This window comes from Lotus japonicus, chromosome 5 (assembly GCF_012489685.1).
Source record: "Lotus japonicus ecotype B-129 chromosome 5, LjGifu_v1.2".
Taxonomy (NCBI): Eukaryota; Viridiplantae; Streptophyta; class Magnoliopsida; order Fabales; family Fabaceae; genus Lotus; species Lotus japonicus.
The window spans coordinates 43,808,329-43,952,507 of record NC_080045.1 but is presented as its reverse complement, the minus strand read 5'-3'; the positions used below and the strand labels follow the sequence as shown (position 1 = coordinate 43,952,507).

Here is a 144,179-nt window from a genome sequence, read left to right as displayed (position 1 = left end):
AATTATATTTAATTTACATCTATTTTTAATAATCATTATACGATGTTATTTCTGAATTGATGTTATGTTTGAGATGCTAAGTTGTTGTGATTGCAAGTTGTATAATTGATAACATGTAATATGTGTTTTGTGCAACTGGTGATGAATATGCTAAAATAATTAGGACTTGGAGATGGTCTGAATATGCATATGTTAGTTGAGTTTTGCACAATACACTGCATAGTTGTCAAGAGGCAATGTTTGCTAGTTCTCGTGGAGGCTAGTGACTTGTCCCAAAACTGGAGTGGTTTTGAAGCCTAGAGCGAGGGCTTTATTGGTGGTTATCTGTCTGGAGTGGACGCGGTGATACCGCTAAGGATAACAACTTTGGTACCAAAGGCATTTGCACGGGTCTCACTTGAGTCATATGTGTTATGGTGATATTTTTGGAGAGATTTGATGTGGTGGTAATTAGAGACTATTATATATGTTCTAATTGAGCTATAATTTATGGAGTATTTGCCATAACTGTGAACTTGGTTAATTATGTTAAAATTACATAATTTATTATTTGTTAGTGAATGTGAGTAATTTATGTGGAGCATAGATAAGCTTTTACATTATTTATTATTATGCTTATCCATATGATATGAGTTCTCACCCTTCTGTTGGAATGATGTTCTTTGCGACATCGCTCAGGTACCGAAGATAGTGGAGCTTCTCGCGAGGGTTAGTTGGAGGAGCTAGTCTTTCATTTACGGTTTAGTTAGGGGAGTCATGCTCTGTTATGTAACACCGGGAAACGTTTAGTTTTGTACCTTGATGTTAAGAGTTACCTATGAACTCTCTTTATGTTAAATTTTGGAGTTGAAATAAATCCGCTATGCTATGCATATGATGTTGCGACATTAAAGTTAGAAAATTTATATATTTATTATGAGCATGACAGGTGTTTTGATTTATGTTTCTGGAGAATAAGTGTGACACCCTCTGTGTTATGCATTTTACTCTGATTTATGATATATTATTATGCGGGGTTTAGAGGGTGTTACAAGAATTTCCGTTCAAGTTCATTCCAATCGGTAAGTCTACTTTGTGGTTGATCTAAAAACCACTCCTTTGCTTTCCCAAGTAGAGTCAAGGGAAAAAGCCTCAGAAACACAGCTTCTTCCTCAGCTTGTGTAAGACCAGCAGTGCCACAAAGTTCATAGAACTTTGTCAAATGCGTGTGCGGATTCTCATGGTCCAAACCAGCAAATGGATTGGCATACATCAGTTGTACCAATCCGGACTTCATCTCAGGAGGCCTCTCATTCCCTGCAGGTCTTCCAAGTCTTGTCATGTTCCTCGGTGTGAAGTTCACAAAACCTGCATTATTATCTCCATTGTCATGACCTCCAGCAGCTGCCATGATGTTTCGCTCTTGATTGCTTGAAGAGATTAAAGAAGATGATGCTTCTTGTTCCTTTCTTTGCCTAGCTAATTGTTTTCTCCTCTTTGTCTTGCTATTGTTCCTTCTAGCTGTAGCTTCGATCTCGGGATCGAACAATAGTTGATCAGCTGGAGTTTTACCTCGCATACACAAAGTGAAAATACAACCTAGCCAAGAAAGTTAGTCAAGAAGATAATAAAAGATAAAATAAAACTATATACTATATTCACAATTGCTCAAGATAAGAAAACTAAAGCAATGCTTTTGTATTGACGCAGCTCCCCGGCAACGGCGCCATTTTGTTGAAAGGTTTTTACCACAGCTACTTTCAAATCCCTTTCAAGATTCAATTGTAGTATAGTAAAGAGTTTTTATCGTCCTCAGGGAATTGGAAATGCAACGCCGTTCTTTAGTGAAAATACTTAAGCAATGAATTCAAGGAGTGTTTTGGTTGGTTGTTTTAAACTAAGTTGCAAAACTAAAGAAAGCTGTAATAAAATGAGTTGTGAACAAGTTGAGAAAACAGTTGGAATTGGATTTCGCCGATTAACTTTTCAGTATCCTTATGATTTCACATATAAGTCACTTCCTATGTTGGACTCCATCACATCATTTCTTATCCTTTTCACAGTTCCCTCATAAAAAGGATTATAACCTCACTTTCCAATAATCAATTCCTTGAGTAAATTAGAAAACAAGTTGCTTTAAGCTTAGATGCTTCTTGACTAATGGATTTCAATTTCATTCCTAAAAGTGAAGCTCACTAGATGATCTTATCTATTTCAGAATCAAAGGAATAGTTCCCACCATTCAATCAAATCCAAAATCAAGCTTTAGTTGATCAGTCTAAAACTAGCATGAAGAACAAGACAAGATCATTGAAATCAACACATAGGAATAGAAATTTATAGATGAGAATCAATTTGGATACATTCAAGATAAAAGACTACATCCAATCCCAACACAAAGAGGTTTAGCTATCCATTTTCATGGAAGCTTAAAGCTTACAAGAGAATAGAGAAGATGGAGATGATCCGTGCCGTCGTCGGCGTGTCCCCAGCTCGACGGAGGGTGCGAAAGTTCTCAATCTCCCTTTTCTTTCTTTCTTCCTTTGTGGGTTTTCTCCTTTTTCAAGTTCTGGTTCTCCCTGTTGGTCCTTTCTGATGGGATTTTTGGCCTTTTTATATGAAATTTGTGACACAGGGCGGTCAGCTCTTTTTCCCGTGAGCTGAGCTGAATTTGCTTTACCTTCATTGATGGGTTTTGTCTCCAAACCGCCTCAAATCAGCTGAGCACCTTCAAAATCATCTCAGCTCTTTTAGGACAGAACCATTCCACTAAAAATCAGCTGAGCACCTTCAAAATCAGCTCAGCTCTTTTGACACAAAATCTTCAAAATCCTTGGTCTCTTGCATTTGTTCCTTAAATCATCATTCCTACAACAAAAGTTGAGATTGGAATTAAATTTTAAACACTTTCTAGTTAGAATTCATTAATCTGTAAATTCTTAGCAAAGGAGAGTACTTTGAATAAATTTTCCATAAATCACATAGATAAGTGTCTTAATAACAATGGAAAACTAGGTAAAATTGACACTTATCATGAAGCTCGTGACATATCAACTAAAGAGCAAATGGCAATTGCTCTACGTTATGCTAATAAAACTAGAAGTATTGTTGAGCGTTTTTTAGGCATTGTTCATGTTAAGGATACCACTGCTTCATCATTGAAATCGGAAATTGATGAACTACTTTGTAAACATGGGCTTAGTATATCAAGTATCCGTGGACAAGGTTATGATGGTGCTAGCAGCATGAGTGGAGAATTTTGGTATGAAAAGTTTAATTTTAAAGGAGAATCCATGTGCATATTATGTCAATTGTTTTGCTCATCAATTACAACTTACTTTAGTTGCTATTGCTCAAGAACATGGTGTAGTTTCCTTTTTTTTTAACTTTGTCTCCAAGTTAATGAATGTTGTTGGGGGATCTTGCAAGCGATTTGACATGCTTCATGAAAAACAATGGGAACATATTAGAGAGGAATTAAGCAAAGGAGAAATTTCTAGTGGGCAAGGTCTTAATCAAGAAACTAATCTGGCACGCTCTGCTGATACTCGTTGGAGTTCTCATTATGTCACTTTGGTTAGGATAATATTGATGTATTTTTCTATTATTGATGTTCTTGACATTATGAAAGAAGACAGATACCCCCGACAGGTAAAAGGTGAAGCATCTAGCCTTCTAATTATGTTGTAAGGTTTTGATTTTGTATTCTTCTTGGATTTGATGAGACGTGTATTGGGTATTTCACGTGAATTGTCACAATCATTGCAAAGGAAAGATCAAGACATTATGAATGCTATGAACTTGGTTAACATCACAAAGACCAGGTTTGCAACACTTAGGAATGATGGATGAGAGCCTTTATTGAAGGAAGTCATTTTATTTTGCAATAAGCAATCTATTAGTGTTCCTCCTATCGAAAGTGTGTTTGTTAGTGGGCAGTCACGACGTCATACTCGTAGCAGTACAACAGAGCATCATTATCGTGTTGAGTTATTTTATACCGTGATAGACATGCAACTTCAAGAACCCAATAACTGTTTTAGTGAGATTAATACTCAATTGTTCCTTTGTTTGGCTTCTTTGGATCCATCTAATTTGTTCTTTGCTTTTGATAAGGCAAATGTGTTGGAATTTGCAAGTTTTTATCCAAATGAGTTCACTCCATTTAATTTAGTGATGTTTGATAATGCACTAGATTGTTACATCGTAGATATGCATACGAGTGATGAATTTGCCTTTTTGGAAGGACTCCAACAACTTTCGAAGAAGTTGGTTGAAAAAGGAAGACATGTCGTGTATCTACAAGTTTATCTTCTTTTGAAATTGGCACTGATTTTGTCTGTTTCAACATCAACTGTAGAATGAGCTTTCTCTGCTATGAATATTGTGATGAATAGGCTGCGTAACCGAATTGGAGATACATGGATGAATGATTGTTTAGTTACTTACATTGAGAGTGATGTATTCAATAACATTGACTTTGAGCTTATTGTTCAACGATTTCAGAATATGAAATCGCGTAGAGAATAATATGATTTCTATCATTTCTGATGTATAAACATATTACAATTGTTTTTAATTATGTTTTTATCAATGTGCTCATTTGAAAAATTTGAACCCCCTAACCCCGGGGTCCTGGATCTGCCACTGTATTTCAGAAACTCACTGCAAATGTGGTTGAAAGAGTCCATGTAGTTTGTGGTGTTGTATGATCTTGTGTCCATGTCATTTTTAAAGCCTTGAACATGATAATCTAATTTTGAAATAGAAATAAATTAATAAAGTGATTCATAGCCTTGAGCAAGATAATTTGAAATTGTTACCACATTGGATACAATCCTTGGTGGACAAAGACACCCAAAATCATTCTCAGTAGCAGTTGTATTTCCAATTTTGAAGAGTATTTCACTGAAAATAAAGAAGATAGTCTCTAAGAATGGGTGAACAATGGTTAAAGTGATATGATAAGTCAAAGTATAGTAAGATATTGTTTTTCTTACTCTTGGTCATTTTCTGGATGAAATAAGTAGGCAGACGAATGAATTTCTTTTTGAGTTAGTTTCATCTCAGGTGTTGGATTAAACTTTGTCTTCATACACTGCATATTACACATATTTACTAAATTTAAGAATTTTTACTTGGTAGATACCATGACATTAAAAAAAATGACACATTACCTTTTGCCTTTGCATGGTAGAAACATTCTTTGTACGAGTTTCTTTCACTGATACTCCAAAACCTTGATTTCCCTTGATGAAGTTGTTTGGTGTTTGTGGTAACTTGGCCATGTCAAGCTTCTTTTCACTAATTTTGATTTGTGCGTCTTGTTTAGGACGTTTCCCTGCACCGGTATATGGAACCCTTCTTCCCACCAAATTATCATCTATCGTTGGTGTTGTTTGTCTCTTGTTTACATGTACTTTTGGGATGGTTTTTGTTATTGAAGGTGTACCATATATTTTGTCTTCCTATGTTTTGACAAAGCTTTGATGTAATGGATATTTCAGTTCCAAGATTATTGAGAGAAAAATCCGGCCGACTAGTGACAGGGGTCGCATGGACGATGTTGTCATCATCACCAGTGATATCTATAAGGAATGCATTAAAGACTTCGTTGCAAGCTCCAGGTGAACTATTAATCATGGATGCTTTGGAATGGAATCGAGTGTAGTGCTCAACATCAACACGACTTGTTTTATTGGGCAAGGTTCTCATATGAGTCACTTCTTTGTGTATGTTATGTTTTACTGCATCTGCATCTGGGTTGTGGTTCAGTTTTTGGAAAGCTTCAATCTCATCAAGCCTTTAGAGAATTCATGTTTGTGTTGTGGCTATTTCAAGAATTTGTGATGTCAGTCCCTATTACAAAACATGAACAAATGCAATCATGGGACTTGAACATGTTAATAATGAAAACCACCATTACTTACATTGAGGTTTGGTCACATGCATGCATTATCATTGCTAATCATGTGAAGAATTACAAAATAAAATGGTGTTTGAGTTCAGAAAATACTGTGCATTCAATAAATAAAAAGCCTTCAATGCTCTTAATCTTGTTTACAAAATAAAATGGTGTTTGAGTTCAGAAAATACTGTGCATTCAATAAATAAAAAGCCTTCAATGCTCTTAATCTTGTTTAGCATACCCATTGAGTTTTTTAGTACACTTCTTTAGTTGAAAATCCATCTCCTAACTCAAATATTTGAAAAACCAAACACAAAATGTTTGACCAAATGGCACAACTACAAGTCAATGAACAAATAGACTCACATGTATAATTTTTGCTAAATGTTTAATAGTGCTAGCAAATCCATCAATCGATGTCTCCATTTTCTGCATTGTAGTCCCTAGTGGCTGTTGTAGTAAAAAAAATTAAGTCTACAACAACTCGGACATACCCAATACAATTGAAGCATTTTAGATAATATATAAGTAAAGACCAAACCTTGGATGCTTTTACGTTTTGCTCGTGTTGTGGTGGATTCTTTTGCTATCTCATTCAATGTGGTGTTGTCCATCATATTACAAACATGAAAAACAATCAAAAATATAATGTTGTAAAACAGCATAGTGTGTTTAACTCTTACCCAAAAATATCTTTGTGTGGGGGTGGTGAGCTACCTTGAATACCCTTCTCTTTTTTCATCTTGGAAAAAGAAACGCAGCCAGTGTATTCTGTTTTGCCAGAAAACCCGAAGTGTGCATGCTTATAGAAGATACAAGGGCTACTTTATATGAAGAATATCTTGCAATTACCATAATGTTGGATGGGTGATTTGTGTGATTATGTTTATTTGTGGGAGGAAATTATACAGATATACTAATGAAACCTTATTTGTGGGAGGAAATCAAGGAGAGTGAGTACGAATGAAATCTCAAATTATGTGGAAAAAAAACTACGGCTATCCGGAAAATCTACTAATTGTGTTTCTTAAATGATTTTATGTGATTTAAATGATTCTCATATGACTTTAGTGAAAACTTATAATCACTTCGTACAGTAAATAATCATTTCAGTCCACGTTAGAATCACTTAAGACAAACTTATAATCACTTATGACTTAGAATTACTTATGTTAAACTTATAATCTCTTAGCACACTAAAGAATCACTTGAGTGAAAGTTTTGAGTCACTTAACACATTTAAGAATCACTTAATTTGAGAGTCACTTCGGGCACTGAAGTGATTACATGTTTGACTTAAGTGATCCTAACGTTGGCTGGAGTGATTATTTAGTGTCCAAAGTATTATAAGTTTGACTTAAGTAATTCTGAAGTAGAGTGAGGTAATGACCTAGCAGTCATTTTCTATCCTACATGGGCTAGTCATGGCTCGTCATTTGCCCGTAGCATGAGGGTGTAGCCTCCTTTTGGACGTTGCGGGGTGGGACCTCTTTTATGACGAGAGGTTCCGCCTAGTCCAGCATTTATTCTCATTTTCATCCTTATCATTTTATTAAATTTCCATCATTACCCCTTTTACATATATAAAATCTGTAAATTTCTATAAAATATAAATTTATTTACTTTATTCTATTTAATTTAATAAAACTATTAAAAATTAAATAAATTAAATATCACTTTAGACACTTAACACATTTAACATTAAGAATCGCTTATTTTGATAATCACTACTGAATACATGTTTGACTTAAGTGATTCTAACGTTGATTGAAGTGATAATTTAGTGTTTGAAGTATTATAAGGTTGACTACGTCATTGCTTTGGATATCTCATGGTCAATAACAACAATAATCACATTGATAACATATTCTAAGTTTTTAGACCTCTCATGCGTATGGTTTAAATCATTATGTATAGTTGTCTGGTAAAAATAGTTTGTGAACCTGAACCTCTTCAATACTAAAAAAATAATAGCTCATCAGGGCATCCATGTAGAGCAGGAGTAAATTAATAAAGTAAATAACAATAGCATACATCTCAATAAATTGAGTTGCTCGCTTGAATGACATCTCAAAACGCAACAAACCCATTCATAAAAATCTAAAATTTTCCACCGCAATTCATTTATTCGAAAATTCAAAAACGGAACAAAATATCAAAAACAATTACAATGTCGAAAATCAAACTTATAACATAAAAAACACACAACTAGTCACCACTTTAACATAAGCACACAATCAGTCCACATTGTTTTGGAATAAACCTTGCTGCCTTCACTTTAGTGTCCATGTCACTGAAAAATAAAATGTGTTATATTAGATACTATATGCATTCTATTAAAGATACCAAAAAAGCATGCAGTCAAACTAAAACAACTTACATTCTCCTCATCCATATCTTCTAGCATAGTGTTTATGGTTTGTCCTTGTGTTGAACAAGACGGACATGTAGATTTGTTGTGACCAAATGCCTTACAAATAGAACAATGAATAGTACGCTTGCTGGAAGTTGATTGTACTACAGCACCACGAGGACGACCTTTGGTTTTTTCACGCCAAGGGGCCTTTAAACTATCGTAAACAGTTTGAGTCGATGCTCCACCCAGTGGCGGAGGCACACAGGTGACTTACCCCTGCTTAGTCACCCCTGTGTTTTTGAAATTTTTCTACTAAGGTTCCTTTCTTTGATGTGGGATTTATTTTTATAACTGGACCGAACCCGCCCCATGTGGTCTTGGCGGGACCTCTGATGTATACCTCTGTGTGGGACATGACTGGTTGAGATACTTGTACGTGTGTCGAGACCATAATTGTACGTGTGTCGAGATCATAATTGTACGAGTGTCGAGACTATAATTATACACATGTTGAGAATATGACTACTGGGTTGTTACCCTCAAGGCCCAATATAGTGAGAACAAGGCCCAAATGTAATAGGTTTAGGTCAAGAGTCAAGCCCCACTATAAAAGGCTAGGCTCCTATTGAATAATGTAGGTTCTCTCTTATACTCAACAATGGCTACCATAAACCCTAGATGAAGGTCTTCCATGTTCATGTAAGAACATTTTTTGCGCCCACCGTGGGGCCGGTAAAACTTCCCGACCTCCACAAGTCATATCACAAGGATCTTCTACCCATCTCAACGAACCACCACCTCTTCATTGACCACTGTCGAGTCCTCAGAACCAACACCATCATCCTTGATCGTCGTCGAGTCCTTGGAACCACCACCTTCGTCATTGACCCCCGTCGAGTCCCTTCTCTGAACGTACAGTCGTCAAAACCTACAAGAGGAGGATGACGGAGAGCGAACTAGATCTGAGTCAAGCAAGAGCAAATCAGCGATCCAAGACCTACTTTGGCAACAGATCTTTAGCCCCGACGAGAGGACGACGACGGAGACGTCTTCATTTCCTCCATCGACGACGTCATGGGTGGATTTATACGAACCGACGTCGTCGAGTTACAGTCTCAGTTCCACTATGATGATGACGCTTTCTATGAATCCATGTAGTGCCGGATCTGGAACTCGACAAACGACATTTTTCTCTCGTCGGTTTTCACAGAGTTGTACTCACGATTTAAATGCGAAGAGCAAGTACTCGCCATCTTGTATCCTCTTGATTTTTTATCGCCATGGTTGTTTGTCGCCATCGCCATTTGAAAAAAATTGCCATCTCTAAACATGTGACTCTAGTCACGATGTTAGACACACGTTATTCAAGCTGACAAATTTTCAGATGAAGAACATGTCTCGTTATTGATGGTCCAAGACCACTTACGTGACACTCGTAACAATAACGAAAACGAGTCGCTGAAGGCGCAACTCGTCACGACAAAATACGCGTGCTCAAGCTGATGCATTTTCAGATGAAGAGCATGTGTCGTTATTGAGGGTCCAAGTCCACTTACGTGACACTCATCACATTAACGGAAACGAGTTGCCGAAGGCGCGGCTCGTCACAACAAAATACGCGTGCTCAAGCTGATGCATTTTCAGATGAAGAGCACGTGCCGTTATTGATGGTCCAAGACCACTTACGTGACACTCGTCACAATAACGGAAACGAGTCACCGAAGGCTCGACTCGTCACGACAAAATACACGTGCTCAAGCTGATGCATTTTCAGATGAAGAGCACGTGTCGTTATTGATGGTCCAAGACCACTTACGTGACACTCGTCACAATAACGGAAACGAGTCGCCGAAGGCGCGTCTCATCACGAAGAAATACGCGTGCTCAAGCTGATGCATTTTCAGATGAAGAGCACGTGTCGTTATTGAGGGTCCAAGACCACTTACGTGACATTCGTCACAATAACGGAAACGAGTCGCCGAAGGCGCGACTTGTCATGGCAAAATACACGTGTTCAAGCTGATGTATTTTCAGATGAAGAGCACGTCCCGTTATTGATGGTCCAGTACCACTTACGTGACACTCGTCACAATAACGGAAGGCGCGGCTCGTCACGACAAAATACGTGTGATCAAGCTGATGCATTTTCAAATGAAGAACACATGTTGTTATTGATGGTCCAAGACCACTTACGTGACACTCGTCACAATAACGGAAACGGGTCGCCGAAGGCGCGACTCGTCATGACAAAATATGCGTGCTCTAGTTGATGCATTTTCAGATGAAAAGCATGTGCCGTTATTGATGGTCCAAGACCACTTACGTGACACTTATCACAATAACGGACGCGAGTCGCCAAGGGCGCGACGAGCTACTCAATAAAATTTACCACTTACGTGTTGTTATTTATGGTCAAAGAACCACTTACGTGACACTCGCCACAATAACGAAAAGAAATCGCCAACGTGATGTTCAAGCTGACTACATGTTAGATGAAGAACATCGCGCTGTTATTGATGGTCAAAGAACTACTTACGTGCACTACCAGAAAACAGTCATTTAGCGACGGACCAAATCGGTCGCTAAATGGCCTAAATCGGTCGCTAAAACAGTTAGCGACCGATTTTGCGACCGATCTTTTCTGGTTGCTATTTCACTTTTTAGCCACCGATATAGCGACTGATTTAGCGACCGAATTTTAGCGACCGAATTTAGCGACTGATTTAGCGACGGAATTTAGCAACCAATTTAGCGACAGGATTTAGTGACCTATATAGCGACGGACTTGTAGCAACTGATTTAGCGACGGAATGTAGCGACTGATTTAGAGACGGAATTTAGCGACTGATTTAGCGACAGAATTTAGCGACCTATTTAGAAACAACTTCAGCTATAATATAGCGACGGAATTAGCGACAGATTTAGAAAGTTAGTGATGACTTCAGTGACGGAAATATGTATAAAATTGACAAAAATAAACAGTTTTGTAACAGATTTTTTTAGTGTTAAAAATATGAATATAACCATAATCATCACAAAACACACAATCTTAACATATCCACCTAAATTCATCACTGAATCATTACAAAAAGTATACCAGGAACTACTTAAACCAGTCTAGTAGATTACTTTTACATTAAACATAGTCTATTACATTAAATATAGAAACAAAGCTTGACAAAGTTTTCATGGAAAACCACCAAGATCCTCCTCACTCTCTGACTCCTCAGTTTCTAACTCCTCTTGATTTGGAGTTTGCATAGGTGGTTGTTGCATCCTTTCTTCCATCATTTGTTTTACCATTCTTTGAGTCTCCTCCATAATGTTTCTCAATTGATCAAATTATGATCTTCTTACCCATTCAGTTGATGAAGAACATGAGCCATGATATTGTTTATTGATAACAGTGGACTCCAATCCCAACCCATATATTCTACCCTTTTTAACGCCAGCCACGTCACGCCACACATCTAGCTCATTTGGCGGAGGAAGATTTTGCTCAGATGCTCTTTGCGTCCTATCTTCCATTTCACGCACATATGCACCCTGTTAGCAAGAATTGGTTACAATAAAATCAACCATAAATTCTCTTTTACAATACCTAACTTACATTTACCATAATTTCAAGCACATCCTTGTATGAGCAACAAAGACAAAAACACTAAAAGATGTCACAAGAGCTCAACCAATCCATAAATATTTGTCTCATAGACTAGTTCAATGCAATTCATGTATACTAAATTAAAGAAGAGTTTAGCATATCATACATCTACATGCTCTGATTTCTTATCCTCAAATGTGCCTTCCTTGCGTTGATGTGTAGTGTGAAACAAGTCTATTGGAGAAGGGTTGAACCCATTTTTCTTCACCTAAAACAAGTACCAAAAAATTAGGACAATATCATTTATATCTAAATTAAGAGAATACACTACAAGGCAAAAATCTTAACCAAATTGTCTCTATGTTGAGATGTTGTGATAGAGCCACCAATGTGAAGGGTCCCTCCAAATCCTTCACGATCAGATGCCCGATTTGCCTTTGCTTTGACACTTTTCTCCTTAAACTTTTCAGTTTCCCAATGCTCACATAGCCCATTCCATACATGATCTCCAAGCCACCTTGGCTTCTTCTTATCTCTATGAGCCTTACTCAAACTATCTTTCATCAGTTTTTGACCTCGAGATTCAAAGTTATTTCTAGCCCATATAAAATCAGGTGGACAAACAGAGTATTTCTTCTACAATAAATACAAGTAAAGTTAGATAAAATTGCATACATAGTGATAGTAGATCAAACTTGATAATTTACATTGAAATATACCATGAACTCTCCAAACATCATAGTTCTTCTATCTTCTGGTATCTTCCTCCATGTTGGCCATGGTTCAATATAATAACATCAAAAGATATCAGTGATGGCATTAGCATGATGCGAAGGTAAGAACCTAAAAACACGACATGTAAACAATTAAAGGTATACTAAAAGTACTCAATATAACTTATACGAAATAATGCATACCCTTCGCCATCAAGGTTGAATGTAGGTTTGCAATCATTTGATGCATTTTCAGATGGTGAGACATTGGTGGAATCTTGTACATTGGTGGAAGAAGTTGATTGAGTTGGTGAGACATTGGTGCAATCTTGTACCACAATAATAGTTGGTGGGACATTGGTGAAAGGAGTTGAGTGAGTTGTTGGGACATATGTAGAAGAAGTTGATTGACTTGGTGGGACATGAGTTGTCATATGTGATGACATTGCAACATGTGTTGAAGCTGAAGTTGGAATACCATTGTGAGTTAGCCGCTTTGAATTTTTTTTAGATGAATTTCCTCTTAGAGTTTTGGATTTGCCTCGATCTTCGTCAGACATCTGCATCATTTGTAAAGGATAGAGCATTAGTATATTTAAGAAAAAATTATACGAGCTATAATATTACAATTAAAATAAGTACAATTTGTTACCTCACATAAGAAAAACATAATGTCACATTCTAATTATCATCAGCTGAAGATGTATATTCATTCTCATTCTCATTCTCATTCTCATCCTCATCCTCATCCTCATCCTCATCCACTTCTTCATATAAAGCTTCATCATCTCTCAAATGACCATCTAGCTCTTCATTTGACACCGGGTCCACATGAGTTGTTGTATCTTGAAATGCAACCTCCAATGCATACCGATCATCAACTGTACCCATTGGTTTGGTTTTAGTAACAATCCACCAATCAACCTTTTCTTTTATGCTTTTTGGGTAAGGCATGTAGTACACTTGAATCGCATTTGTTGCAAATATAAAAGGGTCATATTTTGAATACCTTCTAGAACGATGAACCTCCACAATGTCATATTCTTTATTAACCTTCATCCCACGATTGATGGCAGAATCAAACCATTCACAGTTAAATAACACTAACTGTTTGATTGGTTCACCCGGGTACTCTAGCCGCAAAATCTCTTTAAGAACACCATAATAATAGTGTTCATCCTCTTCATCATCACCCTCAATACAAACTCCAGAATTGATGGTTTACTTATTGACAGTCCACTCTTCAGTATGAAACTTAAAATCATTGACAAAGTAAATAGGCCAAGTATCAACCTTTTTCTTAGGACCCCATGCTAAGTGGTGTAATAACTGATCTACTACCATGTTATTTCTATCATTAAGCATAAACTTATTAGAGTTTATATTACACAAACATAGGTTTAACTTGCGCAATATTAACTTAAAAAAACACGACACTTACATACGAGCGAAACCAAGTTGGAAACTCAGATGCAGTAAGACCATCAATATCAGCTTGAGAGATATTTGGAAAGGTTGCTACCAAGTGTTGCTCAAAGAATCTAACAATGGTCACTATATTATTTAATGTTTCAAACATTGTGACTAAAAGAATGATCAGAATACAAATAAACTTACGTACTTTATATATGGTTTAACCTCGTCACAATTAAGTAGGATATGCAAATGGGCAGCATGTAATTCCATATCATTTAAATACAGACTCTTACGAGTTCCATGCGATCTGTCGGGATGATTGAAGATAGATAAATTTCGTTGAACTGCACCGACCTGGCCTCCATCATCATTTCTCGTTGATTGAACATGAGACTCAAAGTAGTATGAACAAAAATGAGAAGTCTCTTGGCATAGATATGCCTCACAAATAGACCCTTCTACTCGTGATTTGTTTTTAACCATTCGTTTCAACCTCCCCAAGTACCTAAAGTGACAAAATATCATTAACCAGTAATTACTAATAAAGTAATGTGTAAAATAAACGATGCAAGTAATTACCTCTCGAATGGATACATCCATCGATATTGAATGGGACCTCCTGCTATTGCTTCATAAGGAAGATGAATATGCAAATGCTCCATTGAATTAAAGAAACCAGGTGGAAAGATTCTTTCCAACTTACATGTAATAATGATAATATTTTCTCTCATCCGCCTCAAATCATTCAATTGCAATGTACTTGAGCACAAATCCTTGAAGAACTTGCTCAACTCAGCTAAAGGCCTCCAAACTTGAAGTGGTAATGCACTAAAAGCAATTGGTAACAAACGCACCATAAAGATATGACAATCATGACTTTTCATTCCAAGAAACTTCCCATCCTTCATGGTTACACATCTACTCAAATTTGAAGCATATCCATCGGGCATTTTCAACTCACTAACCCATTTACACACTGTCATGTTTTGCTCCTTCGAAAGAACAAATTTTGCTTTAAGCTTTAAAGGTTTTCCACCGAGGTTCTCTACTAATTCCAATTCCCTCCGTCTACAATACTCTTTCAAATCATTTCTTGCCTTAACATTATCTTTGGTCTTGCCTTTGATGTCCATCACTGTATTAAAGACATTATCAAAAACATTTTTCTCAATATGCATCATATCAAGATTATGCCTTATTAAGTTGTCCTTCCAATTTGGTAACTCCCAAAAGATGCTTTGTTTTGTCCAATTATGAAAGACACCATATCCAGGACAAATACAAGGTTGAGTCTCAGTTATTTTTGGCATTTCAGAAACTTCTTCCCACACTTCATCCCCTAATAGCCTTCGTGGAGCTTTGGACGTCACAATCCTATATTCATGATCTGTTGGCAAAAATTGACGATGAAAATCAAACCAAGAACATTTACCGCCATGTTTCAGATAGAAAGCCTTTGATTGATTCATGCAATATGGACAAGCTAATTTTCCTGCGGTACTCCAACCCGACAACATACCATATGCAGGAAAATCATTAACAGTCCACATTAATGCAGCTTTCATGATAAAATTCTGCTTTTTTGAAATGTCATATGTCACCTCACCTTCATTCCATAACAATTTTAACTCATCTATCAATGGCTGCAAATACACATCAATTTTCTCTTTTGGATTATCAGGCCCAGGAATAATCAATGTCAAAAACATGTAAGGAGTAGTCATGCAAAGTTCAGGAGGAAGATTATAAGGTGTAACAATTACCGGCCAACAAGAATAGGGTTTAGCTCCATTACCGAATGGCATAAAGCCATCAAAACATAATCTTAATCTCACATTTCTAGGTTCTTTTGCAAAATCAGGATGCTTACCATCAAAGTATTTCCATGATTTTCCATCTGATGGATGACACATCACTCCTAGTTGTCGTTTATTTTCATAATGTCACCTCATGTGTGGAGCAGAACTCATTGAAGCATACAATCTCTTAAGCCTGGGAATGAGGGGTAAGTAGTGCATTCTCTTCACAGGAACTTCTTTGTAATTATCCCTACCAACCTTTTTTCTATGATAACGAGGTCCGCCACAAAACTTGCATTGCTTTAACTTCATATCTTCATCAGTGTAGAAAACATACAACCTTTGTCGCAACAATCTATTTTTTTTGTTGTAAGACCAAGCTTGGACACTATCTTCTTTGCCCTATAATAATCGTCAGGAATAACATTACCTTCAGGATGTGTCTCTTTCATGAGAACCATATACTCATTGAAAGATCGTTGGCAAATGTTTCCATCTGATTTGATTGTCAATAATCTAACAGCAGTAGACAATTCTGTATGATTAGTACAACCTGGCCACAATGGCTTCTGCGCTGCATGTAGTAAATCATAAAACTCTTGAGCATCTTTATTTGGAGACTCCTCTATTTGTTGTATAGGATGCATTCTAAATTGTGGATCAAACGCATCGTAAACCATGTTTTCAAATCTATGACCCTCTTGTGCAGTGCCACTAGTACTTGAACATGTATTAAATGTTGTGCATAAAGTTGGATCATTTTCTCCATGACATGTCCAATACCAATAATCTGATATAAATCCCCACATACAAAGATGAACTTCAACCTCTTCGGGATCTAAGTACTTGAGATTTCTACATCTAGTGCAAGGACATCTAATCTCTCCACTAGTCAAGTCTGCTGCTTTTTGGCATGCAAGAGCAATAAATTCATTTAGTCCATTCAAAAATGCACTTGCATGCTCCCGTTGGCTAGGTATGATTCTATTATACATCCAACCGCGAATTTGACGGATGTCCATATTCTGTCATATAATGAAGCATGGAATATTATGTACAACATATTTACACTCCATCTAACAACCATTGATGACATTAGTTCATACAAAATTCAATCCATGACAACACAAACAAACTAGCATTACACATCCAATGTTAAGAACTTAAGTAACATACCTTAGGCAAAAGATCAAAGTATTTGACTTAAGAGCATCAACAAGTGACCATTTGCGGGAGAAATTTAAAAATCATGTAAAAGAGTTCGCAACTCATTCATACTCTCATCCACCAAAAAACCTGTAAACACAAGCATAGTTTAGAGGAAAGAGAACTCATCCCATCATTGAAGACTATATGCATGGTTCCCTATTTTTCCTTTTAACCAAACTCACTAAGTTAGTGCTTATTAAAATATTTACTTTATGTATTAGAACCAATGAGAATCTGAGATATTACAAACTTACAAAAAAGCAAGAAAATGAAATAACATGAATGTTCAATCCAAGTCCCCAACTAACTGCAAGTTTTATTTGATAAGCAAAGATGATATAATACACTTGAGCCTAAAATTAATAAACCCACCCAAACTGCATCAGTAACAAGCCCCCAAAAGTATCTGCCACCAACAGAAGCAAACATAGTCTTTGGCAGTGGCGGAACTAGACCATAACATTTGGAGGGGCAAAGTATTTTAATTTAATTTTTTGTAAATATCATTTTTACCACCACTTTTTTTTATCACTTTCATTATAGTACTACCCTTCTAAAACTCTCTAATAGCCTCTCTGTTGGAAACCAAGTTCACCTTTGCCACCACTATTATTATGTTGAGGGTGTGGCCAGTATTGACTAGTGTCAATCTTCATCTTCTGCTTCTTCTAATTCCATCATATATGATATACCAACACCATTGAAAGTTGAAACAAGAACTATACATATCTTGAAATTAAAACCCCTTCTTTATGTATGGATGAATGTATGTTGCAACTATCAAACAGAATCACAGATTAATTGGCATCGTTAATTGGGTGAAAATTTTGTGGGAAAATAAAATAATGAAATCAAGGAAGAGATGAACGAAAACTGAGTTGAAACAGGATCAAAGTTTTACCAAATAAACTCCTAAATGTTAGAGAGCCATGTGCTGATGTGCTTCCTTTTTTTTAATAAGCTAAATGTTATTGAATTAGAAGTACAAGACCTAATACACAAAGAAGGAAAAGAAGAAAAAGAAAGTAATCAGATACATAAAGGCAGTGAGTTGCTTGAAGATTAAACACTGCCATGAAAACCCAGCACCATAATGATCCCACATTTACACCCAACAAAAGAAAATCACATTACACAACAAAGCAGCAGAGAGGGTCAATTAACATTTTCAATTTATCCAATTATCCATGCCAACCAGTGACCAAGAAATAAAGCTCCAAGTAAGATATTTGACAGTTGAGACCAATATAATGAACCATTCGATAGCTCCTAGTGGATACTTAGCTAGAGTTACAGTTACAGATCAACACTTCAAGTTAATTGCCAAGCACAAGAGTGGATTTGTAAGAAATAGGATTTACTTACATCATCGAATCCCTCATCCTCATCCTCCTCGACCTTTTCCTCTTTCTATTCGTGACCTGTAAGAGAAGAGAGTGAGCGAGAGTAGGATGCGAGAGTAAAGAGAGCCAAAAAGTAAACTCATACCAAGATGAAGAGGAACCCTAACGATGGAGGTTCGCGCGGCTTCGAGAAGAGAGTGAGCGAGAGAGAGTTGCGAAGCAGAGGGTCTGATTTGGTAGATTGACAATGAGTTTTGATAAGATTAGGGTTACATTTTATTCATTAATATATATATTTAACGCAAACACAACAAAGGAAGCTAAATAGCTCAACTGGCAAGTCTTGGCTATTATAGCTGTGGATCCTGGGTTCGAATCCAAGGCATTACATTTTTTCAAAGGATACTTTGTGTATTATATTTATTATACTTTTTAGCGATGGAAACTCCGGTCGCTAATTTAGCCGTCGCTAAATCAGTCGCTAATAGCGACGGATATATCAGTCGCTAAATATTCAGTTGCTAATACCGTCGCTACTTTGTTTATTATTTTTGCTATACTTTTTAGCGACGGTAATGTCGGTCGCTAATATAACCGTTGCTAATTCAGTCGCAAATAGCGACGGATATTTCGGTCGCTAACACAATCTATCGCTAATTCAGTCGCTACATCTTTTTATTATTTTTATTCTATAAATTTAGCGACAGAAATGTCCGTCGCTAAATAATCAGTCGCTAAATCGGTCGTTAATAAGTCAAACTTGAAGTATGACCAAAATATCAAGGATTCCGTCGCAAAGTCGGTCCTATTAGTGACCGAAATATTTCGGTCGCTAAATCCGTCGCTAAACAGCGATTTTCTGGTAGTGGTGACACCCGTCACACAATCGCACACGTGATACCTGTCACACAATCAAACTCAAGTTGTACAAATTAAAACGATGACATATGCGCCGCTCATGTGACACGCGTCACGCCAAACATATTGGACTTTTTATGAACAAAGGATGAGTGTTGATCATAACAAAGTTTTTGCTATCTTTTTTATTTTCATAGTTTTTGGCGGCTTGATCTTGCCATCTTTATCATTGTAATCTTGGAGTAAAGACGCGCTTCGTCCTCATGCTTCAGACTCGACGTCTTGCGGGCATGTGGACAGGTCTCGCCCTCTACTCAGGGGATGAAGACCTTGGTGGGTCGGGACCTAGTGCTAAAGACGCGCTTCATCCTTCTGCACAAGGACTCGACGTCTTGCGGGCATGTGGACCGGACAAGCCCCATGTGGTCTTGGCGGGACCTCTGATGTATACCTCTGTGTGGGACATGACAGATAGAGATACTTGTACGTGTGTCGAGACCATAATTGTACGTGTGTCGAGATCATAACTGTACGAGTATCGAGACTATAACTATACACATGTTGAGAATATGACTACTGGACTGTTACCCTCAAGGCCCAATATACTGAGAACAAGGCCCAAATGTAATAGGTTTAAGTCAAGAGTCAAGCCCCACTATAAAAGGCTAGGCTCCTATTGAATAAAGTAGGTTCTCTCTTATACTCAACAATGGCTACCATAAACCCTAGATGAAGGTCTTCCATGTTCATGTAAGAACAATAACGATGCGGGACTTTTAGTTAGTCCTATCCACTCAGCCGTGTCATTATTTTTGTACCTGCAACTGAACCTCTCGTTCTATGAGCAGAACAATAAAAAAGGAAGTCAAATGAATAACTTCATTGGAAGCAGTTGTGGTTTTTTTATTTTTAATATTCAACATTGCTATTGCCGAAATCTATATCTTATACCTATAGTTTATTATATGTGGTAATCTTTCTCATTTTGTTTTATTAAGTTCCTGAATTTGGGATTGATACATGTTAGTATACAAGGAAATTCAAAATTATTCCATGTCCTCAGTCTACTCTGGCCAAACATCTCACTTAACTGAAAACTCTACAATATCAGCAATGTCTTCTGCTCTTCGCTTAGAGTAGTAAAAGTTTATGCACTTACTTCAATCCTATGAGCAGTATGGTATATATTTTAGAGGGGCTTCTTTGTGCATGTACACTGGGATTGGTGTGCTTTGCAAACTTAATTGGGTGTTGTTTTTTGGAGGATACCTTATACACTGTTTCTGAGCTTATTTCTTTCTCTTCTCTAATGAATCCTGTAAGGCCCGAGTTTTTAAGTTCATGCTAAGTGAATAAACTTCTTATTCACGATTAGGGTTGATGTAATGTGAAGGGAAACCTGAACGAAAGTTTATTAAATGAAATATATTTATGAAGGAGAAAGTTCAGGAAAAGTTCAAGGATTGCATTATGATCGATAAAAGTTATAGCACGATCGTTACACGCTTAAACCTAGGTCAGAAACCCTAGTATATAGCTAATTTTCACTTTTAGGCACGATGGCAGTTAATTCCAAAAATCTTCAGAGAAATGTTAGAACTTCTCTTTTTCCATATGTCACAATCGTTTCGAGGCGAAACTCTAGGATCTACGAACGTCCGATTCCAATCATCGGAAGTTTGCCGAAACCGAATCCCTGGTATTTCAAAACCCTAGAATTTCTCGACAATGAAGACTTTATCTATTCAGAGCTTCAAATGAATATTCTACACGCGTACACCCATTTCTCTTGATGATTTCAATCTTTCTTCAGAAGGAAGTTTTCCATTCCGACATTCGAGGCAAAAAGCAACTTATCGGGTAAAATAGTTTTACACCGACTTTGCACCGACTTTGCATTAGTTGCCAAAAATACAAGGAGACATCTTCTTAGCTTAGGAATTCCTTTGCCAAAACCTATCTTAGAATTCATGGAGAATGACGCCGTAAAAATCAGATTCGCGAAACTTTCATTTTCCCGCGAATTTCCACCTTCTATATATAGCAAATAAAGGAAGAAAAAACACAATTTTCCTCCATTTTCTCTCCTCTAAACCGCGGCCAAGAACAAGGAAGAAGGAAGAAGAGTTTTTCTTCATCGTTTGCTTGATCGTTGATCCGTTAGTTGCTACTTCAAGGCTTCGAGGTATAGTCGCTAATCCTTACCTCTGATCGCTTTTTCCATAGCTTTTCTGTAGAGTTTTCTGAGCGGATAGTTTATGGGTTTTTACAAAACTATCCTGAATCTTTCATTTCTGATTCTAAACCTCTTCTATGTATGCCCAAGATCACTTCTGCCGGATTAGATTTTCCGTTATGTCGCCGGAATTCCGCCGGAATCAATTTGAACCTAAAATACCCATTTTATGTAGTTTTTGAGTAAAGTTCCAACCTCTAGGCTGAAAACTATCGCCTTAGCTTAGTGCTAGTAGGATTAGTTGTCATAAACGTCGTTGGTGACGTCCATGCAAAATTTTATTTTTGGGATTTCAGTTTTGAAAATCCTAAGTTAAAAATCATGACCAAAATACCCCTGCGACAGTTTTCGATCCGATAATTTTTCCGAGTTCAGAATACCCTTAGTTACGGCTTATGAAAGCATAGGAACCAAGTTTGATCGAAGAAAAATCGAGCCCCATAATTAGCCAAAGTGGCCGAGCCCTATTAAAGGGGAGGAAGAAATTTCATTTTTCCGAAAACTTGTCTTTCGCGCTAGATTATCGTACCTTAGAGTATAGATTACTTCGAGTAACCTTAGTACGTATCGATAACTTAGTTTTCGATAGATTCTGATAGTATTTCTGTGATTTTGTTTTAAAGGAACTTTTGAGGAATTTCCCGAGGACCAACACTTTGAGTGCGAGGAAGCACTAGTTGATCATTCTGGAGAACTTTCAGGTGAGGGCTTCTCACTGAATCTCTAGTTAATGCTTAGGGTCGATGTTTTCGACATTGTTTACTGTTTATGCACTGAGATTGTGTGTGATTGAAAATGTTTTCTGAGGCTTCGGCTGACAATGTAGATGATTCATCTACTGAATGTTTTTGAAGATTGACTTACATGCTATGAGCTATGTGGGTAATCTAGGATGTGTGGTGCATGCTTTATATGCTAAGTGCTAAGTGTTAATGTTGAGATTTCTTGATATATGACATGTTGTTGATTGTGATGATTTAAATATGCTTTACACTGGAAATCTGAGATTCTGAATGGTGAGAATAGCGGGCAGGTCATGCCGATTTTATTTTGAGAGTTTTGAGAAAGTTTGATAGGACGAACGAGGTTCGGGCCTTGATTTTGTTTAGTGGATCGAGACCTCCTCTGGAAGCGACTTGGGATTGGGAGATCCTGAAAATGTATAAGACTTGCGATAAGACAAAATGGAATCTATTTTATAAAGAAAACTCATAAGACCTTAAATAACCTCTAAATCTTTAAGTAATGATAACAACCTCGAAGGAAGGCATTGGAAGTGAAATCTTAATTTTGGGAAAACGAGGAGTGTCGTCGGATCCAAGTGTTGAGTATGTTGTCATTGTGCTGTTGGAGCAGCGTTTGATGTTGTGCTGTTGGAGCAGCGTTTGATGTTGTGCTGTTGGAGCAGCGTTTGATGTTGTGCTGTTGGAGCAGCGTTTATTGTTGTGCTGTTGGAGCAGCGTGTGTTATTGTGCTGTTGGAGCAGCGTGTGTGGTGGTGCTGTTGGAGCAGCTATGTGTCGTTAGGAAGTGTGTCTTTTGGTCGCAGAATCGACTTTACCTTAGGGTAAGCTTTTAGAGACTTTAACTTCCCTAGAACACGTGGCGACGTGTCGAGTGAGGTCGGAGACGTTGTTTGACTAATCATTTTGCATACATGCAACATTAATGAGGTATTAACACAGGACGTACTCTGGACCTCGTCGGTTTCCAAAATGGTCATAAGACCCGGAATGCCGTGAAAGAGCGTTTGTAGACGTCTCTTGTAGCAGACCGAAATGGCAGACCTACGGGTTTACTGCTGATCTGACTACCCAGTGGGAGTAAGAGACATCACGGGCCGAAATGGCACCACCGTGGCTGGTGAAGGGCTGATCCGATGATGTCCATCCGTTTCCGGATTGCATATTGGTTGACTGGGTTAACCTGCATACATATCACGCAACATGCATATTGACTTAGTTGATGAGTGTGGTTGCTATTTGATAAACTTACTTGGAACATGCTAAGTGTTATTATTGTCGTTATGATTTTGTGGAACATGCAACCCTAGGAATGATATCTCTAGTTATAAGCCTAAGTGGCTATATATTATTTGTACCTATTGAGTTTATTATCTACATAGTTCTTTAGAGTTGACCCTCGCGTCTTCTGTGTGTGTTTTGGCGGACAACGCCTTTTGTCAGATGAGTATTGCGGACTGGTTCACCATGGTTCACCCTTCGGGGGAAACTAGGTTGGGATGCTGGAACAGGAGCGCGTCGCGGTAGCGAGAGGATGACGGATGGTGTACATAGACTAGGTCGTTCTGGATTTTCGAATTCGGACGACGATCATGCTAGCAAGTAGGTTTTAGTGCTGGTGTGAGCTCCTCAAGATGGGATTAGTGTAGGAGTAGAGTCTTAGCTCTGAACATCATTTGTTTCTTTTGGGACAGGGTAGCTTCCCACCTATAGCTTTTTGTGTGGTTCTTTACAGGAATCACAGAGAGTTGGTTGGACTTAGGAGGTCTTGCTTCGGGCCGATGGGCCAGATGATTCTCAGTTTTGAGGGATGGTGTTGCGGACACTTCACCTTTATTTTCAGTCTGTACATATTGCCTTCGGGCGCTACACTTTTCTTTCCGTCACTGGAGGTTTACTCGTGACGAGGTTACTACTACAGCGGGGGCTGTTTATATATTGTATATTAGTTCTGATTTTGTTATTGTTGGGTTTTATTTAATTCAGTCTTGTCTTAGTTATTATCGAAAAAAAATATTTCACGTTTTTCCGCATTAAGTTTACTTTTGGTTACTAAAGTGACGCCACCGAAATCGGGGTGTAACAAATCCTTTCCTATAAAGTGTATTTTGCCTATGTGTGGACCTGAGAGCTGACATGTACTGTGGTCTTTGACCTCTTATGAATCCAATTTCATTTGATTTTTCAAAAGAAGACAAACAGATAACTTCTAGTTTTCTACCCATACAATAGTGAAAACTCTTCACTTTCTCATGTATGGATTTTATGGATATTCAAATTTTCATGAGTTCAAACTCGAATTTATCGGTTCAATTCTCTTTTTTGTTGCTTAATTGGTCTGATTATATGAGATTGAATTTGTGGTGCTTATGTTTTGCTTGGAAAAAAGTGATAAAAATTATGCGCACCAAGTGTTTGTAAAAAGTCCCCTTTAAGATTTAGCCTTCAATAAAGGTGCTTGAAATTTTCTTACAAATTATACTCCTTTAGATCCTAGTCTCCCCTTTTTGAAATTCCTTCCTCCGCCTCTGGCGCCACCATCCCTCTTGCTTTGGTAAATTCGTTTGCTGAATCAAAATTAAGATCACTCAAAAACCTGTACAGATCCATCAAAGCTCCACATCTATCACTTTTTTTGAGAGTCCCAACAATTTGTACCACCATTTAGAGGACTATAAACACCATCCTTAGCACCATTTGTCCATCTTTTGAGGATAAGAATATTAGGGAGATCTTCAATGCTTAAATGAGACAACATACTATATGCTCACATGGTAAGCCAAGTGACTCCATCCTTAAACAGGAACATCTAAATTCATAACAGGACGGATAAAATGACACATGCCACTCATGACTACCTGCAACATTCCTACAAACTGCGTATATCATGTATGTTAATGCGTCTCTACAACGTCCAACACACATCATGTGTGCATTATTCAACACAGGACGGAACAAGAAGAAGATCGCCTTAGTAAAATTGTTAGCAGCTGACCTCTCAAGGGATTAGAGCTTGGTCTGCAAAATCTGTTCACTGTGTATTAAGGAAAAATCATCCTCTAATTCTCCTAAATGCATATGCTTAAAACACTAATGATATTGCTGCAAGAATTAGGTCAAATTGTAATGAGGGTGAACGAAGTTCCTAACTCAGAGTGCAAACCCTCACACCTAGAGGTAGTTTTGAACCCCGCCAAAATTTTGCCACGAATTTACGTTGTAGCCCACATCCACCTCTTCTCATACATCTGGTTAACTCAATCGTTGTCTTCCATTCCAAATTTTTTCACCATCTCATTCCACCTTGACCGAAATTTACCCACATCATATTCACCTAGCATGTAGTTCTTGAATTCTTAGGTAAACTCCGGTTTTGTAACATTTGAGTTGGCATTGCGGAGCAAATGCCAAGCGCATAAGCGATGATGTGCTTTTGGAAATACCCGCTAATAGCATTTTTCATAGCAAGGTCTCCATCTGTGATAATAGCATTAGACACTTTTCCTTTCATTACACTTGATAATTGTTCCAATAGCCAGACATAAGTTTCTTTAGTTTCATTGACATAAGTTTCTTTAGTTTCGTTGGAAACTATGGCAGCTGCAAAAATAGTTGAACGGTTATGTTTATTGCATTTTGATAAATAAGCATGATATAAATAAAACTATTTTCATACTATTACTACTTGATTGTGTAGCTCAATTGGTAAGGTGTGTGTTTTCTAGTAAAAGGTCTTGGGTTCTAATCCTCCCACCCATTTTCCTAAGTTCTGATTTTTATTTAATGACATGTCACGCCACGTAGGACGCTGACGTGACATTTAACGACCACATCATCCAATTTTTAACGTCAAAGTGACTTAGGGGCATTCATTGCACTTTTTAGAAATATGGAGGGTACAAACGTAGACGAAAAAAGAGTAGAGACTAGAGACGACCTTTGCACAAACTTGATACATCAGGGGTATGAAATTCTTTTAAGCCTATGATATTAGATTCATGGGTATGCTAACTAGTGTCGGGACAGAAAAGGAATGGGATCGGAATGGGAGAGCCGATTTTTAAGGAATATGAAAAGATTATGGATAATTTTATTTAAAATTAACTTTGGAATTATAATGATTTTAATAATCTTAAAAAAATTAATTTAAAAAACTAATTTCGAAAAGGTGAACATGTTCCCAATAGAAAATTTTAATTTCTGAAAAATGCATTTAAGCCTTTTGGGAGAGTCGATATTTAGGGGATTTGAAAGGATTAAAGATAATATTTTTTGGTACAAAGGATTAAAGATATTTTAAAATAACTTTGGAATTATAATGATTTTAATGATCTTTAAAAAAGTTAATTTTGAAAAATGCATTTTTTTTGTACATCGGAAAGATAAATTGCACCTGTCAAGGATTGATCACTGGACCTCCCTCACCCCACCCACAAGTCCCCTAGCTCTTACCACTTGAGCTATCATTCGAGATTTATGAGTATTGGAATATTGGAAAATTAATGTTGCATTCTTTCTCATCCTTGAATTTTGCATAAGTTATAGAGGCCTGAAATAAAACTTAATAATTATGTATAAAAATAGTTCATTTTTTATAGGTAAATGTTAGTTGTTAGTAATGTTAGTATATTAGTCATCTCAGGGTTCGAACCCTGGACCCTTCACCCTAGTTCATCATAACAGATTCGAAAATTGGGCTATGTACCAGTAAAAAAATTATTTTATGCAAATGCATTTAATCCTTTTGGGAGAACAGGTATATAGGGAATATGAAAAATATTAAAATATGACGAGGGCTCCATTTACTCCAGTCTTTTGGAGTAAGTCACTAAAACCACTCCAAATCTTAACCGTTTATTATATTAAAATCAAAAGGCTTATATTCATAACAAATTGGCCTCACGTGATCTCAAAATAACAATAAGTGGCATCGCATGAACATTGATAAGTTGCAGGGTAAATCACACAGTCGAAGGTTGAGCGATGGAGGAGGTGAATCCTATTTCTCTGGTGCCACATCCCTCTTCCCGAAAGACTATTATCTCAATTACTCCTTCTATGACTTCCCTTCCCATTGAAGAAAAAAAATTGATATTGAAAGGGTGAACACACGGTTATAAACGAATATAAATTTGCAGAAGCAATGATTTTAGTTTATGAAATTCTACAATGACATCGAATTATTTTTTCCTTTCACTTAATGCTTCGTTTGAATCACAGTCTTCCAAGTGCCCTAATCTGATTGAATGTAAGCCAACTGGATATTTTCATTCCAAGAATGGATATGGTCCAGAGCAACTCAGGTTATCCGTTTAAGTTTAAAAGATGACAATTCTCAGTGAGTTTATGTTTTGCAATGACTGAAAATAAAAGCCAGGGACAATCATTATCGCATGTTGGCCTCTTCCTTCCTCGACCAGTATTCATTCATGGGCAATTGTACGTAGCTCTCTCAAGGGTGAGGTCATGAATAAGACTAAGAATATTAATTCTAGGTGAGAATAACAATGTGGTGAGCTGCATAAAAATTGTATTTAAAGAAGTCTTTCCCAATATATGATCTTTGTAATTAATCTTGAATTATTAACAACTAGTCCTTTTACCCGTGCGATGCACGGGAGATTTTAATTCTTATTTATTGTACGAAAATTTTAAATTTGTGTTATGTTTATTTAAAAATAATTTATGAATTAAAAAGACAAAAATAATTTTGATTATAAAAAAACACGAATTTTTAATTGTTTTCAATGAAGAATGTGTTTGCTTTTATTTTGTAGAAGAACAACTATTTTATTTATTCTTGGCCTTTGTGTTTAATGTTGCACTATCTAATTTAGTTTCTTAGAGGAAAAAATTTCTTTTGTTTCCCTGCGTTGCACGGGGTATTCTTTATGTTTATTGAGTTAAAATTTAATAAAGTAATGTTATCTTTATTAGGTTTATAAAAACAAAGTTATGAATTAAAAAATTAAAATTAATTTTAGATGTAAGTTAACTTAAATGTTGTAGTGTTTTTTTGTGTGTCACATGTGTTTGTATTTGTTTTGTAGTAATGTAATAATTATACTAATTTATGTTTTTTGCGTTTATTTTAATGTTGAACTTTTTTTTTGATAAGAAAATGTTAGTTGTTAATTGTTAGTAAATTAGTTCTTTCATCAGGGTTCGCCTCTAGCCCTTCACCCTTCAATACCCATCATTTTCCTTAGCTCACCAAGTGAGCTACCCATCCCACCCCAATGTTGAACTATTTAATTTGGTCTTTTATATAACAATTTAATTTTTTATTTTAGTGAGATGAAATGTTATATGAGTTTAATGGATGTGCATTTTCAATGTTACCCAATTATTGTATGCCACGTGGGAGAAATGATTATATTTTTCATTTATTTTAATTAAATTACAATTATAGTTTCTGATGTGACAGAAAACAATTGAATGTTTGTGTAAAAAAATGTTTACACCAACGGTGTATCTTCCATTTTCTCATATTATATATGAGCTGATAAAAGAAATTGAATAAGTAATGATTATACTAATATTTTTTTGCAAATAAAATGATTACAACATTGAGAATGTAACTTGACATTTTGATTGACCCTCTGGCTTTCCCGAAATATAAGAAAAAAATAGAATAAGACAATAATTAGTATAATGGGATAAATATATTTGGATTTGTTTTATATTTATTAATTTAATTTTCTCATTCATTAACTACATGGATTAGGAAGGTTACAACTCTTTTTATTGTAACAATTTTTTTATAGATTAATAATAATATTATTATTTATTATATTCTATAATCCTAATAAAATTATAATACATATTCTATGGATTTCCGTAACTGATATTAAACATTTTAATTAGTATGTAAATAATATTAACTAAACACCAATAAAATATCTTATGAAATTCATATCAAATTTAATTTTAAAATTTCAAAATTAATTGCTAAAGAATAATATTAATATTTATTTATGTATTGTATAAGTTTGATAATAATTTTCGACGTCTTGTGAAATTCTGTAACCGATATTATAATCCTCAAGAAAATTTATCATGTCTTTTGGAATTTCTTAACTAATATTTTATTTTTATCTGATGTGTAAATAATATTAACTAAACAGTTACCAAAAAACTAAGTGTATCTTTGTCTATTCACCATGAATAACGCAATTAATATTGAATATAATTGATACATTGTAATGTTGGCTAGACAAAAATTGAGAAAGCTTAAACTTTCTGATGCAATAACATGATGTTCATAGCATACCCTTAAATTAAGTATAGCAAACAACACTTGAAAACAACATATCAAGAAAGTTGAGGAAAAAAAAAAAGTCATTTACGACACTATTGTTGTCCTACTGCTCAGAATCATCCTTTTCTTCTTCTTCCTCTTCAAACTCTTCCCCTATCTTCGTCCTCTTCAATAGGCGTTGTACCACCTGACTTAGGTCTTTCCCTTTCTCACTCTTGTTAATATATGCATTCAACAATAAAATCAACTTGTGTATTGAATGGCCACAAATAGAGAAGAAAAATAGTTAGACTTATAAGAGAGTTAGTGGAAAGTTAGTACTTGTAATTGTTGTAGTGGAAAGGGTTAGTGGAAAGTTTTTATTGGCATTGATGTCAAATTTAATGTTTAAACTGTCAACTTATTTAGGATTAATGTCTTGTATATATCCTAACTAACTAATCATGCCCTCTGGAATTCCCTAACTGACATTAATTACTAATATGTAACCACTAAATTCCTCAATAACCACATATAAATGAAAAAGATGTCACATTTGACCTTATTAGAGAGCTCTTCCAAAATGAGGGCATTGAAACTTGTAAATGTATGAGTGGCAATTCTTGGCCATAAAAAATTAAAATGAATATCTTTTTAATAGAAAGTAGAAGAGATGTTTAGTAAATAATTAGGAGAGAATCAATTGAGATAAAAGTATGAGGAGAGAATAAAATAAATTATAATATTGAGGAACTTCTTGAGCCCGGGGATACTTCATTTTTGAAATCCACTGCACCCATATGAGGAATAAAATAAAGAAGATAGCAACCTAATGTGAAAAAAATTTAATTGATGAATAAAGACTGTATCTTACTGGAGTGGAAGAGGAGAAATGAGAATAAAGAAGACAACAACCTAATGTGAAAAATAAATTGTAGAAAAATAAGTCTAATCTCTGAAGTCAAAATGCAGAAAGAAGGGGGAAAAAAAAAAGGTTCTTACCACAGTTGGAGAGAACGATCTTGCTCTTTGTGGATTTCTTCCCTCTCGCTTCGTTTTCCACAAAACAAATGGTAGAAAAATTAGAAGAATGGTTCTTACCACAGTTGGAGAGAGCGAGCTTGCCCTTCACCGTTTTCTTCCTTTTCGCTTCGTTTTCTCGAGACGGATATGTTGGGAGACAAAACCTCTGCTTCCTCCCCGCAATCAACAGCAGAAAGTAAAATAAAATTGTGCTTACCTAAAGAGTCATTTTTAGGAGACAATGAAACAATAAAAAAGTACATAAAATGCAAGAAACTTACATATATTCAAGATAGTACATTGGAAGAATGGAAACAATAGAGGCAAAATCTGAAAGAAGAACAAATTGAAACGAAATCAGTTACATGTAAAAGGAGAACAAAGGCTACAATGTATTAGATTAGATGAAAAGACAATCATTTGGTTGATTTAGTTGATAGTAAAACAATGAAAATTAAAAAGCACGAAACTTACATTAACTGAAGTAAATTAAAATGAGACGACTTTAACAGTTTATTGTTACCAATGGAAGTAAAGGAAGTTTACTTTAAAAATGGAATAGAAGAAAAGAAAATATCATAATAATGTTAATAATTCATAAAATAAGAACAAAACATGCATCAATGACAAAAGTACAGTAAAATGGGTAATTTCTACCGATTGAATTAGTGATAACAGTATGCATATTACGAATAAACACTGAATCTTATCGCAGTGGAAGATGAGGAAGGAGAAGAATAAATGGAAAAATGAAGATCAGTTGAAAGGAATGTAGCTTGAGAACGAAATGTGAAGAAGAAATGATTATGAAATCAGAATAAATAAATCAAAAGGGAGATAAAAGGAGAAAAGTGGGCTCTTACCGGATGGACGATGATGACGGAGAAGAACATTAACGCCTAAGAATTAAAAATGATGAAGAAGAAGTGGTTGATGAAGAAGAATTTTTTCTAACCTGATGGAAGATCTTCTTGCGCAGAAATGGTGCTGTTGGAGAATCTAGAGGGAGAGATTTCTTGCATATAAATAGAGGTTAGGGAGATCAAGATGGGAAAGATGAAAAGATTTTGAAAGGAAATGGAAAGACTCAAAACTTAATAAAATTTATGGGAGAAAAATGAAGAGATTCTTGCTGATATTTGTAACCACAATCAAGAGTTACAAAAGTAACAAAAAAAACCAAGAATATGAAAAGGTTACTCAAAGTGTTTCATAAGAAAATGATGCAAGGCTAGGATTAGAAGCAATCAACGGTCAAGATTGATTTCATAATTAATTACTCACAAATTTACATATATGCCCATGGAAAAATATTCACTCATGTGCATTGATTTATTGAATTCCCATCTTACCTTCAAAGTTGCAAAAACTTCACTTTTATATAGTTTATAGATAGATAGATAGATAGATGTCATTGTCATTTGTTTTTTCATATTTTCTTATATTTTTTCCTATTAAAGTAAATTTTAACTAACAACCATTTGTAAGTTCACAATTTGATAAAAACGTGAGGTTTTTAATTTTTTTTTGTAGAAATTATTTAATATGGTAGAATGAATAACACATGAAAGGGTCTCAAACTTGACACGGGTCTCAAACTAGTAATGCTTATTTAACAATAATATTTATTAATGACCCGTCCATACATGTGTCCACGTATTTAATGAAGTTGAGTTAAATTTATATGAGTTTAATTTTGATGCATCGGCGGTGTAAATTTTTTTACACCGTCAACCAATCAGATTTCAAGGATGTGAGAAAATCTCTCTTTTCATTTAATTCATTAATTGACGTGGCACTTCCTTAAAATCTGATTGGTTGACGGTGTAAAAAAACTTTACACCGTCGGGGCATCAAACTTTTTCTCAATTTATATATATTATTCTTTATTTTCTTTCAATTTCACATATTAACACAAAGCTAAAACTATATGTGAGAGCTTTTTTAGAAATGTGATGACATAAACATGCATAATAATAGTGGTTTTAAAATCGATTCCCAAAAGAATATACTAGTGAAGATGAAATGTTTGTTAGGCACCCACGGCATATTCTTACATATTCTCGCAAGTACTAGTTCTCTTGTAATAAGAAATCTGCTTGTTCGTACCTAATGAGATGATACACTTGCATGTCTCCTCTACAAAATCTCACACCTATATTCTCATTCTTACAAAATTCTAATTTGCTAATCACCAGATTCAACATAATATAAGAACTCACTGTACTATATTATGAACGAACAGATAGAAAATAGAAAGACCGCTAGCTGGTTGTTCAAACCTCGCTTATGACCGTTGGAGGAATCTAGAAAATTTCAATTGGACACGTGTCAAACACTAGACAATCCACATGTCACTATCGCGTATGTCAGACACGTTTCGTTGTTTACACTTTTCTCCAACTCGGTTAAGGTATTACGATGTCTCACGAAGTTTCTTTCAATTTCAAATTAAATATTAATATTAATATTAATTAATTAACACTTGCTATTTAACAAAAAAAACAAATAATTAATAATTAACCCGTTGCAATTCGCAAGTGGCGGGGTTCGAATATCAACTCTTGCGAATAGAAAAAACTCTATGGCCAACTCCCTACCGCTTAGTGAGATGACCAGGGCGAGAGAGATTAATCTCACGGCTGTGCGGCAGTGGAATACCTTGGTTAATAAAAAAAAATTCGCAAGTGGCAGTTTATTTATTTATGACCCCTGCATAAACAGAACAAACCGGTTCGTCAACTCTCCACGTGAACAAGCCCTAACTAATTTTCTCTCACACTTTCCTTCTCGTTTTCCCTCACTTTCTCGAGAATCTTCACCAGAGCGAAATCCGAGAAAAGAAGAAGATGTGGAATCAAGGATATGGAAAAACCGATGTGGAGAGCGGAGCGAGGCCACTGTACCCGATGATGCTCGAAAGCCCCGAACTGCGGTGGTCGTTCATCCGAAAAGTCTACGCCATCATCGCTATTCAGTTGCTCGCCACAATCGCCGTCGGCGCCGTCGTTGTCACCGTTCGCCCTATCGCCACCTTCTTCGCCACCACCGGCGCCGGCCTCGCTGTCTACATCGTCCTCGTCTTTGTCCCTTTCATCAGTGCGTTTCTTAAATCCTAATTGCTTCAGATTCTATCACTCAGTGTTGAATTCTTTGTTTGTTTTTTCTCTAACGATTCTGATTTTGGTTGCAATTTCAGCGTTGTGTCCGCTTTACTACTATTACCAGAGGCATCCCATCAATTACCTTCTTCTTTCGATTTTCACGCTTTCTCTTGCTGTTGTTGTTGGATTGAGTTGCGCCTTCACCAGCGGTATGATTCATCTCTATGTTCTTTTTTATTTCTTTACTTCAAATTTCATGCTTTTGATTGTTGTTGAGAAATTTGCCTTTCCCTGTTGTTGTGTTTGTTATTCGGTTCAAATTTTGGGGCTAATTCGTCAATGTTGATTTTTTTGAAATAGAAGATTGAGAATTTAAGGTTTAGTTGTTGAACTTGGAACTTGAGTTGGTCTGCTTGGTTGAAATTTGGACTTTGGTGCGTCAATCTACTATGACAGTGGACAAAAGAAAATTAGAAATTTAGAATTTATTACTTGATACAGAATTTAGGGTTGAGAATTGGTACTTTGATTGTGTGTGTCAATCTAATTGGGGGGAATAGAAAAAAGATAATGCAATTAGGAATTAGTAGGAATTAGGAATATTCTTGATATAGAATTTGGGATTGAAACTTGAAACTTTGATCATTGTGGGTTGTGATTGATCAAATACCAATGCTTGTGCGCTTCGGTTGCATTGCATGCTCTTTTGCTGGAGAGATTTTTGTGTTAGGGATTTTTGTTAATTTTTTGGAATAAAAGATTGATAATTTAAGGATTAGTTATTGGACTTTGAACTTGAGTTTGTCTGCTTGGTTGAAATTAGAATTTGATGTCAATCTAATTTGGGCAATGGACAAAAAAGATTAGGAATTGGGATCATTCTTATTCTTGATATATAGTTTGAGACCAAATAATACCAATGCTTATGTGCATGAGTTGGCATTCTCGGTCCTGGATTGATTTTTTATGTGAAGGTTTATTTTATTTTATTTTGGTGAGGGTCAAGTGTTATCTGCTAAACTTTTACTGTGGTTAGATTTTTAAACCTACTAGTTAGTTCCTTTCCTTTGAGAATGGAGTTGCAAGATTTGATTGTATTATGATTTGCCAGTATTTATGTAACTAATTTTGTGGAAGAGGAAATAAACCCCAGTAGAAACTGATTTGAGGTCTTACTTGTCATAAGATTGGACTTTTCTCGCTTTTAAAATTGTCTTGAGCAATTTTGTTGTCTTAAAGTTGCATTTTTCAACCAACATTACCTTCTTTTTCTCGGTCCTAATATTTTCTGATTGAATACAGAGAAAGTTATTCTGGAAGCTGTCATATTGACTGCTGTGGTGGTGATCGGTCTAACTGTCTACACATTCTGGGCTGCAAGTAGAGGCTATGATTTCAACTTTCTTGGCCCCTTCTTGTTTGGTTCTGTGCTTGTTCTTATAGTCTTTTCATTTATTCAGGTATTTAAGGTTTTTAGACATTGTTGCTTCATGTGCATTACGCCCTTGTTATCGTTTCTGTTGAATTCTTATGGCTGTGTTCATGTCTTTGTAGATTCTCTTTCCACTGGGTAAGCTCTCTGTGATGATCTATGGGTGCGTGGCATCAATTATATTTTGTGGCTACATTGTGTATGACACAGACAACCTGATCAAGAGATACTCATACGACGAATACATTTGGGCTGCTGTCTCCTTGTATCTGGACATCATCAACCTCTTCCTGGCTCTACTTAATATCTTCAGAGCCGCTGATAGTTGAAATCACTGTATATTATATATTCCTGGGCACATATTTCTTTTCTGTGGGGACGATGGTGGGGTTCAGAAAACAAATTCTTGTCAGTTAATGTAGTGTCCTGTGGATTATTGTCGAAGCTGTTAATATATATGGTTTGATTAGTGATCAAATTTTGAATTGAATTGTAAATACGCGTGCCTTCATCATGTTGCATTGTTTTTCACATCTACGTTACGACAGTTGGTTACATGAGACTGAAATGAACCTGGTAGGATTGCGTAATGGAGACAGGAACTTCTCTGTTAAAATATAAGGGCAGTTTATTTTTCCCTCGTATTGTTGGTCTGAGAGCATTAATGCCGTTCAATCAATGCGGTCGGAGCCAATGAGGCCATGTATAGCTCTTCTTAGCATGTGCCTAGATACTAGTTAGACTGTGTGCTAACCTCTATTTACAAGTTGTACACTATGTTAGTCTTTAACTCAAATCATATATTTGGAGCTAAAGCTCGATGATGTATCATGTATAGTCTCATAATATTTTAGTTCTGTCATGAATTAAGATGTCCAACATTATCATATGTTAAGAGTTTAAATATGTGATTAATTTATGAGACTAATTTGATACATGTAAAAACATAAAGGATGAAATTGAGTGTCTCCCGGAAAAAGAATCAGTTCCTGTTAACAGATGCAAAATACAACTAAGTACATATAGTTTGAACTAAGCTCAGCTGTCAGCAGTAGCTAAGAGACTCTTGTTGGAAGCTCAAATCTTTTTTCTGTTTTGCTTCTGTCTCTGGGCAACAATGGAAAGAAGTCTTGAAACACCTTGAGTCCAGATATCATATTCTCTTTGATTTCTACATTCAAACTCCACAACCCCCCATGACTCTGTCTTCAATCCGAAATACCTTCTTTTTTCACCATCATCAAAAAGATGCCTTCCTGGCCATGCTGGTAAATTTGTGCTCACATCTAACACAACATCTGGAAGTTTAACATCATAAGTTGTTAGTTCTTTTATGGGGGCTTCCATGCAACCAAAATGAAGTTACACAGCACAATGCATGTTCGAAAATCCTTCTACAATTGATTTTGAAGCTAAAATCAATTATGGGGTAGAAGCTTTTGTAAGCAGTCTAAATTTCATAATTGATTGCGAGAAGAAAAAATCTGATCCAAACATGCTAATATAATAGTTAATGGTGGGCTAAGCTTACCCTTTTTCTTTTTAGTAATGGTTCCTGCAACATGCTTGCTTTTCGTTTTCAGCATCACCTGAAATGCAAATGGTTGCAAGCATTGTGATGAATGGACATTTGTCCAATTCCATTAATGAGTAATAGAAAAGATATATTACCTGGCCTGATCGATGTATATAAACAGAAACCACTTTCCAGTGAAGATCACCTACAGTTATCACCAAAATGAAGTTTACTCTTTATGCAAAATGAGAGAAAAGATTGGGAGTTAGCTGCATTTGTAAGTGACATTACCTTTACGGGTCCGTTTGAGTAATTCACTTCCCCTGGCAAGAAGCTCAAGGTTGCAGGCACCTAGAAAATTTTCTCCATTGATAATCTCTCCACTATCACTGGTGCTAGAGTTACTGTTTTTTGCTTTACCACACACTCCAATCCCTATGCTTCTCTCTAGTGGTGTCACTGCAGTAATATTCCTCATCTCCTTCAATGCTCTTGCTTTCAAAGTTGCTGCCCCTCTTAGAGCTGCATATGTGGAGGATCACATCCATCAAGTGGCAATATAAGGAAACAAAATACAAACAGGACTATTACTACCCCCTCACAGCACATGTTCACATGAATGCTCCTTCATAGTTGATTCTTTACCATTATGCAGTGATCTCTAAAATTTGGTTAACTTAAGAGAAATAGCTTTGGAAACTCTTCTCACAAACAATTTTGGGAAATTGTTTGAGTGCATATTTGAAAATTGGTTTTAAAGTCAAAATCAATTCTTAATAGAAGCTTCTGGGAGTAATTTCTACGTATAAGTATTGAATGTAAGGAAAAACAGGTGCAAGTTTGGATCAGCGTTTGTCACAATAGTTTTTTCATAAAATTGGCTATAGACTTATAGTGAAAGTGATGTGATTTATGTTTGAATACATTTATGCAAAAGTGATTTTTATTGGTAATGTAGTGAAACTCAATTGTAAAATCTCACAATTGATTATGTTCAACGCATAATCTACTCTCTCTAGCTTCTACTAGAATTGATTTTGGGTTTGAAATCAATTCTCTCAAATATCAATAATTTCATTGGTGTGCATGTTTGAAAAGTCATTTACAACTTATCCTGAAGGCAAGGTTTAGCTTCTGTCTTTTAAAATCGATTTTGATGAAGTATAAAAGATGATTCTTATTAGTGGTATCTTCTCAATAATAATAAGAATAAAATCATTGATATATTATTGTACGACATTAGTGCTCAATGAATGCAGAAAACCTTACCTGTGGCAGCAGCAGCAGTTAGAGTTGTGATATCATCATGAGATCTAACATTCACAGCAGAGCTAATCACAGAAGCAAGGTGGTCTCTTTCAGCTCCCATTGCTTCAGCAGCTTCTACACACTGAGCAGCAACCAAAGTAGCTGCAGAAGCCACAGCCATGTCTGTATTAGCCATCTTCTCATCTTTGCTAGATGAGGCTGCTGTTGCAGCCGTGATGGCGGCAACCGCAGCCGCCACAGCAGCCACAGAAATAGCTGCGTGCAGCTGAGCATTGTGGCTCCTGTTTTCTTCCTTCTTCTTTTCTCTTCTCTCTTTCAACCATCTTCCAACTGTTTTAGGTCCAGAGCAAGGAGTGGCATTACCAGTAGTAGCAGTACTCATAATCATAGCTCGTCCACCATTGAATAAGGGGTGAATAGAATTGTTTGCTCGGAAAAACTGCAATAGATTGATGAAGCATAGCATTACTATTGGATTCTCCACCATGGTATTTATTGAACATTGTAAATTGTTCCATCACATAAAAAATAAGTAAAAATGCTGACAAGATTCTATTATCCATAAGTCAGTGGCATGTCTTTTCCTAACTATTTCAGCTGGTGTTCATTGCTCTTATTAGTTTCCAACATGTTTGATTTCATTTCATCATTTCCAACATGTTTGATTTCATTCCAAATTGAGCTTTTTCTGCCTAGCAAGAAAAAATGCCAAAATAAGAAGGTTGTTTACTTGTATGAGGAGATAAAAGTACAGTGGACTGTCAAACTCTGTATCCTGCTGTGAAGCAATCAACAAGTCAGGCAAGTTGACTGGAAACATGGCCTCTAAATTTGATCAGTAACCCTCTTTAAAACACACCAGGTCCCATCAAAAAGTTGTTTCCAAAGTTTCAAAAGGTAAAATTTTAAAATGAAAAAGTCATAGCCCTCTTCAGAAGTCTATGCTTTAGGCTATATAGCTCTTTTTTTTGAGTGTGTGGGGGAATGGTGGCATAAAGTAAAAGTGACTCCTGACTCTCATGGAAAATCCTTGAGCAGCTAGCACTAAGCATCACCATTAGTGAGTAATTTAATTTAATATATATCAACATAAACCTTTCTAGTGTCTTTCATGCAGCCATGAGAAATAAGCCATATAATTGGCGGGTAAATAAGTTAGACTCTTTCAGGTTTTTTTTCTCTTGTAAAATTTCAAACATAATTTGTTTTCCTTTTTGTGGCGGTGAATATGAAAACCCTCTTAATCCAATGCCGTCCTTATACCAATTGATTATAAATTTAAAATAAATTCTAAAATAAAACTTTTATATCATGTGTGCATCATTTTTTCTTTCATCGAAATCAGATCATAGTTACTCATAGAAGTTTCTCTCTTATACTGATTATTCAAAAGAGTTTCTAAATGTGCAACGAGTAGCTTCTCTATCTCAGTATTTACTATTAACAAAAAAAAAATTCCAAACACTTGTTTGTCATTAATAATTTAATACAATACATTTATCTGATAAGCTTTGTATATTAGAAGTGCTGACAAAAGCATAGTGTTTTCCATAACAAGAAAGTAATAGTAGTAGTTTATTACAGAAACAAAACATGTCATCGAAAAAGCAAGGTTGCTAGAGGAAGAAAACAGTGCAATACAGTTACTTCACCATCCTGCTTGTTTCTCATAGCCCCACCCCGTAAACAAAAGAAAAGGGTAAGGAGCAGAGAGATATCTACCTTAACAACATCGTCGTACTCCTCAGATGGAGAAATTGGAGGACTATCTGTTCCGGTTAAAGAACCACCACCACCGTTCACAGGTTCACTGCTGTGGGACAGTCTACCTGATGTTAATGGAGACACTTCCTGTCACATAATACACCAATCACACATGAATGAAATGGTTTTAAAAACAATAAGGATTGCTACAAAGAAAGACAATGTCTCAAGCTGGTAAACAATGAACAATGTAACACATATATAGCATGTTTGAGAGTTGAGACATACTACAATTGTGAGTACATGTTTGGATACACGGTATAAAAACACATTAAGTCAAAATCATTGTAGACATTAATACAAGTCAAAATCATTGTAGACAATACAAAAGTTAAGGAAGTTGTTTCTGGCTCCGTGATTATGGCTTATTGTGTTTTTTCAGCGTGTATCCAAATATGTATTCACTCTAAAGCTAAAATTTCTTCTGGATGGATAGACTATTAGCTTCTGGGTGCAAAAATTAGGAAAAATAAGCTTATCCAAATATGGCTATAATTTGATGGGGAAAAAAAATCATTATGAGAAACAATGTGACATGGTTATAAGCACCTCTCTTGTGGACTGTGACATGATGCGCTCAAGGACAAACTGTGAAGTAGCAGAGGAAGCAAAAGAGAACTGATTCCCACACATTGTTGAGGACTCCTCTGAATGGTAAGTAGTTTCTTCAGGAATAGAATTAGTGAGACAAGAGGAAGCATTAGAAGGCTTGGAAGCTATGCAAGAAGGTGGTGTGTGTGGTTGAGGTGGTGTCAGGGCTTTAGAGACCTCAAGAGCAGAGGCACTCCATGACCTTGACAGAAACTCCATTGGTATTCTGGGGCTTTCTGGCAATTGAGTGCCTGCACTAGTTGGAAGGAACTCATTTCGGTGACAGTTGATTGTGAGCTTTGGATCCATGTCAGTGATGAAATGAAGTATGGCCTTGAAAGTTGAATGTTTATTGCTTAGAGTGGCAGCATGGCAAAGTGAAGGTCTATATAAAGTGTTGAGAAACGAGTAGTGTATATTAATGGAAGAGTTATTATTAAAAGACCTTTTTTTTAATGTCATTTTCACATGCATTGCTTCATTCACACTCTAGTTATTTTCCACTATTATATCTATAAACATTTTTGATTATATCTTTTTTTTCTTTCTTTTCCAATCTTTCTCCTCTCCGACTCCACCTCTTTTTCATTCAAAACTAAGTCTGAACAAAATATTATGTCATTTTCAATCACATTCTCTCTCTACCCATTCACGTCATATATTTCAATTTCAATTGTACTCCTTCCCTTCTATATATCTCTTAGTGTAGTTTAATTTAGAGTTGAGTTATAATTTGTTTGCACTCAACTTCTCTTATCATTTGTTTCCACATTCTTTTTTCTCATCTTTCTCTATTACTTTATTATATCATCTATCATATTACTCATTTTTATTTCTTAGTTCCTGTATGTCTCTAAATATATGAGTGGAGAAGTAGAAATAAAACTTAGTTGTTTGTAGCATGAATTAAGCATAAGCCTAATGCTGATGTGCTGAGGGTAATGTCTGGTCAGCAAATGAAAAAGTGGGTAGAAGGGTAACAAGGAATGGTCATGGTCAAACACCATGTGATGAAGGACTTTGTCCTGAAGCTCACAATGTAGGGAAAGCAAGAAAAAGTACGTTATTTACTTTGTGCTATATTTGTTGGAGATTAGAGACTAGGCATAGCTGCATAGGGAGAATTTGGAGACAGAATCTTTGTGGCTTTAGTGGGGAATTGAGTTTGGTGCCCCACCCCTTAGGCTTTGCACCCCACTTTATTAAATACGGAATTTAAAGTTCCGTATCAATACGGAAAATAAAATTCCGTATCTGTTTTAGTATATAATGAGTGGTTGAAAATGTGACACGCATGCTTAAATACAGTACGGAATTTTAAGTTCCGTATTCAATAGGGAGAATACGGAATTTTAAATTCCGTATTTGATAAAGTGGGGTGCCAAGCCCCATAGGTGGGGTGCCAAACCCAACTCCCCTTTAGGGGTCCTCTAGCATTATTCAACTGATATCATATTCTGACATTATTTTTTTTATGTTATTTCAGTCAGTTTTCAACATTTTAAATGAGCTATTTAGTGCCTGATTGATCAATAATTACTAAGCAATGCTCATATATAGGTGACCATACTTAAAGCAATACAGCTGTCTTTGAAAATGAATTGTGAAAATACTCTAACGCCCCGTTTAGATAGAAACTACAACTTGAAACTTTAAATGAATCCATGTTTACAACCTTCCAAATGTGGTTCCATACAAATGTTAATTAAGTTAGACTCATTATTTGAACTTTGGTGCATTTCTTATTTCACGTTCAAAATTCAAATCTTTTAGAATCACTTTTCTTCTCAAAAAAATTATTAGAAACAGCTTCTTTAGAAATCACTTATTCCCTAACGTGAACACATCAGATTTGCCAGTGTTCAATTAGTTGGTGAGTGTTTCATCATGCCTGAACAATTTTTTTATAATTTTATTTTGAAATAAAACAAATATTAATTAAAAAATTAAAAAAATATAAACTTAGGAACTAAATTATACTTTTAATGTAAATGTGTTCTCGTATGCGATTAGCGTCCAACTTCCATGCACATGGATCCTAAGCACTCGAGAATGTCGATCTACACTTCTAGACATCCGCTCACGTGCATGCCCTGAAACCAGAGCTATGGGACTATGTTCCAGTACTCGATAAACATGTTGCACTCCATGCACCTGAATCCCGAACACTCATAATGCCTTACACTTACAACTCTCGGTATACATTCCCCAACATGGCATGGCTCATGGGACTGCTATTAAGGAGCCTTGAGCGAGTACTGGTTATCACCACTCAGCAAATTCAATGTCATGTATTCTGCCACCTGTCTTGAGGTCTCCATAATCTTTGAGCTTGGTATCCGACCTTGTACAACCATATCGGTTGCCACTGGAATATTTAACACCTCGACCTAAGCCGAGACACGGCCATGAGAGCCCCTAAGGCCAGCCCTAAGATGAAAGATGTGTATAATCAACGAACACCCCTCACTTGACGTTGTAACTCCTAAAGAAATCACTAGCGGACGCCCCAACTACAAATATCAATTGTCACAATGTCACTAGTCGGATTTCTCCCCACAACTGTGTCACCACAATCGTTACATGTTATCTCCACAACTGATTGCATCACCATGACTAGTTACATGGCGTCTCCACGACCGATTGTGCCTCCACGTCCAATTGCATTTCCACGACTGGTTTTGTCTCCACGACGACTACCGTTCATAATCACTCGTCTAAGGTGAGAGCGTAACTTGGCGTGCCTTCATCTATCACGTCTCATCTAAAGTCAGTAACTCTTTACTCATGGTACAAGGGCGGTGCTCAAAGATCCCACTACAGTATTCATGCTTACCACCGTCCATCAGATTAAAAGGCCCATCAGAAGATCCTACAACTCCCCATTGCCGTTGTACCTCGCTCCCATCATGACGTTCAACCTCAAATTTCCCAACCACAGATCCCTCAAAGCCCAACCCTATAAAAGGCGGGTTCGACATTGCATAAGATATACATATTTTAATCGCTCTCCTCGTGCTTCTCACTCACGTTCTAACTTAGACGTCGGAGTATCATTGCAGATCCCCCACCAGCATGGCTTGACGATAGAGAAGCTATTTCCTGAGGACCCGAAGAAGCACCTTATTGGCGATAAAAATCCCCATACTTTACCGTCGCCCCGCTCAACACCCTCCTTGAGTTATTTTATCGCTTGATCAAAATTAATTAATATCAACTTCATAATTTAACTACTATGGAACCAGATATCTATATTCTCGAATTCAAACGTATTAGGGAAATCATAATCCTAAGCTGAGTTAAAATAAAAATAAAAAGATTGTCATAGTTGAAGTGGGACAGTATGGATTGTGGCTAGGCTAGCACAACTAGCTTAGGTAAAAACCAAAGTGGAACCTACTCTATTGCTGTTTGCTATTGACCACCGAGAAGGAACTCAATTATATGATCAAGAAAGACAAAAAGAAAAGTTTTGGTTGATATTGTAATAATTGCATCACCAACCAAGCTAATGTAGTTTGAATGATGCTCAAATCATAGGTACTGGATACCAAGGTTCAATGAAACGAGCTAAGAGACACGACTTAATGAAAATCTCTGAGACACTCCAACAGGCCAAGACTGAGTAGACATAAATGAATTTCATTCCTTTTCTAGGAGAATGATGTTGTTTTTCATAACAATGTGAAACTCTGTAGCTAAATTTAGTTCCCACAATTGATAAAAAAAATTTAAAAGCTTCAATCAAATCTAGCTAGGAAGGTATAAATGAGGTTACAATAAATGAGTTATATCTAGTTCTAGATATGATCAACAGTACATTTTGGTTTCAAGGGACTATCTATAGGACCATTTGAAGAAAGGTACTGATTCTGGTGCCTGTTTGAAGGCAGAATCGAAATGTGTACAGTTCTGATATTACCACAGGAAAAAATGTCAGAGAAGCTATGGGCTATGAGGCTGAGAGCTGAGTCATGGCGTAGGAGTTGGCAATGTCCAAGGCCGACAGGTTAGGAAGTCCAAACAAGTCTTAGCATAACCAATTTTCATCAGTGTTGGACACAAAAGCTGAATCACAGAAGGGGGGGCCTGTCTGTGCTGTGATGCGCGTGCATAGAGACGTCATCTGCTGCTTTCTTAGCCATGGGCATGAAGAAATATTGCATGTTTTGGATACACACCGAAGACAAATTCACTGAGAAACAGTACTAAAAGCTAATGGAAGTTGCTTATATCTATAGAAAATAATATTAAAACTAATGAAGTTGTTTCTGTATAGTAATTTCTGCTCACCGTGGTTTTTCCGCCATCCGAACATGCACAAAGTGGATCAACCTTTGGAGAATTGATTTTGGATAGAAACGACTTTGGCAAAGTTTGTTACGGTAAAAATAAGTTAACGTAAATTAAAAATGATTTGATTTATGTTTGGATACGTTTATAAAAAGTGGTTTGTATAAGAAATATTATGAAATCCAATTATAAAATCTCAAAATTGATTATGTCATCCGCAAAAGGTACTCTCTTTAGCTTCTAGCTTAATTGACTTTGAGACTTAATTCTCTACAAATATTTATATAACAACATAAAAGTGATTCTAGTTGGTGAGAATTGATTATAAGGCTCACAAACTTTGGGGTAATGTTTCATCCACACCTCTCTTTTGAGGTGGATAGGTGGAATGGTGAAAGAGATAGGAAGAAAAGAAAAAGTAAGAGAGAGAAAATATGAGATGTGATAGATGATAAGATGAGAGATATAGAAATAAAAAGAAGTGGAAATTGAGTGTTTAAAAAATGAGGTGTGTATATATCATTACTCCAAACTTTGAACCAAATATACAGAGTCACAAACACAATCTCAGTCACCCTCTTGTAATTTTCTGATGAAAGAAGAAAAAAGGGCTGTGGTAGAAAAGCAGCCTTAACTGTTTGGTTTTGTATTTAGTTCTGCCCATCCATCAGCACTGAAAAAGATTGAAACTTTATTCCTTTTGCCTCGTTTCCGCCATGACAATTGATAATTGCTCTCTTTGGATTTCAATTGCACTTCAAATGTGCTTTCGTGTTAATTTCAGTAGAAAGATTTTCACTCCTCAAATTTACTCACTTTTCTTTACTCTTTTGGACCACTAAAGAATGAGAAAGTGAGACCTAATGCCCAAACTCGTTTGTACAAGCAAAGTACATAAGGCTTCCTTTTTCTTTTCTTTTTTCTTTCTGTCACATCTTTATAAAAAAATAAGGGAAAAATTTCACAAGTCCTTTCTTTTTGCTTTATTTATCAAAGAATAAAGATGACCTCTTGATCAAAACTGCCATACTCACATTAGTTTATGGGTGAGTTGCATGAATTTGTGCTTATTGATATGCTCAAAGGCTCACAAGGTTGCTGGTTAGGTTGCATATTGGATTTGTGAACCAAATTCAATTTGGTAGCCGGTGTTTAATAGGAAAGGATCTGTGTGTTGAACAATTTATACCTCTGCTAACAACTTAACCCTTTGACATGGTGTCTTGTCATATCATTTGATAGAATAGAATAACATTCCCAAAGGGTTGCATAGATGTGTGTTGGGTTTGTAATCTCCATTCAACCTGGTAACACATGATAGTAGCAACAGTTCTTGTTCATATCACTTACCCAAAGTGAAAAATAGTAGTAACATCAAGAGACATTTATATGGTTATATGGGTTATGCAGCAAAAATGCTTGTAAGCAAAGGCGTCATCCAGAGACGAAACTTCCCTGCCAGATATCTCCTGACACTATCAAATGTAAGCCAGGAAAAGGCTGAAAGTGTAAAGGCATAAAATTCACGTCTACTCTATACTGGTAAGCAGCTGGAAGATAAAGCATTTTGTCAAATTGCATTGCATGAGAAGTTCCTTTATTTCCGCTGTTTTTCTTTTATTTTATTTCTATGTAGAGGCTATAGAGCCTATAGGAACAAAGTTGAAGATTGGTTTCACATGTAGAACCACTATGAATCAATCTTAGTAGAGTATAAACAAAGGTTAGGAAGGGGGAGACAAAAAGGAAAAGGCAAATATAGCTCTCCGGTGTCAAGCACTCTAGCAGGCCCTCAAATTCATTACCATTGTCAATTGTCTAACTTTTTTGCAAATATAAAATAATTCAGTTTGGGGGGAAAGTAGTGGTCAGCAACATTGAAGAGCAGGGTCAGCAACATTGAAGAGCAAAGAACATAAACGTGAATGAGTTTTAATTTGGTGGAAAGATGATGATATGAACACATAAGTATGAAACTTTTTTCACAATTGAGGCAAAACCAAGCAACGTAGAAGAGAGGGGTAAATACATGGGGTTATGGAGGGAGTTACAAAGGGGTAAAAGAGTATTTTAATAATTTTATTAGACATCAGTTTTTTGCTCCATCCCATTCCACCCAAATTTGGGAGGAACAAAAGTGGGGGAGAGTAGTGGTATCTGATGGAATGTGTGCCACTAGGATTCATCCCTTTCCATCCATTTTTAATTAATCCAAACAAGGGACATCGTGCTCCATCCCCTCCACTCCATTCTACTCCATCACCTTCCCCCAATCCAAACAAAGTCTAAGTTACCAAAATACATAATCACAAAGGTTAACCTCTAAAAATCTATTACTTTGGATGAAAGTATACATTGAAACTGGACCAGCCAGAAACAGAAATTAGTCATCTATTTGATTGCAAACCACTACCACCATAATACTGCTTTGTTGTTTCACGTGAGAACTCAGCAAAAGTCATCCCATCTCTCAACCGCGATGAAAGTGGGGGAACAATTTTCTGAATCTCGTGACTTAGTTCATTCTCGTCCTTCTCAAACTGTTGTCCATCATCAGAGGCAACTAAACACCGAGGATAATCCGATACGGAGAATGTTTTAGTCCATGCAGGCTGCAGAAACACAACAAAAGTTTCTCTGCTCAAATTCTCAAACTTGGAAGGTCTATAAACAGAGTGCAGGGTTGATCTAAGCTTCCCTTTCGAGATTATATCAGCAGATTCCCCAACTTGAATGATAAAACTTTCAGGAGGGGCTCTAACCCTAAATACCCTTTTCTTATTCGGATCGTATATCTGCAAACATGTATGCCCAGTTGGCGACGGACATTGCTCCCAACACAATGAACCTTCCGCACTACTTGTCTCTAAACAAGACGGCGTTAGAAACAAGGGAGCAGTCAGAACAGTGAATATACCATAATCATAATGCCACTGCTGCCACAAATTAGCATCATTGGCAATTGACTTGCATTCTGACCCAAGTAATGGTTTCATACTCTTCACCCCTCTTTTGCTACTTGTCTTGCTCCTCTCATTAAGGAGGATTGCATCTAAATGCGAATGATAATGAATAAGACGACCCTTCGCAGCACAAGATTCTAACAAGCTCTGCTCTAAATCATTTCCACCAATAGCCTTATCACACACACGCGCAAGGCAAAGCCCCAGCTCCATCATGCAAAACCCTAACTCCCGGAAAGCGCTTCCAAGATTCTCAAATGAGTCAAATTTCGCACCGGAATCGCAATGTGAATTGGAATACTTCAGTTGCGCAGCGAAGGAGGACACACTCCTATCAGGGTTTCTCAGAGGAACATCACTACCCAAATTGTGCTCCTAGAAAAGCAAAACTGAATAATGCAATTGGAATCGCGTTCATACAAAACTGAATTAACAACTGTAAAACCCTAAACCCTGATGATGCTAATTGGCAGTGATTGTGAATTACCTTGAGGATGCGTTTACGGGTTTCGTGGTCGAGAAGAGCGAGTTTGCGAGCGAGTGGGAGGAGGTAAGAGCGGCAGAGGTTGGGGACGCCGGTAATGGCGAGGAGGCCGGGACCGGTGGCTCCGAGGGCTTCCATGATGGAATCGACTTTGGTTGAAGTTGAAGAGGATAAGTCTGAATAGTGAAGCTCGAATAGGTCTATGATCTCACCTTCTTCTATCTCCATTTCTTGCACTGTGCTATCGTTCTCGATTGAACTCGGTGGTGTTGCAGAGAGGAAAACGACTTTTTTTTTTATGGTCAACAGTCAGTGAAGGACGACGACTTCAACGACGACGACGAAGACGATTGCTATGGGCTTGGACTGTTGGGTTTCATTTTTGTTTTTGGTCAATGCTGTTGGGTTTCGTTGAACTCCAATCTTTGACCAAAACCAAAATTTCAGTTCAATCTTTATTTTAAACTTTAGACTATAAAGGTTTTAAATGCATAATTGTATTTTTGAGGAGCGCTAGCAATGAATTTTAACCAATCAATAAAAGAGTGTTGAAAAGAGAGTAGTCCTTTGTCGAGCTCATGCGTCAGTTTCTGCTGGAAGGACGGTGCAGACATTGACATGGTCTAGGAGATGCCTTATGCTTTATGGGAGGCCAGGAATAAAGCTCTTTTTGAGGACAAAAAGGTGACTATTGCTGCTGTGATTGCCCGGGCCTTATCCATTCGAGCTCCTCTGACGCTGGAAGTGACGACGCGAGCTGCTGGTAGCAGCACGGTGGTGCGGACCAGGCGCTAGAGTTTTCAAGGTGAACGTTGATGCTTCACTCGGCAGCGACAAGTTGGCTGGTTTCGGGTTGGTGGCGAGGAACAAAGATGGAGAGGTGCTCGCGGCTGCTTCTTTCTACCCTATGGTGGCTCCAACTCCGACTTTCGCGGAAGCACTTTGCCTTCGGTGGCCACTCGGCATCTAGGCTTTTGCAAGGTACAATTTGAGACGGATTGTTTGTATCTCTATCAAGCTTGGAAGAGGGAAGATGGCAGCTCTTATTTATATGCTCTAGTTCATGACTGTTTTGAGTTTCGTTCTTTGTTTGAATATGTTGATCTTTCTTTTGTTCGTAGACAAGGCAACTCTTGTACCGATTTTATGGATCGAAAGACTTTTTCCTCCCTATCAAATGTTGTTTGGATAGAGAAGGGACCTCTGGGACTATCCGATCTTTTGGTTGTTGACCGTGTGGCTTCGATGTCGGTTTGAGTTTCTCAATAATATGACCTATGTTAAAAACAAAAACACTTTTCTTAGTTTTGTTTTGTTAACATGGCTTACCCCATTAATTCTTTTTATATTTACATAAGATGAATTGTAATTTTTTTGTATTTTAATGCTATTTAGATATTTTAATCAAATTAATTACTTCTAATGGCAAGAAAATGTCAACCTTTTTTTATTAGAAACAATGGCATACAACCTCTAATTATATTTTCCATACATATCCCAGGACAGCAGATTGCTTGGCTAAGATGGGTTTTGCGCTCCAGTGCCCTTTCACTTGATAGGCCACCTTTTTTTTAGTTTTATAGTTTCTATTTTAAACCTTCCGATATAAAAACACAGTCAAAATAATAAATAGTAGAAGTTTAGTGATTATTTATGATAAAATGAAAATTCATGCACCTATTGCAAAGGACACAGTTTTGGAGGGTTGTTTGCCTTTTCCTCTATTTTAATAATTATTCGTATCAAATGTTGAATGTAAAAAAGCATAAACTAAAACATTTCACTATTAATACTAATTTAATATCCCATGTATTATCATTTTATTTATCAAACTTCTTAGATAATGTGTATCCTAAAAAAAACTTCGATAATGTGAAAATACATCACAAAATGGAAGGATAAACTTTTTTCATACTGACATTGCCTACATTACAAACTAAATTAGAGTTTCTTTTCCCGCAAACAGAAGAATTTGAACATCTATACTGATATTTTGATGAGAAAGTCATTAACATTAAACTTGAAAGTTGAAACTGTCTAAGAAATGCCTACCTACGGAGTCAACTAGAATTATAAGATTAGAAGCTAAGTTACCCTTCAAATTCTAGCTACATATAAAGTACTACTGTCTACTGCTACATTGATTTACACTGTTGTTAGTGATCACAAAAGTGCATGTGCATCAGAAAGCCTCATACCACAGTTTCTTTGAAGCTCTTAGTCAACCAAATAGCTGTTTCCCTTGGAGAAACCTTCTCTTGCCCGAACGGCTTCAGCAACACGCCAAGCTCTTCAAACCTCTGCTGTTGCAGGAGCCGTGCGCTGAACTCAAGCAACCCCTCCAATGCCTCCGCTCGCTGCTGGTAAGACGAGGTGTCAAACCTGCGCTGGCAAGACTCAGCAGAGGAGGAATGGCTACGGCTTGAAACAGCAGTTGCTACATGTTCAGAGCACTCGTTGCTATGTGAAACTGCAGCACCACCATCACTGCCACTGGTAGGGACACTGGCTTTGTCCACAACCTGGATTGTGCATTTGTCCTTTGTGATTGTGCAGTCAATAATGCTCCTTGGGGAACCAGAAGAGCACTGAGCTGATGTTGATGAAGCTCTACGAGCAGGGAAGAGAGGAATATTCTCACCGGAGGCCAGAGGGAATTCAGCCATCTTGTCGATTCGTGGCGCATTAACAGAAATATTAGGAGAATCCACACTACGAAGAAAACCGACACTGGTTCTATAAGGGGTAGTAGTGGCCATGGTTGTTGTAGGCAGTGGAAGGGAAGCTCTGCGAGTTGGTGGGGTAAGTTTACCAGCTGGAGTATAAGATGCTGGAAGCTGAAATGATGATAAGCAAACAAATAAATCGATGCACAGAATCTTCAGTAACACACACACACACACACACTATTAATTCAACAAAGAAACCCAGACAAGTTAAGCTCTATTGAAAATTAATATGGATAAGAGAATCTGCGTATAAGAGTAACTAAACTCGAGTTAGGAAATATAGGTGATATGTAATTAGAAAACTCCGTAATTAGCACTATATTATCAAATGAATACAAATGGAGCTGCTGTGTTGTTAGTGTGCTTAAACTTACTGAATCATATTTGGAACTAATTCGGGGTATCTTCGATGGTATTGTGTGTCGTCTGGGGGTGGCAGATTCCTTAGCTGTTCTCATTCTTGGCATATTGCATTCTTCACTGACACAGCCAACAGATTGTTCATAATGTTTGTCTTTTGAACAAGCAGAGAATCCTTGTGCTCTTTGAGTAGAACACAGAGAACCTTGTTCAGTTCCAGAAATACTAGGATTCAAGGCCCTGTCATTACTGAATGACAATCGTTTACCTCTGTCGGAGACAGAAAGAGTGGAAAAAGATGCTGGCTCTACAAACCGTGTTCTCCTTGCATAGTTTGAGTCAGCCCATTGGAAAGGAAAAGTACTTCTTCTGGGGCTATTTAGTTTTATGTGAACTTTAAGAATATAAGGTTGAAGATGTGGATGATTGAGTAACTCTGCTGCCTGCGAAAACAAATTGCGCTTAACTCATTTTGAATAAATCTACCAAAACAAAGTAACCAAGCAGAATAAGCACAAACACATTATATGATGATGGAAAAAGAGCAAATTACACGCTGACAAACAATTTAAGAGAGAGAGAGAGAGAGAGAGAGAGAGAGAGAGAGAGAGCATAACAATTGGCTCATATTCTGCTTCTAAACATATTCTGCTGTTAGGACATCTGACTCATCTTTATAACTCAAGATATGCATTACACTTACTTTGTATAGACCAGTTTTTCCTAAGTTAATCTACATATAGAAAAATATAAAAGAAATTCTCGAGAGAAAACATACACTTGGCCTAAGCTCTGGATTTTTCCGTAGCATACTCTTCACAAGGCCTCGACTGAAAGAAGAAAACAATATACATCAAGTTACATAAAGTCATTTAATGGGTCAATGGAATAAACAGCAACAAATAACAAGTACAAAGACTGAGAATGAGTCAATAAGATATATCCACATCTGGGAGTGTATTAGGATTTGTTTCAAGGTTGATTGCTGCTAAACCAGCAGGTTATCATTGCACAATGTAAATTGGTAAACCAAACCCCATACTGTACATGTTTCTGACACAAAGAATGCTAATACTAAGTGAATTGAAAGATAAGGTGTAGATGTTTTCAAAATGATGACATAAACACTTCATGGATGCAAGATCACTTAAATTTCCAATTCGCAACAACTTTGGGTCCATTAGAAAATGTAAGACAAAATCTAATGGAGGTCTCCGTCTGACAAACTAATGGATGCATTTTTTTCAGGATCAGCAATATATGCATATCCCAATAAACCAGGCACAGACATCACTCAAATGCTGCAGGTATGGGAACTAACATAACCGCTTCATAAAATGGGGAAAATACAGATAAAGATTAACATAAGATTCTTAGTAAATAGAGTACTCACAAAGAACCAGAATACATTGTTGGTAGTGGAGCCACTAAAGACTTGTTTATTTTGTTAATCAATGCTTGCATATCCTGCTCGAATAGAAGACAACAAAAAGTCATTGATTTGATGTTGTTCTCCATAATGAAATAACTCAGACATCACCATGGACATGAATGATGAAGTAACGTAAATATTTTGTTCAACATTTCAAATGAATTATTTGACCCCCCACCAGGTTCCCCTTATGATAAAAAAGTTCTGCAAATAATGGTTCATTAAAATAGAAGTGAACAACTGGCAGTCATAGTAACTTACAAGAGCTTTAAAAGCTGGCTTGTGAGCAGCCATTTCATATACACAGCATCCTGACACAATGTTTATGTTATACCCAATTTCAATTGCAATTGACAGAAAATTGTAACAGGGAAAGGGGAAGGGTTTTTATGCCCACAGGATCTTGAGAGTACAAATAGTACTATCTTACCCAAAGACCAGATATCTGACTTAGAGCCATAGGGTATATCAGCCAGGAGCTCTGGGCACATATAACTTGGTGTTCCCACAACCTGAAGTGTAAAGCAAGTCAAGAACACAGTAAGAGATAAAGTAAAAGTGATCAAAAGAATATTTTGACCAAAACACGTACCGAGGAAGCAAGATCATCACATGTTAACATTTTGGCAAGACCAAAGTCACCTGCATCCATGCATAAGAATAGGTTACCAAAACAAGGCACAAATTAGAGATGTTTACACTTTGAACACATTCATGAAGTCTGAGTGAGGCTAAAGGATAGAATGAAGAAAGTCATTACCTAGACGTATATCTTGATCTCTTGTCAAAAAGATATTTGAACACTGAAATTGATGTGGATAAACATCAGTATAAAGTAGGTTCTCGAAGGTTTCAGATAGCCAGCTACATAACCCCATCGGTTATTGAATTTAGAGAAATCATTCACCTTGACATCACGATGAAGAATATGATTTGCATGCAAGTAATCAAGTGCCATCAGCAGTTGAACAAGCCATTTACAAAGCCTCTGCGTACAAAAGTTTATAGATATCAATTAGTTAAAAGCACCAACAGGTTTTCACATAGGAATGAAAATTATTCAGAAGTAAAAGAAGCTGCTGCAAGAGTGACAAACCTCTTCCGAAAAATGAACACAATTGGCCTTTTTAATAGCTTCAGCCCTGTGCAGCATATAAATTATAGAGGGAATGTATTATTAGCAAAGGAAAGATAAAATGTCTCCATAAATATTCTGAGTTCCTCAAATGCTTGAATTCAATGTGAACCATGACTTACATATCTCCTCCTTCACAGTAGCCAATGACAATACATACAAAACAACCCTGGAGGTGAAGGTACCAGATTGCAAATTTCAGAATCAAAATTAATAAAATAGTATAAAACCATATACCGTGTTACATTAGGATGTTCCACCATCAACTAAAAGTATCAGCATTTATGAAGAAACAAGTGAATATTATTCACTTTTGTCAACTTAAACTAAAATGGGGGGTCTCCTGAAAATCTTAGTAAATCAAATTAACCAGAACACAACAGAACAAGAAAAAGCAACAATATTTTACAAAAAAAAATTATTGATTTTTTTAAATGTCTGACCTTTTCTACCCATGAATCTTTATACTCTACAATAAATGGATTTCTCACTTTAGAGATGAGCTCCATCTGCAAAACCAGAGTCCAACAAAGCATATAAGAATAGCAAGCATCCAGTATCACATTTTAGAATGTAACCCAATAATTAGAAAGAACTGCATTGTAACTATTATACGTTATGGACTAAAAATCAATTATAAAACTTAGGCTAAAACATCTCAAGCTGCCAAAAAAATTAAACTTCAACTAAAAAAAAAGGAAAAAAAACAAGGAGCATTATTACTACTACTACCTCCTGGTGTGCAGATCTACGTGTTCTGTCAGTCTGGCGGGCAAGGCGAATCTTCTTAAGAACATACCTGAATACATAAAAATTAACATAGGAGCTTAGTATAACCAAACATGATAAATAAAACATTTGAAGTAAAATAACCTAGTTGAATCAAACATAGATTACTGAGTTAGAACTTAGAAGAAATGAGAGTAGAATGGGGTGGTTACTTTTTGTTTTCGTGCTTGTGCCTGACAAGCAGAGCAGAAGCAAAGGAACCCTTGCCAATCTGTTCTAGAACTTCATACTGCTCCATTTTTTCAGCTGAAAATCAAACCCACTTCACTTCACTTCATTCAGAGAGAAAGAGTGAAACTAAAAAAATAATCACCAAGTTGAAAATGGTGATTTGAAGTAAATGTGGAGTGGAAGAGAAGCGTGAGGACCCCCTAGCTAGTGTCCTTACATCAGTGTTCCCGTGCTCTGCTCTCTCTTTAATTTATTTCTTTCTCTCTCTTTTTGTTGCTTGCGTCCTTTTCCCGGAATACACACACTTTTGAAGACTTTGACCTGCTCCTATTTCTATGTGATGTGTTTGTTGAACCATTTCTGGCTCTGTCTTTTTCTTTTTCAGTTTGCTTGCATTACTTCTTTTTCCAATTCTCTTTTCATTTGCCGCCCTCTCACTCACAAATAGTCACAATACCTATCCACATCTCATTTCAAAATAAGAACAACAGCTCAGGTGATTAGATTAACCATTAAGAAGGATGATTGATGAAAGATACCATTATCTATAAATTTATACATTGTTTTATCATTAATAAACAAAGTCCTAAAAAATCTCACCTTGTTAGTCAATGTGGAAATGGGCTCTATTTCTGGCCCGCGGGTTGGCCTATGTACCCACCCGCAATTTGTGGGTTATGACTAGGCAAAATACAGGCTCATTTAAATGTGAGTCTTTGTCCGTTAATATGTTTAACCTTTGAGTAAATGATTTAACTTGTGGGTAAACAGGTTGTGGCACGCAAGTTCAATAGTCGGTTCGTTAGTCATTTCTATGTATAATTTACATTTTGCTCTAAGCAAACTCTTTTAGCTAATACGACTTTCATATTGATTTGGTTAGTTTTAAATTTTTTATATCTATAAAGAAATTCATAAATACGGTTATACGATAAAGGTCTCTTTTGGAATAGCGTATTTGAATTTATCTTACCGTATAAGCCTATAATCACTTATGCAAGTGTTTGTGAGAATTTATGTAAATAGCTAATGGTATATCTATAAGCTATTTTGAGCTTATTTTCATAATAGTTTATAGAAAAGAACTCATACTCGTAACATATTTTCGACCGATTTTAGAAAAAAAAAATCTTAAAACGGCTTATGGATAAGCGCTTATAGTTATAACTAAGTGCTTAGTTAAATTGTTTCCCAAACCCACCCTACGTTGCCAAACTATTAAGAGTTCAAGTGTGAGTTGGAGTCTCATATTTGTTGAATAGGTGAAGATTATATAAGTAATGTGACTCATATACCCAATTCTTAAGATTTTGGGTAAAAGATGTGGCTTTGGGTTCCCTTTGTGTCTTATTTCCTAGGCTCATGTGCTCCTCCTGTCACCCAACAAGTGGTATATGAGACGATGATTGGTGACAGCTCCTTATATCTAAAGTCTTTCCGCCAGTGTGCCTATCATATACCTATTGTCTTAAATTTTGTGTAAAAGATGTGGTGTCAGGTCATATGATTTCTTGGGCTTCTATTTCTTAAATTTTAAGAAATACACTGTTATTTGTTAATTTAAGAAATACATTGTAACTTGGGGCCAGCTCGTCAGCATGCATGTCATTCCATTAGCATGTGGACTGGACACAAATTAAACCAAGTGTCAGTCCATTTATGAAGCGTACTTTTCCGACGCAGTCTGTTAGCTCGTGTGCCTAAACAAATTGATCTTATAGGGTTCAAGTTGGCCGTTACCCAACTCTAGCTCAAATGGAAAAAATGCATCAACTTGTTTTTTTAGAATGAATTATGTCGTAAGTTAATCATACAATTTTTTTCTCATAATTGATTTTAGTTTTTGAATCAATTTGTAAAGGTTTTTCCAAAAATGATTACTCAAGGAAACTTTACAACTAATGTGCACAGTCAGATTTCTGAAATTACAACTCGAAAGAAGATAATCTCAAGAAGAGTAGGCAATCTTAATTCCAAAAAAGTAGCGAAGTGTACCCAAATCTTTCATTTTTAATTGTCTAGCTAATTGGAGTTTGTAATCTCATCAACTTCATCCCCATAATAGTCATGACATCAATAGAGAGAGCAAAATACGACCCTGAGGAGTGCACCTGATAAACAAGGCGGATTCATGGGAGTTTGAGTTGAAATCAAGAGATTCAATTACAAGGAGAACTTTTTAAACCTAGCACAAGGAATTTGTTTAAGCTGGTAGAAAGTTTCTTCGATTTACAAATATAAATTTTAAGAAAACTACTAAATAACACGACTCGTGGGTGCACGACTCACCACGACCAAGTGTATTAGAGCAAGTGATGATAGTTGAAAAAGATAACAGATTTATTTACCAGTAACATGTGTATTTGAATTTCCGTTGAACTCAACGTGAATCCACGTTAAAATCAACATGTCAAAATCTTATTTTTCCTCCATGTTAAACTCAATATGATAAATTCTAACTTCGTCATTAATATATTAAGATGTGTAATCATGTTGCCGTTAGCTTCAACGTCAAACTAAACATGCACGTCGTGGTAGTAGTGCTAAATGATTGTCATGAACTTGAGCATTTCCTAAATTTTAATATTACTGCTGTCTGCTGGTTCATATGAGATAGGATGCACTACCTTAAACCATAATTAACCTTTTACTCTTGGGTATCAATTAAGGACACGAAACGATTATTTTCAGTCGCTTTTACCAAAGTACAGCAACAAATTAAATGGCTAGTTTGGACTTGGATTGTCACACTTGGAACTAGATGTCATTATTATGTCATACAGAAAAAAACAGCATTGTAATTGGGTGAGACGAATATTGTTTCAGAGATTGCAGAGTTGCAGTTGATGCCTCTTTCAGAAAATCCAAATGGGATGTTTCTTATACATGTTTGGACCACTTTTCAACTCAAATTGAATTTGCTGTGGATTTGAATCATTCCATCACTTTTGATTATTGTTAGCCACAAGTGGTGGTGGGTCATAGTTTAGTACAATGTGACTAGTGACAATAAACTTGGAAACGTTGCTAGGTGACTAGTTTAGAGCATCTCCAATGGATTCTTTATTTTTGGACCTTAAAATAAAATCCGGATCTTATTAGATCCTACCATTGGAGCTATTCTACATGGCATGAGATCTTAGCAAAAGCTAAGATCCGTGTCTTAGCTCAAGTACTCTCAAATGTGGGATCTTAAATAAAATAATATTTTTTTCTCTCTCTTTCAATACCATAATCAAAGTGAAAATTAGGGAAGAAAATAAATAATATAAATATATTGAGTACTGTGGGCCCAGACAAAAGTAAAATAAGATCTCAACCACTAGAGTGAAATGTGTATGAAGACCTTATGAGTGTCTTAAATCCTATGTGGCAATTTGGGCCCACAAGAATTAAGTTAAGTCCCAAAATAAATTCCTACCATTGGAGATGCTCTTATAACTAATGGCCAGGAGAATTAAAATAAATTGAAGAAAGTATAAAGGTGTTTCTATCGCCTATCATACATTTGATGTCTCTCTATATTGAATCTTCCCTATCATAAAGAAACAAAAGAATAATGAGCAACAAAGGGAATGGAGATTTTGATGAAAAATGCAGGACATGAAATTGTAGATAAATAATACATGTGTAGACTTTGATGTATACATTTTTATGGTGTGGTTGCTAATTAATAGTATATCCTTTCAGGTGTTGGCTTCGGTGGTACAGTCAAAAACTGTCACACTGTGGTGCAGTTTAAAAATAGCCATTGGATATATTAATTTTAAATTGAACAGCTGAGATTGATTGAGATTCAATTGTTAAATTACAAAATTATCCAATACACATATTACCCATTCACCCTCACCATTCACAGCTGAGGCTGTCTCCTCCTACCTCAGTCACTAGTGTGCTGCAAAATCATTTCCTCCCGGCAACCACATCCAGTGGCAGAGCTTCAGGTAAATATTTGAAGGGGCCAAATTAGAACTTGAATCAAACGCTAAAAGGGATGAGGCAGCAAGACATTAGAACAAGAACAGGATTGGGTCAAATTAACACTTGAATCAATCTAATGATGAACATGTTCTTGAGGTCCTTCCTCTTCTTATATGCTTTGCCTGGGTTCCTCTATTTTTTGTGGGTTTCTTTCATAAACAAAACCGTACTCCAACCGTTGTTATTCTGTGGTCAGTGCTTCTGGCCTCTGTCTTCTCCCTTGTTTGGGTTGAGATCGACCCATTTGTGAGTAAAGTTGACAGTGCAGCCATCTCTGGAACTTGCAGATCTGAGATTTTCTTCACTCAATTGTAATTTTTTTGGGGTTTCTTTCATAAACTTATTCTTATTTTGGGAAAAAAATTCTCAATTTTGAAGGGGTTGTGTGAGTGAAGAAGATGACGGTAGTAAATTTTTGTAGGAGCTGTGTGGGTGAAGAAAATCCCAGGTCTGCTCAGGTGTAGCACAATACCAGAGAGTGCTAGTGAGGCGGTGGAGAAAATGAGAGGATATTATTGTCCAGAAAAAAATAAGTTAAGGACAATATTGTCATTACAGTCCAAAATTTTAAGTGTACCACGGTGAGTCAGTATTTAATTGACCCACTGAAGACGTCGCCATCCTTTCACCTTTTCCAGAACTTTCCTACCTTATTGCAAATCAATAATGAATATATAGCTCTTTCTTAGATCCTGTTACGTTATGCTTTCTTTCTAAACCCTTATGGGTCATCCTATTGGTGTATTGGTGTGTAGGTAAAAAGTAGAATCATCAGCCACTATTACTTCAGATTATGATATCTTCATTTCATATCATTTTTTCACGCCAGTTGTTGTACGAAATTAACTTAAGTGCTTCTGGTTTATGAAAACTGGCTAAACTACAATTTAAAATGGATGAAAAAATATCATAAATATAAGTACAGATTCTTATCTTTTTTTTTTCCTTCCAAATTTAAACTCGTGGGATCAAAACTTCCACTTTTATCATTACTTTAACGATGTCATGATCTTCAACCTCATAAATCTCCTTTTCAACTGTAAGATCAAGCTTTAATTTAAGATGCACCTACACAGGAAAAACAGCTATTAAAGCGCATAATTTAAAGCCAGTAGACGCGCATTAAAGGACTACTAGTAACAAATCCAGATTTAGTCATAGCACTGGATATCACAATGAGTCTTAGACCCAATGGGTATCAGTAAAAAATACTCATAATGAGTAAGGTAAAAATTCGCTAAATGGATATGAGGTTGGATATAGAATTACACACAAAGATCGAATAGTGTGTATACCGGGTGAGCGCGTATGTGTACTATAATATTCAACCCGCTCAATAGGCGCTCCTACTTGCACACATATTACACACACATAATTTGTAGTATATTAATAAATTTAAAGTATAACTTTTTAACTTCTATTAAAAAATGAGTAAGTGAAATCTTAATATTTTTGAGAGTTAATGCGTCATATATTAGGATGATAAAACCGCATCTACAAATTAAATAGAGCGTTTGCTACATCAGAAGGGGCATCCCACCACAAATTACAAGGGAAATTAACCGCAATAGATGCTAAAAGATATGCAACATTATTAGTGTGGAACTTGACATACAAGAACTCTGTCTCCTTAAAATGTGAAGTCAAAGCTTTACAGTCCTGGATAATGATTGTTATTTCTGAGGGGCAAAGAGAGCTCGTCATTGCTTGAAGCCTTGAACCACCTGTGTTGTATTTGTCTAAAAAATTACCTCTTCCATCTCCAACTCCAGAGCAGCCGAGAGTCTCCAACGAAGCGCCATTGCTTCAGCCACCAAAGAAGTTTTGCGCTATACTTTAAGAAGAGAACCCACTACCAATAGCTCAGCTCGCGATGATCTGGCCACAAAACCAAATCCAGTGTGTGTTGCCTCCGTCTAGCCAGCATCGATGTTATCCTTAATCTTCCTGATGAGACAGTAGGAAGTCTTAGTATTAAATATATGAATTTTTATTTATTCTAACTTATTTAAAAACAAGTTAGTAACCTATAACTTTAAGAGTTTGTTAACAAATATAAAACTATAAATTTAAAACTTAACTTTCTCGCTTATCCTTTTTTTTTTAAATTATACTTATTCGAATTATTTTACTTGTTAAATACTTGTATCGTTTTTTGTATTTTTAAGTATTAATTTTTATTTTATAATAGCAGTTATATTTTGGTTTTCCATTGAAAAAACCATTGAAGTTAAATTTTGCATAATTAAAAATTGTGAGTAACAAACACGAGTACACAGGCATAAAAGTTTGAGAGGGTACGAGGTCAAGTACAAGTATTTAGGTTGATACATGCGCAGGTATAGGAACGAGTACATGTATTTTTTAAAAATGTGAGTATGACAGTATGAGGATGGGTACCATACCCATTATCATTCCTACATAGCACAACAAAACCTAGCTAGCATAGAAGTTTTCAACATTACTTGATACTATATTTTATAACGCTTTTTGTTAAAGCACTTTGATAGGCCTTCGTGTATCTTTTTAATTCACTTCTACTAACAAGCGCTCTAGGGCGCACATGCTAACTTGAGTTAAATTGTAAAGTTGAATGAAATAAGGGTTAATCCTCAAATTAGTCTCTGTCTTTGTCTTGACGTCTGATCTAAGTCCCTTACCGGAAAAATTTGTGGAAAACGTCCTCATCAATGCAAAACGTTTGGAGCAGGTCCTCGCCGGAGCCCAAAGCTCCGGCGAGTAATGAAGTGGCACGCTGACTGTGTTAATAATGCTTACGTGGAATTTTTAAAAAATTAAAAATAAATAACACATCATAAATTTTCATTTAATTAAAAAAATAAAACAAATTAACAAATCTAATCCTAAATTAATTAATAAATCAAATTCCCCCCAAATTAAAAAAATTAATCCACCATCATCTCTTCTAATTTTCCTCTACATCTTCATCTTCATCATCATCATCTTCTCTTCTTCTAAAAACTCAACCCAAAATCACAAAATCTATATTCTCCATTTATCTTCTCTACCATCTTTATGAATGAGAACCCAATATGGTTACACCACCGTAACAGGTTCTAATGCCAATCACTCCCTTTCACTCTCTTCACATTCAATTCCAATACCTTCAATTTCAATCTCTATATGCGCATATTTCCAATATCCAAGTGTGTAGTCCTCTTGAATGTAACATTTTTTTTTGTTAAATCATATACCCATCACAGCAATAACACTATTGGCTGTTTACAGGAAATACCCATTCTGCATTATAGCAGAACCCATTACAAGCCCAGCACCTTCCTTTCAAAACTCTGGAATGTAACATGAACATATTTGAAATTGGGGAAGATTTCCAGTTTGAATGCGCCAATTTCTTTTGTTGAAACTTGTTAGTGTAGAGTAATGTCATACCTTAAGCATGCTACATTAACATTTAACACCCCAGCCCCACCCCAACCTGCAACCCAGAACACAAACACCAACCCTAAACCCAGTGACATCAACACCCCAGCCCCCCACCCGCAACGTCAACCCGACCCCCACCAGATCGAGAGAGATCGCCTCTGTTCCTCGTTTACCAGATCTGGGTTCATCACCATCCAAACCCAGCCGCGAACGTCATTCAACCTCCAGCCACCACGCCTAGCCACCACCCAAACCCAGCCACCGAGCGACCACCGCCACCACCCAAACCCAGCCATCGAGCCACCACCACCCAAAAACTTGCAATTGGAGCCAGAAAGAAAAAAAAAGGAGGAAAGAGAGATCCGCAGAGAAGGTGTGTGGAGGAAGAAAGGAAGAGACAGAGGTTGAAGGGATGAAGATGATGAGATGGAGAAGATGAAGATGATGAAGAAGGAGATGTGGATTTGGGTTTTTCAACTTCACCGTGTTTTTGTTTGGATTTAGGTTTTTAATTTAATTTAATTTCTGTTAATTAAATTATGGTTAGTTTTGTTAATTAAATTAAAAATTCTGATGAGTTATATATTTTTTATTTTTAATTTTTTTTAAAAATCCACGTAAGTATCATTAACATAGTCAGCGTGCCACTTCATCACTCGCCGGAGCTCCGGGCTCCGGCAAGGACCTGCTCCAAACGTTTTGCATTGATGAGGACGTTTTCCACAATTTTTTCCGGTGAGGGACTTAGATCAGACGGCGAGACAAAGACAATGACTAAATTGAGGATTAAAAGTGGGTGAAGTTTATTGAAAACTCGACCGCTTTCATGAATTGGTAGAACATGCATGTTAGTTATTGTAAATACGGTTCTCGCACAGGACAGATGTCGAACGCGATGCTGGGACAACCGGTTCGACAACTGACTAACAGTAACAAAACCAGAAAAATAATAAAGTAGAACACAGAAGATTGGTGGACTGGGCGGGATATAAGTATCCCTTATTCCTGCCTAAATCGAGCATTTAGATGAACGAAAGCAGCCATGGCGGGGTTATGGAACAACGTCGAAACCCGCCCGTCTTCTGGATGGGTCCACGCGCCAGCTGAAAGATTCCTTTAGTTTTGTCTTATATGTATAGAGGCTTGGGCCCCGGTTGTCAGGCCCAAGTACAGTGACAGTCCATGTTATGATCATTCCCTCTATAAAAGGAGAGGTCAACCCCTTGTAAAAAGTACCTTTCAAACATTTAATGAGAATATTCCTTTTGTGATATTTTTAGCACTCTGCTAGGGTTTACTTTCTGTCAGTTTCCGACGTCAGAACTCCCTAGTACGGAACATTGGCGCCGTCTGTGGGTCTTACTTCGATCTACTACTTGACATAGAAGGTGCGTTTTAAGATCCATGGAAACTCGTTCGTGTGGTGTGGGCCGCCGCGATCATCGCCGGAGGGGTGGTCGTCACGGCGGCCGCGGCGGTGGACGGTACAACAACCGCGAAGTACCTCAAGAGCCGGAGCAGGAGGCTTCTTCGGCGGGGGTTCACTCGGTGGCGCAGTCACCGGTCTCGTTGGTGAATGCAGCTCCAGGAAGACCTTCAGATCTGATAGCTAGATCAGATCCAGGAGTCAGGCGACGATCAGCGCCGCCTGAGTATGTAAATCTGGATGACCTCAAAACCAGCGTTCCGAGAAAAGCGCCAGAGGTGGTGACGGGAATCACTCCGGCGGCCTTGCAACAAATGTTGGACACTTTGCAAAAAGTACAAAGCCAGAACGAGCAGTTGCAAGCCCAGGTGCAGTACTTAACTCAGCGACAAGACTATAAGCAAGAACAACGGCTCGAGGCCGAAGACGTTGTTGAATTCCAGCCTTTTGTTCCCGCCATCACACGGGTGGGCATACCAAAGCATCTGCAAACGATGGCGTTGGACGCCTTTTCAGGCGACTCAGACCCCATGGAACACTTGCGTTATTTTAACACGAAAATGGTTATTGGAGGAGCAACAGATGAGGTGAAGTGTAGGTTGTTAACATCAACATTCAAGGGAATGGCGATGCAATGGTTCATCCGTCAACCGCCCTTCTCCATTGACAATTTTACTGATTTGTCCACAAAGTTCTTAACTCAATTCTCCGCCAATAAAACTACCAAGGCAACCATGTTTGATCTTATCAGCATACATCAACAGCCAGGGGAGAAGCTCAAGAACTACATGGCGCGATTTAGTAAAATGGCGGTTCAACTGGAGGAGGGCAATCCGGATGTTTGCCTTGCGTCTTTCAAAAATGGTCTTCGGGCGGGTGACTTGAATCGGGACTTGACGAGGCGACCAGCAAAAGACATGATGGACCTTCGTGCTCGTGTTCAGGAATTCATATTAATTGAGCAGGATGATCAGAAAAAACAAGAAAGAGAGGAAGGACGCAAGCAAGCCCATTCCGGCGGGGTTTCGCAGGATAAACCTAAGGCAGGGAAGGAAACCAGGGTAGCACAAACCCCCCGTGTACCAAGACCGGGACCATATCAAAACTCCAAACCAGGATTTCAAAATACATGGCACCGTAATTCTCAAGGTCCTGCTGCAGCCACAACTGGTCAGCATGGTACTACGCCAGCTCCAGTTCCACTTACAAAGTTAAATGCGCCCTTAAGCACCATTTTAAGGGCCGTTGGGCAAACGAATGTTGTGCAGTACCCGCCACCCCCGCGGCGACCGCCAGCTAATGTAGATACCAATAGGTGGTGCGAGTACCACAAAGCGTTGGGGCATACGACGGATAATTGTTGGAATTTGAGGCGGGAAATTGATCGATTGATTAAGGCTGGTCATCTGGCAAACTTCGTTAAAGACACAGCAACGCCAGAAGTCGCTAGGATCACCCAAGGAGACAAAGGCAAAGGCAAGGAGATAGTGGAAGAGTTGGGCGATCCTGTTGGGGAATGTTCATCTATTGCAGGAGGATTTGGCGGGGGTGCAATTTCAAGTAAGGCTAGAAAGCACTATGTGGCGGCAGTACACTCAGTACATGAGGCAAGCGAAAGCGAGTGTTGGGTGAATCACTCCCCTATCATATTCACTCCTCAGGATTTTGCGCACGTGATTCCCCATGACAACGACCCAATTGTGGTAACAATCAGGGTTAACAATTATGTCACGAAGAAAGTATTTTTAGACCAGGGGTCTTCGGCGGATATCATTTATGGAGATGCCTTTGATCGCCTGGGGCTAAAAGAGTCAGACTTGAGGCCGTATAAAGGAACCTTGGTAGGGTTTACAGGGGACCGTGTCACTGTTCGAGGATATGTGGAAATACCAACTGCTTTTGGCGAAGGAGAGTTTGTAAAGAAATTTCAAGTGAAGTACTTAGTCCTGGCGTGCAGAGCCAACTACAATGTACTCTTGGGACGAGACACCCTCAACAAGCTATGTGCGGTCGTTTCAACAGCTCATTTGACTGTTAAATATCCAGCCTGCAATGGAAAGGTTGGGGTATTACATGTGGACCAAAATGCAGCAAGAGAATGTTATCTAAGAAGTGTGGCGCTTTATGGGCGTAAGGCCGCCAAAGAAAGTCACAGAATCACAGAAATCTTTCCGCAAGAGGGATTCAGTTTGGATCCAAGAGACGATGCTGATGATTTCCGCCCACAACCTCTGGAAGAAACCAAGCAAGTGCAAATTAAGGATAAAATTTTAAAGATTGGCAGCAGTTTGACAAAGGAACAAGAGGAAAGGTTGATCACGCTGCTGGGTGATAATTTGGATCTCTTTGCATGGACCATCAATGATGTACCAGGGATTGACCCCAATGTGATCACTCACAAATTGGCTATTCGACCAGGGGCGACCCCAGTCATCCAGCCAAGGCGGAGAATGAGTGATGAAAAGAATAAGGCAGTACAATTAGAGACTGAGAAACTAATCAAGGCTCGCTTCATCCGTGAGGTGCAGTACCCGACATGGCTCGCCAATGTTGTGATGGTCAAAAAATCCAATGGGAAGTGGCGAATGTGCACGGACTACACAAGCTTGAACAAAGTGTGTCCTAAAGATTCATATCCACTTCCCAATGTCGATAAGCTTGTGGATGGAGCGTCGGGGAATGAACTTTTAAGTCTCATGGATGCTTACTCGGGCTACAATCAAATCATGATGCATCCATCGGATGAAGAAAGTACAGCATTTATGACCAATCAGGCGAATTACTGTTACAAGACAATGCCTTTTGGATTGAAGAATGCAGGAGCTACGTACCAATGGCTCATGGATAAAATCTTTTCAAAACAAGTGGGCAGGAATATGGAGGTATATGTGGACGACATGATCGTAAAGTCCGCCAGGGCTAGTGATCATGGCGGCGATCTTAAGGAAGCGTTTACTCAATTAAGAACATATCAAATGAAATTGAACCCTGAGAAGTGTTCTTTTGGGATCCAGGGAGGAAAGTTCTTGGGATTCATGTTGACATCGAGAGGAATAGAAGTGAATCCTGATAAGGGAAGGGCGATCTTTGAGATGAAAAGCCCAACAAGTGTCAAAGAAGTTCAGCGTTTGACAGGACGAATGGCCGCCTTGTCACGTTTCTTGCCAATGGCGGGTGACAAAGCGGCCCCATTCTTCACATGCTTAAAAAAGAATTCAAAGTTTCAGTGGACAGAGGAATGCGAACAAGCTTTTACCAAATTAAAGGAATCATTGGCCACATTGCCAGTACTTTCCAAGCCAACACCAGGCTTTCCATTAGTGCTCTATCTAGCAGTTACTGACAAGGCGGTGAGTACAGTGTTGCTCCAGGAAGAGGGAAAAAAGCAGAAAGTTATATATTTCGTGAGCCATACTTTACAGGGGGCAGAGTTGCGGTACCAAAAAATTGAAAAGGCTGCATTGGCGATTTTGAAAACTGCGCGGCGCCTTAGGCCTTATTTCCAAAGTTTCCAAGTTAAAGTTAAAACTGATGTCCCCTTAAGACAAGTACTTCAGAAGCCCGATTTGTCAGGCGATTGGTTAGCTGGTCAGTGGAATTGTCAGAATATGATATACAATACGAGCCAAGGGGCCAAGTCACAGTTCAAAGTTTGATCGACTTCGTGGCGGAATTAACACCCACGGAAGGCGAGAAGACTCGAGGAGAATGGGTCCTATCTGTGGATGGATCCTCTAATAAGACTGGAAGTGGGGCTGGGATAACAATTGAAAGTCCAGACAAAATGATCATTGAACAGTCTCTAAAGTTCGAGTTCAAGGCGAGCAACAATCAATCTGAGTATGAGGCTTTGATCGCCGGCTTAAGGCTAGCCATTGAGCTGGGGGTCCAAAAGTTATTTATCAAGGGAGATTCGCAGTTAGTGGTTAAACAGGTGAAAGGCGAGTACCAAGTAAAGGATCCGCAACTTTCCAAATACTTGGAAGTGATACACAGATTGATGATGGAGGTCAAAGAAATTAAGATAGAACATGTCCCGAGGGGCCAAAATGAGAGGGCAGATGTGTTAGCAAAATTGGCGAGCACAGGGAGATTGGGCAGTTACCAAACAGTCATTCAGGAAACCCTGCCTCGCCCGAGCATTGATTTAGTAGAAATAAAGTTGAAAGCAGTCAAGTCAGTAATTGAAGGCGAGCCTTCTTGGATGGAGTCAATCAAGATCTTCCTAGAAAACCCTCCAAAGGATGACGATGTGAACACAAGAGCGAAACGAAGGGAAGCCAGTTTTTACACAGTAGTGGATGGTGAGTTGTATCGGCGGGGAATTATGTCCCCTATGCTCAAATGCGTTGACACCAAGAACGCCCATGGAATAATGGCGGAAGTCCATGAAGGTGTTTGTTCAAGCCATATAGGCGGGAAATCCTTGGCGGTGAAAATCGTGAGAGCTGGATTTTATTGGCCGACAATGAAGAAGGACTGTCTTGAGTATGTTAAGAAATGTGAAAAATGCCAAGTCTTCTCTGACTTGCACAAGGCTCCGCCAGAAGAGTTAACAACCATGATGGCGCCTTGGCCATTTGCTATGTGGGGGGTTGACATTTTGGGACCATTCCCAGTAGCGAAGGCACAAATGAAGTATATCATCGTGGCGGTTGATTACTTCACTAAATGGATAGAAGCCGAGGCGGTGGCAACTATCACGGCTGCCAAGGTCAGGAGCTTCTTGTGGCGAAGGATTGTTTGTAGATTTGGGGTCCCCAGGGCGTTAGTAATGGATAATGGAACACAATTTACAAGTAATGTTACCCGGGAATTTTGTACAGAAATGGGAATCGAGATGCGATTTGCCTCTGTAGAACATCCACAAACCAATGGGCAGGCTGAATCGGCTAACAAGGTTATCCTGAAAGGTTTAAAGAAGAAACTGGATGAAGCAAAAGGGCTTTGGGCGGAGGAACTACCAGGCGTTCTTTGGGCATACAACACCACTGAACAGTCAAGCACAAAGGAAACCCCGTATCGTTTAACTTATGGGACTGACGTCATGCTCCCAGTTGAAATTGAAAACCAAAATTGGCGAGTGGTTCGGTTTAATGAGAATGACAACGAGGAAAATTTAATAGCAAATCTAATCATGCTGCCCGAGGAACAACGTGAGGCTCACATAAGGAATGAGGCGGGAAAAGTGAAGGTTGCAAGAAAATTCTCAACGAAAGTAGTGCCTAGAAAAATGAGGGTAGGAGACTTAGTGCTCCGAAAAAATACAATACCCGATAAACACAACAAACTTTCACCCAACTGGGGCGGGCCTTACAGGATTATAGGCGATGTTGGAGGAGGAGCTTATAAGTTGGAACAACTAAATGGTCAAAAGGTTCCACGAACATGGAACGTCTCTCATCTAAAGCAGTATTTTAGTTAATAGAAACAACCAAATGTGAATGAAGTCGCACTCTTTTTTCCTTTCTTTGGAGAGGTTTTTAATGAGGCGGCATGTAAAAAGAATGGGACAATTGTTCTCATGTGAAAGAAAATTAATGAAAAGGTTATTTCAACAAAATTGCCTGTATTTTTTAATTCAATATAATTTATATTACGAGTTCATGCAATGCAAATCGTATCAAAGTATGCAATACTGCGAGTAAACCTTTCGGAATAAGAAAGTGTCGCCATCAAATGTTAAAAGCCTTGGCAATTCTAGTGGCCACTAGAAACCAAGCCTCGTCGAAAAATCGGCTAAGGTATGCAAACCAAAGTAACAACAAAAGTTAGTAACAACTCAAGGTAACAACGAATGAACTTAAAATGGTATCCAATAAAAGTAAGGCAAAGGGGGCGACGCCCGTACATGATTTGGAATGATGATAAAAGACAGGGCAATGCCCAAAGCAAAATTTTAACTTCATGAAATAAAAGAAGAAATTCAAGCCAGGTTCTCATTGTTGGCGTTGTTGCCCTGGCTTGTCCCAGCTTGAGGGTCTTCCTTCTCGTGATCCTCATTCTTGTGCTGCTCATTCCCATCCTCGCCATCTTCTTCAGGCTCACTTTCATCATCGAATTGGGGAAGGAGGTCGAGGCTAATGTCATCATCACCAACTACTTGACCATCCTTGATCTCCTTCAGCCACCCAATACGGGAAAGATCAAAGCCCGGCTCAACCACACTAATCTGCTCTTTGGCCGCCAGAAAGCCTTGAGCAAACTGGAGAGAAGCACGCCCCAAGATGGAAGCATTTAGGCGTTCGTACTTCTTTTCCAGTTTTTGGCACTTGGCCTGAACAACAGTGTGTTTGTCGTTGATAGTTTCTTTCAGAGATTTGGTCTTTTGAAGAAGCAAGTCAGAAGCCGCCAAGTCATCAGTTAACTTAGCACACCTCTCCTCAGCAGCCTTCAGGTTTTTGTTGGCGGTCTCAGAATCGGCTTTTGCTTGCTCATAGGCAGTCTTATAGTCAGCCGCCTTCTTTTCATAACGGTTCTTGGTTGCTATCAACTCCTTCACGCACTGAGCCATTCCCGCCACAGTACTGGCGGCAGAGAGCGCATGATGGATCGCCACAGAAGCAATGTTGGGAGGGCCTTGACCGAAAACATCCTTGTGAATCCGGTTGTCAAAGGTACGATTCATAAAATCCAATCCGTTGAAGCGAGGATCAGATAGGTTCAGCAAAGGGGGAAGAGCCTCGCCACCAATAGCTGAGCTAGGGCCAGCTTGGGTGAATGGAGTTGAAGGGCGGTTGATCAGTGCGCCTGAATCCGGTTGATGTGGCGGGACATTGTCATGCCCCTTCTTTTTCTCAGTCGGACGACCTTTTGGATCAAGAGTTGATTGGTGAAGAGGTTTAACACCAGCAGCGCTCGAAGTTTTTTGGCGCTTTGGGTCCCTGACGTTATCAGAGCCCGAAGTACCTTCATTCTTTTTCTTTTGCTCAGTCTCGGCGGCCCTTTTCTTCGCCGCCGCAGCAGACTGGGCGAGGTATTCCTTCATCTTGATGGGGTTGGCATCAACCTTGCTTTTTCCCATCGTGGCTGCATGGAAAACATCAATTAGGCGAGGTACATAAACAAAAAGAAAAACAAGTTGTGCAAAAATTATAAACTTACTAAAAAATTGACTTAAAGTGCCGGATTTCGACGCTTCAATCAAGTCATGACCAGAGATTACTGGTAATGTGCGGAGGTAATCGGCGATGGCTTGCTCGGATTCATCCAAGGCGTCGTATGAAACGGATATTTTTCGGCGAGGGTTTTTTGTCCAGTAAAAGGGGAAGAGAGGGTGGTTATTGGAATCTCGAAACAAGTTATTCATTTCAGGCGACTCCATGACTTTGAAATATTTTTTCTGCCACACTTTGTAATGGCTTTTAAGGGCGGTGAATCGGCTCATGTTCTTGCGAGCCAAAAGGGGAACCCACTTGACAGATGTAGGTTTTGTGGTGACTGTCTTATAAAAAAGGAAAAACAAGGGATAGGTGGGAGTGCAACTCAAATGTTCACAGAGAATTTCAAAGCAGCGTATGAAACCCCAGGCGTTGGGCTGGAGTTGACAAGGCGCCACGTTCAAAAAGGTAAGAACGTGGCATATGAAGGGCGAGAAAGGGAGTTTGATATTCAAATCCAAGAAAAAATAACCGTAAACAAAAAAGAAATCGGGCGATTCATCAGTGGGTTCCTTGCGAAAAAGAACGCAATCGTCCTCGCCACATGGAAGAACATTTAACAGGTGATCTTCGTTATTTGAGGTGGCGGGATTTATCTTTGTAAACCCTTGAGAAGATATTCGAAGCGAACTGATGCTCCCAAGGCTACCCCAGATGGAGCGCCAAAGACACTTATCTTCAACTAAATGCGCATTGGAACGCCATTCGGGCGAAGACAAATCTCCATTAGAGGAGAGAATAGAATCAACGGAGCCGGCGGGACCGGAATCCTCGTGAGTGGAGGGCGAGGATTGTATTTCGATAACGGTGGGGGCAGAAACTTCCCCCTCTGTAGAAGGGGAAGTGAGCTCTAAGGAGGAAATGCTAAAATTTTGTGTCGACATGCTGGGTAATTTCATAAAAATAAAAAAGAAGATGAACAGGTCCAAACACAAAGAAAGAAGAAGACACAGTGTCAAGAAAAGAGAAAGGGGAAGGACTCACCGGAGGAAGAAGCGGAGGATTGAGTAAAAAGAACGTCAGCGATGGGGGAGCACCGCGCAATGACGACGGCCGGAGTGAGCAAGGTTCACCGGAGAACAAAGAAGAGAGGGAAAGCTGCGATGAAAAAGTTTTCACAGCAAAGGTTTTCAGAAAAGTGAAAAGTGAAAGGTAAAAAGGGTATTTATAGAAGAAAAAGGAAGAGAGAGAATGAGTGAGAAAGACTGCGAAGGATCGTGAGATCGTGGGATTTGAAATTTGAAAAGGTATGAAACGAAAAGACATAACTCCTCGAGACGAACAACTGCATTTATGGCAAATGATGGTAAAATCCCGGAAAAGAAGGATACGTGCGTCAGTTGAAAAGACGTGTTTGACAGGTGTGATAACGGCGAGATATCGACAAAGATAAAAAATGGCGACATATAAAGGAGCATGAAAATGGCGAGAATTCATAAGCAAGAATGTGACGACAGGCCCATGACTACAAAGAATGGCGATAAACTGTAAAGACGTCTCGACTCAAGGAACCTAAATCTCATGTCTTGGGGGCATGTGGACTGGGCGGGACACCTACACAAATGAAAGAACGGCGACACAATTATCAGAAGAACGAAGTAAATGATAAAGGTAGGCGACAAAGCAACGTATAAAGACATTTCGACTCAACTTACTTAAGCCTCATGTCTTGGGGGCATGTGGACTAGGCGGGATATAAGTATCCCTTATTCCCGCCCAAATCGAGCATTTAGATGAACGAAAGCAGCCATGGCGGGGTTATGGAACAACGTCGAAGCCCGCCCGTCTTCTGGATGGGTCCACGCGCCAGCTGGAAGATTCCTTTAGTTTTGTCTTATATGTATAGAGGCTTGGGCCCCGGTTGTCAGGCCCAAGTACAGTGACAGTCCATGTTATGATCATTCCCTCTATAAAAGGAGAGGTCAACCCCTTGTAAAAAGTACCTTTCAAACATTTAATGAGAATATTCCTTTTGTGATATTTTTAGCACTCTGCTAGGGTTTACTTTCTGTCAGTTTCCGACGTCAGAACTCCCTAGTACGGAACAATTGGTAACCCAGTTCGGTGAAACTTCACCTACGTCTGGAGGGTTTGCACCCAAAGAAAGGAAATCCACTATCTCAAGATTCAGGAATTACAGACACTCATGAACACCACAGTTCATAGTTCACTTCCTAATCTACCCAAGTGTATTTCTACTTAGTATCTCAACCTAAGTATGAGAGCATCTCTCCCTTTCTCTCAATCACTGCCACAGTGATTGGTAACAAACAATCAACAATCAGAATTTGAAGAATTAAAGAACACAGAACACAACTTTGCTTTATAGAATCAGGGAGCAAAGTTTGTTCACAAGAAACAAGGATAAAGAACAACGAACAACCCTAAAACACTTGATCTCTCTCTATTAGCTTCAGTGGTCTTCAAGCTTTAGGTCTTCATCCTTTTTATAGACTTCAGCAGCAGCAGGTAGGCACTAGGGTTTGCTTGGGCTGAAGTAACAGATTGCAACAACAAATCTAAACTGAATCTCCAATATATTGTTGCAAAATTCAAACGTAAAGATAGAAACCAATCTTTTAATAAAGATTGTTTCAACAAATAACAACCCACAAATCAAAACCCTTCTGGAACAGCTACTTGATCCTCAAGTAACTATAAAAACATATCTTCATAAAATCTTCAAGGGCCCACAAAATCAAACTTAAGCAAAGGACTAATGTCCTACCTTCACGAAATCAGATGCCACGGCATCTGCTTCGACAATCAGTTGTTTTTTACAAAATGCATGACAAAATGTACCAACAATCTCCCCCTTTGTCAAATTTTGTCTAAAACAACTCACAATCAGAGAGGATAAAAACTAGAGAATCAATTCTCCCCCTTAGCAGCAGAACTCCCCCTCAAATGATGCATCCATACCAACAACTTGCATAGTTGGGATATAGAACATAGCAGCACAACATACTAACTATCCAACAAGTGTAAACTAGTAAACCAGTAGCAACTTGAACAGTAGCAGCTTGAACATAAACCAGTTACTTGCCTTGTCTTGAAAGAGTCTTCAACTTATTACAGACCAAAGCTAACACTTGCAAATCACACATAGTCTTCACAGCAACAGAAACAACACAGATTCTTCACCAAACTTCTCCCTCTTTTTAACACAAATTTGGCAAAGGTAGCACAGCATAAACAAACCATCACTTCTAAGACCAGAATGACAACAATTCATGAACACTTTCAATAACTGACTTCTTACAAACGGTAGATGGTTCAGAACCCAAGGCAGATTGATGGATTTGGAGATCAAGTTCAGATGTGTCAACAATGGGGTTTGGATTTCCAGTAGAGGGTTCCATATTCACATCTGAAGTAGTCTCAACTAATGTCTCAACATGAGGTTCAACATTGGGAACATAAATAGATTCAACTGATATCTCATGAATCACATTAGGCACAATAACATTAGGATCTGCACTTACAGATTCACCTATGCTTGCATGAACAGTTGCTGGTGCATTTGAGACTTCAAGAGAACTTGCAGCAACAAATTTCTTCCTCCATTCCTTCATAACATCTACACCAGAACTCTGAGATTTAAGAAGAGCAACATCCTTTGAATATGATCTATTCACCCTAGATGGCTGTGGAGACATCTCTTCCTCGCCGAAGAACTTGACTATAACTCCTTCTTTAGGTTTCCACTCTTTCCTTGATGAAGCTACTTGTGGATTAGTCCTTGGTTGATCATGAGACTGAGGATATCCATATAGCTTGTAACAGTAGGGCCTTATATGACCAAGTTTGCCACAATGATGACATCTCCAAGTAGATTTCTTGGATTTTCTGAACTGAGGGTACACATGTCGTACAGAATGATGCGACATTGGGTCTGACATTGGTTGCTTAGTTTGCTTTTCAGATGAAGCAGACTTATTTGCACTCTTGTAGCTGAAGCCTATCCCCTCCATATCTCCAACTGTTTTCCCAACTTCCAGAATCTCCTCTAACACATTAGTACTTTTATTCATCATACGAATAGACTTTTTCATACCTTCAAGCTTTGAGTTCAGTAATGTTACCTCCTCCTGTAGTTTTGCATTAGTGATCTGAAGTTTCTCATTCTCCTCACGCAACTTGCTGATGGTCTTTACTTCTTCTTGCAAACTGGAGTTATTACTCTGAAGTTGCTTCTTCTCAGCAATCAAATCCTTGACTTCTTTTCTCATTTTCTCACCATACGTACATGATTCCTCCCACTTAGCCAGCAACAATTTGTAGGTTTCAACTAGTTCTTCCTCATCACCATCACTTGACTCAGCATCAGAATAGCACTTCCCAATGAGAGCCTTTACATGAATAGCCTTGGTTGTATCATTCTCATGTTTGTCTTTGAGTTGAAATTCAGTATTCTTCACATTGTCCGACACATTGTCCAAGACATTTGTATTTGACATTCTGCCCAAACTCTTCAACGCTTTGTTAAGTAATGATACAACTTCTGCAATGTTTGCATCAGTACCCTTCTCCCTCTGATCTTCATCTTCTTCAGTGTTGGACACAAAAGTTATACTCTTCGCCTTCTTCTCAGATCTACCATTAAGACACATCTCAAAGGTTTGCAAGGAACCAATGAGTTCATCAACCTTGATGTTACTGATGTCTTGGGCTTCTTCAATGGCAGTTACCTTCATATCAAACCTCTTGGGGAGAGACCTGAGAATCTTTCTTGCTAACTTTTCTTCAGACATGGGTTCCCTTAGGGCAAAAGAAGAGTTGTCTAGTTCCCTTATACGCATGTGAAACTCATATATGGATTCATCCTCATTCATCTTCATAGTCTCAAACTGAGTTGTAAGAAGCTGAAGCTTTGACATACGAACTCTTGATGTTCCTTCATGGGCAGTCTTGAGAATCTCCCATGCTTCTTTAGCCACAGTACATGTGTTGATTAACCTGAACATATTTTTGTCAACTCCATTAAAAATAGCATTCAAGGCTTTGGAGTTTCCAAGAGCTTCGTCATCTTCTTTCTTTGTCCACTTATCTTCAGGCTTCAATTCAGTTGTGGATGCTATCACAGGATGTTTCCACCCTTTGACTATTGCCTTCCATGTTATACTGTCCATAGATTTGAGAAAAACCACCATTCGAGCCTTCCAGTAGTCATAATTGGTACCATCCAAAATTGGTGGCATATAGATTGATCTTCTTACATCCATAATGTTGTCCTTGAGAACAGTATATATTCCCTGGAGCTCACCCAACAGAATAGGGTGCCTGCTCTGATGCCAATTGTAAATACGGTTCTCGCACAGGACAGATGTCGAACGCGATGCTGGGACAACCGGTTCGACAACTGACTAACAGTAACAAAACCAGAAAAATAATAAAGTAGAACACAGAAGATTGGTAACCCAGTTCGGTGAAACTTCACCTACGTCTGGAGGGTTTGCACCCAAAGAAAGGAAATCCACTATCTCAAGATTCAGGAATTACAGACACTCATGAACACCACAGTTCATAGTTCACTTCCTAATCTACCCAAGTGTATTTCTACTTAGTATCTCAACCTAAGTATGAGAGCCTCTCTCCCTTTCTCTCAATCACTGCCACAGTGATTGGTAACAAACAATCAACAATCAGAATTTGAAGAATTAAAGAACACAGAACACAACTTTGCTTTATAGAATCAGGGAGCAAAGTTTGTTCACAAGAAACAAGGATAAAGAACAACGAACAACCCTAAAACACTTGATCTCTCTCTATTAGCTTCAGTGGTCTTCAAGCTTTAGGTCTTCATCCTTTTTATAGACTTCAGCAGCAGCAGGTAGGCACTAGGGTTTGCTTGGGCTGAAGTAACAGATTGCAACAACAAATCTAAACTGAATCTCCAAGATATTGTTGCAAAATTCAAACGTAAAGATAGAAACCAATCTTTTAATAAACATTGTTTCAACAAATAACAACCCACAAATCAAAACCCTTCTGGAACAGCTACTTGATCCTCAAGTAACTATAAAAACATATCTTCATAAAATCTTCAAGGGCCCACAAAATCAAACTTAAGCAAAGGACTAATGTCCTACCTTCACGAAATCAGATGCCACGGCATCTGCTTCGACAATCAGTTGTTTTTGACAAAATGCATGACAAAATGTACCAACAGTTATGTTAAACCCTCACTAAGTCTTCATAACTCTTAGGTTTAATACATCAGAAGGCCCCTAAAATTGTAAAGGGAATCAGTTCTAGGGCCTGAAAAAATTTCGCATCAAATTGGGTCCCTAAGAATTTTTTTTTTAATTCAATTAAGGCCAAATGCCGCCAGACCTCAATTTTGTCCTAGTCATCAATTACACGTGGCTTTTATAATTTTTTTTAATTAAAAAAATATTTTTTCATTCCAACTCATCTCATTTATTTAAGGAGAAAAATAAAAAATAAAAAAATTACAATTTATTTAACTTTGATCCTAATTATATCCTTAATCCTTATATCCTTCCATCTCCATGGAATCAACAACAACAAATTCAGAAAGAAAAAATACTCAGAATCAACAACAAATCTAACATGAACCACCATCTTCATCTTCATCCTCAAACCACCAAAAACCTATTCCATTTACCAAGAAATCAACCCCACAAAAAACAACTAAAAAAATCCAGAAATAAACCCAAAAACAACCACAAATTCAACATCACCCAACATCAACACATCCAATGCAGAGCCTATTGTGAAGTGAGATATCACTGGTTAACTCATCCAATGCCTCAAAAAAACTGTGTCCTCAAGGTTCCTTTGCAGATCCCAGGCTCATACCAGCTATAGGAGGGATATGAAAATTGAAGGGTGGAGCTGCCATTCATACATTGAACACTGAAACCCTTTCATCTTTTCCTTTAACCAACACCATGCTCTAGATCCACACGGCCCACATCCCGTTCCTCTGATTCTTGGTCCAGCAAGAAAGAATATGTTGGAGAAAAGGCATTTTGCATCCTCTGGTATTGCAATTGACACTCCCAGCCATTGATAAATTGCCATCCAGATGTGCCACGCAAAGGAGCAGGAGAAAAACAGGTGAGTACCCGATTCCTCTGCTTGAGAACAAAGGGGACAGACGCTATCCTCCACAGACCTGATCACCTGTCTTTTGAACAGATTCATTTGCGTTTGGACTCGATCTCGCTACAAAAACCTCCCAGCTCTCCAACCTCCACCGAACCACCGAGCTTCTCCAGCACTTCGTTCGCGCCCTCCGCCTCTCCAAGAAGCTCCAAGACCTCATGGTAGCCGCCGATTCGGATAAGCTCGACCTCGCCAAGGCCGCGCAGTTCCACTCCGAGATCCTGAGCCTCTGCGACGAGTACAACCTCGCCGGCATCGGCGCCGTAGACGAGGAGCTCCGGTGGGTGAGGGAGAGCGGCGACGGGTTGAGGAGCGAAGCAATGAAGGTTCTGGAGAGGGGAATGGAAGGGTTGAACCCGGTAGAGGTTGGAACTGGGTTGTAGGTTTTACAATTTGGGTGAATTGAAGGGTAATTAGATTTAGGTTTTATTTTTTAGGAAATGAGAAATAAAATAAAATGAAAATATTAATTGGTATTTAAAAAAAATTATAAAATCCATGTGGAAAAAAAATTAAGACACATCAGCGGCTGGCACACTTTGACCTTAATTGAATTAAAAAAAAATTCTTAAAGACCCAATTTGATGCAAAAATTTTACAGGTCTTGGAACTGATTCCCTTTACAATTTCAGGGGTCTTCTGATGTATTAAAAGTAACTCTTATTTATAGCATAAACTAAAAGACCTAAATCCCAATACTTGACCGCTACGCACACTAAGCCTAACAACTTCCCAAGTTATATATGACGTGTAACTTGAAACTACATAATGAAAACATGCTAGACATTCAAATCCTAACTAAAGATTTATACAAGACTTGGCATGTTGGATCATGCCTCTCTTTCAAACTGTGTCAAAGGAAGTCACAATCTGGTAAGATCTGGTTATTAGAATTAGGGAGACCTAACTCAAACCAAAAGCTAGTTCAAGAGTTGAGGTTTGCACTACCATTTATAAATGCTTGATTAGCCACATCTCTATAGCCAATGTGAGACTCTAACACTGGTAACCGTTTGATAATGTCGAAGCGGTTTATGCCGAAAAGGGTTGCCTTAAGCATCCGTACTTAGGATTTTTATGAAAACCCAAGTCTTATCCTCACGCCACTCATTGATGTTGGGACTAAAAACTATGATATTTTGTTGAAGGGACTAATCTAATTCACCCCTAAGACTAAAAAACATATTTAGCCCAATTTTATTTGAGAAAAAAGTTGATGCATTGTTAATAATAATTTTTTTTTACATGAGTATTCAATTTTTTGGTTTTTCGTTACATCATAAATTTATTTTTCTTTTAATTAAAATTAAAAGGGATGAAATAAAACCACTTAATCCTATGATTAGTTGTCTATGTAAGTATTTCAAAAGAAAAAGTTGTCTATGTAAGACCTGTTTGCACGAGTGATATTAACCCACATATCTATTAAACTCATAATTTTAATAAAAAAATCATATTAATAGATATCCGCACAATAAATATATAATTTAATTTTCTTATAAGACAAAATGCAAACAAGTTGATCATTGGTCAATGCTCGATTGCTCGCAATCTTGTTGTTCAATAGCCACAAAAATGTGAATATCCCAACTGCTACAAGCCTACAACCATGGGAGCCATATATGATTTAGTATCATTCACAGATAATATCATATGCCATCACTCATCAGGTAGATCATTAGTCAATGCTCGATCATAATCTAGCCACGCAAATTCATGTTCCTAAGAGATCCACTATTTATGTTGATACCAGGCATATTATTACACATGAAGTCAATCAATAATGTAGATAAAGTCAACTCAAACCCCCCACTACGTACGTACTGTATACCCCCAAATGATGCTTCATTAGTTCTGTTTTCGTTTTATTAGACAAATAATTCATCGATAAAGGAAATTTGGATATGAAAATTTTGAATGTGACAGATGAGTGGAATGCCTAGAGAAACATATGTGGAAAATATTACTTTTAGAAGCAGTTTAATTTCTAAAAAAGTAAAAATGATGAAAATATGTGTGCATGTGAAGACTTTGGAGATGAGGCATACACTATGGAAGGTTTTTTTTTTAACACTATGGAAGGTTAAAAAAACTGATTAAATTAAAAAAATAGTAACAGTTATTTCTTTTAGATTTTAGATTATTTTTTTCTTTTTACAAAATCACAAAATCACATTTTATATACTAGAAAAAAAAGGAACTCCTTAAAGGGACACATATCGCTTTTTTAAAAAACTCTCCTCCACTTAATTCACTAAAAAACCAACTCTAAACACAACTCACACCCCTTAACAGTTATCTCATTTTCTTAAATAAATATATATATTTTTATTTATCAAGTGCATCATTATTTTTTTAAAATATAAAAGTTCGCAAATATTTATTGATTTTCCTTGTTGGCTTTTTCTATTTTATTCATTGGAATTTATTTATCCTTATCCTTTTAATAAAATTCCATTTTAAAATATAAAAGGGGTTTTGAAGGTATGAAAAACACTAGAAAGAGGGTTTGAATAGTAGGGTTTTGAAGTAAAAATGGTTTCTTTTAAGGTTCACTTAAACTCTCGGATTCAAAGGTAGAAAAGTAAAGAGTAAAGAGAGACACACACAAAGATTTTATCCTGGTTCACTTGAACAAATCCTCAAGCTAATTCAGTCCACCCGTTAAGGTGATTTCTTCCTTCGTCGAATGAAGGTAATCCACTAATCAAAGGTTACAACTGCACTAGCACAACTTGTTCATCAGTGACTAACAATCCTAAGAACTAGCAAACACCAAGACACACAAGTCTTAGTCTTCTCAAAACTACTGACCTAACCGGTCCCTTAAGGAAATACAATCAAGAGTTTGTTTGGGTTTACAAAGATTTGCTTCTAAACAAGAAGAGAGTAAACAAGTTATGAACAATGAAGAAAAAGATTACTAAGATTTTCGCTTGAATGAGAGTTGTATTGTAATGCAGTGTCTTAGTCTTTTTCTTCCTTTCTCAGCCTTTAAATACTCCAAGCAAGAGGTGATATTTTCGTTGTGAGATTCTATCTGTTGGAGGGTACTTCTGGAAATTCCAGAACGTACAAGGCCGATCCTCGTAGGTAAACTGGTGACCTTTTGTCCTTTACAGTTGACTTCTGATCTTCAGAGGCGCGCTTCAATTGTGAACTTGTGAAGCTTCTAGTCAGAATCACGAGGATGCTTGGATCTTCAGAACTTCAAATCTTCAGCTTCTGGATCGTTCCCTTCAGAACATCTAGTCTTCAGAATAGAATCACTTGGTCTTCTGAGCCAGCTTTCTTGGGTCTTCAGAATCTTCAAGTCTTTAGAGTCTTTGATCGTTTACTTCAGAACTTCTGGTCTTCAGAGTCTTTAGCACTTGATTCTTCAGAGCCCACATCAGAGTTTTAATCTGCAGAACATCTGAAGCAGTAAATTAAACTACAGTTCATTTGAACGTAGTGAGTGCAGAAGCGGTTTGGTGGTCAACACTTTGGTCTTTGACTTCTGATGAAAAATCTCTTTCAATCAGAATCAGAACCTGTTTGTCAAATACACAAAAGACAAACGTTAGAGTACCAAAATTATTCATACTCAAAATATATACATGTTATTATCAAAACCTAGAGATGTACACAGAACCAAATCTTGATCTCACAGGTTTATTATGTTATCTAAAGAGTAGTAGAGACAAAAAATTATATGTTTAATAAAATAAACTATAACATTTCTAAGGTAAAAAATTAAATTATAATGTGGGAACAAGTATTTTGAAATGTATATTTCAAAAAAATATTATAGCATTTTAAAATTTTTGGTAAATAATAATAATAATATTATAATGTGTGGGCAAGTAAAATAGAAACAAGAAGGAGTTGATGAACCTTGGACCTCTAAGAAAGTTTGCATATGTATTTACCACTAATACAGCTCAAATTGCATGCATTACTTTTTGTGCACCAAGTTTATACTCCATCCGGTACTTTTCATAAGAAACACTCTTATTAAATTATGTAAAATAATCAATTTCATTGCAAAGAGATATATTCCCCATGCAAAAATTTGGAGGGAAATTGCAAGCACCCAATAGGTATTGTCAACATTTGTGGTAATTAACATGATTTTTCTTGTGAAAAAGGAAAATACATCATTGGAATTAAACATAATAGTTTATTTTATATAAAAACTATTAGTTTCCTTGATTTGTGTGATTTTCTCAAAGAGTTTCTTATAAAAAGATTAGAGGGAGTATTATACAGTTTGCTGAAATTAATGCTTGCATGTGCGGTCATCTTACTCAATTCGCGTAAAACATGTGAATTTTGTAATTTGCAAAAAGGCATGCGAATTATGCCTTCCCAAGACTACATTACCATCCATGTGGCCAAAACTACCCCATTTCTCTAAAAAAAAATTATATATACCTTCTTTTTCAGATTTTAATTTTTTTTCTTCATACAGTAGAAACTGTTTAAATTAATAATGTCAGGACCGGAGAAATTTATTAATTTAGAGAGTTATTAATTTATCGATAAATTAATAATTATTAATTTAAAGAGTTTTTAAGTAATTATACTGTACATACAAAACAAAAAGGCAACTTTATGATACAATACAAAAAATACAACACCTGAGCTATTGGATGCAATAAGAAAAGTTAGAGATGAGCTCCAATAGACTTGAACTTTAAAGGAAAACAGACAACTATTGAATCATATTTCAAAGAGTGTCATATTTTTTTTTCAGTTTCTATGAATTATTAATTTATGATTTTCTTGGGACCGAAAATTATAAAGGGATCTCCCGAAAAATTATTATCTTATTATTTTATCGAGTTTTTCAATTTTTTATATTTGCCCAAATCGGGACCGGACAAATTTATTATTTTAGAGAGTTTATTAATTTACCAAGTATTATTTTAAAGAGTTTCTACTGTATTATTAAAAAAAACGTACTTTTACTTATGTAAAACAACAATGATATGTTCACACCTCATATTTTTATACACTTCATTTCCACTTATTTTTATTTTTATCTCTCTTCTCTTATCATCTATCACATCTTATACTTTCTCTCTCTTACTTTTTCTTTTCTTTCTATATATTTCTCTCCTTCTCCACCTCTTTCCACCTCAATATGAGGTGTGTACTAATAATTATTCTTCAAGAAGCCTTATGTATAGTTCCACCCCACCTTAAAATTAAATACAATAAACATTTTGTATCATTCCAAACACTACCTAAACCAGCTAGAGAATGGACACGTAAGTGCTTTAATTTCATAATAATTAAAGAAAAACAAACCATTCTAAACAAATAAGCTACTATAGTGTCTAAATATCGCTAGCTTGAGTTTACACAATTAGTCATATGTTTCAAGTTTAACTATCATTTCCTTAAAGGTGAGTTAAAATTTCAGTTGATTGACCCTAAAGAAAATCTCGCTCTTACTCAGGAGTAGGCCTTTGCTGATCTCAATCCGCACTGGTCGAGAGACGTTTTCTCTCCATTTTACGTAAGTATAAAAATTGGGATTTTATAATGTTTGGCATTTATAAAAAATAATGTCTAAATATTTTCAACTCATCATATATGTTTGAAATGATTACAATATTATAAGATAAACTTAATTAAAAGTTTTCAAGAACTTTCAAAGAAAGTCTATTTCTCTATTTAGATAAGCTAAATCGAGCAACATTAGGGAGTAAACAAAAAAGATGCAAGGGAAAGAAATCCTGGTCCTCCAAGAAGTTGCACCACATAAAATGGAGGTGAGGCCACTAAGCTGAATTGGAATGATAACCACCGACCCCGCCCATACTCAATTATTCAAATCGTGCATATCCAAAGCAGGACCATTTGTGGATGGCAGAAGAGTAACCACACATCAAAAGACGTGGTTTTTAACCCAAAAACCATTCAACCAAAAAGTGCACTAAAGTCCCAGAAGAATGTGAGACAGTGATAGACCATATTTTGTTGGAAAAAAATGAATATATAGTTGTTATTTTTGAAACTGAACATAACGATATTCTCAATCTCGAATGATGGTGCACGATTTTAAATGAATCTTTCGACAAAATGGTACAATGTTTGACATAGTAGGAGATGTACAATGCAAAGACACTAAAATCAATATAGGGAAAAACTGAAAATCTTAGAAGTACAATGAGATAGTAAAATAAGTAATGTTTATAGAGGAGGGATATACTCACTCCAGGAGTAAGTCACCGAAGTCACTCCAAATCTTTAACCGTTAATTATATTACAATCTAAAGGCTCATATTCATCACTAATTCCCTCACGTGATTTCACAAAACCTGGCACAGGGAAAAACGTCGATAAAATTTTCTCATCCTTGCAGCGCTAAACCAAGCTGTCGAGAGGGTTGATCGATGGCGGAGGTGAATCCTATTTCTCTGCTGCCGCAACCTCCTTCGCCAAGGACTACTATCTCAATCACTCATTCTATGGCTTCAGGTTCCGTTGATGAAACAAAGGTATTCTTATGTAATTTTGGGAAATTGGTATCATTACGTTGATAAATCATCTCTCAAGAATTGTCCTATCATCTTGTTTGATTCTCCTTGGCTGGGCACCATTGTGCAGCGTTACATATCAATATCGTTTTGGGTGTCATGCATTAGGATTTCTCCTTGGCTGGTTTTCGTGTTTTATATCTGTACTGGGAGGGAGATGGTGTTTTGTTGCTAAACATATACTATTTCTAGCCACCACTACTATTTCCAAACTCAAACTAATATTTGTTTTTCTTTTAAATTCAGGGACAACAACTAATGGATGATAATGGTATTGGTTCATCTAGTAAGGATTTTACAACTAGTATACTGGATACTTCAGATATAGGTGGGGAATTGAATAGCAAACCTGAAATTGGGATGGAATTTGAGTCCATTGAAAAGGTTAGAGAATTTTATAATTCTTTTGCTAAGAAGAATGGTTTTGGAGTACGTGTTCGTTCAAGTAAACCAAAGAGAGCAGTTTTGGTATGTTGCAATGAAGGTCAACATAAAGTGAAGATCTCAAGAACTGAAGAAATTCAAGATAGCACTAATCAAACTAAAAGAAAGTGCTCAACTATCCGAAGTGGTTGTGAGGCTTCACTTATTGTTTCAAGAGGCACAACCAAAAGTAAGTGGATGATAAAGTCTTTTAACAATGATCATAATCATGTCATGGTTAGTCCCAAAAGTGTGTCCTATATGAGGTGCCATAAAAAGATGAGTGTAGCAGCAAAGAGTCTTGTTGAAAAATTTGAAGAAGAAGGCATACCGACTGGAAAGGTTGCTGCAATTTTTAATGATGGTGACTCAACTTTCACTAATAGGGATTGTTGGAATTACATTAGAAATGTTCGGAGAAAGAATTTAGATGTTGGAGATGCTCAAGCTGTTTTCGATTATTGTAAACGGAAACAAGTAGAAAATTCTAACTTTTTCTATGCAATCCAATGTGATGAAGATTCTCGGATGGTGAACTTGTTTTGGGTGGATGCTAGATCACGATTATCTTACCAACTCTTTGGGGATGTCATCACTTTTGATACCACTTATAAAACTAATAAGTATAGTATGCCGTTTGCTCCATTTGTTGGGTTGAATAATCACTCTCAGTCTATTTTATATGGTTGTGCTTTACTACAAGATGAATCAGAGGCTTCTTTTGTGTGGTTGTTTAAAACATGGCTTCAAGCAATGGGTGGAAAAAAACCTATATCTATCATAACTGATCAAGATTTAGCTATGAAAGCTGCTTTGGCAAAAGTCTTTCCAGAAAGCCGTCACCGCCTGTGTTTGTGGCATATTATAAAGAAGTTTCCTGAGAAGTTAGCTCACATATATCACAAACAATCTATTTTCAAGCGAGATATGAAAAGATGCATTCGAGTTCACATAGCATTCAAAGTTTTGAAGAAGAATGGATGCGCATAATGGTCGAGTATAACTTGAAGGAAAATGAATGGCTTCAAGGGTTATATAAGATTAGAGAATCTTGGATACCAATTTATAACAGGAGTACATTCTTTGCTGGAATGAATACTACTCAAAGAAGTGAAAGTATTAATGCTTTCTTTGATTCTTTTGTTGATGCATCAACAACATTACAAGAATTTGTGTTGAAGTTTGAGAAAGCTGTTGAAAGTCGCTTAGAGGCAGAACGAAAGGAAAATTATGAATCAAGGCATAAGTCTCGTATTTTGAGTACCGGGTCAAAACTTGAGGAACATGCGGCATCTATATACACCAGAAATATTTTTGCTAAATTTAAAGGTGAGCTAGAGAAAATCAACCGATTCACTAGACATAAGATTAGAAGAGATGGGCCTAAATATGTGTATCAGGTGTCCAATTGCTATGATGCTCGAGATACTTTCACTGTTGATATAGACTTAGACTCACAGATTGCTAAATGTGGCTGTGAACTATATGAATTTATGGGGATATTGTGCCGACACATACTAGTAATTTTCCAAGCAAAGGGAGTTGTTCAGATTCCTAGTCATTTTATTATGGAACGATGGACTAAGGATGCTAACAGAGGTCTTGAAGACACTTATAATGATAATGATTTGGGTGAAAAATCTGATACATTAAAGATTTTAAGAAGGGTGCATGTACAACGAGAAGCAAGTTTTTTAGCTGATCTAGCAGAAGAGTCTGAGGAAGCATACAATTTCATTATTTCAGAAATGAAGCAAACTCATAAGTCAGCTGCTGCAATGAAAACAAGTGAAGGAGTAGCACTTTTGGAGTCAAGCGAGAAGAATGTAAATCAAGTTTGCTCATCTGAGCAAGTGAGTGAACCACCACAACTGACTATTGGAAACCCGCATGTATCACAAACAAAGGGGAGAAAGAAGGATGGAGGAAAAATGACTCAAAATGGCAGATTTAAGAGTGGACTTGAAGTGTCACTTAATAAATCAGTTGTCAAAAGGAAAGCATGTCATGAATGCGGGGAGCACGGTCACAATAGCAGAACTTGCAAGAAAAGAAATCAAAATGATTAATGGATACATGTAAGTATTCTCACTTTTAAATATTTTCCCTGAACTTATAGTTAAACTTACAGTTATCATAACAAACTAATATTGCATTTGTGACTATGCAGAACTGTTGGAGGATTTTGGCTATCTGTTTTGTCTTTGACAGACAAGTAAAAACCAGCAAGTTTCTTTTTTGGCAAAACCTTGCAACGAGAAGTGCTGCGTGGATCTGTTTAGTTGGCTCTTAGTGAGCATTTGAAGTGTAGTGTGCTGTTTTTTGTGCTCTCTTTCAGAGGGATGGAGGGTTGGATTAGAATTATGTATTAGGCTTCACTCTGTAGCAGTTAATTATGTTACTATGTTAGAATTATGGCAAATTGCAATGAATAATTAGCAGGCTGTGTTCCTTATCTTGTAAACTCTTACTATATCGTGTTTGTCAGTTTGGTACTTTTCTTTTGGCAAGTGGTAATGAACATGCTGTTTTGGCTCTTTTAGTACTAGTAACTTGTACAATTGTTCAATCAAATGACAATTAAAGAAATAGTTGTCGTATAATATTAATAATGTAAAAATCTCTTACAATGCAAAAAATAAAACAGATTCAATTTTTTTATGAACTAATTCTCTAGCTAAATACAAAAATAGTAGCAAAATACAAAAGTGTTGCTGTCATTAGCTTTCACAATGCAGCACTGTTTCACACATCTAAGTACATAAGCATTGAATTTCTTATGGTCTCTTAATGTCAGTTTGTTGTCTTAATGGAAGTTCTACTCTTTCCTTGCTGGTTCTTCAAGTGGGATTTACTTATTTTGTAATTGATAGCAGCAAATCCAGCAACTTTGCTTCTGTGTTTTAAGCTAAGTCGGTCTCAGCTTCTGTGTTTTATCCTGCACATTCAAAACACAAGAATGAGAGTGTGAATAACTTGTGTATAACTTGATTTATCAATATCATGCAGACTGGAATTTGGGTAAAATTTCAGCTTCAACAGTAACTAATATGTGGAGATACAAAGTACAAACCATCCAATTCCTGAAATGCATGATGGAATTAGAGCTGCTTCCAGACTAATCAGTTTTGAAACAGCAGCCCTGCAATGATTTTTTTGGTACTAATAACTACAATTTCTCATTATTCCCCTTTAAAGTGAACTCCTCATCCGAGAGGAATCAAGTCCAAAAAGTGCTGCACAGTTAATCTAGAGTAATGCATTCAAGTACTTGATAAGAAAAATGTTGTATTAAACTCTAATGAAGTGTTTTGATACATGTTATCCTGCAAGTAAGATAATGGTCTCAACCAGAGAAATAAACATAGAAAGAAAGATACCCTCCCAACAGATGCCCAAATGACAGCCACTCTCCCAATTTGATTCCAGATATATAAGCTCTTAATGGTACCCTTAAGGAATGTGTCCCACCCAATTCAATGTTGCAGAATCTGTACCAGCACCTGATAAAACCGTGAGGGAAAAAGCCAGACACACAATTCAGCATATTGCCTTGAGTGGGTGAAGAATTGAAACCCTTAAAATGGATCCGGCAGCGAGAAAGCCTGCATAGTCCTTTCTATTTCCAATTCACCAAACAGAAGCAATTAGATCTGGCTCTGATGACACCCATGAGAGAAATTGACCTCAAAGGGATAATCGGAATCGTTGAAGACACAGAAGCAACGAGAGACAGGGAAGCCCTTATGTGGGGGAAAGGAGTAGCTGCAACCGTCGGTGTCGGTGTCGGTGGGGAACCCTTTCACCTCTTCCTCTGTCAGTCTCTCATGCCGGCAAAGGAGAGCACCGCTGCAACGATGAGAAAATTTTATCGTTTCTCCCTTTGCTAGTTTTTTTGAAATCACGTGAGGGAATTAGGGATGAATATGAGCCTTTAGATTGTAATATAATTAACGGTTAAAGATTTGGAGTGACTTGGGTGACTTACTCCTGGAGTGAGTATATCCCTCCTCATGTTTATATCATCAAATGATCAAACATATACTTATAGAGTACGTTGTGAATTGCAATTGTGGCGTTGAGTCTTAGTGAAGACTTTGTGGATGACTTTCGAGAGCATCCTTATGTTACTAAATGTTGTGTTGACTTTGTTTTTCTCGGCTAGTTGTTGAACGAGATAAATCTTACTTTTATCGTCTTGGACGATTAAATATGTCGTTCACTTGGTTGTGGTTCATTTGAGTCGTCTAGGACGATATTGGGCTTGATGGCCATTTGGACCGTCTAGAACAAGGTGTTGTGCTTCAATTAAAATGGAAAAGGGGTTCAGATCAGAGAAACCTCAAGGTTGCGAAAGTAATCGAATCAGATCCCCGAATTTATATATTCTACCTATACTTCCTACAAAAGTCAACTAAAACTTACACTACTAGAAAAATGAGATTTAGCAATAGAATTTAGAGAAGGAAAAAAATATATCACAAAAGGAGACAAATTGGTTATTTTACAACGTAATTATTATTTTCTAAATTAACGACAAAGTACCTAATTCCTTCTCTAATAATATGTCATTAATTTCGTCTCTTAACTTTGTGACAAATTTGTTCCATCTCTGATTTTTCGTCTCACAAGTTGTTAAATGAGGGATTTAGAGAGGGATCATCGTTAATCAGAGAGGAAATATATTTTCATGAATACTTCATCTCTATTTGAGAAGATATATTTCCGTCTGAATTACTCTGATCAGTTATTTGTTTATTATATATAAATTTTTATAAAAATATGTATCATATATCCTATTCTATCATATATACTATATACTAATTTCGAAATCGAAAAGTGACAACTCCGACACGTGTCACCCCCACAGTCTATGCCTCTCTTGGTCACTTTTCATTCTAATACTATTTTTAGTAGCAAGGTGATACCATATTTGAATTTTTATATTTTTAAGTAATTTAAATAATCAATGATAATTAATTGTTTAACAACTCATGCATTTGTGACTTTTCTACTATAATTTTATACATTACAGTCAAGATCTTTATATCAAAATATCCTTACAAATGAAATAGTGTATTCCGAAAAAAGTCACATTTTTTACTGTTCAAACTATTATTTTTTAAATTTTTAATATTGAAATTAGAATGTATATTAAAACTTTTAAATAAAAATCATATTTTTTTGACTTTTCACACTCTTTTTTTTACGCCTTGGTTTTTTTTTTTACTTCTTAAATTGTTTTTTGAGTTTAATGGATATGCACTGACAGTGTAAAATACTTTTACACAGACATCCAATTGAATTCCGTCAAATCAGAAAATATCTTATTCTTTTAATTAAAATTAAAGTCAAATGTAATTATCTCTCCTATGTGACATGCTTTGATTGGATGACTGTGTAAAACTATTTTACACTGTCAGTGCATATCCATTAAACTCTTGTTTTTTTATATTAAAAGTAATTTTTTTATATATTGGCTAGAAGTTAAATAACATTTTTTACTTTCATACTCTTATTTTTTATATTAAGATTAAAATCAATTTCCCCTTTACTATTTGTTTTTTTTTAGTCATGACCTGAGCATTAATTTCGTCATTAATGTATGGAAATTAAATCAATTTTCCCTTTTACTCTTATTTTTTAAATTTCGAATATCAATACATATATTAAAACAGAATCATTCTAAGAAGTTGTTAGCTGATGTGTCAGCTCCACAAATTTTTGACAATATTTTATTCCCCCCACCTGAATAAACTGTAATATTTTATTCACTCACCCATTATTTTAATACAATTTATTCCCCCTTCTCTTATTTTATTATATTTTATTCCATACACCCTCTCTCTTCTCTCCCACTAACTTCTCCCTTTTGTTTTCTCTCTCCCACTACTCCTCTCATAAAACCCGCCACCTATACTGCCCAATTATTTGTGTGCATTCCCACTCCCCCTCTTGAAAATCCATCAACCGCCCACCTCTCCCACTCAGTGAAAATCCTTCCTCAACAAGCTCCTTGATTCACTCATCTACTCAAATTTCAAATTTCAAATTTGAAAAAACTCAGATTTCCCAATGCAACTCCTCACATACTCATAAGCAAATTCTCTCGCTCTCTTTAATGCAAGCACTATATTTTAGAAAATTTTAATCCAGTTCTCTCCCCCAGGGACGGATCTATGTTCAAGCATATGAGGGCAAGTGCACACAAATAATTTGAGTAGTAAAAATATGTGGTTTTTTATGCTTTCTTTGGTAAAAAATGCCCTCACTTGTATCCCACATTGTTAAATGCCCACTTGAGCAGTAAAAGTATGGTTTTTGATGACCCATTTAGTAAAAAATGCTTTCACTTGTGTCCGCTTTAGTAAAAAATTCCACAACCTCTAATAGTATATGTTAATTTTTTTTGTTACAAATTTATATGTATATATTGCCCTCACAACATTAAATTTCTGGATCCGTCACTGCTCTCCCCTAATCTCCATATAAGAACCCTCCCCCCATGTATCCAGGATCAGAACCCTTCTCCCCAAGCCGTCTTCTTCCTCGAGAGCCACTTCTTAGACCTCGCCGTTGACGTCGTTTCTCCCTTCGAACCCCAATCGATCTCCGATCCCACAGGTCCCTCCGCAAGAAATTATCCTCCTCTTCCTTCAACAGAACCCAGACATGCATCTTCTTTTCTCTCAACCTTTGTTTTTTTGTTTTTCATGATCTTTTATGCGACCCGATTGAACAACGTTTTGATTTTTTATTTCTATTTCTTTTGGGTTCTTTCAGATTCAGAATACATTGGTTGTTTGAGCTACCACTTCAGATAACGAGAGGGAGAAGAAACTCGATTCTCTTTCTATACTGGTGCAATTTTAGGGATTTTGTTTTTCAAGAATAGATTTTTGGATTATTTTTCTCTTCTTCATGAATTTATTTTGTTCTTCAACTAATTGAAATATATCATTTATGCTTTCCCATCCCTGAAAGCTTTTTCAATCGTAGCGCAAGAAGACGATGTCGGCTCAATTGGTGAAGAGGATTCTGAACGAGCAACAGCACCTTCCCCATCAACTCAGCGAAAAAGAAGAAGAAGATGATGATGATGATGGTAATGAAAACAGCTCCACTTTTGTCATTACTATTTATTATAAGAGAACTTTTAGGTGTTATGTTAATTTTACTAGAAATGTTTCTTGGGTGTTTAGCTTAAAATCGATGCTTGGATTCTTGGGTGTCATATTTTAAGGGGTTTATTGGAAATTTTCTGCAAAAGCTGGATTCTAAAATTATTTATCTCATTTTTTTTCATTTCTCTCTGCAGGGAAGAGGTTTGTATAGTCATCCAATGTTACAAGGAAATGAGATACTGAACTTTCAGGATTTTTCAGTTCAGACTTGGTAAATTTCATGATTATATTTTAGTTTTTATTTTATATTTATTTTAATGTTATATTTAAAGCATAAGCCCCATAAGTTTTATCTCTTCCATTTTGTTTTGATGCATGTTTTATATCAACACGGTTTTGGCTATATCAAGTGGTTAAATTATCTTTTTAAAGTGATTTATAGTGTTTGGATGAGTCAAACACTTGATTACTTGACAGAAATGTGTGGGATCTCAATTCCATCACTGATCATTATGGTTACTTCGAGACTCGCATTATATCACTCAGGTCATTGCAACAATCTGTCTGGCTACAACTGATTTTGACTTGATTGGCTTTCTCTGTTATTCTAATTTGCAAGAAACACTTACTTTGTTTCCGTATGATTATTCCTAGCATTTTTCTATCCAACTTATTTTGGCTTGATTGCCTTTCTCTATCTAACTGACTTTCTTGGACCTTTTTTTCTGGACTCTTTTTGCACTGACCTTGGTATTTGAAGTATATAAATGCTACAGATTTTGGGACAAGGTGGTGGTTCATAAATGAATTTGATGGATTTTGACCGGTTTAATTGTCCATTTAGACCTTAATGGTGAAGTTACTATTAATCCATTTTGATTGTCCATTTAGTCCATGTTAGGGGAAATCTTTTTAGTTCTTAACTTTTTATCTTAACTTTTTATAATTAATCATTGTTCTACTATAGTACAATTAGTCACGTTGGTTCTGAACATCTGTTGGATGTGGCTCTTTCATAAAAGCTGATTGCTCTCTGTATTTGCCATGTTGGTATTTTTGTTTTGAAATTCAATTCAGCGCAGAATCCAGAAGCTGCGGTTGATTTTGAGACGGTTGCCAATGTGAAGCAGCAACATGAAGTTAACATTGGTAAAATTCTAAGTCAGTGGGAATTATTCTTGGAAGAACATCCATGCTGGAAAGTTCTAAATCGCATTTAGACATAGCTATAATCTCTTTAATTTTGCTCTACTATCTAATTAGTTGAAGCTTTTTTTAATTAGTTCATGGGTTTAACTTTCTTTAAGTACTATTATTGGATATTGTCTTTACTATGCTCAGCATATGCTGTAATGTGTTTTACAATTTTTTCTTTCTCTGTTTTTATTTGGATTGTGTATTGTGTATTGGCTTAGTTTATAATAACATGGGCATTTGGAAGAGCTTACAGCTTAGTATTAGTTTTTGGCAAGTTCATTTTCTTATCTATTTCAGATTCTAATTCTCTCCTCGCTCAACATAAAATGTGTTTAAGTGTTTGTATTATAGATAGTTAGAAAGATTTGAATAAGCATGTGATCTATTTCTATGACTGTAGTTGCTTGTTCCGGTATGGAACTATCGAGCAAGGGCTAACCAGTTTGAGAGCGATAGAGAATGAACGAAACTAGAAAAATGCCTGAAAAATTAGATCCCCCACCGCTTGGGTGGTATCTGATATTTATAGATTGAGTTTCGGTCCGCCCGGACCATGGGTTGCATGACCCATATTTACATTAGGCTGATAAGCCCAACTAATCAATAAGCCCATATCAGACCACAAGCCCACAAGACACCGAGTCTTAAAAGCTTTAAGACGAAGTGTGTCTTTTTTTTTGAGCCCACAAGTAATCAACTCACCCAACACTACACAAAAACTAACAAGTAATTGACACGCCCAAAATGTGCAAAGGAAATAATGGGCACACAGGCTCCGAAATCAAAATTTAAAAGGCATAAAAGCTAAGTAGTCATTCCTTTGTCATTTCAACTTTTGCTGTTACTTCTTGATCTTTGTGTAGCGTGTGCAAGTTGACCCAAATCGTCTCTTCGCATCAATCACAGCCTCACTGTCATTATCATGATTAATTTTCTCTTCCCCTAAACCATGATCACAACCTGCTCTCATAATACCACAAGTAATAATGCACAATAATTTGAAACTTGGACAAAATAAAAGTTAAAGACTTAAATGTAAATCAATAATATGGAACACACTTACTTCACATCGCTTGCACATTCATCTATGCTCAGTGTAGTGCATCCTTTGTAAGATGAACCTTATCATAAAAAACGATATTGTTTAATATCGCCCAACTAAAGAGTTCGAATACGACTTTTCATCAGAATCATCCCGCCTTTCTTTACTGTATATAGTAAAATAACTGTGAAGCAAATCTCATAGATTTTGTAGAGTTTTATCTCAATCAACTACTTTGGAATCATAAGGCCTTTGTGTATATAACTTAGTCAAAATTTCTCATTTCTTGACTTAGTTACTCATGGAAATCAAAGTCACAATATTTGATTTCATTAGTATGCTCGCGTGGAGACTTGTGCTTATTTTGGACAAGCTTAAATCCAATTTAAGGCTGTGCTTATGAATTCGTGGTCAAATGCTCTTGTTTTAAGAGACTTACTCTTTCTCAATTGTCTGACGTCGCCCAATTGATAGACCTTAGTTGATATGTTTCCGCCATGGGAACAAATAAAATGTTACGCCCTTGAACATTTTTAAAAAGGTTATACCTCGTTTAAAACTCTCCCGCCTGGGGTAGAGAAAAGAGTGCATACGCTCTTGAACATTTTTAAAAGGTTATGCCTCGTTAAAAACTCTCCCGCCTGGGGTAGAGAAAAGAGTGCATACGCCCTTGAACATTTTTAAGAAGTTATGCCTCGTTAAAAACTCTCCCGCCTGGGGTAGAGAAAAGAGTGCATACGCCCTTGAACATTTTTAAAAGGTTATACCTCGTTAAAAACTCTCCCGCCTGGGGTAGAGAAAAGAGTGCATACCTGTTGCTCCTTTCTTTTTCTGTACTTAATGTTTTATGCTTTGACTGTTTTTAGTCAACTCATCACCTGTCAACTCATCACCTTGTTAGCATGAGATAAAATATAATATAACATTGACAATATCAAAATATGTAAGAAGCGCACAAACATGCAAATTGTACAGGAACAATATTCAAAATCCAAAACCTTAAAGAAATGAGTTTTCTCAGTATTATGAATGAGTCTTCTCAATTACTAAACTAAGCAGCAAAAACACAATGGAACACTTCTTATGATCAGCCTAAGCTAGTTTATCTAAATCAGAATCATTCCACCATCAATTCAATGAACATTCATCCAAGGTTCAAAGCTTCAAGCTTCACAAAACCAAAACCAAAATCCATGTTGCTTTAAGCAAAAATCATGACAGGATAACTAAAAAGTGAAATCTTATATAGATACAATGAGGCAAAAAAAAAGTGAAATCTTATCATATTTGTTAGCCAATACTCAATTTCTGGTACCCTTGAACCTATTAAGCACATAAAATTTGATAGTTATAGATACTTCACAAGACATATGATGAAGACTCTTCCAAAATGTATATGCAAGCCTATTAACCATACTGCACTCTGACTTTAAAAGAAAAACCTTAATTCCATTTAAGAATCATGTAATAACCAAATGCTTATTTTCTATGAAAATAGTATGATTAAAGTTCCACATCATTACATACATATAGTCTGGTAAGCAAGCAAATTATCATCAAAACAGCGTTTAATTGTAGGAGAAATTTTATAGCTTATGATAACTCAAGCACACAACACCCAAACCTAAGGTTTTCTAAGTAAAATGGCAGTTTAAAATGAAAGTTGGCCAAATAATATAAGGCATAGCATCAGAAACACTTGATAACCAACACAAAGTCAAGAACTCAGGGTAACTTTTTTCCAAACAGCAACGTTATACTTTCTTGAACTTCTTTTGAACTCACATAGAGAATTTATCAAATATATGGTAGGCATTTGGAGATCTCTTCAAAGTACAAATTGAAACTCATGGACCCCAAAATGCAATCAGATCCAACATCAATGTGGAAGTAACCGAGTATAGATTGATTTTCAACATAAATTTCAATCTCTTGCATCACAAGTTCAAGTAATCAAGCTTTCAGGATTAGCAGGCAAAATCTCAATTTGAAGGACCAATTCTTCATGTTTAATTCAAGAATATAGCAGAGCAACTCACAACAAAGACAAATTGATACTTAATAACATAGAAAGCATTAACTTTAGAATCAACTTTGAATTCAAGTAAAGAGCATCCATTCATCAAAATTAAAGCTCATTATTTTATAGCTCAAACAGTTCAAATTCATATAGTGATATAAAACATCCACTGCAATTAGACACTTTCCAAAGGTACTTCTTATTAAAGCTAGGAGACTGTTTCTCAAATAATCAATTAAGGATTTACCATCAAAACAAATTAAGAATTAACTATGCAAGGGTATATTCCACTGGAGTTCGAATAATTATCAAAGAAAATCACTATTCTTTGTGCAGGCAGCATGCAGATTATGCAGATAGGATATTAAATAGAATTAAAAGAAAGGTTTGTCAAACCAGGATTTTGTCTCAGTTCCAGATTCTGTGTTATTCAAGACCAGCCATTTTTGTTGGCATACCCTCTCCTAGGATGCATTTTCATCATCCTCCATTCCATCAAGTATGGTCCACCATATGCCATGAGAAAAATGGAGATATCAGTCTTAAAGCAAAAACAATCAAAGGAGAGTAGGAAACAAAACACAAAGAAATAATCCAAAAAGCCAGAATCTTCTTTGGGCGGTCCTGAACAATATGCTTGAATTTTCTTGGTTTCCCGCATCCTGTTCGCCACCGCCATGGACTAGGTTCACGTTCAAAAGGATCCTTTCGCCAATCTGAACCATAGGTGACATTTGCTCGCCGAATTTGAACACCGGCGACAACTTGCTCGCCACTGAACTTCAACGTCGGCGACCCTTGCTCGCCAAGCTTCAACCGCCAAAAGCAAAAACTTGTTCGCCGTAATAACGTCCCCGCAGCAAACGTGTTCGCCATAACTCCATCGCCGCAGGAAACGTGTTGAGATTGCCTCATATGCAAAGTTGAAGTGCCGAAATCGTTCACCGATTTCATCGAACAGTTGGCGTGCCATTCTGATTCTCCACTACTTCTTCTTGATCTGATCAGTTTCTCCATCTGATTTACGGACACAAAAGAGAGTAACGAAATTAATTTCGAACTACTGGTAATCAGAGTACAAAACTAATGGAAACAAAACCGAAACAGAAAGTAGAAGAAAATTCCGAAGGAACAAGGATCTGTTTGAATGATCCTCTATCAATTTGGTTTGATTGAACTCATGGGCGAACATGGACGATTTCGACCCAGAGTGGCGGTTGAGAAAGCATGAGCGGTTGCAAACTCCCCTTGCAGTTGAGACAAAATGAGCATTTAAATTCTGGGCGTGACAGTTGAAATTGAATGGACGGTTGCAACTCAAAATGATGGCTTCAATCTTCTACGTGGCGGTTGTGCATTTCCAAAATCGTATGAATTGGGATTTGTTGACGGTTTTGAATCAGGTCCGGAACAGGGGCGTTCTCCATCTTGATTTTCAAGCCCAAATTGTGATCCTCCAACCTTCAATCCACTTGACCTCTGTCCTTTGTGAAGTTTGGGAACTGCAACATTGAAAAAGGATTGAAAGAAAAAGAGCATGGACGATGACAAAGGCGAGCCACTGCGTTCAACCCTTCCACCGCCCACAAAACGCATCGCCCCGAGCACCATGGAGTTCCATGACCTCCGTTCACGTCCTGGCATCGATCCGAAACTTTTCTCCCTTGTCGCCGTTTTCTCTTCTCTGCTTCTTCACGTTTCCTCAATCTGTTTCTGATGTTCTATGCAACCATCTTTTGAAACTGACATTTTGACATAAATTGATTGCATGGCTTCCCCTTCAATTTCGTTCGCCCTCCTCTCCCAGAAGTAGAAATTACATAGCCTCTTGTTCGTGGTAGTGGGGATTTGTTTTTTACGGGCCCCACGGTGGGCGCCAATGTTCCGGTATGGAACTATCGAGCAAGGGCTAACCAGTTTGAGAGCGATAGAGAATGAACGAAACTAGAAAAATGCCTGAAAAATTAGATCCCCCACCGCTTGGGTGGTATCTGATATTTATAGATTGAGTTTCGGTCCGCCCGGACCATGGGTTGCATGACCCATATTTACATTAGGCTGATAAGCCCAACTAATCAATAAGCCCATATCAGACCATTGCTGTAACAGGAATCCATAAGATTGTTTATAATTACTAATTTCTTTTTTTTTTGCTAATATTTTGTCAGTGTTGGATTGATTGATTGCTTTAAAGAAGACAATTTCTGAGACCGAGCATGCAAGGGAGTCAATTTCTGTTTGTGGAGAAAAAGATAGGCTATTTATGAATCTATACATTCCTACTGCCTTCTCTCCTCCCCAGGTGACATTATAGCCTTTTACTTCATAATCAAAATGCACCCCTTCCAATTCTAGCTGCTTATTGTTTTTCTAAGTATTGCTTTCAAGTTCAAATTTATTTGCACTCTTACCCACTCTCCCCTGTTACCCACTTCCACTAAAAAGTATTCAAACTTATAATTAAAGAAGAGAAACCCTTTAGTTTATGATTCAGACTCACTTTTTTTTTTTGCATCTTCTATCTGCAGGGTTCCTCTCTACATGGCTGTTTCTGAATACTTAAGAATTCACCATCTAACTGCATATTGCAGCTTATCTTTTGTAGACTTATTGAGTAAAATAGAATCAAAATTATATCCAGCTTATCTTTTATTAACAACTGTTGTTAATAAAGCTTGGGGAATTTCTTAAATGAATTTCATATATTAGAGATTCCTTTCGTTATTGATTTTCCTCTTTTTTTGACTTTCTAATTAGACTTGAGTTTCCTTAATATATATCTCTGATAGTGTTGTATGTATAAGATATTGTTTTGTTTTAAGATTTTTTTTCACCATGTAGCATGAGAATTTAGTATCGAAAATTCTTAGGTGGCAGGCAGAATTTCAAAGGCTTCAAACCATAGTTAGGAATTATATCCCAAATAGGAGAACATGAATATGGGTACAAACTATGAATTAAATTAGTTTATTTTATTAGGATTCAAAATTTCTATGAATATTAGTAATATCTAAATTTGGCCCTTACTTTTTTTGAAAAAATCATTTTAGTCCTCAAATGACACGTATATAAGAAATCATAGTCTTTTTTTTTTTAAATTACTGGAAAACAAAATTCACGGGAAATAATATTTTATCATGAAAATGCTTTCGAACCAAATCAAAATACATGCCTAAATAATAAGGGCAAAATCCAGTGCACGGGTAAGAACATTCTACTTGAAACACTTGCATGTTATAGCCAGTGGAAAAATTCATTTCCAAATAATTTAAGTGCACTGTTCATAATTTTAAAATAAATTTAGGAGTAATAATATATATCTTGGTAAAATAATCAAGCCAACAAAAAGTCGGCAAAACACAACTCATAAAACCCAAACTTATGAATCTACATCTTTGTTATGATTGTTCTTTCATTTTTAGTATCTTAAATGATCAATAATCAAAGTATTTATTGGTATATTAAACATAACAGTAAACTTCGTCGTGCAGCGCACGGGTAAAAACACTAGTTAAAATTAGAAGCCGAAATCAATTTTATCTTTGTTATTTGTTCAAAAAAGTCATAACCTAAGTTTTTTTTTTTAACTCCATAACCTAAGTATTTAATTGGTCATTAATGTTTAGAAATTAAACGGCTGAGAAGGGGGTCATTAATTAATTAACAAAAGTCATAGTTTTCAATATGAATAAATCAGGGCATTGGTCATTATACTCCCTCCGTTTCTAGATGTACGTAAGAACCAAACTAATGCACACCCCTTAAGAAAGTTGGGTAATCTAGTTTTTTACATTAAATTTGTTCTAAAATTTAATTGAATTTCCACAACTGCCCTTCACATATTTTTTTTTAATCTCTTTCTATCATTAATGTATTTTCAGTTTTCCACAAGTCTTTATTTATGTTTTTTTGGATACCACATCTCTTTATTTCAATACAATACCTATGCATTTTTTTTAATGAATTGGGAAACAATCCGAGGGATTTATACCACTAGAAGATGAAATGCTTATCAAAGAAAAAATAGAAGATGAAATGTTTGTTGATTGTATTCAGCAGTAGAAGAATTGAGAGTATCTTAAAAAAATTGGAATTCAAATTTGGCGGAAAAAAAATTTCATATGGCATATTCAATGAAATATTTTGGCGCACAATAATTGCCTATGAAAAGGCAAATCAGAGTTCTTCTTCTAATGAGTTACTCCCTCCGTTCCTGATCTTTTGTTGTTTAAGGTTATGCACATTGTTTAAGAGTGTAATTATAGATATATTTGTTGACATAAACACCCTTATTTAATGTTGAGTTAGAATGAAGAGAGAGAATGATAGTTATTGGTTAAAAAACTTGTTATGGTTTTAATTGGTGAAAATAAAAGGTGATAGGTGAGAGGTATAATATTAAATGAGGGTATACATGGAATAAATTGAGAAAAAATGCATTGGGTTTGTAAAACAACAAAAGTTTTGAAATTTTGACCAAAAGCTAAAATAACAAAAAGATCAGGAACGGAGGGAGTAATAAATGAATATTGAAAATGCAAATCTGAGTCAATTGTAACTATGTGTAGTGTATATCAAGTTCTTGAAGAGTGGGAAAGAGAGAGATTACAATTTATGTGATGCATTTATAATACAAAATTAAATAAGGGTAAAATTGTGAAAAAATAATTAATAAGGTACAAAATTCTATATGGTTCTTATAAAAATGACCAAACATCACCCCATACTTGATTCTTACATATCGGAAGGGAGGGAGTATAAGGTATGGAACATTTATTTTGCAAACAGACCGAGAATATTGAATTGACCAAGATTTTGCATTGTTTTGGCCAAGAAATAGATTTTTTGCATTGTTTTACACGGAACTTTAAATAAATTAAGAGAAATCAATTTTTTTACATTTCATACTCTAATCATCCCTTTTACTCTTATTTTTAATATTTTTATATTAAAACTAGTAGACAAAATCAATTTTTCCTTTACTATTTTTTTTTAAAGAAAGTCATAATAAGTACCTAATATGTAACGGCTGAGAATTAAATGGGTCATTAACGTATGCAAAATTTAATTTTTGCTGAGATTCTTTAGACTTTTCTGACTTTTTTTTGACATATGCTTTATGATGTTTAGTATAAATACTCAATACACTAGGGTAGTTAGGCAACAAGTCTTATATATACTTCTCTCTGTTTCAAAACTATTGTGGTTTTAGTTTTTTTATTTTGTTCCAAAATTATTGTAGTTTTTTACATATCCAAAACACTTTATATCATTCTCTTCCATCCATGCCCTTATTTAATATTGCATCTCTCAAGTACTACTTCTTATTTCCACCAATCACATTTCTCACAAATTAGTTGACCAATAATTTTCATTTTCTCTCTTTCATATAACTCATATTAAATAAGAGTGTTTCAAACAAATTATAGCAACAATTAATAAACTTTTAAACTTTGTGCACACACCTAAAAACTATAGTAATAGTTTTGGAACGGAGGGAGTAGGTAGATGATGTGCACAAAGTTTGGCTTAAAGTGGCAACTCCAACATATAAGTGTCACCGCCTCATTCTACGTATTTTTTTTATAAGCTTTCTTTCTTGTACTATAATTAGTAGGTAGATGATGTCATATTAATATTTTTTAATTTTTTAGTATATTATATATTTAATAATTTCATATTTTCAAAAATAATTATTGTATTATTATTGCACATTAAAACAATTAACAAAAATTAATTGTTACTTTTTTCGAAAATTTCTACTGTATTATGACATTTAATTATTTTTAATGACATTAGAATAATTTTTTTAACCTATGATATTAGAATAATTAATAAAAGTCAATGGTGACTTTTTAATCATTAAGATGCATGCTGACAAAGTCTTTTTTTAATGATTATGAAAAAAATTTTTATAAAAAATTTGAAAGAAATATCTTACGTTTAAAATAATATCAAACATGTCATAAAAAAATTGATATCAAATAGTTTTAAAGGATTGATTTAGAAATTAACTCAAAAAATTTGTATTTTATATTTTCAAATATACATGTAGATATTAAAATGATTTTGGTATATCGATTCAAAACATAACAAATTAGGAAAAAAGTTAATTAAAATGTAATTATGATTAGAAAAAAAACTTAAATATGCGACATATGTATTTAAAAAAGAAAAATGAGAGGAAATATGAAAATGTATGATATATGCTGATAAAATACTCTTATTCGATCCGTGCATGGCGTGAGATCAATACTAGTATTTAAATAATAGTAAAAGTGTCCCTAATGAAAATTATTCAACCATGGCTTGGACCTTGGACGCATCTTGTTGTATCCCAGTGGCTGATAACAAATGCTCGAAATAGCTCACGTAGATATGCTAATAAACTCACACTTAACCAACTTAGCATAAAATTGATTCTAAAGCAATAATTCTACGATAGTGTGCAAATGGTCTATGAAATATCAAAATTAGGACTGTAAATTAGGATATCATTAAAGAAGATTAAGACAAACCTGCGTAAAAATGGACACAGTAGGTCATTCATTGTAGATTGAAAGGTAGAGGAAGAATTAGTGAGCTCAAAAAGTCATAACTAAAAATTCGTAATTACCATCAATTGTGCTAAAGATTTGTCTTGTAGGAGAGAACTGGCTCTCGAACACCAGTACTTCCATAATTATTCTGTAATAAATTCTGTTCTTATCAATTTGGTATCAGAGCACCATCCAGGTGCTGTGGTGCAATTGAATCGTGAAGAAATGGAGAAGAAGACAGCAATTAAGAAGAGGGAAGGTAACGCGTTTCCAACCTTTGATGGTAAAGAGGCTTACTGGTGGTTGATCAAAGTGGAGCAGCACTCTGAGGCCATGGAAATGGCTGAAGAGAAGAAGTTCTCGGAGGCTGAGATGGCTTTGACCGGAGATGCTTTCTTCTGGTGGTATTTTTGGAAAAGAAGCAAACAGAATGCAAAATGGTGGGATTTTGTGAAGGCTTTACTGAAGAAATTCCAACCAGAAATGGATCCTGACATACCAGTGTATGTTCAAGATTCTGAGGAAGAAGAAAGCCCGAGAACGTATGCAGTTTTGAGGAATGGAAGAGAGGGTCATTCGATGGAAGAAAATCCAGAGATAAAAGTTGATTCTGTTAATTCAATGGATAAAGGTTTTCTTTCAAAGGTGAATCCAAAGGAACCAGGAAAGAAGGACTTCGGGGTTCCTTTTCTTGGTGAAACAGAGGTACCATTGATGGTGAATTGGTGGCCAGAGAAGAGTGATGCCCTACAATTGCAGAAAACTTGGAACACTTCAATGGTGGAGAAAAACTTAGCCCTTGAGATGCAGAGGATCAAACTTGAAACAATACTTGCAAGAAGTGCGAGGCTAAATAACAGAGTTCGACGGACGCAACCAACCAAGGTGCTGGTCAGGTGGCCACCGCCAAAGCCACCAGATTCAAGTTTCCTTTGTGTAAGAACAGTTGTGAATCTGTGGGCAGAGTGCAAGAAGCTTTTCCTGCGACCCCCGCCAAAGCCACCAGATAAAGGCTTCCTTCGTGTGAGAATAATTGGGAAAAATGTGGCCATAGTGCAAGAAACTTTTCCGGATTATCACCTTGGGGACAAGGTGGATCTTTAGGGCGGGGTATTGATAGGATGAACAGTGCTCGTGAACAGTAGCAGTTAGAAAGTTATTATTTAATTATTTGTTGGGTTAGTTATTATTAGTTATTTACATCAGTTTATGCTAGTTATGTTCTATCAAAACTGCCTAGAGGTGGTTATTAAATTTCTGGTAGTTAATCTTCCGGGGCAACTCGAATTTAATGGAAACCGGATCATGATAGTTGCTCCTCCCAACTCATCCAACAATTCATTAGTCTTTGGTATAGGAAATCAGTTTCTCATTGTTAGAGTTAATACCACTGTAGCCGACATAAAAATGTTATAAACCATCTTTCTCGCAATTCGCAAATAAGTAAGACAGGGAAGAAAATGGACTGATACTCAGTATGCCAATATAAATATATATATATATATAGGGGAATGCTAACTTACTCCCACTTGTTTTTTAGAAAGAGTAAGTTAGCAATGAACACCTTTTTATTTAGACAAAATTGTCTCTCACTTTTATTCCTTAAAAAAAATTAACCGGTGGGTTTCTTGTAATTTTGCTTAATTTAAAAACTGAAGATATTCTCTCTCCTCATTTATAATATTGTTCCCCTTTCTCTCTTTTTCTATAAACAGCCTCTGCCATTCACGCAATGTCTCAAAGTTCTCCACCACGGTACCACCTCTGCAGATTTGCTAAAATTGCTCTTGTTAAGTGATTACAAATAAAACCTTGTTTATTTCAATAAACCCATTCAGGAAAAATACACACATGCACTGAACTGTTTCAATAAACCAGAGCGGATCCGAAATGACTGTGAATGTAGAAGTCAAGAAAACACAAATTTATTCAGAAACGAAGGTTTTGATTTTGATTTTGATTTCTTGAGAAGGTGAATCTCGTTGTTCTCTGAGGAACAGGGTGGTGGTAATCAATGGCGAGGTTTAGAGAGAGAAGGAAGGAGAGAGGGATGAGAGAACCATTTCAGGAAAAAAAAATCGTTTGAACTCAAGAAGCCATTTTCATGTATCGAGAAAGGTCTAGTTCAACGAGTTCAGGCTGGATTGAATGAACCCTCGTCGATTTGGTTTTGGGGGAAAAAAATTTATGTCAGAAAGAGTTGCTAAGTACACATGAACGGTGTCAATGGAGTGAGAAAGCATAGGAAAAGAGGAGAGAAAGGGGAAGAATGTTGTAAATGAGGAGAGAGAAAATTCTGATTTTTCAATTAAATAAAAGTTTTTGCAAGCAAAATTACAACAAACCCACCAATTAACTTTTTTTAAAAGAATAAAAGTGAGGGACAATTTTGTCTAAATGAAAAGGTGTTGATTGCTAATTTACTGTTTCTAAAAAACAAGTGGGAGTAAGTTAGCATTTCCCATATATATATATTCTGAAGGCACATGATTGTTTTCTTAAATGTTCTAATCTTGGCCATTAATTTTTAAGATTTATTGTATTGATTTTTGCTTACAGTGATTCTGTAAGACCCTGAATTAAATAATTAGATTATTTATTTATTTTCGTTATATTTATTAATTGAGTTGTTATATTCTATTGTTTTTATGTTATTTTTTTTTACTCGAATCCTATTACAAGTCATGAAAACTAGTTATATGATAACTAAGTTCAGATTATGTTTAAGGATGACACTATAGTCATTTTGAGTGATAGCACGAGCCGTGTTCGCACCCGACTAAGGTCGAGAGTGTCCGAAAAAGGCTATATCCGCTCCTAGAGCACTGTTTAAGAGAATTTTAGAATTGAAGGGAGAATAAGAACCTCTAGGTATTTTTCTCATGACTAGTGTTTCGATACGAAACTCTGAACTGTACGCACGTTAGGTTTTGCTTCCCGGAAGTCCGTCGAAGCTAAACTTTAACTTCTCGGGGACTTTGTGATATTTCTTCAGAAGGAAGTTTCTTCATCCGACATCGACTACAAAAGTAGTCTTTCGACGTAAATCGACCCACACTATCTTTGAGACGTTTTCCTCAATTAAATGAACCTCGATTTGAGTTTCGACATTATGTCGCTGAATACTCAATTTTTATCAGCAGATGAAAATACCAAAATGACCGGAACCGCGAAATCTCAACTTTCCGGATTTTCCACTCACCTATAAAAAGGGGGAAAAAATGAGATTTCTCTCATTTTCCCCATTCATGGCCGAGAGTGAGTTTAGAGAGAGAGAGAGAGAGAGAGAGAGAGAGAGAGAGAGAGAGAGAGAGAGAGAGAGAGAGAGGAGAGCTTTTCTTCGTTCCTTGCCCGATCGTCATGATTTCAGTTGCTATGGATCGGCACCGAGGTAACCTTCATCATTCTTACTTTTGTTTCTTCTTTCTGTTGAGTTTTTTTCATGTCTTTCTGTGCTCAATTGGAGCTAAATGTCAAAATGTCTGATAGCTTCGATTTTTCTTTTCAACTATCTACCCTACTAACCTAACATGCTTTAATCGATGTCGGTTTGTTCGGATTTTCATCGAGTCGTCGTAGATCTGAGTTTTAAAGCTCGAAACCCATTTTCTCTGTGAGTTTACTTTTTGAATCAAAAAATCTTGATCTTGCTTAGTGCCTTTCAGATTAGTTGTTACTAAAGGTCTTGTTTATCGTTATTCAAAATTTGTTTCGAAAAATATCGACTTTGAGTTTTCGGGCAATTTTATTAGACCAAAAAGCCCATATTCTAGTTTTAGCCCCCGTAATTATTCCGAGTGTTTCCTTGTCCTAGATATTGCCTAAGAATACCTAGAAATTAAATTAGATCGAAGAAAAAGTTCGGAAAACCCTATTTTTGTAATGGCCGAAACTTATTTGGAGCTGTATCGTGTCCAAAAATAATTTTTGGGTTTGTATGGCCTGAGCCATAGCGTAGCCCTCTCTGTTGTCGAAATTTAGGCTTTGGTTTCGTGTCATTCCAAGTTATGTAGCTCGAGTAATGCATATTTTAGCGAAAACATGTCTTATTGTCCATTCGTGCCTAAATGTCGAACTCTAAAGCTTCGAAAGCTTCTTTTGGGGTTTGTTTAGTGTTAATAGTTTATATTGCTTCTTAGTGACTAAGCAATGATACTTTCCTTAAGGTTTGGAACGAGTTGAGCCGAGATGAGAGATTTTAGAGCAAGCGATGAGGTTTCACGATGGAGGAGCACACCCCAGAGAACTTGCTGAGTTCGGGAATTGTCTTTGGGATCGAATTGTGATATCAATCTTGGATCGAGAAATAAAATGTTAGGGTAACTCAGTTTCAGAGCGTCTTTGAGTCTTGCCTGCTTTAATCGCACTACATGCGTTTGAGATGAATGTGTTTAAGTTGATTGACAATTGATTGATATGTTGGCATGTTTTGATATGTTGTATACTTGCTTATGTTGATTGTTCTGAGGCTTGTGCCAAATGTTTTCTGAGGGTTCGGCCATTGTTAAACAATAGAGATGTGCGTCTCCGTTTTCTGGGGCTTCAGTAATTGATTATTATTGATACATTGATTGTCGTTATGTTGAAATATTGAAATGAGTTGGTATGCATTTGATTTGATTTATGCTTGATTATTGGATTTGAAATTGTTGATGCTATGTTGACTTGCTTTAAGTGGCAGTGTAGTGGTTTCATTCCACATGAATGTCCCGTCTTTCATGGGCGTTATTAAGTGGCATTCAGGGGAGTCTGTTCTCCGTCTGTCCCGTCTTTCATATGCGTTTTTAAGTGGCAGTGTAGTGGTTTTCGTTCCATCTGATTGTCCCGACTTTCATGGGCGTTATTAAGTGACATTCAGGGGAGTCTGTTCTCCGTCTGTCCCGTCTTTCATGGGGCTATTATGTGGCAGTTCAGGGAAGTCCGTTTTTCGTCTGTCCCGTCTTGCGAGACATTATTGATCGATCTATTTTGGTGGCAACATATAGTTGCATTATAGGGCAATAATATTTGCTTCTGTTGATTTGGTTGATATCTGGGTTAATCTATGTTGTTAAGTTGTTGATATATGAGTTGGTCTATATTGTTGAAGTTACTGTCATATGATTTAATTATCTGTTGTTGATTCTGTTTATATATGATTTAAATATATGTTATTGATCATGTTTCTATCTGATTTAATTATATGTTGTTGATCTTGTTTATATATGATTTAAATATATGTTATTGATCCTGTTTATATATAATTTAATTATATGTTGTTGATCTTGTTTATGTCTGATTTAATTATATGTTATTGATTCTGTTTATATATGATTTAATTATATCTTGTTGATCTTGTTTATTTCTGATTTAATTATATGTTATTGATTCTGTTTATATATAATTTAATTATATGTTGTTGATCTTGTTTATGTCCGATTTAATTATATGTTGTTGATTCTGTTTATATATGATTTAATTTCATGTTGCTGATTTCGTTGATATCTATATTGGATTGTATTGTTAGTTTGTCTATCGAAATGTTGTGTATAACCTTAAGTGGCGATGAGGTGGGTTTGTCCCACATGATTGTCCCGTCCTTTGAGACGCTAAAGTTGCGATAAGGTGGGTTTGTCCCACGTGATGGTCCCGTCTTGCGAGACGTTATTGTTTGATGTTATATTGTTAAGGTCGTTGATATTTGATTTGATGTTATACTGTTGAGGTTGTCGATATCTGATTTGATGATATATTTTTGAGGTTGTTGATATTAGCTTTTATGAATCCAATTTGGAAATCATTGCATATTTACTTTACCAGGTTACTATGGTGACCCCCGAAAGTCGGGGCGTCACAGATTCAGAGGCACTCTAGGGGATGTTGTACTTTTTTTCCTTCCCTAGGTTTTTATCCCAATGGGTTTTCCCTAAGAAGGTTTTAACGAGGCACGTTCTCTAGGTGTGGTCTTTGGGGGGTTTTTGTTAGGTTGAGTTTGTTGATCTATCTTATTTGTAAGAGAGTTGTTCTCATAAATTTTACCTCTCTAATAATAGATATCTTTTTTCCTTCCCTAAATTTTTATCCTAATGGATTTTTCCAAGGAAGGTTTTAACGAGACACGTTCTCTAGGTGTGGTCTTTGGGGGGGGGGGGGGTTGTTAGATTGGGTTTGTTGATCAATCTTATTTGTGAGAGGGTTGTTCTCATGAATTTTACCTCTCTAATAATTGATATCTTTTGCTTTAATTTTTATTTTAAATCCAAGAGTTGAAAACCTATCCTCTCACTTTCACATAAGAAACCCCCATCACTTGATACACCATCTATCTATCTATCTATATATATTTGAGTTCAAGAGGAAGACGATATGCTAATATTTTGTTATATTCTCATTGACTCATATTTTAAAAAAAATCAAAACAAATTCCTTAAAAACCTTACATTATGTTATATTCTATTTTTAAAATAATAAAAGTTCTACTAATATACACTAGGGGATATAAGTTAAGTCAAGCTAGGTTTTGCATGGTTCAAGCCTGTCCTGCATTCTCTTTTTGTGGCTCAAGCCTGATCTGTAGTTTTCCAACAAGCAGAATATTAAGGCATGGTTTGGCCTGTTACAAGGTCTAACCTGACCAAAAGCCTACTTAAAAAGCCTATTTAACATACAATTTTAAATAAAGAAGACCAATAGGTCGACAGGCCACGAGTGTAAGACCCGGATTTGCAGAACTAGTTACTTTTCCGACTCACGCGTAGATTCAGTGAAAGCGTGACAGGAGTTCGCCGTTTGAGAAAGATTAATGAAGAAGGAAGTTCAGGAATTGTTTGAGGAATGTTTCATAGTCGTTTTAGGAGTTAGTGCGAGTCGTCTGCACACCTGCCTTATGGCGAGAGTGTACAGAATAGGCTAATTTCGCTCTTAAAACAACGTTTAAGTGAGATTTCAAATCCTTGGGAAAATAAGAAGTTCTCTTTATTTTTCCTTCGACCAGTGTTTCATTTCGGAACCCTGGACTGTACGCACGATAGGTTTCAATTCTCGGAAGTCCGACGACGCTAATTTCTTTGCTTCAAAAACCTAAATTCAAGCACTGAATGAAGACTTTTTCTATTCAGAGCTTTTAACAAAGTTTCCATCCGCGCTGCCAGATTTGTTTCGATGTTTCCAATCTTTCTTCAGAACTAAGTTTTGTCGTCCGACCTTCACAGCAAAAAGTAGTTTTTCGGGACAGATTTAACTTACACCGCTTTTGAGTTCTTGAGATCGTTTTTCCCTAATTCTAGAGATTTGTTTTGAGTTCTGGAATTCTGTTGCCAGAATCTCGCTTAGAATTCACCGATGAACATGCTGCAAAAATCAGAATCGCGAAATTTTCATTTTCCCGCGATTTCACCTTCCTATAAATAGTAAAAAAATCAAAATTACTCCCATAACTTCCCTTTGAAGCCGCGAGCAAGGAGGAGAAAGGAGGAAGGAAGATTTTTGCCGAAACTTGACCGATCTTCGAGCTGTTTGTCCCTACTTCAAGGTATCGAGGTAACTAGCTTGATTCTTACCTCTGATCATTGTTTCTACTGCGTTTCTATATCTCTTTCTGTGCTCAAAGTTTTGAGCTTTTCGTAAAACTATCCGTTTTTCTTGATTTTTCGCTTGGGATATCTTCTGTACTTACCCAACAACCTAGAACACTCGCCGTTATTCGCCGATTTTGATCGAGTTGTCAAGGATCTGAAAAACTGCTTAGAAAACCCTTTTGTGCACATATCGAAACTTTAATGTCGAAAAGTCGCAATCCGACTTCGTGCCTTTAGGATTAGTTGCTACAAATGTCGTTAGGAACATCGCTATCAAATTTGTTTTCCGAAGTTTTAACTTTGAGTTTTTAAGCTTTTATTTTGGACCAAAACGCCCCTGAATAGCCGTATTTTGACCCGGTTGTCCGAAAATTTTTCCGACAGTTTCTTTACCTTAGTTTTACCCTAAAACTACCTTGTAATTAAATTAGATCGAAGAAAAAGAACCGGAACCTTTTTCCTCTTGTGGCCGAGACCCGAGAGCATGTTTGTGGGGGGGGGGGGGGGGGGTTCGTTTGCGAAAACTTGTCCTTTCGTACTCGATTGTTGTATTCTGAAGCTTCAATGCTTTGTCTATCGTTAATGAGTTGTATTGTGATCGAGCTAATCGATTTTGTTTGGATTTCTGCTTTGTTTTCTCCGAGGTTCAGTTGAAGGAACTTTGGGTTTCTCAGAGCAATTGTGTGAAGGAAACCTAGACCACGAGACTGGAGCAACTCGAGGTTAGGGCAACTTACTTATTAGCTAAGACTGCATGATAGGCGTCGATAAATTCGACTTATGCTTTACTTTGATATTGATTATGATGATGAATCAATGTTATGATGTTTTCCATAACTTATGATATTGAGATGTTATTGAATTGTGCGTTTTGACGCGACTTCGGAGTGGGAAAATCATTGAACTGGTTACTTTTGATATTTCGGGTTGGGGAAACAACCCTAGGCGAGTCCAAACAGGGGGTTTGAGACTTAGCCATTCGTTTGTATACTTAGACTTTCCCCGGGATTTATATTTGGTGGGTTTTTGGAAAACTTAGAAAGAAAATAGAATTTTGAAAACTAGAGACTTTAGGAAACTTAGACTTCGAGAAATAAACTCATAACCTGACTAATTCAATTCGAAACGTTTTCATTAACGAATAAACCATAGGGAATCTCGATGGGAAAATGATTGCGAAAGACGGGGAAAAGTCGACCTTGTCGTGGGTTTTGGAGAATTGGTGGACATCACGGGGGTGGGCCACGGTGATGAGTGAAAGTCACCGAGTACTTGGGTACTCTTGTTGTGAGAGTTTATGTTGTATTGACCGACATTAAACTCTTGGGTTTTGAAATTGGGTTTTGAGCTAAACACTTGCGTTGTGAGGACGAATCGATGTTTGGCTAATCATACTGCATCATGCATCATTCGAGGTTTGTACGATCGAAAGATTGGGCCTCGGTGAAGAACGGGAATGCTTCACGAAGGTTGGGGAATTGCCTTCATCGAATAACACCTGGGTGTATCTTCGGCATAGCGGGCAGAGTGGCACGACCATTGATGGTTGGGGCTGATCCGACTATGCATGGGTTTGTAAGCGACACCCGAGCAGAGTTGGCGACACTAGGCCTGTGTCGTGCGGTCTCGTGGTGCCCATCCCAAACAACTATCCGGATCATATTGAATTGCATTTCACGCATACATTCACTCTGACTGGAATTGTATGCTGTTTGAATTATTGAAGCATTGTTAGAGCCAATAACATGCTAGGATTATTAATATATATACAAACATATATATATATCTATACCCCAATCACATGTTGAGTGTATAATTACTTTATTCCGTGAGTTGACCCTAGCGCCTTGGCTTTGGTTTCATGTTTGTGTTTGGGCGGTCGGCCTGCTGCCAGATGTCGATGGCGGAGTGGTTTTCGATGGTCTCTCCCTCGGAGGGGATCAGGTTTGAGTTGGTGGACCGTCATGCCCCCACCGCTTGGGTGATCGATGCTGTGGATCATCGAGCGACGTACCGGGGAAGGGTCATGGAGGACCGGACAGACGAGCGTGGACGTTTGACGAGGGGAGTGCTACGACGCATGGAGCTGAGCTTTGACTTGCCGCCTTCAGTTCGCTGTGGACCAGGTACTGGTCGAGGACCACCTGCACCACCTCCGACTTCATCTTCTTCCGATGACGAGGACCCATCCGAGATCGAGGTTGATGTTGTTGCACCTGTTGCGCCACCTCCTGCTACTGCTATCGATCCTACCGACGTGGCGTCGTCCTCGAGGCTCGTGGAGCCGAAGAGGGAGTCTGTTGTTCCATCTGCCTCACGTCGTTTTCCTTTTACTCCACCGCGCGGCTACCGTGTGGAACCCCTGGTTCGGGTGGTGGAGGAGGATGTTCTTACTGGAGAGGTGGATGTTGAGACGGGCTTGACTAGGACAGTGCGCAGGACAGTCAGGAGGGAGGTCGTGGACTTGGATACCGAGATGATTACGGTGGATTCCGACTCTGACTCCGACAGCGATGGGGACAGCTACTCGCCGAGCGACGAGGGAGAGGAGGAGGAGCTATGAGCGGTACTGGGAGGGTAGGTTAGGCAGCGTCATATTTTGTGTAGAGCTCTGATTCGTCTTACTTTTGGGACAGGGTAGGTTCCCGATGCATGGCTTTTTGTGTGGTTCTCTTGATGGGGAATCACAGAGAGTCTGTCGGACTATAGGGGTCTTTTGTTTAGGCCATTTTGGGAGCCGACTTTCTCTTGGATGACTGTACTTATGATCTTTTACTTACATTACTGGTTCTGTACATATTTGCCTACGGGCACACTACTTTGGGGTCACTGCGAGTGCGCGTGACGGTGACGTGCAGCTGAGGCTGTACCTGTTTATATATATGTTGTATATCGGTTAGGTTAGTTGCTGGGTTATGTCTTTATTTTCTATCGCTGTGAATTAAAAAGGAATCGAACGGAAAAAAAAATATACCGGTTTTTCGCGTAAAGTTTATTTTTTTTTGTTACTAAAGTGACACCTGGAAATCGGGGTGTTACAACGAGCTAATAGACCAACGAGCTAATATGTCTTCTTATATATCATTGCATTTCCATTTCAAATAATAAAACTTATATATTATTGCTTTCAAATAATATTATTAATTATATTACTGATAAAAATAAGATTACATAAACAAGTCGGATTATCAAGCCAAATATACTTTTCTGATAGTCTTAATCTGACCTTATTAGTTAATCAAACATTTTACAAAGCTAAGACCTAACCTTTTTAATAAACAAGTCAAGTCAAGTTACACCTCTAACGAGTCAGGTCGTAAGCCACTGACAGACCGCTTAGCTTATTTCCACCCCTGATATTCATAAGATTCTTTTTTCGACATTCTTTATTGATGAATTAAAATTTATGTGAGATCCAAATGAATCCATATAAATTTTAATTAATTAGCGAGTGAGCATATGTTGAGAGATTTTTCTACACTGATACTACTTTCAAAATCCTCAAGATTCAATTGTAGTATAGCATAGGGTTTTTGTCGTATCCGCATGGAATTGCTAATACAAATGCCGTTCTCTAGTGAAATTACTCAAGTAATAGATTTCCAAAAGGGTTGATGATTTTAGTGATCAAATGCTAATGTAAATTAAATAAAGCGAGAATAAAAGATGATTGATATCAAGAGAGAAAGCTGTTGGAATTGGAGTTCACCGTTTAACTATTAGTGTCCTATGATTCTATATGAATATTCATTCCTATCCATGATTCATCTACATCATTTCTACCCTACTTCAATGATTCCTCACATGAGTGGATATCTATAACTTACTTTCCTAAACATTGATTCCTCACATGCATAGAAAAACTAAGTTATCTTTAAGCTCAGATGTTTAAGGGACTAACAAACCTAACTCTATTCCTAGCAATTAGATTTATTAGATGATTAACTCTAGGTCGGACTCTAGACGACGTAGCTTCCGCTCTTACGCCGAATCAATCGATATGTTCTAGGTGCGCAAACTAAAACATAGCATTAAGAACAAGAGAAAACCATTGAATCATGTAATAGAAACGATATTTTCATATAGAAATCAAGAAGAACAAATCATAGTTAAAGGCTACATCCAAATCCAACAAAGAAACTTAGCAACCCATATTCATGGATTGCTTACAAAGCTTACAAGAGGAAACTAAGGTGAAAGCGGTGACCCGTGCCGTCCTCGGTGTGTCTCCAGCACGATAGATGGTGGATCAAAGCTCCCAAAGTTCCTTTCCTTCTTCTCTATGCAATTTTCTCTCTAAGAGGTCCAAAATATGTCAAGAGATCATTAAATTCTGATTTGGTCGAGCTTTTTATAAAACAGGACAGCAATCTCGCTTAAGCCGATAAAGGTGTCGCTTAAGCGAGCAGGTTTCTTCACGTTCAGGTAAGGTCTTTGTCTTCTCGCTTAAGCCGAATTGTCTTTCAGAACCACTGCTACTGCCATGTAATTTGGCTTAAGCGAGGAAACATTTAGCTTAAGCGGACTTCAATATTTTTAGCCCTTTTGATCTTCAAATGGTTGGATCTTCTTGACTTTTCTCCTACAATAAAAACCAAAGAGTCTAAATGATAAAACTAACGTATCTTACATTTATCTATATAAAAACTATCTACTTACTAAATTAACCTTATTTGAGGGATAATTTGAAAGATAACTTACACATTTAGAACAGATAAGTACCCAAATTAATATAGAAAATCAGGTAAATTTGGCACTTATCAGCATATAAACCAGAATTTACATGTCTTATCTATCTCATCACAACTTATCTACCAAAGAAAGGTGCCTAAAAACAATTTTCCATTCTAACATTTGCGTCAGCGAATACGAATCTTTGCAAATTACAAGTTCGCCGGACAAGTGGTAAGTGAAAATCGCATTGGGTCCCAAATATAAGATTTACAAAACTACAACACATCTACATTCTTTTTGTTCTTCATGAAACTTCAACTTTTAACTGTGGCAGCTAAATATCTTAAGGATAATTTAGTGGAATTGATGAGGGATATGTTTAATTAAATAATGGGTATTGGATCCAAGACTTAATGCTTTCTTATAATTTTTTAATTTCTCACTAGAAGTTGAAGACAATAATATAGGAATATATGATATAGAAATAAATCGACATAAAAGCGACAAATCCACCCAACATTCGTCAAACAAAGTTCATGTACCATGCCACGTAACGTCACTAAATTGGGTGAAAGGTTCAATGATTGTGGTGATTCAGGACTCAGCAGGAATATTGAAGCCAAACTCACAACAAGATCAAGCAAGATGCGTGACCTTTCTTAATTTTGCTTCCACTATGTTTGGCACACCAAGTATATGATCTTTATGTGATTCATACCACAAACAAGCAAATTAAACTGACACGAGGTTGATAGTAGCTAACTTTGAGCATTTGAAAGTTGGTCTCACTTGTCACCGGCCGACTGTTTTTCTTTTCTTTAGCATTTTTACGTCCTCTCCTTATTTTAAGTATGTTATAGTCCATAATTATGAGATTAATCTTTCAAAGTTCTGATATCACATTAAATGTTAAGTTTCTTGTAAGAAAATAACAAAATGCACTATAAAGTGTTTTCAATATAATATCACTGTTTCAAAGAAAACGCATGGAGTTACCTCATATACTCACTCCGTTCCTTTTTAAGTGTCATTTTAGAACAATTTGTTTGTTCATATTTAACTGTCGTTTGATGTTTTAGGTTCTATTTTGTCAATTATACCCTTACTTTTTCAATAACTTCACTTCACATTTTTCATAAAATTCTTCTTTCTTAATAACTATGAAGACCTTTATGACTTTATGATTGAGTGAGAGTGGTAGATGGTTTAATGATATGAGAGTGGAAAAAAAAACTACTAATTCACTATCTTGGTTGGAGACTTTATGTTGGGATGTGAGAGGGTAGAATGAGAAAACCAACTCTAATAATCCACTATCTTGGTTGGAGAGCTTTATGCTAACACGACACTTAAAAAGGAACGGAGGGAGTATTTAATTATTATTAATTAAGAATTATCCATAGCTTTTCTCCAAAAAAATTAAGGATTTTTAATTTTTGTCAAGACAATTCTAAGCATGATTGTGTGATAATTTTACGCTTTGTTTAGTAGAGAAGAAAGAGTAGAGAAGAGAAGTTGAGTAGAGAAAAATATGTGAGAAATATAGTAGATTTAGAGGTTGTTTGGTATGATAAAAATAGAAGACATATAGTGATGAGAAAATGTTACTTTTTGTGTTTAAAAATAATTATTTCTAATATAAAACAATTTCCCTAGCGGTCTGATTCAATTTCAGACCGCCAGTAAAAGATGAAAAATCAGAAGAAAAATGAAATAAAAAGCATGCAGGCACCAACCCATCTCTCTCCAATCTGGAGAGATAAAAAAGTGGAGGGACCCACCACTTTTTCTCTCCTCTATCTCTCTCATCCCACTCACCAAACACACATACTTCCTTCTTCCTCCCCTAACTCTCTATTCCCCATCTCTCTCTACCCAAACACCTCTCTACCAAACTAAGCATTAGGGTCAAATATGTTGCAGATACCTGACTTATATAGTCACATCCAATTAGGTTCTTAATTTTTTTTATGCGTTTTGGTCCTTATAATTTTTTTTTAATTCAAATAAGTCCAAATCAACATGTTATGTGCCATTCCACCTCACCCTCAGCTTCCCCTTCCCCCACTTCCCCCCTCTCCCTCAACCCCTTTCTCCCCACATAGAGCCCCACCCTAGCTTAAATTAATACAATCATATGTTTGGTGGAGAATGATCACAGTTGGGGTGGTAGTAGAGGCGACAGTGGTGATAGTTGTGGAGGTGGTGGGCTGTGGCGGTAAAATGGTGGTGGTTTGGTAGTGGCGATGGCGGTGGTGGAGGCAGTGATGAGAGTGATGGTCGCGGTGGCGGTAGAGAGTGTGGTGGTGGTGGTGGTGATTCTGTGGTGGTAGTGGTGGCGGTGGATGGTGGTAGTGGAGGTGCTGGTGGTTAGGCGGCATGGGTGGTGGTGGCGGTGTTAGAGGGTGGTGCTTGTGGTGGCTATATATGGCAGTAGATTACATATTTTCAAATAGCTTATACGTCACAATCTTATCATTTCTTATCTCAACCTCGATATGGTGGATTAAATAACCATTTTAATGTATAAGAGGAAATTGATGGATAAGTCGACACAATACAATGTTAGCACCAAATAATAAATAAACTCATAACATATTGTATAAACTTATACCTTCATGCATGAAACAACATACAAAACGATATATATGAATTTAACTTGTGTGTATTGTCAACGTAAAATTTCTTTATCTAATGGATGATCACCATATCGAAAAAAAAAACTTTTAATTTAATTTAAATAAATGCTTAATTGCATTTTTAATCCCCCAACTTTTCTCTTTCTGCGAAAACCGTCTCCCAACTAAGAAATTAGTAAAAAGCATCCTCGAAGTTACCATCCGTTAACACATTTGGTCCATTTAGTATTTTTCATCCAAAATCTAACGGTTTGAGGGACCAAAAGTGCAATTAAGGCACTTTCCTCACCACCGTGACCTGCACTTTTGGTCCCCCCATTTTCCATTTGGTCCACTTAATTGCATTTTTTATTCCTCAAACCGTTAGATTTTGGATGGAAAATACTAAAGGGACCAAATGTGTTAACATAGAGTAATTTTGGGATGTTTTTTACTAATTTCTTAGTTGGGGGACGATTTTCGCAGAAAGGATAAAATTAAGGACCAAAAGTGCAATTAAGCGAAGATTATATCTATTTTTAAATACGTGACATTAAATAATTAGATGTTTATGTAAAACTTCTTTAATAGATAGTGGCATAGCGCATCAAAATTGAACTCAACTGATGTTTTAAAAAATTTCACATCATTATATATCCAAAACAAAAATAATTATCACATGATCATCTAAATATATAACATAGTCATATCGTATAATAAGACTCATCACTTTACCATTTTAATAAAAAATTATTTGCACCCTTAATTCATATCAATAATTAAGATAAGAAGTAATATATATATATATATATATGTGTGTGTGTGTATGATAGTAACATCATAAAAGAAGAAAAGAAAATAAATAAAAAGGAAATCAAATATAAACTTGGTCTGAATGTATCAGAATTCTTGTCAATTTTTTTCATAGGGTGGGTGGGCTCATCCCTCTTGAGAAGTCCAGATTTCACAGATACTATACCTGTATACCATATATATATATATATATGTGTATGATAGTAACATCATAAAAGAAGAAAAGAAAATAAATAAAAAGGAAATCAAATATAAACTTGGTCTGAATGTATCAGAATTCTTGTCAATTTTTTTCGTAGGGTGGGTGGGCTCATCCCTCTTGAGAAGTCCAGATTTCACAGATACTATACCTGTATACCATAAGAGAATATAAATGGCATGTTTGGGCAGCCACCCCCACTGACCTTGTATGATTCAAGTGGGTCCTTACAACGCACTAAAAAAAACTACAAACCCCACCAATTACTATTCCCAATCGCACCTAATGCCATTATATAAAGCCACATGTATTACACCTACAGTATCTCACCACCATCCTCACATATATATGTGTCCTCTCCAGTCTCCATTCTCTCCTCAATAATCATATTACTCCTCTTCTTCCTCTATCTTATCCCCTTCTTCTCAATTCTCAATCATCACCATCCTCTTCATTATTATCAACTATCCTTAGTGACGGATCCAGAAACTATTAGCCGGTCGCTAAAACATTTTCATTAACCACTATATTAATTATCGTGTGCTTATATATATATAGTTGTGTGTTAGTAAGCTTGCTGAGGAGTGAAGATCATGGGTAACGTAGACTATGCGTACCCTTCCGCTGAGGAACGCGTGCACCACCGCGTGGAGGTTCCTCCTCCTCAGCCATTCTTCAAGTCTCTGAAGTACTCTCTGAAGGAGACATTCTTCCCTGATGACCCTCTAAGGAAGTTCAAGAACCAACCAACGTCAAAGAGATTATTGCTAGGAATTCAGTACTTCTTCCCCATCTTCGAATGGGGACCTCACTACACTTTTCAGTTCTTGAAATCTGACCTCATTGCAGGCATCACCATCGCTAGCTTGGCCATTCCACAAGGCATCAGTTATGCCAAGCTCGCCAACCTCCCTCCAATTCTTGGACTATGTGGGTACTTTAATTATATATAGATCATCAACCAAACACAAAATATTCTCGTATCACATGCTATATATTGTCACATAGAGTTTAGGAAATTGATTTCATGTTTTCTTTGTAAAGAGACTAACTTATATTAACTTTGAGAATGTCAATATATCTATATATCTACACACACATAGCACGCACGCAGCACACACATATTTATGTATATAAGCAGTGTCTCAATGTCCTACTTTTTGAAGATTAGCCGTATTAGGTGTCGTGTCGTATCGCAGTTTCGTGTCGGAGTCAGTGCTTCATAGCTAATTTCTAATAGGTTTTTTTTGTTTTTTTCAGATTCGAGTTTTATACCACCGTTGATTTATGCGATGATGGGTAGTTCAAGGGACTTGGCAGTGGGGACTGTGGCCGTTGGATCTCTTCTGTTGGGTTCCATGTTGGCGAATGTGGTGAATCCAAATGAGAAACCAAAGCTTTTCCTCCACCTAGCTTTCACAGCTACGTTCTTTGCTGGAGTCTTTCAGGCTGCATTGGGTCTATTTAGGTAACATCTCACTATCAATGTATCATATCCACCATGTTATATAATAAAATAGAGACCTCATTCTGATAAGAGAAGAATTCTAGCTAAAAACTCACTCTCAGAATCAGCAACGTCATCACTTTTTAATTATCTCAATTTTACAATTTTTTATTTCCACATTCTCTCTAGCAAAATGTTAAAGAAAATCTCTCAAATTCAAACAACATGATATTTTTTAAATTCAAGTTTCCTTGATTTTCTCCATCATAAACTCAGTTTTTTTATAGCAATTTTTTTAAACTAGAAATTTTTAATATTAGCCACATGATCTGAAATTACAAGTAGAACAATATTTTTATTTTAAAATATATAAATATTTTTATATTGTACTACCTCCGGTCCTATTTATAAGCATGAAAGAGAAGAAAAATCTTGGTCTTTTTTATAAGAACCAAATGAAAGTTTGAGCTATACTAATTATTTTTTTCCAATATGATGCCCTTATTAATTCTAACTTGTAAATATGTCTCATTAATTATTCTCTCTCTTTCCCACTTTCCAACACTAATAATAAAGGAAAATTTTGGAAGTTTATTTTAATTTAAGACAAATTTAATGCATTTTATCTAGTTTAACTACATTTCTTAAACTATGTGATTTTTTTTATTTATTATAAATAGGACCGGAGGTAGTATATAATGTATCTACAATTTGTTAAACTCTTTACTATTGTTTTCAAAAGACTTCTTAATATATGTAATTCTAAGAAATAATTTCATACTTTAAATATTTTTTAAGAAACCCGTGCATTGCACGTGCAACTTCCAGTATATATACTCTAAAGTCACTTTCTAATCTAGAAACTTTTCTTTACACTTTTGAAACTGAATATTTTATAGTGATCATAACTTTTTGAAGAAGTATATAAATTTTCTTGTGCATTTTTTCTCAATTTTATAAAATAATTAAAACACTAACATGTTAACAAAAAGAATAAATATTCACAAGTAAGAGATAAAAAGAAAAAAAAAAGAGAAATAAAAAATGTGATAGATGAAATATGAGAAAAATGAGTAAAGATGATATTAAAAAGAATATGAATACAAATTAGTCAAGACCCAAACAAAGAAGTGTACTCATTAATTAATAATACTATCTTTGTTCCTTATTACTCCATTTATATTTATACATAAGTATTTTTTTTGAAAGAATATTTATACAGAAGTCATTTTTAATTAATTCTCTAAAATAAAAATAAAAAGTAGCGTATTAATAAGTTTGTGAAAAAATTTTAGTATCAATAAAAAAATATTATCAATTTTCCTTAATTACCCTAATTTAAAAACTTACAAATTAATTAAACTCCTCTCTACTTTAGTTATCTGTTTATTTTCTCATGAAGTTATTTCTCGAAGTTTAGAACTTTTCAAAATTTCACTGTCTCTTCCATATTAAATATGAGGGTAAATTTGAAAAAAAGGTATTTAATACTTCATAGATATTAGAAAGTGACTTATATTTAAGAACAATATTTTTTTCACAAAAAGTGATTTATAATAAGGAATGAAGAGATAAACTATCTAGAAAAATAAGAAACATAGTACATATTAAGATATGAAATTAGTTTTGGTAACTTTCAAAAAAAAATATTCCTTAAAAAAACTTTCAGAAAAAATATTATTTGTTTTCCATTTTTATTATTTAAAATCTGTTTTATCTCTCTTCATTTATTATTCTCATAATGACATTATTTGGAAAAGCATTTATTAATATTATTTTATAACTCTCCGTGGATAGATAAATTGAATTTTCCCTTTAAATTAAAAGTTAATAAAAAAACGGAGATAGTAGTGTTTAACATAAAGAAAGAAAAAAATCCGGAGCAAGACAAAATCTACTGCAGTTCACTGTATTGGCTGAAGTTTTCTCTTCCGTTGGAGTTTTGTCTTGAAATGTTAAATCAAATATATTCTGGAATCTGCTTAAAGACGGATTGGTCTATCCATTGCTTTCGTGTATCACGGCTCAAGAATATAATATGACCTTGATAGCTGATATAAACAATTATTTAGACAACCCCTAATAGTTATCAACATATCAAATAAATACAGTTTCCTCAAATATTAATGTTATATTAGAACTATTAATTAATCATGGCCAACACATGATGAGTGCAGGTTAGGATTTATTGTGGATTTTCTGTCACATTCAACCATAGTTGGATTCATGGGAGGAGCAGCCACAGTGGTTTGTCTGCAGCAGCTAAAATCGATTCTAGGCCTTGAGCATTTCACTCACGGGGCTGATATAGTATCAGTGATGCGTTCTGTTTTTACCCAAACTCATGAGGTACAAGTTGAAATATTTTTATGTAATGAAATACAATCTATTTAAATAGAGCTAGCCTTGTCATCTTCACCTTCTAGCTAGCTAGCTCCAAAATTATAGCTTTAACTAATTATTTGATTCATGTGTAATGTTTTCATACTTACTTTTTGACTCAGCATAACTTAGTTTTCTTATTTAATTTACTTATTGCAGTGGAGGTGGGAAAGTGCTGTGTTGGGCTTTTGCTTCATTTTCTTCCTCCTTGTCACAAGATACTTTGTAAGTAATACCTAATCCATATTTATGTGCATAAAATATGACATTAATTTTAAAATCTAATATAACCATTTACATTCTATATTTCTTATAGTGTATGCTTTACTCTATTTTCCAAGCAACAATGTTAATTAGGCAAAGAAAAATAAGCCAAATGATAATTCAAACCAAAATCATTTACATTCTACATATGTACACACCTGATATTCATTACTCACTAGGTTTGGTTAAGTTTCCTTAGTCAGCTAAAAATTGACTGTAATTGTGGTTTGTGACATTAACATGCAGAGCAAAAAACAACCAAAGTTCTTTTGGGTGTCAGCAATGGCGCCATTGACGTCTGTTATCTTAGGAAGTGTGCTTGTGTATTTCACTCACGCTGAGAACCATGGCGTTCAAGTGGTGAGTATTTCAAGTGATAAGTTTAACAATAAAGTTTAATTTGAGGTGAAACACATTTCAAAGCACAATAATTCCATGAGATACACTACTTTCAAAAATGATTATGAAGTTTTACACTATGGAACCAAATACGCTATAACTGTTATGGGTTAATCTATTTACCGGATTTTGTAGTTGAAAACAAGTTTTACACTAGTGATTTGTTTATTTTTAAGATCTTGTTTTCTATAATTAAAAGGATAATGATCCTGTCATGACTCTTTATTGATGTGTGTTAATTTGTGAATACATTCAGATAGGAAATTTGAAGAAGGGGCTAAATCCACCATCTCTCACAGATTTGGTATTTGTGTCTCCTTATCTGAGCACTACTATCAAAACTGGCATTGTAGTTGGCATTATAGCACTTGCGGTAAGTGGCTTTTTTAGTTTTTAGTCTAATGATACGGTTATGTTTTTCTTCCTTTGACAATGATTTAGACAATGTAGCTTTGAATAACATCAATAGTGTTAACTAAAAATTGATGGTAAATTTCAGGAAGGGATAGCAGTGGGAAAAAGCTTTGCGATGTTTAAAAATTATCAAGTTGATGGCAATAAAGAAATGATAGCTATTGGGACCATGAACATAGTTGGTTCATTCACCTCTTGCTATCTCACAACAGGTAAATGTTTCATTAACTATTAGTAGAAATATCTAAATTCTATAGAGCCCTTTTCTTGTTTTCCCCTGATTCAATACAATATATATAACTTACTATTTTACAATAACTACTGTCACATGTGGCATAACAATTTTCATTGTTTCAGGGCCATTTTCACGTTCAGCAGTGAACTATAATGCTGGATGCAAAACTGCTACATCCAACATTGTAATGTCAATTGCAGTCATGTTGACATTGTTATTCCTGACACCCTTGTTCTATTACACTCCTCTGGTGGTGCTATCAGCTATAATCGTGTCTGCAATGCTTGGCCTCATTGATTATCAAGCTGCAATCCATCTATGGAAGATTGACAAATTTGATTTTGTTGTTTGTATGAGTGCATATATTGCTGTGGTCTTTGCTAGTGTTGAGATTGGCTTAGTTATAGCTGTATGTATCAGTATAACCTCCGTGAACTTCCACTTTTTATGTCACTCACTTTTGAGTCTATTAGAAAGGTTTCTGAAACTAATATGTGCTTTCATGTGTATATTCAGGTTGCACTATCTGTAATTCGGCTACTTTTGTTTGTTGCAAGGCCAAAGACATTTGTTTTGGGCAACATTCCAAATTCTATGATATACAGAAATGTCGAGCAATATCCAAATGCAAAACATGTACCTGGAATCCTAATTTTAGAGATTGATGCACCAATTTACTTTGCCAATGCAAGCTACTTAAGAGAAAGGTAAGCTACTTGAAAATTTAGAGCTTTTGATCTCTTGCATGGAAAATCTCTGGTTTGCAAAAGAAATGGACACTTGATAGAAACCTTTTTTTACTACTCATAGGATCACAAGGTGGATTGATGAAGAGGAAGATAAAATTAAAGCTACAGGGGAGACAAGTTTGCAGTATGTTATAATGGATATGAGTGGTAAGTAATTAATTAGCCTATGAAATATGGTTATTAATAGGCTTAATTCCATTTTGGGCCCCTGATCTTTTAAAAATGAGCGATCGGGGCCCCCGTGTTTAAACGTAGCGGTCAGGCTCCCTGATGTCTCTAAAACGTGCGATCCAAGCCCTTCCGTCTGTTTCCGTTAGTTGACTAAACAGAGCTTCATTTCTCATTCTTCTACTCAATAACAACAATTAAACACAAATCTAATTACTCTTCTTCTTTTTTTTCATTATCTCATCTTCTCCCACCATACAAAATCAACAAAACCCATGGAAGAAGATGCATGATTGTCTCTATTCCAAAAAATTACCCAAATCCAGAAATTATCGAAATGCTTAAACTTCAAATCAAAATCAATTTTCCTACAAAATCAATTTCTGGGCTTCCTACAAATTACCCACCACCTGCTTTTCGTTCTTCTTCTCCCTCTCTCATCCGCACCTTCCATCAAAATCAATTTCTGGGCTTCCTACAAAATCTTCTTCTTTTTCTTCAGATCCGCACCACCACACCACACCTTTTCCACCATACCATCACTTTTCCTTTCACCTCCCACAACCTGAGCTCGTTGCTGCCACCGCGCCATCTCCACCGCTTTCCTTCCCTTCGTTCTATGTTGAACCCCTCTCTTCAGCTTCCTTTAGCTTCTCCTCAACAAACCCACCCCCACCCACCTGCAACCGCCACCCAACCAACCAGAGGAGAGAGCGAGATCGAGAGAGAGAGAGAGGGCGAGATCCAGAGGAGAGCTCGAGATCCAGAGCGAGATCGAGAGAGAGAGAGAGAGAGAGAACGAGTCTGAGAGATTTGGGGTTGTGGGGTGAGGTGAGGTTGAGGGAGCCATGGAAGCCATGGAAGGAGGAAGGAGGAAGATGAAAGAAGAAGAAGCGTGAAAGAGGGAGAGAGAGGGTCGAGTATGAGAGAGAGGACTGAGTCTTTTTCATTTTTATTATTATTAACTTTCAATATTTTATTTTTTTTATTAGAAATTAAATAAATGTCACGTCAGCATTCCGTTTGGTCAACAGACGGAACCTAACGGAAGGACGTTAATCGCACGTTTTAGAAACGTCAGGGACCTTGACCACACGTTTTATACACGGGGGGTGCAGATTGCACATTTATGAAACATCAGGGGCCCAAAGTGGAATTAAGCCTTATTAATAAATTATGGTTAGTAGAATTTCTAGTACATAACTTGCAATGTAATTTTATTGGCAGCTGTCGGGAACATCGATACAAGTGGAATTAGCATGCTTGAAGAGGTCAAGAAGATGGTAGACAGAAGAGGGCTACAAGTAATTGTTTCTCTATTTCTATCTGCTAAATCATGAACTATGATTTTCATTAATCATGTTAAATTTTAAGTAGCATGCTTCTTTTCTTTTTTTAAACCATTCATTCTTGTGCGTGCAGCTTGTTTTGGTCAATCCTGGATGTGAGGTGATGAAGAAACTAAGCAAGTCCAACTTCCAAAAGGATATGGGGAAATGGATCTATTTGACAGTTGAAGAAGCTGTTGCAGCATGCAACTTTATTCTCCATGAGAGCAAGATGAATCCTAAGAAAAATGAATCTGAGAGTTGGGACAATGTGTGAGCCATATATCAAAGCATATTTTAGAGAAAGCTTAATTGTTTTCATTTTTTCTCAGCTATATCACCATTAGAATATGTGGCATGAGAGTTTGTGAATCATGCCAATGAATCATCACCAACATGGGGTTCTTCTAATTTCTCCACTTTGTATCCTAAGTTGGAAGAAATCTCCTGCAAAGGTTGTTGAACCATTATGTATCATGCTTGATAATCTATTCAAATGTAAAGTTTTCTATGATAATTGAAATAGTCCATAGGATACGTCCTAGAAAACCTTAAAGTGGACCAAGTCTAAATCATTATTGGAGATAAGGAAACAGCTGAATGCTATTTGATTAAAAACAGGTTGCATGAACAATAAAAATCCGTTGAAAATACGACTACAAAGATAAAATATGAATGTATCATCTCATTCATGTTGATTAAAATTAAAAGTAAACTCATTATCTATCCATAAGTTTGCATCCTCAACTAATGTTTTGATCCTTTTCTGTTTTTTTTTCCTCAGGACCCAAGCTCAATAGGGTAAGTGGCCCTTGATTTCGCTCAATTCTGACTTAAAACTCGTAACCACCCTGAACAGACCTTCAAATTTGGTTATTGGAATTTTTCGGTACATAACTTGCAATGTAGTTTTATTGGTAGCTGTTGAGACCATCGCTACAAGTGGAATAACCTTGCTAAAAAAGGTCAAGAAGATAGAAATTCTTGTTCTCTTCATGAAAAATGATTTTCAGAGTGCCCATTGTATAAAGTTTATGGTGGATAGATGCCTTTTTCCAGGAGGAAAAAATATCCACAATGGTAAATAACTAGCCCTATTCGGGGTGGTTTTTGGTTTTATGTTTTGAAAAATTTAAAAACCAAAATTAGTTTTCAATTTTATAAATTCAGTTTTTGCTTATTATTTTAAAGATCTTGTTGTCAACTTTATAAACCCATAATAGTTAGAACAATTATTAACTCTATGAATTCACGACAATGGATGGTAACAACGACATGATAATGGAGGGTGAGGTAGCAGTGGTGATAGAGTTTCGATGTTACCTAACAGCGAGACATTGGTGGTTGTAGTGGTGAAGGGTGGTGGTGGCAACAAAATCGGATTCAAGACTGATTCTAGAGTCATAGACATCTGCAAAGGCATCAAGCCAGTCTGTCCCTTCGGTCTCCTTTAGCTCTGGTGGGCGTGGTTCTGTAGTTCTTCTGTTCTGGCCTTCCTTCATGTCGTAGCCTTAGCTTATCGACGGGTGGTGGAGGTGGCCAGGGTCGTGTACAGACAATACGGGGCCTTAAGCGAAAATGTTAAATGAGTCTTTTTAAATTTTTTTTTTTAAAACTTAACATAAAATATTAATTTTTATACTAAACTTCTAGTTTTTTTAACTGCAAAATCATTTATCAGAGTTTTATAATTAAGTAACTCTAACATTTCACTTTCAATAGATAAAATGACTAACTGATTCAATCTATCTTTCTATAGATATCCTTTTTTAGTTGGCTAATATTTAGGAAATATATAATTCTGATTTTTTTTTATACTTTGATTGTTTAAAATTTAGGCTTAATTGCACTTTTGGTCCCCCACTTATACCAATCGTGCGATTTTGGTCCTTAACAAAAACAATTAGCACTTTTCATCCTCCACGTTTACTGCCGTTTGCACTTTTGGTTTTCCATCCAATTCCGTTTAAGATTTAACAGTTTCTGGATTTTCCAGAAATATTTATCCACTTCTTCAAACATTCTTCCATAGCTATTATCTTCATCATGTGCTTCATCTTCAAAACTGAAAAATCCAGAACCACCCCCTTTCAACCTCAACAATTCCACCTTCATCTTCATTATCAAAACAAAAAATAAAGGGAAAGAAAGACCAAAATCCAAAAAACTCTAACCCAAAAATCACTTGAAAGATCCATATCGTTTCTTACGCTCTCACGTTTAATTTAATTTTAAAAAGAAAGATAGTGCCCACTGTGTGTGAAGGGAAAAGCTCATATTCTTGAAAAACTAACACACCATCATTATCTTATTCTTTTCTCCACTCTATCTGGAACCCCTCCCTCACTTTCTTACCCAAAAGTTGCTCGCCACTCATTTTATGCCTCTAAATCCCAATTAATCTGAATTGAACCCAGCATCCATCAACTTGAGGTGGTAGTGCAGGTGGTGGTGCCAACGCCTGGTGTATTGCAAACACCGATGGAGGGGGTAGTGACGTTAGAGGTAGTTGGGGTGGCGATGAAGGTGTGGTGGTGGAGGGGGTGTTACCTGCTGGTCGTGATGATGATGGTGGTGACAGTGATGTGGTAGTTGTGGTGGTGGCGATTGTGGTGGATGCAATGGAGTCGGCAGTGATGGTGGAGATGGGAGTGGTGGGAGGCTAGTGGTGGTAGTGGCAGAGGTAGTGGTAATGGCGACGGTGGAGTAGTGGTGGCGCAGGTGATTGTGGTGAAGGGTGGTGGATGCGGTGGTGGAAGTGGTAGTGACGGTGAAGGATGGTGGTGGCACGGATGGAGGATGCATATGGAGGTAGTTATGGTGGAGATTGTGGCGGCGGCGGCGGTGGTGAATGTGGTGGTGGTGGTGATGGCAGTGGGTGGTGTAGTGATAAAGTTACATGTTATTGAAACTAAAAACCATAATCACAAAGCCATATTTGTGATTTTGAAACACAGTAAAAATTAGTTTTAAAATTTAGTAAAAACTCAATCCTTTTTTGCTGATCACGTTTTGTTTTCAAATTCGCATTAGAAAACTAAAAACTGAAAACTGACGACCACCCGAACTGAGCCTAAACATGTAGCCAAAACATGAATCACTCATCTAAACCAGCATGATAAAAGAAGGTATTATTCATATCAAATAAAAAAAATGGCGAATTTCCATCCTACTATCCTAGCCTCTTCTTGCGAGTACATGAGGCATAGCATGTACAGCAGGATCAAAACATGTATGGTCTTGAAGCATCTATATAACAAGGAAAATTTACAAACAAGAAAGCTAATGAATCACTGTCTCTTTTACTTTAAACTATGGTAACAATCAATCTCCCTTGGTGGGAGGTTTGACGCATGCACAAAAAGATGCTCTTTTCTTCTTTTGGTTGTTAGTTCTCCCATAGAGATAATCCCTCAAAAGTACTCTTGGACTTCGATCACTCACTCTAGTTTTCTCCTTGCTTGCTTTTCCATCATCCAGCTTCAGAAGCAGAAACTGCAGCCTTTGCACCTCCAACTGAAGTTGACCTATTTTTTCTGCTCCGGTCCGCGCCTGTTCCGAAGCTCTCCTTCTGCTGATACTTCCATTCTCATCAGAAGACAATGCACCCTCTTCTACATTCTTCATCAGCTCGCGGTTCGCGTCGAACAGCTTTGTGGTTGTCTCCTGAGCAGCTTCAAGCTGCCCTTTCACCGTATCATACTCGACGCCTTTTCCTTTTGTGCTCTTCTCAGAAAACTCCACCTTCTTCATCAAATCCTGAATCGTTATTTGAAGATTTGTTAACTTCTGTGCATCAGAATCGAGTCTCTTGAAAATCTTGCTCTTGTTGCCTTCTTCGCGTGGCTGCGTCAATCTTCTTGAGATCTCTAATTTGTCCACACTCAACTCCTTTTCCACTAAGGACTCTGCTGAAGGATGTTTACTTCTAGGTTCCTTGGTTGCCATCTTTTGTGTAACTTGCAGGTCAACACTGCCATCTTTGTGAGGTGTTTCCCACAACTCCAGCATCTTCTGATCATCAGAATCAAGAGTTTCTCTCCTATATGATGAACATTCAGATATTTGATCAAGCATGATATCTTTTGGCAGCTCTTCAATCTCTGATACAGGAACATCCAACCTTGATTTCCCCATCTTGTTTGACTCTTGAATCTCTCTCATCTCATCCTTCGATTTGAAACTTGCATTTAACTGCTTAACTGACACTGCAATTGCATTGATCCTTCTCTGCATGTCTTGGAAGTCAGGGACTGCATCCCGTGCCTTAACAGTCTGATCATCCCCTGTTTGTTTACCATTCTCAGTGTATTCATCATTCACCAAAATTTCAACCTGGAAATGGTGATTATTAACTGAATCAGATTATATCAATAAAAAAATGCAATCTTACTTGGTTACTGGTTGAAAAGAGAAACTTATTTTCACTTTAATTAAAAATCATCAAGCAACAACCTGGCATTACCATACAAAGTAGCAGCGGCCTACATGAAACGCTAAAAATTAGTTTATTGAATAACTAAATTATGGAGGAAAAACTGGTTTACTTCAATTAAATAGATTTGGAAAAATGATCTTTCTCAGAAAATTCAGAGCCACTAATATAATGCACAATCTGTCAAAAATCCAAATACTCAGAATGTTGTTATAATCAATAAAGAAAAATCACTTTTATCCAATCAAAGTATACTATTATTTAGTTGAAAAATGTAAAGTATTTTACAAGGGCGGGGAAAATAAACAAATTGCAAAACCAGACACCAGTGCACCATTATAGGTGCAGAACTGCTGATCTTCCAACTTTGTCACCCCTATTTCATGGGATAAAGGTTGTTTTTAAGTCACCAGTATATCTATCAGAAAAAGACATAATATAACAGGGGTTGCCATAGGCATTTAGTTAAACAGTCCAAGACAGAACAATTATGGGGATCTATCCCACAATCCAAACATGTCAAACGTCTGCCTAGACAGCAATCATAACTGGACAGAAACAACAACAGTCACAACCAAATACTATAGTATATAAAATATAAATACCTTTGGTTCTTCACAGTCACGAGGTTTTGCATGTTCGACAGTCTGCATTTCCAGAGATGTTATACAATCATTCAAGGCACTTACAGCGGGGAAATAAGCAGCTAATTGATCACACAGTCTTCCATTTTGATCTTCCAATTTGCTAACTCTGTCTTTCAGCTGTTCACTTTCCATGTCTTTGGAGTAGTTGTTGCGTTCAAGATTCTCACAAGCATCAGCTAGCTCACAGACCTTTCGCTCAAATAATGTTTCGTTGACAGCAGAAATTTGCAGTTCGGCATAGAGTGCTGAAGCCTGAGTTTCCCATTGTTCAATCTCACTCATTACCTTATCCACTTCATCGCTTAGATTCTTTTCCCTCAGTTTAGTTTCTCCAAGTTCTTGATGTAGGTGCTTCATTTCAGCTTCCAACTTCTTATTCACTTCAGAAAGGCATCCAAGCTCCTCATTTTGACGATCCTTGTCTGAGGACAATTTGAAAATTTGATTAGCCTGTTCCTCATGTATGCCCATGGCCTCATCATACTTTATCTTCAGATCTTCCACAATCCTTTGCAATTCTGTTTTCTCAGTGTGTAAAGTACGAAACATCTCAGCTGCTTCCAAAAGCTCATTTTTCTTCTGACACAACATTTCCCTTTCATTCCTAACCCTGTCTTTCAGCTGTTCACTTTCCATGTCTTTGGAGTAGTTGTTGCGTTCAAGATTCTCACATGCATCAGCTAGCTCACAGACCTTCCCCTCAAATAATGTTTCGTTGACAGCAGAAATTTGCAGTTCGGCATAGAGTTCTGAAGCCTGAGTTTCCCATTGTTCAATCTCACTCATTCCCTTATGCACTTCATCGCTTAGATTTATTTCCCTCAGTTTAGTTTCTCCAAGTTCTTGATGTAGGTGCTTCATTTCAGCTTCCAACTTCTTATTCACTTCAGAAAGGCATCCAAGCTCCTCATTTTGACGATCCTTGTCTGAGGACAATTTGAAAATTTGATTAGCCTGTTCATCAAGTATGACCATGGCCTCATCATACTTTATCTTCATATCTTCCACAATCCTTTGCAATTCTGTTTTGTCAGTGTGTAAAGTATGAAACATCTCAGCTGCTTCCATAAGCTCATTTTTCTTCTGACACAACATTTCCCTTTCATTCCTAACCTCACAGCTCAACAGATCATTGACAGATTTGACTAAATTTAATTCAACATGCGACTTTATATATGACTCTTTAAGATGTGAATTTTCCCTCTCTGAATTTTCCAAGTTGCGCACCATTGTCTTTAATCTCTCCTCAAGGTTATTATTTACTGAACAAAGTTTACCAAGATCTTCACCTCGCTCTTTAAGTTCCAGGAGTTTTTCAAAGATAATATTCTGGTAAATCAGAGAAATATTAGATTGAGCTATTGTCTCGTGGATCACAGCACAAATTTCTTTTTCCAAGCTATTCTTCTCTTCACCCAGATCTAGAAATCTACTCATCAAGGACTTCTTCTCATCAAGCACAATGCTCCTTTCTTCCTGTAAGTTGTTGTGACTCTTTTCCATGTCAGATAGCTGTTCGCGTAGATTGTCTATTTCAATCGTCATTACTTCTGCTCTCTCTTCTCCTTTTCTTACTGTCAACTCCAACTCCTGATTCTTCTCCAATATCTTTTGGACCTCTACTTGCAATGCCAAGAATTGCATAGACTGTATCCTGAACTCCTCATCAAGGGCACCTTTTTCTGTCACAAGATTCTCCACCTTTAGTTTCAACTGCCCAAGGTATGTGATCAGAACTGAATTCTCAATGGCCATATGCTGGCTTTCGTTGAAAATTTTGTCAAAAGACTTCTGTCTCTCCTGGAGTTTTCCTTGTATACGATTCAGAAGAATCTGGTCTTCGTCAAGCATATCTTCAAAGAAATGCTCACCGTCAATGTCAATAGTCTTCAGCACCTGAAGCAGACCAATCTTTAGTATTCTAATTTTCTCAGACAAAGAATTCACATCAACCTGCTTTTGAAGATTTCCAGTCTCCAGTTTCGATATCATTCTGTCGGACATTTTGGATGCCTCCAAAAGTCTCTGACACTCAACTAGAAGAGAAAAGTTCTTTTTCTCCAAATCATGGATACACTTCTGCAGGATGAAAATTTCAATTTGAGCATGCATAGCTCGGTCTAGTTCCTCCTCGTATTCTATTCTCTGGCAATTTGCTTCTTCTTGTAGAATACAAATTTCTGATCCTTTCTTTGCCAGTTCATCTTCATTCAATTTCAAAACCCTGCAATGCTCTTCCCTTTGGGAATATAAGGAAACCAGTAGCTCTTCTACCTTTTTAAGAGACGACTCCCTTTCTCCTTTTAGTTCCAAATGCTGTAGTTCCAATTCACTGTGTTGTTTCTCGAGACTTGTCAGCATTTGATGAGTGGAGTTCAACTGTGAAACTAAGGTTTCTTTCTCTGAAAAGATGCAGGACTTATCATGGTCAAGTAACTGGCATTGTTCTTCTAAGGTCTTGGACTTTGCCCTTAATCCTTCAAGCTCAGCATTCACATCAAATAGTGAATTTTCGAGAAGCTTGTTCTTTTCTGAGAGCTTCTCCAGATTTTCAGTTGTGTCTTGTAACTGAGAAAACAAGGAGGCTTTCTCAGCAGCAAGAGTTGATTTCTCCACAAGCAAGGATTGACATGTTTCTTCCAAGACATTCACCTTTCCTCTTACACTGTCCAGTTCAGCATTCATGTCTGAAAGGGAATTCTCCAAAACAGTATTTTTCTCCAAAAGTTTCCCCATGGCTTCCAGTTTTACCAGAAGAGCTTCTTTCTCATCTTTTTCAGCCTCACACGTCTCCCTCAGGTTCGAGTTCTCGTCTTGCAATTTTTTTACAGATGAGCCAAAGCACTGAGGGTCTAAGTCAGTTGACATGACCTCCCCCATCACAGCTTCATGTTTTTTATTGAGATCATTTAGCTCCTCTTTAAGACAGTAAATTTCTTGCTGAAGAGCGTTTCTTTCATCTAGTCGCAGCTCAACCTCCTGTTCAAGTTTCTCAATTGTCTTCTTCAAATTCGATATCTCATCCTGCAAATTTTCTATAGACAAAGATGAAGAAATTTTGAGCTCATTCAAAATTTTGTTTTCTTCATGGACCCTGCATACTTCATCCTCTAAAGCCTTCTTATGTGATTCCACACTCCCCAGTATTTCCTCTTTACCGTGAAGATCAGCAGCGAGAGATCTAAGGTCAGCCTGAGATTGAGAATGCAATTGCTGAAGTGTTTGGAAAGCAGTTTCAGCCTCAATGAAACGTGATCTCTCCTCTTGTATACAACTCCAAAGTCTACCCAATTCCTTCTGCTTCTCATTAAGTTCTTCAGTTTGAAACCCTATCCTTTGTGCCAAAGATTGTAATTCAGATTGCAGGGTGTGATTTGATGTTTCCAAAACAAGACACTTCTGTTCAGAACTATGTAACTTTTCAACCTCATCATCTATCTTGGAATTAAGCCTGCGCACCTCCTCTTCAGCACAAGAGAGTTTATGCTCCAAACTGGAAATGATCTCTAACGATTGCTCATAGCGGAGAGCAGCATCTTCCTTCTCTTCATTAAGTTTAGCAACTTCCAATTTCATAGCCTCAATTTCATTCTCAGCTATCTTAGCTTGCTCATTAATCCTTCTAGAATTCTCCTCAGCTTCTTTTAATCTCTCCTCCAGTTTTGATAATGTCTCCAAGCACTGTTTATATTTTACAAGGGCATCTTCCTTCTCAGCTTCTGCCCTAGCAAGATCCTGCTTTAAGGACTCGGCTTCAGTTTCAGCTCTACTAGCTCGTTCATTAAGTTCTCCTGTGTCCTTCTGAGAAGAAGAAATATTTTTCTCCAGATTAGATATTTTCTCTAAGCATCCCTCGTACTGAAGAAGACTAGCCTCCCTTTCAGCCTCGAATTTGTTCAGGGATTCCTTTAAGGTTTGAACTTCAGCTTCCGCTTTACTTGCTCGTTCATCAAGTCTTTGAGAATTCTCTTGTGCACTGGACACTTCTGACTCAAGATTAGACAATCTCTCCAGACTCTGCTGATACTGAAGCAAGCCAGCTTCCTTTTCACTTTCTAACTTGGCGAGGGCTTTCTTTAAGGCCGAAATTTCTGCCTCCGCTTTTGTCACGCGTTCAGACTCAGACAAGACTTGAGCCCTATTGCCATGGCTGAGATTGTTTAGCTCACAGCTCTCCTCCTGTGTCTCGATAAAATTGAGCCCCCTTCTAGCATGCCCTTCTGCAAACTTTGCATGTTCTCCAGGGATGAGGAGATCATTGAGCTGTCTTAAGCCAGTTTTGTTCAAAGCAGAATTAGATTCTTCACTTAAATCTCCATTTTTTTTGACAGCATCCTTTTGCGATTCATCTGGGTCAAGAAATGCACGTGAAGGGTGGCGCGAATCTGGAGTACTTGGCTCGGCTGCAGGCATATCATCTGTCAGCATCATAGGGAGTTGATTAGGAAATGCTTCAGACATTGTCCGATGGGCATGGCGGATCACTCCAGTTGCATGATCATATCTCTCAGCCAATGCTCGGTATGCCCGGTAGAACTCTTCAACCATTTTCATAAGCTCTGGGCGTTTTTTGTAATACATTTCTGCTCTCCTGGCAAAGGAATCTGCATCTTCTTCAATAAGCTTAATCATTTGCTTCACCTTGACATCCATATCTGCAAAACAGGATGTATCATTGTGATAAGTTCAAATGTGTTTATAAACTGAGAGAACTGAAAGGATGATAACTAAGAAAATTAAATATTGTCACCTGTTTCTGGGTGATTAAGTAAATATATAATACAATTGAAATGAATATGGAATAAAATCAATAAATAAAGGTTAACATATATACAGGCCAACATGCAAAGTTCACATAACATAACATGTACCTAGAGGAAATATAAATTAACAAAATAAATAGCATCACCTCATAAAAGAGGTTTGAAGGATATATAAATTAACAAGAGATGGTTCATAAAGATATATAAATACACACTAGCAGTTTTGAAAAATGCTTCCATAAAAATACATATATCGCCATTATATATTCTCAACTTGAGTGCATCATATGGCTGCCAGTCATTCTAAGTAAAAACTGAAAACAGGTTTAAACCAGATTATATCATTAAGCCAGACATTGATGAATCTTTAAGACAAGTTATTATAGTAAAAGCAAGTTGAAAGTGATTGTCATAAAAGTGTTTGGATCAGCATTGTCACAATTGATTTTGGACAAAATTGATTATAGTAAAAGTGAGTTGAAAGTGGAGTGATTTATGAAAAAAGTGATTTCTTTACGGTAACATTGTGAAATCCAGTTGTAAAATCTCACAATTGATTATGTTTAACGCAGAAACTATTATCTCTAACTGCCAAAATTGATTTTGAGACTGAAATCAATTCTATAAAATGACGCTCAAACATCTATGGGTGGGTTTTGGTTGGCGTCTGTGAATGGAACACGTGTTATTTAAGAATCCTCCCACTAGTAGATTCTCAAAAAAAACGCGCGTCAAATGCATTGCGGCGCGGTAACAGACAGACACATATTATCATCCAAAATGCGTCAAAAGCATTATGACGCGGAAAAAACGGGGACACATATAAATCCAAAATTGATTTTACTATCAGAATTGATGCCGAGGTTCCGCAGCAGGGGACTAAACATACACATAGTGTTTACATGTCAAACATTTTGAGATCAGAAACATTTATTTCCCCTGCATAAAGAAAACAATAAATGGGGCAATTCGATCTCCAACCATGAAACTGACCATCATGAACAATAACTATGTTAACATGTAAAACAGAATTACTACCAAACCCAGAAAGATAAAAGGCATTACCTGTCAGATTTTCTTGGAGCCATTTTGAGTTCTTAGGGCTTATGTGGCTGTCCCACCACCATGAATACATTCTCCTAGAACCTGAATGAGGAAGACTCGCCATCACTCCCGCTAAAGACACCAGCACTTTATGTTCTGAATTATGATGTTGTAGGACCTTAATCCCAGAAAGATTGGAAGAAGCAAAACCTCCACACAAATGTGTTTGACTACAAAGTCAACCAAGTCAAAGCCGTTTCTGCTCTTGTGTATTCACTATTCATTGGAACAAACAAAAAGAAAGGAAAACAGACTTTCAGTTTCAGATAAATCAAAGTCATGCCTTTTCTTTCTTCTCAAAATGATCTGAAACAGCAGAAAACATACCTGATGAGTTGGACCTCAAAATCCAAAACTGAATGAACAAATATCTGATATGCTGGAATGAGTACAAACTACCTGATCAAATTCCAATTGAAAACAACAGAAGATGACAAAACAAAACATATCAGAATTTGACAATTAAAACAACAAAAAATTATTAAAAATAGTCCAATTAAAACAACAGAGAATCAAAACTAGATCAAATTTATCAGAATTTTCCAAATCAAAAGAACAGAGATTTGTTTTCAAGCATCAGAAGATCACAAATCAACAATCTGTTATAAAATTTTAAAAGAACAACTATGATGAATGATGATCATGATCATGCATAAGATGCCAACCATACATGATCAATCAAACCCAAATCACTAAACATGAATTTAAACAAAACTGAAGATCATTATTCAGCATAAAAGGAGAGAATTGAATTGAACTAAATTGAGAACAAGTGTGGAAGTTACAGTTTGAGGCATAGTAGAGGGATCAACACAAAAAAACAATGATTCAGATATCATGTTACTCACCAAAAATGAAAGTAAAGATCAAGACTTTGACCAATTGGGTTTTGATTTCAACGGCGGCGATGAACAAATTCAGCTGATTTTTTCATTTTTTTCATTTTATATTTGTAAAATTGCAAGTTTTGTTGTGTATCAACCCATGTTGGTTAGATCTCCGTGCTTGACGCAGAAACACAGTACACAATGGTGTCTGTCTGTGTTTATGTTTATGTTGTGTGTGTGATTTCTTTGCCTTTTAGTTTTCTCTGTGTGGGTTGGTGGTGAATGGTCCTCACCAGTGAAAGAGACAAACGCCAGTGATGATGGGAAGATAGATAAAAGTAAAACAGTGGGTGGAGAAAATAAAATAAAATTGTAAATTAATCTGAAATATATGTATATATATATTTTAAGGTAATCCGAAATATATTGAACTTTATTCAAATATCAAATTTTAATGTTTATTAGTCATTAGAAATTAAATGCAGCTATTTTCATTCGATTTTATTGAAGATTGACAAGAATATAAATATGGAATTTTTTGTACAGCAAATATGGAAAATACGTATTAGAAATATTGAAATATTAATAATTATTTTTTTATGCATTGAATTATTTTTATATTAGAAATGATTTAAAAATTATTTTTTCCAAACATATTAAACAAATAAAATGAATTGAGCCAGTAAATATTAAATAGTAATAAGGGAGGGTACTTTGCATCATGTTTGAACTTATCTTTAAATAACATTATCAACATTATTTTTTTTAATGGACTGTTGATTTTTCTAACGTTTTAGGTGGCTTTTTTATTTTGTCTTTATTAGGTAATTGCAATAAAACTATAATTTTCAATTATGCGATGACTGGGAGTTTCTTAACTTATTGTACGAGAAAAGGAGAAAATCTTTTGAATATTGTTCTTTTGAGACTTGATCATCAATCCTTTTTCTTCATGATCTGGTCTAAGAGATTTACTTTTTCTTAAGCAGATCGATTGAGATTTTAATTTCAAAGAATCCTTAAAATTGAAGAGAAAAATTAACTTAATTCCGTCCAATATTAGATTAGACCGAAAATATCCGCGTAAAAATATTTCTCTATTAAGTTATAGTAAATCAATTTTGAATATGATACGACTCAACATTATTTGTTGCCTTAATTTGACTTTCTGGTAATTAAGCACCTCAGGTGGGGTGACTTTTTTTTGGAATAAATTTGAACTTTGAATCAGGTTTTTTTTTTTTTTAAGTGAATCAGGAATCTGTTGATTTTTAATGTTGTAGAATATAGCATTTTGTTTTGAAATTAATTTTTACTAATATTGATCCTGCGTCATGCACAGATAAAATAATTAGTACTTTAACGGCATACATTAGACTTTTTCATATTTCCCCTCTTATTTTTCTTTCTTAAATTTCTTAAATCTGTATATCACATATTTAAGTTTTTTATTTTCTAATCTTAGTTACAAATAATAGTACTTCCTATACTTTTTCCCACTGAATTTTTTCAAAAAAGTTTTAATGAGGCTCATTCTCAAAGATCATGTTTGGCCATAGTGCGGGTCTTGAGTATGTAATGGTTTGGTGTATTTCTTATTTGGTGTGCTCTTTGGAAGCATCTTAATAATATTCAATTTCATTTTCAAAAACAAAAAATTTATTTTTTCTAATTTGTTATGCTTTAATTTGAATCAATATACAAAAACCATTTTAATCTTTCAGATGTGTATACGAAAACAAAAAATACAAAACATTTGAGTTAATTTCTAAATCAATAATTTAAAATTATTTGATATCAATTTTTTTTGACGTCATATTTGATATCATTTTGAACGTAAGATATTTACATTTAATTTTTTTTATTATATAAAAAATAACTATAATCATAAAAAAGACTTTGTCAGCATACATCTTAATGGTAGAAAAGTCACAATTAAACTTTTTTAATTATTCTAATATCATTAAAAACCATTAAATGTCAAATTAAAATACAGTAGTTATTTCGAAAAAAGTCACAATTGACTTTTGTTAATTACTTTAATATCATTAATAACTATTAAATGCAAAATTAATACATTAATTATTTTTTTAAAATATGGAATCATTTAATATTTAAATTACTAAAAAATCAGAAAATATAAATATGACATCATCTACGTACTAATTATAGTATGAGATAGGAAACTTATAATGAAAGACATAGAATAAGGGTATAACACTTGTCGGAGTTGTCACTTTTTGGTTTACGAAATAATATATAATATATGATAGAATAAGATAGGATTCATTGAAAGTGTAAAAGAAAAATTAACAAAAAAAGGTGTAAAAAGTTTTACACATATTCAATCACATATTCAATTTCATATTTTAAATATTATTAAATTTAAATTAATTTTGAGCTAGCAAAATGAAGGGAATGCATATAAATTAATCTCATTTGTTTTTTTCAATAATTTTTAAATCTAAAGCTTAAAGTTTTATGGGGAAAATCCAAGCATATATTTTATTAGTTTACCAAAATAGCTGTGTCTTATATATGTATGTCAAATAACCACTTAATCTCAAAAGGTTAAGCTGTTGGGTAAGAGCCACTTTAATGGTTTTATATTATATTCTAACACGCCCCCTCACGCAAGAGCCCTTTTGGGCTTGAAGCGTGGATAAATGCACATGCCCGCCTACCATGTGCTTAATTAAATTTCACTTTTAATTAGAAAATGAGGGGAGCAAGGATCGAACTCTAGACCTCTCGGTCACAGAGGCTCTGATACCATGTCAAATAACCACTTAATCTCAAAAGCTTAAGTTGTTGGGTAAGAGTCACTTTAATGGTTTTATATTATATTCTAACAATGTATAGGTTTTTTTTTCAATTTATTGGTATAATTTTGTTGATTAATTAATATATCAATAAAAAATATTTTTACATATATGCTATTTTTTAGTTTATTCTAATAATAAAATTTAAAATATGAATATTTATCGCTATATCTAAATATTTAATTGAAGTATGTATCCAAACGAGTGATATATATATATATATATATATATATATATATATATATATATATATATTCTTTTATGACCAAATAAAATTAACGGAAAGCACAATGTGCCCAACTAATACTACAAGATAAAGAAAAGAAGAACAGATAAGAAGATCAGCTCAGACTGCATCTATTGTGACTCTGCAAACATGATCTGAAAAAAATTACAAATAAAGAAACATGGCCCCAAGCCCCCAACAACATTAACCCCATTAAACCCAACAAATAGCCAAATAAATAATCCCAACCCCTGCAAAATTTCATTATATACATTCTTATATAGTAAAATACAAGCAATAAAAATGAAATGCATAATTTAAAAACAAAAACATGTGATGCAAAATAATTGCACATGTTTAGGGAATTGGGATGTGCTGTGGGGAATGACGATGAGGTGACACGGTGTCGTTGTAGGAGAAGTGCTTTTTAATTTATGAAGGGATATATGATAGGATAGGGTTGGGGGTGGCTAAAGTAAAGACAATCAGCCAAGAGCCATGGCGGTGTATTATGTCTTTTCCAACCATTACTTACTCAACAGTCAACATGACTCATCCCTCACGTATTGGCCGTCACCGCCCAAACGAATTCCATTTTCCGATTTTCAATAAGTCACATGGTTTTCGTGGGAAAATAAGGACACGTATAGTTAATCCAATTTCTCTTTTCATTTTTAAAGAAAACATAAAAAATAGGTCAAAACAAATATGCTTTATATTAAAAAATATTTTTTAAATAATTTTTAAAATAGAAAAAATAATCTTTTTCATTTTTAGTGAAAATGATAACAAGTTGCCACTACCATCAAATACTATCACTGTTACCACCACTATTGTTATTGCCACCACCGCCGCCACCAACCCACTGCTACCACGACCACCAGCCATGAGATGAAAAACGATGATATGGAGGTTGTTGTTGGTAGTGGTAGTGACGACGAAGACGGTGGTGGTGATCATGGTAGCAGCGACAACGATGGTGGTGGTGGCAACAGTAACGATGGTGGAGCGGAGGTGATGGTGACAAATGACGACGAAGGTGAAGGAGGTGGAGGTGTGGCGGCGGCAGGAAGGTGATGAAGGTGGTAGAGGTTGTAGTGATGGTGTTGGTGGCGATAGAGATGGTGGAGGTGGTAGCAGTGATGGTTGTGGTAGTGGTGGCGACAAAGCATATTCTATCGTCTGACTCAACGATGACATGGAAGATTAAGAAGAAAGTTGAAGATTGTCTCGACAGAAGAAACTGCTACAAGAAGAGATATGATTCTTCAACGGGACGATTCTGAGCAAAGCTAAAAAGAAGACAAGACAACATATATCAGAAAGTTGTTAAACAAAGAGCTGTCAACAGAAGATCAGAAGAATTCCAAAAGAAGAGCAAGAGCGTCTCAATGAGAAAGAACGATCGTCTACAGAAGAAAGATAAGGACAACTTGCAAAGGAGAATGAAGTGTCCAACTTGGGCTGACCAACCAGAAGAAATTGTGTTAAGAGAAAGCAAACATCATGTCAATATGGAAAAGATCTCTGAGAACACAGGAGAGAGAGAGAGAGAGGTCAAAGTGCAAAGCTTCAAGCAACCATCACATATGCACAATAACCAAAGGAAACTATCATAATCTTCAAATCTAAAGTTTTCCCCTATCTTTATAGGAATGGGATGAAGTCCATCGTCTATGTTGACTATTCCTAAGCCAGACATCATCAGTTCATCCATCTCCTAAGGAAGAAGCTTCAAGTCATTTTGCCAACAACCATCGTTCACATTAGAAAGGAAAACATCCGTTGAAAGGTGAAGAGACGACGTTATTCATTGAATTCAAGCTACCTCTTAAGTGGAATGTGCATCATCTTCTGAATGAAGAAAGTCCACAAGGAAGCGTATCGAAGAAGTCTCAACATCTGCAGCAGCATGTGATCTGACACGGTGCAGTAACCAAGGCTGAAGACACAACGCTCCATCAATCAAATAGCCTTTGGTCATCTCAACAGATAGTAGCTCCGACCTATGCTACACAAAGTGCAACTTCCAAGGCATTAGGTCTGCATCGAGTTGTATCAACTCAACACACTTTACTGGCTTCAGCACAATTCGATGCAACGATCATAATTCCTGTGAAGATCATCCAACGGATATATCTCTACTCACAGAAGATCAAGAGCTATAAATAAGAAGACTGAAGACTTCACACGTTGTCTTTTGCAAGTCCAAACACAAGACTTTTAGAAAATTGAATTGGGATTAAATCAGAATATCCTAACCTAATTCAGTATTTCCAGATGCGCTATCAAGAACACATTCTTGTCGTCTAAAGAAAAGTCTAGAGGCTCAAGCTCAAAAGAAGACATCTTCATAAGCCTCTACAACAAGGGGAAACACACTTAGAAGATAGATCTTTTATTTTCTTTCTTGTTGTAAAATAACATAAAGTAATTCTACAATACTTTATCATTCTTAGTGCTTCATATCACTACTATCCCTCTTATTCATAAGAGATTGTAAAGTATGAGAAATTGCCTTGAAAAATATCATTTAGGAGAAGTCTTTTATACTTGTTGGGAGGAGTTCTATCTAATACTTGGAGATGAGGAGTCCTTAGAATACTAGTGAGCTTGGATAGGCGATAAGAATACTCAATGCCAAGAGAAGTAGTGGCCAAAGAATACTCAGCTGCATGGAGAGGCAGGGACCCAAGAATACTTGTTATGCCTGGATAGGCACAGACATGAATACTCGTTATGCCTGGAGAGGCATTGACAAAGAATACTCAATGCCTTGAGAGGCAGTGCTGAAACAATACTTAGCTTGGAGGTGCTTTAAGAGTACTCAATGCCTGGAGAGGCAGTTCTGAAATAATACTTGCCTGGAGAGGCTATAATACTCAATGTCTAGAGAGGTACTTGCTAAATAATACTCTTGTATAAGGAGGAAAACTGCAGAATACTTGTAAGGAGGAGTCATTGGAACTTACCCATAGCGAAATCTTAGTTAACGCTAAGGACTGGGTGTAACCCTATCGTTCAGGGGGTGAACTAGTATAAAAGCTTGTGTGTCATTGTCTCTTTCATTTACTCTTGCTTATCCGCTGCGCCAAACAATTAAGTTCATCGTCCATCATCAACTATCATTTGGATCTTAAAGTTTTTGAAGGGCACAATTCAAATCCCCCCTTTCTTGTGCAATTCTTGGATCAACAAAAACAAACTCTCCCTAGAACTCGGCGATGGTATGGATTCGTAGAGGTAGAGAGTGACAATTAGGGTTTTGTATCTATCATTTATTATTTGATCGACACTTATGATATTTTTTTTACTGCTTCATCACTTGCCACTTTTACACTTTCTTTTACCTTGAATTATCTTTGCTTCCTTCCTTTGATAAAGCTAAAACTACATATTTACTAATCTATTCAAAGGGTAAATTGATAGATTTTCACACATTTAGAACAAATAAGTGCCTAAATTAATATGGTAAATTTGGCACTCTTAACTCATTATACCAAATAACCTAAAAAGTTATATTTTTCTTTTATCTTTCTTTTCCTGTCCATTTTATTTTCTTTCACTTTTATTTTCTAACTATATAAACTAGATGTAGTGGGTTTATAGTTTTCCAATTTTTTTGTTAAGCTTAGATTGTTCATTTGATCTTCCTAATAGGGCCCGTTTGGTA

At 36.6% G+C, this 144,179-nt stretch overlaps 10 protein-coding genes and 1 pseudogene across 12 annotated transcripts; 5 read left to right on the top strand and 6 right to left on the bottom strand.

Moving 5' to 3' along the window:
* The first annotated feature begins 3,044 nt into the window (after nucleotides 1-3,044).
* LOC130719606 (uncharacterized) lies at nucleotides 3,045-4,509 on the top strand. The gene is made up of 4 exons (XM_057570224.1): nucleotides 3,045-3,204; nucleotides 3,323-3,630; nucleotides 4,096-4,274; nucleotides 4,377-4,509. The coding sequence occupies exons 1-4, from the start codon at nucleotides 3,045-3,047 to the stop codon at nucleotides 4,507-4,509; spliced, it is 780 nt and encodes a 259-aa protein (XP_057426207.1).
* Nucleotides 4,510-11,429: 6,920 nt separating this feature from the next.
* On the bottom strand, nucleotides 11,430-12,584 carry LOC130719605 (uncharacterized; annotated as a pseudogene).
* Nucleotides 12,585-33,145: 20,561 nt separating this feature from the next.
* Nucleotides 33,146-35,456, top strand: LOC130718105 (protein LIFEGUARD 2-like). Its single transcript, XM_057568571.1, has 4 exons — nucleotides 33,146-33,522; nucleotides 33,623-33,736; nucleotides 34,830-34,987; nucleotides 35,082-35,456. The coding sequence occupies exons 1-4, from the start codon at nucleotides 33,273-33,275 to the stop codon at nucleotides 35,286-35,288; spliced, it is 729 nt and encodes a 242-aa protein (XP_057424554.1). The 5' UTR covers nucleotides 33,146-33,272; the 3' UTR covers nucleotides 35,289-35,456.
* A 392-nt stretch (nucleotides 35,457-35,848) lies between these two features.
* On the bottom strand, nucleotides 35,849-40,500 carry LOC130718104 (VAN3-binding protein-like). Its single transcript, XM_057568570.1, has 7 exons — nucleotides 40,058-40,500; nucleotides 39,467-39,595; nucleotides 37,745-38,183; nucleotides 36,767-36,997; nucleotides 36,631-36,680; nucleotides 36,491-36,548; nucleotides 35,849-36,257 (listed from the first exon to the last, which is right to left on the bottom strand). The coding sequence occupies exons 1-7, from the start codon at nucleotides 40,406-40,408 to the stop codon at nucleotides 36,037-36,039; spliced, it is 1,479 nt and encodes a 492-aa protein (XP_057424553.1). The 5' UTR covers nucleotides 40,409-40,500; the 3' UTR covers nucleotides 35,849-36,036.
* Nucleotides 40,501-46,439: 5,939 nt separating this feature from the next.
* LOC130721066 (uncharacterized) lies at nucleotides 46,440-48,233 on the bottom strand. The gene is made up of 2 exons (XM_057571798.1): nucleotides 47,843-48,233; nucleotides 46,440-47,730 (listed from the first exon to the last, which is right to left on the bottom strand). Exons 1-2 carry the CDS (start codon nucleotides 48,065-48,067, stop codon nucleotides 46,780-46,782), a joined length of 1,176 nt encoding a protein of 391 aa, XP_057427781.1. The 5' UTR covers nucleotides 48,068-48,233; the 3' UTR covers nucleotides 46,440-46,779.
* A 1,553-nt stretch (nucleotides 48,234-49,786) lies between these two features.
* On the bottom strand, nucleotides 49,787-54,902 carry LOC130720049 (serine/threonine-protein kinase Nek4-like). Of its 2 annotated transcripts, XM_057570633.1 has the most exons (15): nucleotides 54,673-54,902; nucleotides 54,437-54,530; nucleotides 54,228-54,294; nucleotides 53,939-54,004; nucleotides 53,618-53,664; nucleotides 53,457-53,502; nucleotides 53,268-53,348; nucleotides 53,121-53,163; nucleotides 52,953-53,002; nucleotides 52,791-52,872; nucleotides 52,622-52,671; nucleotides 52,322-52,395; nucleotides 51,707-51,758; nucleotides 50,943-51,371; nucleotides 49,787-50,676 (listed from the first exon to the last, which is right to left on the bottom strand). In XM_057570633.1, the coding sequence occupies exons 2-15, from the start codon at nucleotides 54,520-54,522 to the stop codon at nucleotides 50,032-50,034; spliced, it is 1,818 nt and encodes a 605-aa protein (XP_057426616.1). In that variant the 5' UTR covers nucleotides 54,523-54,530; nucleotides 54,673-54,902; the 3' UTR covers nucleotides 49,787-50,031. The 2 variants fall into 2 exon arrangements, with proteins under 2 accessions (XP_057426616.1, XP_057426615.1); XM_057570632.1 differs by having other exon boundaries at nucleotides 54,437-54,902.
* Nucleotides 54,903-73,636: 18,734 nt separating this feature from the next.
* Nucleotides 73,637-74,002, bottom strand: LOC130720262 (uncharacterized). Its single transcript, XM_057570889.1, has one exon. The coding sequence runs from the start codon at nucleotides 74,000-74,002 to the stop codon at nucleotides 73,637-73,639; it is 366 nt and encodes a 121-aa protein (XP_057426872.1).
* A 9,945-nt stretch (nucleotides 74,003-83,947) lies between these two features.
* LOC130719604 (protein FAR1-RELATED SEQUENCE 5-like) lies at nucleotides 83,948-85,504 on the top strand. Its single transcript, XM_057570223.1, has 2 exons — nucleotides 83,948-84,052; nucleotides 84,338-85,504. Exons 1-2 carry the CDS (start codon nucleotides 83,948-83,950, stop codon nucleotides 85,502-85,504), a joined length of 1,272 nt encoding a protein of 423 aa, XP_057426206.1.
* On the top strand, nucleotides 85,503-86,583 carry LOC130720559 (protein FAR1-RELATED SEQUENCE 5-like). The gene has a single exon (XM_057571212.1). It carries the CDS (start codon nucleotides 85,504-85,506, stop codon nucleotides 86,581-86,583), a length of 1,080 nt encoding a protein of 359 aa, XP_057427195.1. The 5' UTR covers nucleotide 85,503.
* A 32,032-nt stretch (nucleotides 86,584-118,615) lies between these two features.
* Nucleotides 118,616-126,207, top strand: LOC130718329 (sulfate transporter 3.1-like). Its single transcript, XM_057568908.1, has 12 exons — nucleotides 118,616-119,226; nucleotides 119,557-119,764; nucleotides 121,921-122,092; nucleotides 122,285-122,350; nucleotides 122,636-122,749; nucleotides 123,045-123,161; nucleotides 123,288-123,414; nucleotides 123,560-123,846; nucleotides 123,954-124,144; nucleotides 124,248-124,333; nucleotides 125,582-125,658; nucleotides 125,777-126,207. The coding sequence occupies exons 1-12, from the start codon at nucleotides 118,890-118,892 to the stop codon at nucleotides 125,957-125,959; spliced, it is 1,965 nt and encodes a 654-aa protein (XP_057424891.1). The 5' UTR covers nucleotides 118,616-118,889; the 3' UTR covers nucleotides 125,960-126,207.
* A 2,576-nt stretch (nucleotides 126,208-128,783) lies between these two features.
* LOC130717668 (protein NETWORKED 1D-like) lies at nucleotides 128,784-137,744 on the bottom strand. 2 transcript variants are annotated; one of them, XM_057567998.1, is made up of 5 exons: nucleotides 137,480-137,744; nucleotides 136,959-137,030; nucleotides 136,593-136,847; nucleotides 130,723-135,419; nucleotides 128,784-130,017 (listed from the first exon to the last, which is right to left on the bottom strand). In XM_057567998.1, the coding sequence occupies exons 3-5, from the start codon at nucleotides 136,693-136,695 to the stop codon at nucleotides 129,007-129,009; spliced, it is 5,811 nt and encodes a 1,936-aa protein (XP_057423981.1). In that variant the 5' UTR covers nucleotides 136,696-136,847; nucleotides 136,959-137,030; nucleotides 137,480-137,744; the 3' UTR covers nucleotides 128,784-129,006. The 2 variants fall into 2 exon arrangements, with proteins under 2 accessions (XP_057423981.1, XP_057423982.1); XM_057567999.1 differs by having other exon boundaries at nucleotides 136,959-137,026.
* Between the last annotated feature and the right edge of the window lie 6,435 nt (nucleotides 137,745-144,179).

Bases quoted from the DNA above. Each gene is read 5' to 3' on its own strand.
- LOC130720049 (XM_057570632.1), bottom strand. From the start codon at position 54,522: ATGGAGCAGTATGAAGTTCTAGAACAGATTGGCAAGGGTTCCTTTGCT. The intron at 53,003-53,120 runs GTAATGACTTTC...GCATGGATGCAG, and splicing joins AGATCAAGATATACGTCTAG to GTGACTTTGGTCTTGCCAAA. The intron at 52,396-52,621 runs GTAAGTTACTAT...CTATTCGAGCAG, and splicing joins AGCCAGCTTTTAAAGCTCTT to GATATGCAAGCATTGATTAA.
- LOC130718329 (XM_057568908.1), top strand. From the start codon at position 118,890: ATGGGTAACGTAGACTATGCGTACCCTTCCGCTGAGGAACGCGTGCAC. The intron at 119,765-121,920 runs GTAACATCTCAC...TGATGAGTGCAG, and splicing joins GCTGCATTGGGTCTATTTAG to GTTAGGATTTATTGTGGATT. The intron at 124,334-125,581 runs GTAAGTAATTAA...TTTTATTGGCAG, and splicing joins TGTTATAATGGATATGAGTG to CTGTCGGGAACATCGATACA.
- LOC130721066 (XM_057571798.1), bottom strand. From the start codon at position 48,067: ATGGAGATAGAAGAAGGTGAGATCATAGACCTATTCGAGCTTCACTAT. The intron at 47,731-47,842 runs GTAATTCACAAT...TTGCTTTTCTAG, and splicing joins CCCGTAAACGCATCCTCAAG to GAGCACAATTTGGGTAGTGA.
- LOC130717668 (XM_057567998.1), bottom strand. From the start codon at position 136,695: ATGGCGAGTCTTCCTCATTCAGGTTCTAGGAGAATGTATTCATGGTGG. The intron at 135,420-136,592 runs GTAATGCCTTTT...CCTGTTTTGCAG, and splicing joins GCTCCAAGAAAATCTGACAG to ATATGGATGTCAAGGTGAAG. The intron at 130,018-130,722 runs GTATTTATATTT...CACCATTTCCAG, and splicing joins GTGACTGTGAAGAACCAAAG to GTTGAAATTTTGGTGAATGA.
- LOC130720559 (XM_057571212.1), top strand. From the start codon at position 85,504: ATGGTCGAGTATAACTTGAAGGAAAATGAATGGCTTCAAGGGTTATAT.
- LOC130720262 (XM_057570889.1), bottom strand. From the start codon at position 74,002: ATGAAGGAATGGAGGAAGAAATTTGTTGCTGCAAGTTCTCTTGAAGTC.
- LOC130719606 (XM_057570224.1), top strand. From the start codon at position 3,045: ATGGCAATTGCTCTACGTTATGCTAATAAAACTAGAAGTATTGTTGAG. The intron at 3,205-3,322 runs GTTATGATGGTG...AACTTACTTTAG, and splicing joins ATCAAGTATCCGTGGACAAG to TTGCTATTGCTCAAGAACAT. The intron at 3,631-4,095 runs GTAAAAGGTGAA...GCTTTTGATAAG, and splicing joins AAGACAGATACCCCCGACAG to GCAAATGTGTTGGAATTTGC.
- LOC130719604 (XM_057570223.1), top strand. From the start codon at position 83,948: ATGGCGGAGGTGAATCCTATTTCTCTGCTGCCGCAACCTCCTTCGCCA. The intron at 84,053-84,337 runs GTATTCTTATGT...TTTTAAATTCAG, and splicing joins GTTCCGTTGATGAAACAAAG to GGACAACAACTAATGGATGA.
- LOC130718104 (XM_057568570.1), bottom strand. From the start codon at position 40,408: ATGGATCCAAAGCTCACAATCAACTGTCACCGAAATGAGTTCCTTCCA. The intron at 38,184-39,466 runs GTAGATATCTCT...AATCTATTGCAG, and splicing joins AGTACGACGATGTTGTTAAG to TTTTTCCGAGCAAACAATTC. The intron at 36,258-36,490 runs GTAAGCTTAGCC...TTAAACTTCCAG, and splicing joins CATTACTAAAAAGAAAAAGG to ATGTTGTGTTAGATGTGAGC.
- LOC130718105 (XM_057568571.1), top strand. From the start codon at position 33,273: ATGTGGAATCAAGGATATGGAAAAACCGATGTGGAGAGCGGAGCGAGG. The intron at 33,523-33,622 runs GTGCGTTTCTTA...TTGCAATTTCAG, and splicing joins CGTCTTTGTCCCTTTCATCA to CGTTGTGTCCGCTTTACTAC. The intron at 33,737-34,829 runs GTATGATTCATC...GATTGAATACAG, and splicing joins GAGTTGCGCCTTCACCAGCG to AGAAAGTTATTCTGGAAGCT.